The sequence below is a fragment of the Ranitomeya variabilis genome, chromosome 5 (genome assembly GCF_051348905.1).
Source record: "Ranitomeya variabilis isolate aRanVar5 chromosome 5, aRanVar5.hap1, whole genome shotgun sequence".
In the NCBI taxonomy this organism is placed as follows: domain Eukaryota; kingdom Metazoa; phylum Chordata; class Amphibia; order Anura; family Dendrobatidae; genus Ranitomeya; species Ranitomeya variabilis.
This window is the reverse complement of record NC_135236.1, coordinates 548,287,452-548,431,630: the sequence shown is the minus strand read 5'-3', so window position 1 is coordinate 548,431,630 and position 144,179 is coordinate 548,287,452.

Sequence of the window (144,179 nt, the reverse complement as noted above, 5' to 3'; positions counted from 1 at the left end):
GTGGGATTACATTAGACGACACTGCGAGGCGGGATCTCGGCCAGCGCACCCGCACAGGCGCAGCCAGCCTGACACCAAATGAGGTCAGAAGACGGGCAGCGCAACATGTGTGCATGGCCAAGGGCTAACCTAACAGCGCAGGCTCCGGGACAGATTAAAACAACGCTGAGGAGGCGGCGCACGGCGCCAAGGGGGTAAAAATGATGGCTGTGCTGCGTCACACGACAAAGGAAAGTTCCACCTACCGGACGGTTTAACGCTGTGTGGGGACACATTTCATAAGTGTTTGGTTCAGCATGTGCAAGGAGCATCACGAAAAGAGGCACTTTTTCCCTTTGCATCATTACTGCTGCACAAGGTGGCTCCTTCAGTAACAAACGCCTGGGGGGGGGGGGGGGTCAGGTTCCCTTACATTTAACTTGTTGTGCCTGCGTGGCGGTCGCAGTACACGTTGCCGTATACACAGCAGGGGAACAGCTGGCGGTGCTGAACCCCACTAACACATTGGCGAGGTGTTTGGCTCTGTGCGTACAGCACTTCTGGACGGCAACTGGCGGTGTTGGAGCCCAGGGACGGGTGGAGGAGGAGGAGGTTGGAGGAGGTAGGAGGGATTGCCACACACACAGCAGGGGAACAGCTGACGTTACTGAACCCCAATAACAGAGGAGGGACTGTTGACTGTGCGTACAGCACTTCTGGACGGCAACTGGCGGTGTTGGAGCCCAGGGACGGGTGGAGGAGGAGGTTGGAGGAGGTAGGAGGGATTGCCACACACACAGCAGGGGAACAGCTGACGTTACTGAACCCCAATAACAGAGGAGGGACTGTTGACTGTGCGTACAGCACTTCTGGACGGCAACTGGCGGTGTTGGAGCCCAGGGACAGGTGGAGGAGGAGGAGGTTGGAGGAGGTTGGAGGAGGTAGGAGGGATTGCCACACACACAGCAGGGGAACAGCTGACGTTACTGAACCCCAATAACAGAGGAGGGACTGTTGACTGTGCGTACAGCACTTCTGGACGGCAACTGGCGGTGTTGGAGCCCAGGGGCAGGTGGAGGAGGAGGAGGTTGGAGGAGGTAGGAGGAGGTAGGAGGGATTGCCACACACACAGCAGGGGAACAGCTGACGTTACTGAACCCCAATAACAGAGGAGGGACTGTTGACTGTGCGTACAGCACTTCTGGACGGCAACTGGCGGTGTTGGAGCCCAGGGGCAGGTGGAGGAGGAGGAGGTTGGAGGAGGTAGGAGGAGGTAGGAGGGATTGCCACACACACAGCAGGGGAACAGCTGACGTTACTGAACCCCAATAACAGAGGAGGGACTGTTGACTGTGCGTACAGCACTTCTGGACGGCAACTGGCGGTGTTGGAGCCCAGGGGCAGGTGGAGGAGGAGGAGGTTGGAGGAGGTAGGAGGAGGTAGGAGGGATTGCCACACACACAGCAGGGGAACAGCTGACGTTACTGAACCCCAATAACAGAGGAGGGACTGTTGACTGTGCGTACAGCACTTCTGGACGGCAACTGGCGGTGTTGGAGCCCAGGGACGGGTGGAGGAGGAGGAGGTTGGAGGAGGTAGGAGGGATTGCCACACACACAGCAGGGGAACAGCTGACGTTACTGAACCCCAATAACAGAGGAGGGACTGTTGACTGTGCGTACAGCACTTCTGGACGGCAACTGGCGGTGTTGGAGCCCAGGGACGGGTGGAGGAGGAGGAGGTTGGAGGAGGTAGGAGGGATTGCCACACACACAGCAGGGGAACAGCTGACGTTACTGAACCCCAATAACAGAGGAGGGACTGTTGACTGTGCGTACAGCACTTCTGGACGGCAACTGGCGGTGTTGGAGCCCAGGGACGGGTGGAGGAGGAGGAGGTTGGAGGAGGTAGGAGGGATTGCCACACACACAGCAGGGGAACAGCTGACGTTACTGAACCCCAATAACAGAGGAGGGACTGTTGACTGTGCGTACAGCACTTCTGGACGGCAACTGGCGGTGTTGGAGCCCAGGGACAGGTGGAGGAGGAGGAGGTTGGAGGAGGTTGGAGGAGGTAGGAGGGATTGCCACACACACAGCAGGGGAACAGCTGACGTTACTGAACCCCAATAACAGAGGAGGGACTGTTGACTGTGCGTACAGCACTTCTGGACGGCAACTGGCGGTGTTGAAGCCCAGGGACGGGTGGAGGAGGAGGAGGTTGGAGGAGGTAGGAGGGATTGCCACACACACAGCAGGGGAACAGCTGACGTTACTGAACCCCAATAACAGAGGAGGGACTGTTGACTGTGCGTACAGCACTTCTGGACGGCAACTGGCGGTGTTGGAGCCCAGGGACGGTTGGAGGAGGAGGAGGTTGGAGGAGGTAGGAGGGATTGCCACACACACAGCAGGGGAACAGCTGACGTTACTGAACCCCAATAACAGAGGAGGGACTGTTGACTGTGCGTACAGCACTTCTGGACGGCAACTGGCGGTGTTGGAGCCCAGGGACGGGTGGAGGAGGAGGAGGTTGGAGGAGGTAGGAGGGATTGCCACACACACAGCAGGGGAACAGCTGACGTTACTGAACCCCAATAACAGAGGAGGGACTGTTGACTGTGCGTACAGCACTTCTGGACGGCAACTGGCGGTGTTGGAGCCCAGGGACAGGTGGAAAAGCAGAGGAACACAATGTAGGCCGAAGCCTGAGAAAGTCGAAAGGGAACCTTTAACCCCCCCCCAAGGCGTTTGTAGCTGAAAGAGCCAGCTTGTGCAGCACAAAAGATGCAAAAGGAAAAGGTGGCTCTTTTCATCATGCTCCTTGCAAACACAGAACTAAACACTTATAAAATGTGTCCCCTGCAACCGTAAAACCGTCCCGGAGGTGGGACTTTCCTTCGTAATGTGACGCAGCCCAGCCGTCATTCCTACCCCCCCGGCGCCGCGCACCGGCTCCTCAGCGTTGTTTTATTCCGTCAAGGAGCCTGCGCTGTTATGTTATCCCGTGGCCAGGCACACTTAGCGCTGCCCGTCTTCTGGCATCATTTGGTGTCTGGATGGCTGCGCCTGTGCGGCCGCGCTGGCAGAGAGCCCGCCTCGCAGTGTCTTCTGATTTAATCCCACTGGGGGCCTGGGATCCATGGACATGCGCAGTGCATATCTGAACCTCCACCTCTCACTCATCTCCCTATGGCTTCTTCAGACTGTGCGGTGTCACGGCCGTGGCATGCTGTTAGGGACCAGCTGACACCGAACAGTCTGAAGAAGCCATAGGGAAATGAGTGAGAGGTGGAGGTTCAGATATGCACTGCGCATGTCCATGGATCCCAGGCCCCCAGTGGGATTAAATCAGAAGACACTGCGAGGCGGGCTCTCTGCCAGCGCGGCCGCACAGGCGCAGCCATCCAGACACCAAATGATGCCAGAAGACGGGCAGCGCTAAGTGTGCCTGGCCACGGGATAACATAACAGCGCAGGCTCCAGGACGGAATAAAACAACGCTGAGGAGCCGGTGCGCGGCGCCGGGGGGGTAGGAATGACGGCTGGGCTGCGTCACATTACGAAGTAAAGTCCCACCTCCGGGACGGTTTTACGGTATCAGTGGACACATTTTATAAGTGTTAAGTTCTGCGTGTGCAAGGAGCTAAACAAAAATAGCTACCTTTTCCTTGGGCAGCATTACTGCTGCACAAGGTGGCTCTTTCAGTAACAAACGCCTTGGGGGGGGGGGGACAGATTCCCTTACATTTCAGTTGTTGTGTCAGCGTGGCGGTCGCATGACACATTGCCGGCTACACAGCTGGGGATCAGCTGACATTACTGAAACCCAATAACACTGGGTCGTATGTTTTGACTGTGCAGACGGCACGTCTGAGCCTCAACTGGCGGTGTTGGAGCCCAGGAATTTAAGTTCAGGTGGTAGAAAGATGAACACAACAGGAGACCTGGATAACGTATACAGTGACCTAATTATTCAATCAGGAGGAGGAGTGGCAAATTCCGGCGAGATCCAGGCCTTGTTCATTTTCAGGAAAGTAAGCCGGTCAACGTTATCGGAGGATAGTCGCATGCGACGGTCAGTTAGTACACCACCTGCAGCACTAAAGACACGTTCCGATAATACACTGGCCGCAGGGCAAGACAGCACCTCCAATGCATACTGGCTTAGCTCTGGCCATGTATCCAGCTTTGAGACCCAAAACTTGAAAGGGGAAGAGCCGTCTGGGAGTACAGCAAGAGGGCAAGACATGTAGTCTGTCACCATCTGACGGAACCGTTGCCTCCTGCTGACTGGAGCCGTCTGTGATGGTGTAGACTTTTGTGGCGGGCACAGAAAACTGTGCCACAGTTCGGCCATACTGGTCTTGCCTTGGGCAGAGGCACTGCTTCTGCTCCCTCTTTGTGCAGAGCCTCCACCACGGCCTGGACGCACTGAGCTGCTTTGGAATGCACTAGCAGCACTTCTCTCAGTTGGAATGGAGAAGATGATGGAATTGACCAGTGTGTCTTGGTACTCCCGCATTTTTCGCTCCCGGTTCAACGGTGTGATGAGGCTTTCTACGTTGTCCCGGTAGCGAGGATCGAGGAGGGTGAACACCCAATAATCAGACATGTTGAGAATGTGGGCGATGCGGCGGTCGTTTCTCAGGCACTGCAGCATGTAATCCACCATGTGCTGCAGACTGCCAACTGCCCAAGAAACGCTGTCCCCTGCTGGAGGCGTGATCTCTGCCCGCTCGTCATCACCCCACCCTCGCTGTACACACTGAGTACTGGACAATTGTGTAACTCCCTCCTCTGGACGGATGTCTTCCTCCTCCATTGACTCCTCCTCATCCTCCTCACAAACGGTCCCCTGCCTACGCGTTTGTGAGGAACCACGTGGCGCTGACTGTCCAGAAGATGATGGAAATGGTGAATCCTCATCCTCCACCTCTTCCACAACATCATCCCTTAGCGCTTGCAGTGATTTTTCAAGCAGGCAGATAAGGGGGACAGTCATGCTGACTAGTGCATCATCTGCACTCGCCATCCGCGTGGAATAATCAAAGGGACGCAAAACCTGGCAGACGTCATTCATAGTGGCCCACTCTGTGGTTGTGAAGTCTGTACGGCGCTGACTGCGACTTTTTTGCGCCTGAAGCAGCTGGTACTCCATTACAGCTTGCTGCTGCTCACACAACCGCTCCAACATATGTAACGTGGAATTCCACCTGGTAGGTAGGTCACATATGATGCGATGTTCCGGCAGGCGGTGTCGGCGCTGCAGAGCCGCAATGCACGCTTTTGCCGTGCTGGAACGCCGCAAGTGAGCACACTCTAGGCGGACCTTGTGCAGCAGTGCATCAAGATCCGGATAGTCCCTCAAAAAGCTCTGCACGACCAAATTGAGCACATGTGCCAGACATGGGATGTGAGTGAGGTTGCCGAGGCCCAGAGCTGCCACCAGATTTCGGCCATTATCACACACTACCATGCCTGGCTGGAGATTCGCTGGCACAAACCACACATCGCTCTCCTGCTTGATGGCATTCCAGAGCTCCTGCGCTGTGTGGCTACGATTCCCCAAGAAAATTAATTTCAAGACGGCCTGTTGACGTTTGGCCACGGCTGTGCTCATGTCGGTCGTAACAGGTACACGTTCATCACGGGTCCATGTGGAGGTGGACTGTGACGGCTCCTGCAGCGATGATTCTGAGGAACTGGTGTAAGAGGAGGAGTCAATGCGTACAGAATGGATTCCTGCAATCCTTGGAGTGGGCAGGACACGTCCTGCGCCACTCGCACGGTCTGTACCCGGCTCAACGACATTAACCCAATGGGCAGTGAGGGAAAGGTATCGCCCCTGTCCATGTTGACTGGTCCACGCATCGGTGGTGAGGTGGACCTTGCTACTGACGGCGTTCAGTAGCGCGTGTTTTATGTGTCCCTCCACATGCTTCTGCAGGGCAGGGACGGCTTGCCTGCTGAAGTAAAAGCGGCTGGGCACTTTGTACTGTGGGACTGCCAATGACATGAAGTCACGGAAGCTGTCAGTCTCCACCAGCCTGAATGACAGCATTTCCAGTGACAGAAGTTTGGCAATGCCTGCAGTCAGAGCCTGTGCTCGTGGGTGGTTTGACGAGAAAGGCCGCCTTTTCTCCCATGCCTGTACTACCGATGGCTGTAGACTGGGCTGGGAGTGTGTGGATGACTGGGAAAGTGGCGCTGCGGGTGGAATTACAGCGGGTCTCTGGACAACAGGGGCAGAGGTTCTTCCACGGCGATCCTGGGAGGACGCCGAACCAGCTGCGTGTGAGGTAGAGGAAGAGGCAACACGAGCTGAAGAGGTGGTAGCTGCCGCTGTTGGTTGGCCTACCTCTTCAGTGTGTTTTTCTAACTCCGCCGGGTGCCTGTTGCGCACATGTTTCCACATGTTGGAGGTATTGAGGTTGCTGACATTTCGACCTCTTTTGACTTTTTGATGACACACGTTGCATCTGACATAGCAAATGTCATCTGCAACTGTGTCAAAAAAGGACCAGGCACTGCAAGTCTTGGGAGCGCCCTTTTTGGCTTTTGGAAGAGACATGCTCCTAACGGGTGCCAAAGCGGAGGCTGCAGGATCCGCAGTCTTCCCCCTCCCTCTCCCTCTTTGGGCCGTACGGGGAATCTCTTCCTCAGAGCTGCTCCCACCACCTTCCTGTCCCTCACGCCAAGATGGGTCGAGGACCTCATCATCTACACTACCCTCTGCCCCCAACTGCTCCTCCTGGGTAGTCTCAGCAGCAGAGCACGCACCAGTAAGTGGCACCTGAGTGTCATCATCAGCTGATGCGGCCTGCGATGTGGTGACCGGAGCCACTGGCCCACCCGCCTCTTCAGAGGAAGACAGAAAAAGCTGTTGGGCATCACTGCACCCTGCCTCTTCTTCCATTTCTCCAATGCTGCTTGGCTGGCCCCCTGTTTCCAAGCCAAGAGATTCAGAGAACAGAAGTAGAGACGGCTCCTGTCCTGGGCTCTCTGTCTGCCTGGGCAATTTGGCAGGTGGTGAAGAGACAGATGGCTGCTCTCCAGTGCTCTGTGTCTGAGAGGATGTGGCACTAATGGAAGTTGATGCATTAGCTGCCATCCATCCGACAACAGCTTCAATTTGTTCTTCACGCAGCAGCGGTGTACGGCGCTCGGACACAAAGCTTCGCATGAACGACTGTTGCCTGGTGAAAGTGGGTGCTGATGAGTCACCGGTGCCCGCAGCAGGCACAGAATCCCCACGTCCCCTCCCTGCTCCGCGACGGCTCCCACGCCCCCGTGCCTTACTCACTGCCTTCTTCATCTTGGTTGACTGATAAAGATAAGCAGAAAAGTACTAACGGATTTGTGTGCTTATTCCTGAGCAACTCCTCCTAACAGGTATAAGAAGCACTAATTATCTAAAGTGTGGACTAGACACAAATATGAGCTAATGTGGCCTACAGAAATGTAAAGTGGTGTAACTGGTGTGTTTGGTGAACTTTATTATTTATTTATTTTTTGGGGGCTGAACTGACAACAGATAGAGCTGCAGTCACACGGAGACCGTGCAGACAGACGTAAACGGCGCTACAAGGCCCAAAAACCCTCCTCTACTTTATCCTATGTAGTGTTTTTCCACAAATTAGCTGGAGACGGGTGGAAAGACACTAATAGGATTTTTTTGAATAAATTAGCAGCAGACTACACTATTTTGAAAAAAAAGAAAATTGATTTGGCGGTATGACGCAGTGAAAAACCCTGAGCTGGAGACAACCAGGCTATAGCTGCTCACAGATTACAGGGCGAGCTGCAGTCACACGGAGACCGTGCAGACAGCCGTAAACGGCGCTGCAAGGCCCAAAAACCCTCCTCTACTTTATCCTATGTAGTGTTTTTCCACAAATTAGCTGGAGACGGGTGGAAAGACACTAATAGGATTTTTTTAAATTAATTAGCAGCAGACTACACTACTTTGAAAAAAAAGAAAATTGATTTGGCGGTATGACGCAGTGAAAAACCCTGAGCTGGAGACAACCAGGCTATAGCTGCTCACAGATTACAGGGCGAGCTGCAGTCACACGGAGACCGTGCAGACAGCCGTAAACGGCGCTGCAAGGCCCAAAAACCCTCCTCTACTTTATCCTATGTAGTGTTTTTCCACAAATTAGCTGGAGACGGGTGGAAAGACACTAATAGGATTTTTTTAAATTAATTAGCAGCAGACTACACTACTTTGAAAAAAAAGAAAATTGATTTGGCGGTATGACGCAGTGAAAAACCCTGAGCTGGAGACAACCAGGCTACAGCTGCTCACAGATTACAGGGCGAGCTGCAGTCACACGGAGACCGTGCAGACAGCCGTAAACGGCGCTGCAAGGCCCAAAAACCCTCCTCTACTTTATCCTATGTAGTGTTTTTCCACAAATTAGCTGGAGACGGGTGGAAAGACACTAATAGGATTTTTTAAAATTAATTAGCAGCAGACTACACTACTTTGAAAAAAAAGAAAATTGATTTGGCGGTATGACGCAGTGAAAAACCCTGAGCTGGAGACAACCAGGCTACAGCTGCTCACAGATTACAGGGCGAGCTGCAGTCACACGGAGACCGTGCAGACAGCCGTAAACGGCGCTGCAAGGCCCAAAAACCCTCCTCTACTTTATCCTATGTAGTGTTTTTCCACAAATTAGCTGGAGACGGGTGGAAAGACACTAATAGGATTTTTTTGAATAAATTAGCAGCAGACTACACTACTTGGGAAAAAAAAAAAAAAAAGGAACAGTATGAGGCAATGAACCACCCTCCCTGAACTGAATACAACCAACTATGGATGGCCTATGTGGCTGCACTCAGACTGGAGACTGGGCTGCACTCACACACACACACACACAGACCCTGCAGATCGCTGTGAAAACAGCGCTACAAGGCAAAAGCAAGGTGAATAGTAGGTGAACACAGCGGTTGCTAAATTAGCCTTTGGAAAGCACAAAGAAGCAAATCGCTATCTCTAAACTGTCCCTCAGTCAGCAAACAGCGTCCTGTCACTAACTGAATTCACAGCAGAGTGATCGCAAAATGGCGCCAGCGACTTTTAAACTGCATCATGACATCATTACACCAGCCAATCACAGCCTTGCCAGTAGTTTCATGCCCTCCATGCTAAACAGGATGTGCCCACACTTGGAATCAATCTCATTGGCTGAATTTCTGCTTTTTGAATCTTAGAACTTCCGATTCCGGTATCCGATACGCGGCAAGTATCGGAATCCCGGTATCGGAATTCCGATACCGCAAGTATCGGCCGATACCCGATACTTGCGGTATCGGAATGCTCAACACTAGTTGTGCAGCATTCGCCAAGGCAGTTCAAGAACCTCAGGACACGGTAGACCCTATAGCACATAACAGTCAATACATTATGAGTATATGACCCCTACCTGTAGATGTATCCTTCGACGACTTGAGTGAAATGCCCCTGGTTCAAAGGTGTGGAGTCTGTGGCGAATATGGATGTGTGTCTGGACAGTATGTGGTTTGTCACCCTGGACCTGAATGAACCTAGCGTCGATCAAATTAAACACCTCCCCACTGTCAACATAGACTGAAATATCCACATTATTTTTGCCCAGATGAATCTCAGTTGGTAGAAAAAATTGTGACAGAGGAGATAAGTACACCTGGGTTGTTAACCTCCCCACAACTCAGGCTCCTTAATTTTCTGCTGGTTATTTTTAAATGTGGAAGAGAAGGAAAAGCACCCACAAAATGACCCTTTCCACTACAGTAAAAACGCATTCACTCTTTGTGTCAAACTATATTTGAAACTATAGAATAAGATGCCCTACACAAATGCATAGGTTCCTCAGTTTATTCAGACCAAGGTTTCCTTAACCCCACCCCCCCTGCAAATTGAGATGTCTTTTTATGTCCCAGATGAAAACAATGATCCAACCAGATAACCAGAGACATAGCTGCCTTCAGGGAATCTGAAGTCTCACACAAAGCAAAGGCATCCATTACCTTTACAAATAGACCTTAAAAGAACACACTATGGAGCGTGGGGTCATTCCACTTAGTGTTTGTAGGTCACTTTCGAAACTTGGAGCAATATTTCTCTGCTGGCCAATCTCCCTGCTGGATCTGAAGTCGCATGGATTAAGACAGGCAGATGCAGCCTGGGTCATCATATATACTGTATGACTTAGCACCTTGAAAAAGTAATCAACCGTTCGGAGCAACAGAGTGTTGACCAGAAGAGAATATGCCCCGGTTTGGGGGTCACCCTGAAGGAGGAAAATTATGATAACCACTCATTGCTCCTCAGTTCTTGAGAATATAGGATGTAACTTAAAGTAAAGCTATCAGGCTCCCTAAAAACAACAAACTTGTCCCACCCCCCCAGAGAACCTGCCAGGTAAAGTGATTTTGGGTTCCACTAGGGGTTGAAGTCATGGTCCCCAAATGGGTTAGGATGCTGCAAAGCTACTGTACATAGGTCTGCCACCTCCAGGCTAAGTTGCTTCAGTTGCCCTGCCAAAGCAGTCACTGGATCCATAGTGGATCAAAAAAATCGGATATGGCGACAGTTCGTGCCACAACTCTGTTGTCAGGTATCCTAGGGTCAGGGGCCCCTACAGAGTCCCTAGGTGTCCCTGTTCCCCTAATTACTTAATTACTTCTGATGGTGATGACACCAGGGCCACATACCTTGCTGAGCTGAGAACACACAGGGAATTGTGGAGTAGTAGTGTATGGAAATACATCAACCAGACTCTTCAGTAGGACTATCAGCTGTGTATCCACCAGACTTCTGCACAACACAACTGATGGTCCCAACCCCATTTATAAGGCAAGAAATCCCACTTATTAAACCTGACAGGGCACACCTGTGAATTGAAAACCATTCCCAGTGACTACCTCTTGAAGCTCATCAAGAGAATGCCAAGAGTGTGCAAAGCAGTCATCAAAGCAAAAGGTGGCTACTTTGAAGAACCTAGAATATAAGACATAATTTCAGTTGTTTCACACTTTTTTGTTAAGTATATAATTCAACATGTGTTAATTCATAGTTTTGATGCCTTCAGTGTGAATGTACAATTTTCATAATCATGAAAATACAGTAAAATCTTTAAATGCGAAGGTGTGTCCAAACTTTTGGTCTGTACTGTACATCGCAGGAGCTGGCTGATGATTACTCCCATCCGCTGCTCCTGCTCTCACTGTTATTAGTGGCAGCAGGCGTCAGCTGATGGGAGCAGTAGTCCCATCAGCTGACACCAGTGACCAGAGGTAAACTTTACACCTCCGATCACAGCTGCGCACTCATTTCTGATTCTTAAAAATATATATATTTACAACTTTTTTGTTAACTTTTTACTTAGAACCACTATGCGACTTTCACTTTCAGCACTCTGATTGCAGTTATAAAGCATTGCAATGTTCTGCACTGACACAAGTTGCACTGCGCATGATATAACTAACTTGCTGGAGCCTGTTGACCCAAACGTCATGGGGCTCCGATCGGAGGACAGAAGGGCCTCCCTCCCTCTCCCTGCCTTCTAAGTGCTGCAATCTAAATCAATAACAGCATTTAGGAGGTTAATATGCCCTGGTGGTGAGTACCGTGTGTCAGCTGTCATATCAGCTGAGCACCACGGGGCAATTGCGTTGGCATAGCTGCTGAGTGCACAAAATCGCATGGACGTACTCAGTACTTTCAAGATCGGCAAGTACTTCCCAGCAATGATCTACTGGGTACATCCAAGGTCAGTGTCATTATCCTGTCCAGGTTTTAGTCCTGTCTGCCCTTTTCACCGGCTGATCATTTCAAGGGTTAACTTTGCTTTGCCTCATTCTGGGTTTGTTGTGAATTCTGCTCTTGGGCTCCCTCCGGTGGTTGTTGGTGGTAGTGCAGTTGTCTTAGGGTTGTAATCCAGGGCAGGTGTTTCTGCTGATTGCAGCTCTATTAGGTATTTAGGTGTGCAGGCTCCATGAGTCCTTGCCAGTTGTCCATTGTTCTTGGAGGGATTGCATCTCTCTCTGGTTCCTCATGCCCTGCTGCCAATTCAGCTAAGTGTCTGTTTTTTTGTCTCTGTGCACACATGCAGTGTGCTTTTCAATTTAGTGCAATTCATTGTGTTTTTGTCCAGCTTAGACTTTGTTTGGATTTTTCAGTCATGCTGGATTCTCAGGTGATGCAGATATACTTTCTATGTCTTTAGTTAGATGTAGAATATTTGTATTATCTGCTGTGGATATTTTTAGGATTTTAATACTGACCGCTTAGAATTCTGTCCTATCCTTTTCTATTTAGCTAGAAGTGCCTCTTTTGCTAAATCCTGTTTTTCTGCCTGCGTGTGTCTTTCCTCTTATACTCACAGTCTATATTTGTGGGGGGCTGCCTATCCTTTGGGGTTCTGCTCTGAGGCAAGATAGAATTCCCATTTCCATCTATAGGGGTATTTAGTCCTCAGGCTGTGTCGAGGTGTCTAGGACGTGTTAGGTACATCCCACGGCTACTTCTAGTTGCGGTGTTAGTTTAGGGTTTGCGGTCAGTACAGGTATCACCTACTCCTGAGAAAGTCTCTCATGCGGCTCCAAGGTCACCGGATCATAACAGGGTTCAGGTTTGCTATTTAGCTCCGTTGCATCCTGATGGCGGTGTCAGTTATAGCTTCTGCCTACGGTGTGAGTAGCTGACTTTGGTTATATCCTGATTTGTCCTGCTGCGAAAGCTGACTGTTCCCGTGTCTGTTTATTCCCTTTCCCCAGTTCCAACTTAGTGTTTTCCCTTTGTGTTTGGACTCTCTGGTACTTAACTTTTTTGTCTCAGACGTGTCTCTTTCTTTTGCTCCTGGTATTTCTGCTTTCGTCTGGAAATGACCCTCTGGTGCGTCTCTGACTCTGTTGATTTTCCCCTTTGTTCTACATTACTCTCCTGGTTTTGACGCAAATTGTTTGACTTCCCTGTTGCCACCTAGTGGTGGCCTCGCTGCAGCACTGCAGATCTGCCCTGGCAAGTGTTGCAGTCTTCCCTCCACTCTACTGCCATCTAGTGGAGAGTATATCTTCCTGCATAGCTCCTGCGTGACATTATGACTGACCGCTGACAGTTTTTTTTTCTTTGCTCTGCTCCTTATGGATCCACTGCACACTCTTGGGGTCAGATGTCAAATCTGACCCAAATGATGCAGGATTTGTCAGTGGAACAAAAGGCTCTTGCTTCCTCTCACAACCAACTCCAGCGGGAGCTTAGTGAAACTGTAAAATCTTGTCAGGGTTCCATGACAAAATCAGCTGTTAAGCAATCTAACCCCATTGATATTTCCTTACACTCTCCTGAACCTATGTTCAGGCTCCCTGGAGAAGGAGAGGTTTCATGCATTCAGAGATGGTTGCAAGCTATGTTTTTCCTTTAGACCCAGATCCTCAGAAGATGAGAGTCAATGGGTGGGGGATAATTATTTTGCTGCTCTGGGAGGGTTCTCTATCCTGGGCTTTTTCTTTACCTGCCACTGCCACTGAACGATCATCTGTATATAAGTTCTTTGAGGCATTAGGACTGATTTATGATTAATTAGACCAGGCCAGGGTGGCAAAGGACATGATCAAGGGTCTCTCCCAAAGTAAACCTACTGCTGAACGGTATTGTTCTGAGTTTAGACAGTGGTCCTCTGAGGTGTCTTGGGATGACTCTGCTTTGAGATGCCAGTTCAGGAGAGGACTTTTGGATCATCTCAAGGATGCTCTGGCCCTCCATCTGCCACCCTGTTCCCTGGAGGAGGCCATGACCCAGGCCATTCGTAAGGACCAGAGATTACAGGAAAGAGGAAGTACCCAGTGAAAGATTCCTGTATTGCCTGCTAAGTCTGAGGTGATGTCATTTACGGAGACCATGAAGGTTGATGCCACCAACTTCAAGGAGAAGGAGAGGAAGCGATGACGTGATGGGAAATTATGTTTTTATTGTGGAGATCCGGGACATTGGAAGAAGGACTGCCTCTCTTGTTCATTGATTAACAAGCTTCTGAGTCTGGTTGATTGTTGAGGAGGTCACCCAGACTCTCAGGTACCATTTTCATCATTTCAAAAAGTTTTGCTAGAGGTAGAACTGTGTTATGGAGGTAGTTATGCACCTACTTCAGCTTTTGTGGACTGCGGATCTTCCATGAACTTCATTGACTCTAGTCTGGTGTCCAAGGTAAAGTTAGCGACAGTTAGTCTAGAGACTCAAATCCATATCATTGCCATTGATAAGACACCATTGGCTCAAAATGTTATTAAGTTTGTCTCTGAGGAGTTCCTCTTTAAGGTGGGCTCCTTGCACCAGGAACAAATTTCATGTTATGTTATGAATAATCTTCCTGCGAGACTGGTGCTGGGGTTCCCCTGGTTACAGAGACATAATCCTGTTATAGACTGGGAATCTCATGATATTGTTAAATGGGGTCCTAATTGTTCCAATGGTTGTTTTTCTGCTGTTTTTGTGTTCTCCGAAAAAGAGGCTGAGGTCTTGCCACCACATTGTCCTTATGATTGTACTATTAATCATATTCCTGGTTCTAAATTGCCCAAGGCCCATTTGTACAATCTTTCTGGCCCTGAACGTACCACTATGAAAAACTACACTGCTCAAAAAAATAAAGGAAACACTAAAATACCACATCCTAGATATCACTGAATGAAATATTTCAATTGCAAATCTTTATTCACTACATAGTGGAATGTGTTGAGAACAATAAAACATAAAAATGATCAATGTAAATCAAAATGAATATCCCATGGAGGTCTGGATTTGGAATGATACTCAAAATCAAAGTATAAAATCAAATTACAAGCTGAATAAACTTCAGTGGAAATGCCTCAAGACATGGAAATGATGTTCAGTTGTGTGTGTGTTGCCTCCATGTGCCTGTATAACCTCCCTACCATGCCTGGTCATGTTCCTGATGAGGCAGCAGCTGGTATCCTGAGGGATCTCCTCCCAGAACTCGACTAAAGTACCCACCAACTCCTGAACAGTTTGTAGTGCAATGTGACATTGGTGGATGGTGCGAGACATGATATCCCAGATATGTTCAATCGGATTCAGGAATGGGGAACGGTCCATAGCTGCAATGTCTTCTTCTTGCAGGAACTGCTGACACACTCCAGCCACATGAGGTTTGGCATTGTCCTGCATTAGGAGGAACCCAGGGCGAATTGCACCAGCATATGGTCTCACAAGGGGTATGAGGATCTCATCTTGGTACCTAATGGCAGTCAGGCTACCTCTAGAGAGCACATGGAGGGCTGTGCGGCCCTCCAAAGAAATGCCACCTGTTATGGACCTGGTGGTTAGGAGCACCCGGAATGACCTGATGAGTAAACTCAAAATCGGGACTAGCTCTGGGGAAGTGGGAACTCTGCTGACCGCAAACCCTACTCCTATCACACACACTAGAAATAGCCGTGGAGCGTACCTAACTCTCCCTAGATGCCTCTTCACAGCCTAAGAGCTAACTACCCCTAAAGATAGAAATAGAAGCCTTACCTTGCCTCAGAGAAATTCCCCAAAGGTAAAGGCAGCCCCCCACATATATTGACTGTGAGTTAAGAGGAAAGTCACAAACACAGGAATGAAACAGGTTTTAGCAAAGGAGGCCAGACTTCACTAAATAGTCAGAGGAAAGAAAAGGGAACTATGCGGTCAGCACAAAAAACTACAAAAAAAACCACGCAGAGTAAGCAAAACGACTCCCCACACCGACTCACGGTGTGGAGGTGCCACTCTGCACCCCCAGAGCTTCCAGCTAGCAAGGGAATATCATGATAGCAAGCTGGACTAGAATTAGCAGTACTAAGAAATATATTCAGGAAGCAGTAACAACAAATGAACTAGCAAAGACTTAGCTTCTGCTGGAGTAGACAGGTCCTCAGAGAAGTCAAAGAGAGATCTGAACCAATACTGAGACATTGACAGCTGGCATGAAGTAACGATCTGAGTGGAGTTAAATAGGGAAGCCAGCATAGCAATAAACGAGGGCAGCTGATAAAGCCAACCTCAGTGACCAGCAGTTCCGCTCGAAGCCACCAGAGGGAGTCCAAGAGCAGAACTAACCAAAGTACCATTCATGACCACAGGAGGGAGTCCGAGAACGGAATTCACAACAGTACCCCCCTTGAGGAGGGGTCACCGAACCCTCACCAGGGCCCCCAGGCCGATCAGGACGAGCCAAATGAAAGGCATAAACTAAATCGGCAGTATGGACATCGGAGGCAACAATCCAGGAATTATCCTCCTGACCATAGCCCTTCCACTTAACCAGGTACTGAGGCTTCCATCTCGAAATACAAGAATCCAAAATTTTTTCCACCACATACTCCAACTCCCCCTCGACCAACACCGGAGCAGGAGGGAACCATAGGCACCACGTACCTCCGCAACAACGACCTATGGAACACATTATGGATGGCAAAAGAAGCTGGAAGGACCAAACGAAATGACACAGGGTTGAGAATTTCAGAAATCTTATAAGGACCAATGAAACGAGGCTTAAACTTAGGAGAAGAAACCTTCATAGGAACATAACGAGAAGACAACCAAACCAAATCCCCAACACGAAGTCGGGGACCAACACAACGACGACGGTTAGCAAAACGTTGAGCCTTCTCCTGGGACAACGTCAGATTGTCCACTACGTGAGCCCAAATTTGCTGCAACCTGTCCACCACAGAATCCACACCAGGACAGTCAGAAGGCTCAACCTGCCCCGAAGAAAAACGAGGATGAAAACGAGAATTGCAAAAAAAAGGCGAAACCAAAGTAGCCAAACTAGCCCGATTATTAAGGGCGAACTCAGCCAATGGCAAGAAGGTCACCCAATCATCCTGATCAGCAGAAACAAAGCATCTCAGATAGGTTTCCAAAGTCTGGTTGGTTCGTTCGGTTTGGCCATTTGTTTGAGGATGGAAAGCCGAAGAAAAAGACAAATCAATGCCCATCTTAGCACAAAAGGACCGCCAAAACCTAGAGACAAACTGGGAACCTCTGTCCGACACAATGTTCTCCGGAATGCCATGCAAACGAACCACATGTTGAAAAAATAATGGCACCAAATCAGAGGAGGATGGTAATTTAGGCAAGGGTACCAAATGGACCATCTTAGAAAAGCGATCACAAACCACCCAGATGACAGACATCCTTTGAGAGACAGGAAGATCTGAAATAAAATCCATGGAAACATGCGTCCAAGGCCTTTTCGGGACTGGCAAGGGCAAAAGCAACCCACTGGCACGAGAACAGCAGGGCTTAGCCCGAGCACAAGTCCCACAGTACTGCACAAAAGAACGCACATCCCGTGACAAGGAAGGCCACCAAAAGGAACTAGCCACCAAATCTCTGGTACCAAAACTCCCAGGATGACCGGCCAACACCGAGCAATGAACCTCAGAAATAACTGCTAGTCCATCTATCAGGGACAAACAGTTTCTCCGCTGGACAACGGTCAGGTCTATCAGCCTGAAACTCCTGCAGCACCCGCCGCAAATCAGGGGAGATGGCAGACAGAATTACCCCCTCTTTGAGAATACCAGCCGGCTCAGGGACTCCCGGAGAATCAGGCACAAAACTCCTAGAAAGGGCATCCGCCTTCACATTCTTAGAACCTGGAAGGTATGAGACCACAAAATCGAAACGGGAGAAAAACAGCGACCATCGAGCCTGTCTAGAATTCAACCGCTTGGCAGACTCGAGATAAGTCAGATTTTTGTGATCCGTCAAGACCACCACGCGGTGCTTGGCTCCCTCAAGCCAATGTCGCCACTCCTCGAATGCCCACTTCATAGCTAGCAGCTCACGATTGCCAACATCATAATTACGCTCAGCAGGCGAAAACTTTCTAGAAAAGAAGGCACATGGCTTCATCACAGAGCCATCAGAACTTCTTTGAGACAAAACAGCCCCTGCTCCAATCTCAGAAGCATCAACCTTGACCTGAAAAGGGAGCAAAACATCTGGCTGACGCAACACAGGGGCCGAAGAAAAACTACGTTTCAGCTCCTGAAAAGCCTCAACGGCCGCAGAGGACCAATTCACCACATCAGCACCTTTCTTTGTCAAATCAGTCAAAGGTTTAACCACACTAGAAAAATTAGCGATGAAGCGACGGTAAAAATTAGCCAAGCCCAGGAATTTCTGGAGGCTCTTCACAGATGTAGGTTGAGTCCAATCATAAATGGCCTGAACTTTAACAGGATCCATCTCGATGGTAGAAGGGGAAAAATGAAGCCCAAAAAGGAAACCTTCTGAACTCCGAAGAGACATTTAGACCCCTTCACAAACAAGGAATTAGCACGAAGGACCTGGAATACCAATCTGACCTGTTTCACATGAGACTCCCAATCATCCGAAAAGACCAAAATATCATCCAAATATACAATCATGAATAGTGTTGAGCATTCCGATACCGCAAGTATCGGGTATCGGCCGATATTTGCTGTATCGGAATTCCGATACCGAGATCCGATACTTTTGTGGTATCGGGTATCGGTATCGAAACAACATTAATGTAAAAATGTGTAAAAGAGAGAATTAAAATAAAAAATATTGCTATACTCACCTCTCCGACGCAGCCTGCACCTTACCGAGGGAAGCGGCAGCGTTCTTTGTTTAAAATTTGCGCTTTTCTTTCCTTACGTGAAGTCCCGGCTTTGTGATTGGTTGCGTCGCAGTCACATGGGCGACGCAACCAATCACAGCAAGCCGTGACGTAATTTCAGGTCCTTAAGGATTTTAAAATTACGTCCCGGCTTTGTGATTGGTTGCGTCGCAGTCACATGGGCGACGCAACCAATCACAAGCCGTGACGTCACGGGAGGCTGGACACGCGCGCATTTTAAAATGCGCGCTTGTCCAGCCTCCCGTGATGTCCCGGCTTGTGATTGGTTGCGTCGCGATCAACCAATCACAAGCCGGGAGGCTGGACACGCGCGCATTTTAAAATGCGCGTGTGTCCAGCCTCCCGGCTTGTGATTGGTTGACCGCGAAGCAACCAATCACAAGCCGGGACGTCACGGGAGGTTGGACAAGCGCGCATTTTAAAATGCGCGCGTGTCCAGCCTCCCGGCTTGTGATTGGTTGACCGCGAAGCAACCAATCACAAGCCGGGACGTCACGGGAGGTTGGACAAGCGCGCATTTTAAAATGCGCGCGTGTCCAGCCTCCCGGCTTGTGATTGGTTGATCGCGACGCAACCAATCACAAGCCGGGACGTCACGGGAGGCTGGACAAGCGCGCATTTTAAAATGCGCGCGTGCCCAGCCTCCCGTGACGTCACGGCTTGTGATTGGTTGCGTCGCCCATGTGACTGCGACGCAACCAATCACAAAGCCGGGACGTAATTTTAAAATCCTTAAGGACCTGAAATTACGTCACGGCTTGCTGTGATTGGTTGCGTCGCCCATGTGACTGCGACGCAACCAATCACAAAGCCGGGACTTCACGTAAGGAAAGAAAAGCGTGAATTTTAAACAAAGAACGCTGCCGCTTCCCTCGGTAAGGTGCAGGCTGCGTCGGAGAGGTAAGTATAGCAATATTTTTTATTTTAGTTCTCTCTTTTACACATTAATATGGATCCCAGGGCCTGAAGGAGAGTTTCCTCTCCTTCAGACCCTGAGAACCATCAGGAATACAGTCCGATACTTGAGTCCCATTGACTTGTATTGGTATCGGGTATCGGTATCGGATTGGATCCGATACTTTGCCGGTATCGGCCGATACTTTCCGATACCGATACTTTCAAGTATCGGACGGTATCGCTCAACACTAATCATGAATCTATCCAGATACCTTCGGAAGATGTCATGCATAAAGGACTGAAACACAGATGGAGCATTTGAAAGCCCGAATGGCATTACCAGGTACTCAAAATGGCCCTCGGGTGTATTAAATGCTGTTTTCCATTCATCGCCCTGTTTAATACGCACAAGGTTATATGCCCCTCGAAGATCTATCTTGGTGAACCAACTAGCCCCCTTAATCCGAGCAAACAAATCAGACAGCAGAGGCAAAGGGTACTGAAATTTGACCGTGATTTTATTGAGAAGGCGGTAATCTATACAGGGTCTCAGAGAACCATCCTTCTTGGCCACAAAAAAGAACCCTGCTCCCAACGGTGATGAAGACGGGCGAATATGCCCTTTCTCCAAGGACTCCTTTATATAACTCCGCATAGCGGCGTGCTCTGGCACAGATAAATTGAAAAGTCGGCCCTTAGGAAACTTACTACCAGGAATCAAATTTATTGCACAATCACAATTCCTATGAGGGGGTAGGACACTGGATTTGGGCTCATCAAATACATCCTGGTAATCCGACAGAAACTCAGGGACTTCAGAAGGAGTGGAAGAAGAAATTGACACCAACGGAACATCGCCATGTACCCCTTGACAACCCCAACTAGACACAGACATTGATTTCCAATCCAATACTGGATTATGAACCTGTAGCCATGGCAAACCCAACACGACCACATCATGCAAATCATGCAAATTATGCAACACCAAAAAGCAAATATCTTCCTGATGTGCAGGAACCATGCACATGGTCAACTGAGTCCAGTACTGAGGTTTATTCTTGGCCAACGGCGTGGCATCAATTCCCCTTAAAGGAATAGGATACTGCAAAGGCTCCAAGAAAAAACCACAGCGCCTGGCAAACTCCAAGTCCATCAAATTCAGGGCAGCGCCTGAATCCACAAATGCCATAACCGAGTAGGATGAGAAAGAGCAAATCAGAGTAACAGACAAAAGAAATTTAGGCTGTACAGTACCAATGGTGACAGACCTAGCGAACCGCTTAGTGCGCTTAGGACAATCAGAGATAGCGTGAGTGGAGTCACCACAGTAAAAACACAGCCCATTCTGATGTCTGTGTTCTTGCCGTTCAGTTCTGGTCAAAGTTCTATCACATTGCATAAGCTCAGGCCTCTGCTCAGAGGAAACCGCCAAATGGTGTACAACCTTGCGCTCGCGCAAACGCCGATCAATTTGAATGGCCAAGGACATTGATTCATTCAGACCAGCAGGCGTGGGGAACCCCACCATAACATCCTTAAGGGCTTCAGAAAGACCCTTTCTAAAAATTGCAGCCAGGGCACACTCATTCCATTGAGTAAGCACAGACCATTTTCTAAACTTCTGACAATATACCTCCACTTCATCCTGACCCTGACACAAAGCTAGCAAGATTTTCTCTGCCTGATCCACTGAATTCGGTTCGTTATAAAGCAATCCAAGCAGCAGAAAAAACGCATCTACATTAAGCAATGCAGGATCTCCTGGCGCAAGGGAGAATGCCCAGTCTTGAGGGTCGCCACGCAACAAAGAAATAATAATTTTTACTTGCTGAATGGGGTCACCAGAGGAGCGGGGTTTCAAAGCAAGAAACAGTTTACAATTATTTTTGAAATTCAGAAACTTAGATCTATCCCCAGAAAACAAATCAGGAATTGGAATTCTAGGCTCTAACATCGGATTCTGAACTACATAATCTTGAATGCTTTGTACCCTTGCAGTTAGTTGATCCATACAAGAGGACAGACCTTGAATATCCATATCTACACCTGAGTCCTGAACCACCCAGAGGTTAAGGGGAAAAGAGAGACAAAACACACTGCAAAGAAAAAAAATGGGTCCAGAACTTCTCTTATCCCTCTTTTGAGATGCATTAACACTTTGTGGGCCAGCTGTACTGTTATGGACCTGGTGGTTAGGAGCACCCGGAATGACCTGATGAGTAAACTCAAAATCGGGACTAGCTCTGGGGAAGTGGGAACTCTGCTGACCGCAAACCCTACTCCTATCACACACACTAGAAATAGCCGTGGAGCGTACCTAACTCTCCCTAGATGCCTCTTCACAGCCTAAGAGCTAACTACCCCTAAAGATAGAAATAGAAGCCTTACCTTGCCTCAGAGAAATTCCCCAAAGGTAAAGGCAGCCCCCCACATATATTGACTGTGAGTTAAGAGGAAAGTCACAAACACAGGAATGAAACAGGTTTTAGCAAAGGAGGCCAGACTTCACTAAATAGTCAGAGGAAAGAAAAGGGAACTATGCGGTCAGCACAAAAAACTACAAAAAAAACCACGCAGAGTAAGCAAAACGACTCCCCACACCGACTCACGGTGTGGAGGTGCCACTCTGCACCCCCAGAGCTTCCAGCTAGCAAGGGAATATCATGATAGCAAGCTGGACTAGAATTAGCAGTACTAAGAAATATATTCAGGAAGCAGTAACAACAAATGAACTAGCAAAGACTTAGCTTCTGCTGGAGTAGACAGGTCCTCAGAGAAGTCAAAGAGAGATCTGAACCAATACTGAGACATTGACAGCTGGCATGAAGTAACGATCTGAGTGGAGTTAAATAGGGAAGCCAGCATAGCAATAAACGAGGGCAGCTGATAAAGCCAACCTCAGTGACCAGCAGTTCCGCTCGAAGCCACCAGAGGGAGTCCAAGAGCAGAACTAACCAAAGTACCATTCATGACCACAGGAGGGAGTCCGAGAACGGAATTCACAACAGTACCCCCCTTGAGGAGGGGTCACCGAACCCTCACCAGGGCCCCCAGGCCGATCAGGACGAGCCAAATGAAAGGCACAAACTAAATCGGCAGTATGGACATCGGAGGCAACAATCCAGGAATTATCCTCCTGACCATAGCCCTTCCACTTAACCAGGTACTGAGGCTTCCATCTCGAAATACAAGAATCCAAAATTTTTTCCACCACATACTCCAACTCCCCCTCGACCAACACCGGAGCAGGAGGGAACCATAGGCACCACGTACCTCCGCAACAACGACCTATGGAACACATTATGGATGGCAAAAGAAGCTGGAAGGACCAAACGAAATGACACAGGGTTGAGAATTTCAGAAATCTTATAAGGACCAATGAAACGAGGCTTAAACTTAGGAGAAGAAACCTTCATAGGAACATAACGAGAAGACAACCAAACCAAATCCCCAACACGAAGTCGGGGACCAACACAACGACGACGGTTAGCAAAACGTTGAGCCTTCTCCTGGGACAACGTCAGATTGTCCACTACGTGAGCCCAAATTTGCTGCAACCTGTCCACCACAGAATCCACACCAGGACAGTCAGAAGGCTCAACCTGCCCCGAAGAAAAACGAGGATGAAAACGAGAATTGCAAAAAAAAGGCGAAACCAAAGTAGCCAAACTAGCCCGATTATTAAGGGCGAACTCAGCCAATGGCAAGAAGGTCACCCAATCATCCTGATCAGCAGAAACAAAGCATCTCAGATAGGTTTCCAAAGTCTGGTTGGTTCGTTCGGTTTGGCCATTTGTTTGAGGATGGAAAGCCGAAGAAAAAGACAAATCAATGCCCATCTTAGCACAAAAGGACCGCCAAAACCTAGAGACAAACTGGGAACCTCTGTCCGACACAATGTTCTCCGGAATGCCATGCAAACGAACCACATGTTGAAAAAATAATGGCACCAAATCAGAGGAGGATGGTAATTTAGGCAAGGGTACCAAATGGACCATCTTAGAAAAGCGATCACAAACCACCCAGATGACAGACATCCTTTGAGAGACAGGAAGATCTGAAATAAAATCCATGGAAACATGCGTCCAAGGCCTTTTCGGGACTGGCAAGGGCAAAAGCAACCCACTGGCACGAGAACAGCAGGGCTTAGCCCGAGCACAAGTCCCACAGTACTGCACAAAAGAACGCACATCCCGTGACAAGGAAGGCCACCAAAAGGAACTAGCCACCAAATCTCTGGTACCAAAACTCCCAGGATGACCGGCCAACACCGAGCAATGAACCTCAGAAATAACTGCTAGTCCATCTATCAGGGACAAACAGTTTCTCCGCTGGACAACGGTCAGGTCTATCAGCCTGAAACTCCTGCAGCACCCGCCGCAAATCAGGGGAGATGGCAGACAGAATTACCCCCTCTTTGAGAATACCAGCCGGCTCAGGGACTCCCGGAGAATCAGGCACAAAACTCCTAGAAAGGGCATCCGCCTTCACATTCTTAGAACCTGGAAGGTATGAGACCACAAAATCGAAACGGGAGAAAAACAGCGACCATCGAGCCTGTCTAGAATTCAACCGCTTGGCAGACTCGAGATAAGTCAGATTTTTGTGATCCGTCAAGACCACCACGCGGTGCTTGGCTCCCTCAAGCCAATGTCGCCACTCCTCGAATGCCCACTTCATAGCTAGCAGCTCACGATTGCCAACATCATAATTACGCTCAGCAGGCGAAAACTTTCTAGAAAAGAAGGCACATGGCTTCATCACAGAGCCATCAGAACTTCTTTGAGACAAAACAGCCCCTGCTCCAATCTCAGAAGCATCAACCTTGACCTGAAAAGGGAGCAAAACATCTGGCTGACGCAACACAGGGGCCGAAGAAAAACTACGTTTCAGCTCCTGAAAAGCCTCAACGGCCGCAGAGGACCAATTCACCACATCAGCACCTTTCTTTGTCAAATCAGTCAAAGGTTTAACCACACTAGAAAAATTAGCGATGAAGCGACGGTAAAAATTAGCCAAGCCCAGGAATTTCTGGAGGCTCTTCACAGATGTAGGTTGAGTCCAATCATAAATGGCCTGAACTTTAACAGGATCCATCTCGATGGTAGAAGGGGAAAAATGAAGCCCAAAAAGGAAACCTTCTGAACTCCGAAGAGACATTTAGACCCCTTCACAAACAAGGAATTAGCACGAAGGACCTGGAATACCAATCTGACCTGTTTCACATGAGACTCCCAATCATCCGAAAAGACCAAAATATCATCCAAATATACAATCATGAATAGTGTTGAGCATTCCGATACCGCAAGTATCGGGTATCGGCCGATATTTGCTGTATCGGAATTCCGATACCGAGATCCGATACTTTTGTGGTATCGGGTATCGGTATCGAAACAACATTAATGTAAAAATGTGTAAAAGAGAGAATTAAAATAAAAAATATTGCTATACTCACCTCTCCGACGCAGCCTGCACCTTACCGAGGGAAGCGGCAGCGTTCTTTGTTTAAAATTTGCGCTTTTCTTTCCTTACGTGAAGTCCCGGCTTTGTGATTGGTTGCGTCGCAGTCACATGGGCGACGCAACCAATCACAGCAAGCCGTGACGTAATTTCAGGTCCTTAAGGATTTTAAAATTACGTCCCGGCTTTGTGATTGGTTGCGTCGCAGTCACATGGGCGACGCAACCAATCACAAGCCGTGACGTCACGGGAGGCTGGACACGCGCGCATTTTAAAATGCGCGCTTGTCCAGCCTCCCGTGATGTCCCGGCTTGTGATTGGTTGCGTCGCGATCAACCAATCACAAGCCGGGAGGCTGGACACGCGCGCATTTTAAAATGCGCGCTTGTCCAACCTCCCGTGACGTCCCGGCTTGTGATTGGTTGCTTCGCGATCAACCAATCACAAGCCGGGAGGCTGGACACGCGCGCATTTTAAAATGCGCGCTTGTCCAACCTCCCGTGACGTCCCGGCTTGTGATTGGTTGCTTCGCGATCAACCAATCACAAGCCGGGAGGCTGGACACGCGCGCATTTTAAAATGCGCGTGTGTCCAGCCTCCCGGCTTGTGATTGGTTGACCGCGAAGCAACCAATCACAAGCCGGGACGTCACGGGAGGTTGGACAAGCGCGCATTTTAAAATGCGCGCGTGTCCAGCCTCCCGGCTTGTGATTGGTTGACCGCGAAGCAACCAATCACAAGCCGGGACGTCACGGGAGGTTGGACAAGCGCGCATTTTAAAATGCGCGCGTGTCCAGCCTCCCGGCTTGTGATTGGTTGACCGCGAAGCAACCAATCACAAGCCGGGACGTCACGGGAGGTTGGACAAGCGCGCATTTTAAAATGCGCGCGTGTCCAGCCTCCCGGCTTGTGATTGGTTGATCGCGACGCAACCAATCACAAGCCGGGACGTCACGGGAGGCTGGACAAGCGCGCATTTTAAAATGCGCGCGTGCCCAGCCTCCCGTGACGTCACGGCTTGTGATTGGTTGCGTCGCCCATGTGACTGCGACGCAACCAATCACAAAGCCGGGACGTAATTTTAAAATCCTTAAGGACCTGAAATTACGTCACGGCTTGCTGTGATTGGTTGCGTCGCCCATGTGACTGCGACGCAACCAATCACAAAGCCGGGACTTCACGTAAGGAAAGAAAAGCGTGAATTTTAAACAAAGAACGCTGCCGCTTCCCTCGGTAAGGTGCAGGCTGTGTCGGAGAGGTAAGTATAGCAATATTTTTTATTTTAATTCTCTCTTTTACACATTAATATGGATCCCAGGGCCTGAAGGAGAGTTTCCTCTCCTTCAGACCCTGAGAACCATCAGGAATACAGTCCGATACTTGAGTCCCATTGACTTGTATTGGTATCGGGTATCGGTATCGGATTGGATCCGATACTTTGCCGGTATCGGCCGATACTTTCCGATACCGATACTTTCAAGTATCGGACGGTATCGCTCAACACTAATCATGAATCTATCCAGATACCTTCGGAAGATGTCATGCATAAAGGACTGAAACACAGATGGAGCATTTGAAAGCCCGAATGGCATTACCAGGTACTCAAAATGGCCCTCGGGTGTATTAAATGCTGTTTTCCATTCATCGCCCTGTTTAATACGCACAAGGTTATATGCCCCTCGAAGATCTATCTTGGTGAACCAACTAGCCCCCTTAATCCGAGCAAACAAATCAGACAGCAGAGGCAAAGGGTACTGAAATTTGACCGTGATTTTATTGAGAAGGCGGTAATCTATACAGGGTCTCAGAGAACCATCCTTCTTGGCCACAAAAAAGAACCCTGCTCCCAACGGTGATGAAGACGGGTGAATATGCCCTTTCTCCAAGGACTCCTTTATATAACTCCGCATAGCGGCGTGCTCTGGCACAGATAAATTGAAAAGTCGGCCCTTAGGAAACTTACTACCAGGAATCAAATTTATTGCACAATCACAATTCCTATGAGGGGGTAGGACACTGGATTTGGGCTCATCAAATACATCCTGGTAATCCGACAGAAACTCAGGGACTTCAGAAGGAGTGGAAGAAGAAATTGACACCAACGGAACATCGCCATGTACCCCTTGACAACCCCAACTAGACACAGACATTGATTTCCAATCCAATACTGGATTATGAACCTGTAGCCATGGCAAACCCAACACGACCACATCATGCAAATCATGCAAATTATGCAACACCAAAAAGCAAATATCTTCCTGATGTGCAGGAACCATGCACATGGTCAACTGAGTCCAGTACTGAGGTTTATTCTTGGCCAACGGCGTGGCATCAATTCCCCTTAAAGGAATAGGATACTGCAAAGGCTCCAAGAAAAAACCACAGCGCCTGGCAAACTCCAAGTCCATCAAATTCAGGGCAGCGCCTGAATCCACAAATGCCATAACCGAGTAGGATGAGAAAGAGCAAATCAGAGTAACAGACAAAAGAAATTTAGGCTGTACAGTACCAATGGTGACAGACCTAGCGAACCGCTTAGTGCGCTTAGGACAATCAGAGATAGCATGAGTGGAGTCACCACAGTAAAAACACAGCCCATTCTGATGTCTGTGTTCTTGCCGTTCAGTTCTGGTCAAAGTTCTATCACATTGCATAAGCTCAGGCCTCTGCTCAGAGGAAACCGCCAAATGGTGTACAACCTTGCGCTCGCGCAAACGCCGATCAATTTGAATGGCCAAGGACATTGATTCATTCAGACCAGCAGGCGTGGGGAACCCCACCATAACATCCTTAAGGGCTTCAGAAAGACCCTTTCTAAAAATTGCAGCCAGGGCACACTCATTCCATTGAGTAAGCACAGACCATTTTCTAAACTTCTGACAATATACCTCCACTTCATCCTGACCCTGACACAAAGCTAGCAAGATTTTCTCTGCCTGATCCACTGAATTCGGTTCGTTATAAAGCAATCCAAGCAGCAGAAAAAACGCATCTACATTAAGCAATGCAGGATCTCCTGGCGCAAGGGAGAATGCCCAGTCTTGAGGGTCGCCACGCAACAAAGAAATAATAATTTTTACTTGCTGAATGGGGTCACCAGAGGAGCGGGGTTTCAAAGCAAGAAACAGTTTACAATTATTTTTGAAATTCAGAAACTTAGATCTATCCCCAGAAAACAAATCAGGAATTGGAATTCTAGGCTCTAACATCGGATTCTGAACTACATAATCTTGAATGCTTTGTACCCTTGCAGTTAGTTGATCCATACAAGAGGACAGACCTTGAATATCCATATCTACACCTGAGTCCTGAACCACCCAGAGGTTAAGGGGAAAAGAGAGACAAAACACACTGCAAAGAAAAAAAATGGGTCCAGAACTTCTCTTATCCCTCTTTTGAGATGCATTAACACTTTGTGGGCCAGCTGTACTGTTATGGACCTGGTGGTTAGGAGCACCCGGAATGACCTGATGAGTAAACTCAAAATCAGGACTAGCTCTGGGGAAGTGGGAACTCTGCTGACCGCAAACCCTACTCCTATCACACACACTAGAAATAGCCGTGGAGCGTACCTAACTCTCCCTAGATGCCTCTTCACAGCCTAAGAGCTAGCTACCCCTAAAGATAGAAATAGAAGCCTTACCTTGCCTCAGAGAAATTCCCCAAAGGTAAAGGCAGCCCCCCACATATATTGACTGTGAGTTAAGAGGAAAGTCACAAACACAGGAATGAAACAGGTTTTAGCAAAGGAGGCCAGACTTCACTAAATAGTCAGAGGAAAAAAAAGGGAACTATGCGGTCAGCACAAAAAACTACAAAAAAACCACGCAGAGTAAGCAAAACGACTCCCCACACCGACTCACGGTGTGGAGGTGCCACTCTGCACCCCCAGAGCTTCCAGCTAGCAAGGGAATATCATGATAGCAAGCTGGACTATAATTAGCAGTACTAAGAAATATATTCAGGAAGCAGTAACAACAAATGAACTAGCAAAGACTTAGCTTCTGCTGGAGTAGACAGGTCCTCAGAGAAGTCCAAGAGAGATCTGAACCAATACTGAGACATTGACAGCTGGCATTAAGTAACAATCTGAGTGGAGTTAAATAGGGAAGCCAGCATAGCAATAAATGAGGGCAGCTGATAAAGCCAACCTCAGTGACCAGCAGTTCCGCTCGAAGCCACCAGAGGGAGTCCAAGAGCAGAACTAACCAAAGTGCCATTCATGACCACAGGAGGGAGTCCGAGAACGGAATTCACAACAGCCACCCCACACCATTACTGACCCACTGCCAAACCGGTCATGCTGAAAGATGTTGCAGGCAGCAGATCGCTCTTCACGGCGTCTCCAGACTCGGTCATGTCTGTCACATGTGTTCAGTGTGAACCTGCTTTCATCTGTGAAGAGCACAGGGCGCCAGTGGCAACTTTGCCAATCCTGGTGTTCTGTGGCAAATTCCAAGCATCCTGCATGGTCTTGGGCTGTGAGCACAACCCCCATCTCTGGATGTCGGGCACTCAGACCATCCTCATGGAGTCGGTTTATAACCATCTGTGCAGACACATGTACATTTGTGGCCTGCTGGAGGTCATTTTGCAGGGCTCTGGCAGTGCTCTTCCTGTTCCTCCTTGCACAAAGGCTGAGGTAGCGGTCATGCTACTGGGTTGTTCCCCTCCTACGGCCCCTTCCATGTGTCCTGGTGTACTGGCCTGTCTATTGATAGTGCCTACAGCCTATGGACACTACGCTGACAGACACAGCAAACCTTCTTGCCACAGCTGACATTGATGTGTCATCTTGGATGAGCTGCACTACCTGAGCCACTTCTGTCGGTTGTAGAGTCCATCTCATGCTACCACGAGTGTGAAAGCACAACCAACATTCAAAAGTGACCAAAACTTCAGCCAGATAGCATGTGGTCAGTGGTCCCCACCTGCAGAACCACACCTTTATTGAGTGTGTCTTGATAATTGCCAATAATTTCCATCTGTTGTCTATTCCATTTGCACAACGGCATGTTCATTCTGTTTCAAGGAGTTTTCTTTTCTGTGGTTCATCCTTTCTGCTAATGGGTTTTGAATGAATCCCAGAAAGGTACAGGCCATTGTAGATTGGGTGCAACCCCTCAATGGTCTGCAGCATTTTCTGGATTTTGCCAATTATTACTGAAAATTCATCAAGGGGTTTTCTCAGGTGGTCAAGCCACTCATTAATCTCACTCGCAATGGGGCTGATCTCAAGGTCTGTCACCCCTGGCAGTTGAAGCATTTACTACATTAAAGAAGTGTTTTATGTCTGATCCTGTATTGGTTCAGCACGATCCGTCAGAACCATTCTTTGTAGAGGTGGATGCATCGGAGGTGGGAGTGGGGCAGTGTTGTCTCAGGGACTCGCTAACTTTGACCAATTTAAAACCATGTACTTTTTTCTCTAGGAAGTTTTCTTCTGTGTAGAGGAATTCTGATGTTGGTAACCAGGAATTATTGGCCATAAAAATGGCTTTTGAAGAATGGAGGCAATTTTTGCAGGGGGTGGGTCATAAGATCACAGTGGTTAAGGACCACAAGAACCTGTCCTTCATTGAGTCTGCCAAGCGGTTAACTCCTAGACGGGGGGTGGTCATTTTTTTCTTGTTTTCTTTTTTCTATCACCTTTCAGCCTGTTCCAAGAATGTCAAGGTGGATGCCTTATCTCACAATTTTGATCCGATATCACCCCCCGAACCTCCTTCCTCCATTCTTCAGCATGGGTTGGTTGATGCTAGGATATCCTCTGAATTGTAGCATGAAATTCTAGAGGCTCAGTCTCTTGCTCCTCCATCTTTACTTAACAATAAGCTCTTTGTCCTGATTCAGTACCGGTTGAGGGTTCTCCGGGAGTTCCATGATTCTGCTCTCAGTGGACATCCGGGGATCTCAGCCATTGCTAAGCTGTTTTGGTGGTCCTCCATGATCTCTGATGTCACTGTGCTTGTGTCTGCTGGTGATACCTGTTCCCGTGCCAAGAGCTCCCATAACCGGCCGGCCGGGGGAATTGGTGCCATTGCCAATTCCAGATAGACCTTGGATACATTTGTCTATGGTTTTTATCACTGATCTACCTCCTTCCAATGGAAAAACTGTGATCTGGGCAGTGGTTGACAGATTCAGTATACAGGCACATTTTGTACCTTTAGCAGGACTGCCTAATGCAGAAACACTATCTAAGTTGTTTTTTGAGCACGTTGTGTGGTTTCATGGCATGCCTTTGAGTGTGGTTTCTAATAGAGGGGTAAAAATTATGTCCAAATTTTGGAGGGTATTTTGTAAAGGATTCGGTATTTGCTTGACCTTTTCCTCAGCCTACCATCCCAAGACCAATGGTCAGACAGAGAGGACCAATCAGTCACTTGAACAGATTTTGCGGTGTCTTGCTACATTTCAACAGGATGATTGGTGTTCTTCGTTACCCGTAGCTGAGTTTGCTTTTAATAATCAGATTAATCTGTCCACTGGAACCTCTCCATTCTTCTGTAACTACGGTTTTCATCCCTATTTTAGTGAATTTTCCATTTTTTTTTATTTGGGATGTCCAGGGGCTGATTCGGCAGTTCAATGGCTGGAGGAGGTGTGGACAGAGGTTCAGAAGAACATTGGGGTGGCGCAGGTCAAGCAAAAACATTTTTTCTGATAAACAACGATCTGTGGGACCTAATTTGCTGGTGGGAGACAAGGTGACGTTGTCTACCAAGAACATACTGCTGAAAGTTCCCTCTATGAAGCTGGGTCCCAAGTTTATTGGTCCTTGCGAGGTCATTGAAGTTGTCAACTGAGTTGCCTTCCATTTACACTTACCTTGGTCTCTTTGGATCCCCAATGTATTCCATAAGTCCCTTCTTAAGCCATTTGTACCTTCCTCTGCTGGGTCACCATCCCCTCCGCCCCCTGTCTCGGTGGATGGTCAGACTGAGTATGAAGTTGAATGGATTGTCGATTCTCTGAGGGTTCGCAATTTGCTTCAGTACTTGGTCCATTGGAGGGGTTACGGTCCTGAGGAGCGATCTTGGATTTTGGCGCTTTCTATTCATGCTGATTGTCTAGTTCGGGCATTTCATGCATGTTATCTTGGTAAACCTGGGGGTCCGGTGGCCCCTCTTTGAGAGGAGGTTACTGTCATGATCCGGTCCGGGTTTTAGTCCTGTCTGCTCTTTTCTCGGGCTGATCATGTCAAGGCTTAACTTTGCTCTTCCTCATTCTGGGTTCAGGTTTGCTATTTAGCTCAGTTGCATCCTGCAGGCGGTGTCAATTATAGCTTCTGCCTACGACGTTAGTAGCTGACTCTGGTTATATCCTGATTTGTCCTGCTGTGATCCTTGACTCTTCCCTTTGTGTTTGAACTCACTGGTACTTGACTTGGATTTTTCTCAGACATGTCTCTGTCTTTTGCTCCTGGTACTTCTGCTTCCATCTGGTATTGACCCTCTGGCGCGTCTCTGACTCTGAATTGATTTTCCCCTTTGTACTACGTTACTCTCCTGGTTTTTGATGCGGATTGTTTGACTTCCCTGATGCCACCTAGTGGTGGCCTCGTTGCAGTGCTGCAGGTCTGCTCTGGCACATTTTTCAGTCTTCCCTCCACTCTACTGCCATCTAGTGGAGCGTGCTTATACCTGCATAGCTGCAGCATGTCTTTTTTTCTTTTTATTTTGTTAAATCAATAACACACATGAAAATAAGAAACTTTTTAATATTGTATCAAAAAATCTGCTTCTTTCTTCCTCTGGACTGATTTTTGATTCTCAATATTCTCAATCCACAGGCAAAATCGTTGTTCAGTAAATACAGAGTTTCTTATTATCAAGATAGGAGATTGCAGTTGTTGCCCATGAAGCTCTAAGGAGAGGAAAGAGAGAAAAGTGGTCGGATGATCTCGAGGTAGACACAGATATTCTGTTGCAAATTCTCCTGAAATGGCAATTACACTTTAAGACTTACAGTAACTGGGGACCTCCGGGGACACTCACAGATCCCAAAAAACTGGGCGTCATTCATTCTCACCAGTCATAGATGAATAACCTATATTGTGGATGGGTGCAGATATTCAATGAGGCCAATAAATAATCCTTTAATGAAAAGGTTTAATTAAAAAAATATTCTTTTTATATTTATAACTTTTTTTTAATTTGGACACACTATTGTGTATGATGAAAATTTTATAAACAGGTAACATGTCTAGGCATGCTTCATTTTTCATTAACACTTGATGGGGCCATTTCCCACACAGTCACAAACCATTATAAATAAGGATTAGGTTGGGGATTACATTGTAAATGCATGAGCATTAAAATGCTTTATTTCCTACTTGTTAATTCTTTCTCTTGTTCTCTTGTTCAGTAACTTTTCCTAGGTTGTTATCTTCAGGTGTACCTGCTCTTATCTAATCTGAAGCTTGTTTTTACTGGATGCTATAATGCTTTCACAAGGCTACTTTTGAACTGAAATAATAAACTATTTGTGTTAGGGTACTGTCACACAGTGCCATTTTGATCGCTACGACGGTACGATTCGTGACGTTCTAGCGATATCCATACGATATCGCAGTGTCTGACACGCAGCAGCGATCAGGGACCCTGCTGAGAATCGTACGTCGTAGCAGATCGTATGGAACTTTCTTTCGTCGCTTGATCACCCGCTGACATCACTGGATCGTTGTGTGTGACAGCGATCCAGCGATGTGTTCGCTTGTAACCAGGGTAAACATCGGGTAACTAAGCACAGGGCCGCGCTTAGTAACCCGATGTTTACCGTGGATAGCAGCGTAAATGTAAAAAAAACAAACAGTACATACTCACATTCCGGTGTCTGTCCTCCGGCGTCTCAGCTTCTCTGCACTGTGAGCGCCTGCCGGCCGGAAAGCGAGCACAGCGGTGACACGGTGACGTCACAGCTCTGCTTTCCGGCCGCTGTGCTTACACAGTGGAGAGAAGCTGAGACGCCGGAGGACAGACACCGGAATGTAAGTATGTACTGTTTGTTTTTTTTTACGTTTACGCTGGTAACCAGGGTAAACATCTGGTTACTAAGCGTGGCCCTGCGCTTAGTAACCCGATGTTTACCCTGGTTACCCGGGGACTTCGGCATCGCTCCAGCGCCGTGATTGCAACGTGTGACCGCAGTCTACGACGCTGGAGCGATAATCATACGATGCTACGACGTCACGAATCGTGCCGTCGTAGCGATGTAAATGGTACTGTGTGACGGTACCCTTAGAGGTCACTGATTATGAAACCTATTTTGTAAAGTGACTTTCATCAGAGCTGGGTGAACTGTACCTCGCGGGATACATCTTGTCAGTGATCCAGAACAGCCTAAGACAATCAAATGTAATGTATTTTCTGTAAAATTGCATTACACTCAAGAGACAATGCGCTGAAAACTGAAGTCAAAAAGACGAAGATCAGAGAGAGAGAGAGAGATAAAAAGATGGTAACATAGAGAGAGACAATGGGACATGAGAGGATCACAGTCCATCAAGGTACATCTATGTTTATTAGATGTCAATAGGTTGTACAAGGTTCGCATTGGCCATGTGCCCAACTGGGTGGGCTGCAGCACTGAACTACAAAATGAACCACCAGCCCCTTTTTTCGCCCTTTAAATTTTTGGCATACAGACACACTGTATGCATGCATGAAACTCACAATACCAATCCGGCACATAAACCCACATTTTTTGAGGGAAATGGAATTGGATGTTCTGTGTGCCTACTGCTAGACACACTGCAGCCTTTCATCTTCCTCCATCTCTACCATCTGGATAGGTCCAGAGATGGCACCTTTTATGTACAGCTCTGGCAAAAATTAAGAGACCACCACATCAAAACCCTGTCATGGGCAGCCCAATCTCCAGACCTGAACCCCATTGAAAACCTCTGGAATGTAATCAAGAGGATGATGGATTACCACAAGAAGAACTGCTCAATTTTTAGCGCCAGAAGCAGTGTGAAAGACTGATGGAAAGCATGTCAAGACGCATGAAAGCTGTGATTAAAAATCATGGTTATTCCAAAAAATTTTGATTTCTGAACTCTTCCTGAGCTGAAACATTAGTATTGTTGTTTCTAAATGATTATCAACTTGCTTTCTTTGCATTATTTGAGGACTGAAAGCACTTTTTTAAATTTTGGCCATTTCTCCTTTTCAGAAAAAAAAATACAAAATTTATTGCTTGGAAATTGAATTTTAACTCAAAAATATACATGTAAAGAGAAAAATCAGAGAAACTGAAATTTTTGCAGTGGTCTCTTAATTTTTGCCAGAGCTGTATGTAGCAGCTGCAGTCTCCTACAGTATATCTAATATATAAAGCTGAATGTGTGTATGTGTGTATGTATGTATGTGTGTATGTATGTATGTGTGTATGTCCGGGATTGGCATCTGAACCGTCGCAGCTACAGCCACAAAATTTTGCACAGTCACACGTCTGGACCCCGAGAGTGTCATAGGCTATGTTGTGAGGTGAAATTTTAACCCCGCGCTTTCCAATTCACCAAACAATTTTGCCCCTATCTACATAATGGGGAAAAAGTGAAAGGAAAAGTGTTGGAGGCAAATTAACAGCTGCCAGATGTGAACAAGGGGGACTTAAAGAATGAGAGCGATGGCGCCAAAGAGTATATACTGTACAGTTGCTAAGGTGGGGCCCCGACATGGGATAATCACCACACCACCACGGGGATATGAACACACACACAAAATGCGCCACACACTACCACGTGCTCAAACACATATACCACCCTCAGCGCACATTTCACCACACATACACCAACCTCGCCACATAAAAGTTGAAACACAAAAGTCGCCTCTCAAAACTCGCCACACGCAAAACTCTCCACATGCAAAACTCGCCACACGTGCAAAACTCACCTCATGGAAAACTCGCCACACGCAAAACTTGCACACGCGGAAAAATTGCCACATGCACAAAAGTTGCAACACATGCAAAAGTTGCCTCGCACAAAACTTGCACATACTCAAAAGGCACCACACATAAAACTCGCCACGTGCAAAACTCGCCATGTGCAAAACTTGCTGCACACAACTTGCTACACTAACCTGTCACATGCAACTCGACACACAAAAAGTTGCTACACGCATGTCGCCACACAAAACTCATCTCACAAAATTCGCTACATGCATGTCGCCACACGCAACTCAACACACACAACTTGACACACAAAACTCGCCCTAAAACACACACAAGTCTGGTATTATCCTTCAAAAATAAAAATCTGATTAATAAGCTGACAAACTACAAGAGCAACAAATGTACGATATAGGAATCCAGCAGCTGTCAGTCACATGACCAGTCTATTATGTGTATGTGTGAGCTAATATATACTGCCAGGGGGTGGGCTTACTGTTGGCTGGGGATTCATCAGGCTGCCAATTTAGCTTACAAATACTGAGGTAAAAATACTGACCAAATAACATGTGAACGAGGTCTAATACAGGAGGAGATGACATACAGATATATACTATATACAGGAGGAGATGACACACAGGTATATACTATTTACAGGGGAGATGACACACAGGTATATACTATTTTCAGGGGAGATGACACAGGTATATACTATATACAGGAGGAGATGACACACAGATATATACTATATACAGGAGAGATGACACAGGTATATACTATATAGAGGAGGAGATGACATACAGGTACATACTACATACAGGAGGAGATGACATACAGGTATATACTATATACAGGAGGAGATGACACACAGGTATATACTATATACAGGAGCAGATTACCTACAGGTATATAGTATATACAGGAGGAGATGACATACAGGTATATGCTATGTATAGGAGGAGATGACATACAGGTATATACTATATACAGGAGGAGATGACACACAGATATATACTATATATAGGTGAGATGACACACAGGTATATACTATATACAGGAGGAGATTACATACAGGTATATACTATATATAGGAGGAGATGACATACAGGTATATACTATATACAGGGGAGATGACACACAGCAGGTATATACTATATACAGGGGAGATGACATACAGGTATATACTATATACAGGAGATGACATACAGGTGTATAATATATATAAGGGAGATGACAAACATGTATATACTGAGGTGAAAATGAGAGGTGTGAGGTGAAAATGAAAAGGTGTGAGTGCAAAATGAGAGGAGTGAGGGAAAATAGTGGAGTGATCGGAAAATGACAGATGTGAGGTCGAAATGACAAGTGTTAGGGGGGAATGAGAGGAGTGAGGGGGAAAATAAGAGGAGTGAGGGGGAAAATGAGAGGTGTGAGGGAGAAAATGAGAGATGTGAGGGCGAAAATGAAGGATGTGATGGGGAAAATGAGAGGCGTGATGGGAAAATAAGAGAAGTGAGGTGCTATAACTAACCACAGATATTTACTATGCCCAGGCAACGCCGGGCTCTTCAGCTAGCTTAGATTTACAATCTCCATGCTTTTCTCATGGTCAACTTTATGTGGCCTGTTCAAGAGTTGGAACAGCCAAAAATCTGTTTGTCTTTGCACCTGAAGGAAAAACTAAGAATGTCGTTTATCAAAAGGCTCTCGAATAAGTAGTAGAAGATTACTTCACATTACTTGGCCAATTTAGTTAAATCTGTGTGGAATATCTCTGGTGTTGAAATATATGTTGTATAATGCTTCTATTAGCTTAGTTTTTGCCTTTTAATAATTACATTTCTATCTATTTGTTTTGTGTTTTTTTTGTGCAGAATAAATTTTTGTTAACACATTCTATTTTGCTAACAGCAGTTATTACCCCGGGCGAAGCCGGGTAGTACAGCTAGTAATGTATATACAACAGTTGCAGTTTCCTATGTATTGCATATACAGCATTCACAGTCTCCTATATATTGTGACAGGATCACAGGCACTGTATGTGGGAGGAGATATGTATCACGGAGATTGCTTTCTTCTGTGATCTAGGAACCCATAAGTTTCTCTCCAGCATGCTATGTGCTAAAGAAGTTAATTAACCATGATAAGGGACGGGTTTGTTGACTAGGTTAGAGATGGGTGGGACACCTACTCACCATATCTCCACCTCAAGGGTGTGGCTGGGATGTTAAATGTACAGCCACTTTTTTTTTCTCTGTGTTGTGGATTGGAGAGGAGAGTCTCCAGATGGTGGCTCCAGGGGGAGCTGAAGACACATGGTGGTCTTGCAAACCCCTCAAAGATAAGGACTTTGTTATAGTTTATCTTTTGTTTTGCCTTTATGCCAGCAGGTGACTTACATGAGTAGTGTTTCTGTGTTTACCTTTGTGGGCAGCTATATACATATATATGTATGTATGTGTGTATATATATATATATATATATATATATATATATATATATATATATATATACACTCACTGGCCACTTTATTAGGTACACCTGTCCAACTTCTTGTTAACACTTAATTTCTAATCAGCCAATCACATGGCGGCAACTCAGTGCATTTAGGCATGTAGACATGGTCAAGACAATCTCCTGCAGTTCAAACCGAGCATCAGTATGGGGAAGAAAGGTGATTTGAGTGCCTTTGAACGTGACATGGTTGTTGGTGCCAGAAGGGCTGGTCTGAGTATTTCAGAAACTGCTGATCTACTGGGATTTTCACGCACAACCATCTCTAGGGTTTACAGAGAATGGTCCGAAAAAGAAAAAAAATCCAGTGAGCGGCAGTTCTGTGGGCGGAAATGCCTTGTTGATGCCAGAGGTCAGAGGAGAATGGGCAGACTGGTTCGAGCTGATAGAAAGGCAACAGTGACTCAAATCGCCACCCGTTACAACCAAGGTAGGCCTAAGAGCATCTCTGAACGCACAGTGCATCGAACTTTGAGGCAGATGGGCTACAGCAGCAGAAGACCACACCGGGTACCACTCCTTTCAGCTAAGAACAGGAAACTGAGGCTACAATTTGTACAAGCTCATCGAAATTGGACAGTAGAAGATTGGAAAAACGTTGCTTGGTCTAATGAGTCTCGATTTCTGCTGCGACATTCAGATGGTAGGGTCAGAATTTGGCGTAAACAACATGAAAGCATGGATCCATCCTGCCTTGTATGGAGCATCTTTGGGATGTGCAGCCGACAAATCTGCAGCAACTGTGTGATGCCATCATGTCAATATGGACCAAAATCTCTGAGGAATGCTTCCAGCACCTTGTTGAATCTATGCCATGAAGAATTGAGGCAGTTCTGAAGGCAAAAGGGGGTCCAACCCGTTACTAGCATGGTGTACCTAATAAAGTGGCCGGTGAGTGTATATATATATATATATATATATATATATATATATATATATATATATCAAAAGTTTACATACCCCAGCAGAATTTTTGCTTTATTGGCCTGCATTTTTAGAGAATGTGAGTGAATGATAACACCAGAACTTTTTCTCCACTCATGGTTAGTGGTTGGGTGAAGCCATTTATTGTCATGATAACACCAGAACTTTTTCTCCACTCATGGTTAGTGGTTGGGTGAAGCCATTTATTGTCAAACTATTGTGTTTTCTCTTTTTAAATCATAATGACAACCCAAAACATCCAAATGACCATGATCTAAAGTTCACATACCACATTTCTTAATACCTTGTATTGCCCCTTTTAACATCAATGACAGCTTGAACAATTTTCCTGGCAGTTGTGGACAACATTTTTGTTGGTCTACCTGACCATAGTTTTCTTTTTACAGATCTCCTGATTTTCCATTTGTTAATCACAGTTTGAACTCTGCTGACTGGCATTATCAATTCCTTGGATATCTTTTTGTAATCCCTTTCCTGTTTTATACAGTTCAACTACCTTTTCCCATAGATCCGTTGACAATTCTTTTGCTTTCCCCATGACTTACAATCCAGAAATGTCAGTGGCTGTATGAAAGATGCAAGAGTCTGTTTGGATCCCAGAAACTCACTTAGCTTTTATGCACACACTGATTACAAACAAACAGGTCACAGGTGAGGATGTTACTTTTAGTATCCATTCAAACCCATTTGTGTCAGCTTCTGTGCATGTTATCAGGCTAAAATCACAAAGGTATTTGAACTTTTGATAAGTTTCATTTGTATGTTTTGGGTTGTCATTATGATTTAAAAAGATAAAGTACGGTAGTTTGATAATAAATGACTTCACCCAACCACTAACCATGACCATGAGCGGAGAAAAAGTTTTGGTGTTATCATTCCTATTCTCTGAATTCTGCAGGGGTATGTAAACTTTAGCGCACAACAGTCGTAGTCTCTTATGTAATTTACAGCTGGTCAAATAAGCATTGATCATGTCACCATCACTAATTTTCAAAGTAAATATACTTCTAATAATTATATTGACAAGAAACTCTCACCAGATGAGAGTGAAAACCAATGAAATCCACACAGGCAAAGAAATCAAACCATAGAAGTAAGTAAATTTCCTTGTGTAATAATGAGAAAAGACACAGAAAAAAAAGTATTGAACACATAATGAAAGAGAAGGGCAAAAAGCCATGGAAAGTCATGACACGAGCTGAAATATGTCAGTAATTATAAAGCAATCCTGCCACTTAGTGAAAAAACATATCAGCTAGTTCAACTGACGGCTTATAAAAAGGTGTCTCATCCCCAAGGTGCCACACAAGAAACATCTCATGATGGGTGAAACCAGTGAACTGCCTCAAGACCTTCACAACTTTATTGTTGCAAAACATACTGATGGCATTGGTTACAGAAGAATTTCTAAACTACTGAAGGTTCCAGTGAGCAATGTTGTGGACATAATCCAGAAGTGGAAAGAACATAATTTCACCACAAACTGGTACCAAGCAGGTGGTCCCCACAAGATTTCAGTCAGAGGAGTGAAAATAATTATCAGAAGAGTTGTCCAACAGCCAAGGACCACCTGTGGAGAGTAATGCACTGAACCTTCATGGTCTGTATGCACACTGAGCACTAAGGGTACCGTCACACAGTACCATTTACATCGCTACGACGGCACGATTCGTGACGTCGTAGCATCGTATGATTATCGCTCCAGCGTCGTAGACTGCAGTCACACATTGCAATCACGGCGCTGGAGCAATGCCGAAGTCCCCGGGTAACCAGGGTAAACATCGGGTTACTAAGCGCAGGGCCGCGCCTAGTAACCCAATGTTTACCCTGGTTACCAGCGTAAACGTAAAAAAACCCAAACAGTACATACTTACATTCCGGTGTCTGTCCCCCGGCGTTCTGCTTCTCTCCACTGTGTAAGCGCCATAGCCGGAAAGCACAGCGGTGACGTCACCGCGTCACCGCTGTGCTCGCTTTCCGGCTTGCCAGCGCTCACAGTGCAGAGAAGCTGAGACGCCGGAGGACAGACACCGGAATGTGAGTATCTACTGTTTGGTTTTTTTACGTTTACGCTGGTAACCAGGGTAAACATCGGGTTACTAAGCGCGGCCCTGCGCTTAGTTACCCAATGTTTACCCTGGTTACAAGCGAACACATCGCTGGATCGCTGTCACACACAACGATCCAGCGATGTCAGCGGGTGATCAAGCGACGAAAGAAAGTTCCATACGATCTGCTACGACGTACGATTCTCAGCAGGGTCCCTGATCGCTGCTGCGTGTCAGACACTGCGATATCGTATGGATATCGCTAGAACATCACGAATCGTACCGTCGTAGCGATCAAAATGGCACTGTGTGACGGTACCCTAAGACTCTGTTGCTGAACAAAAAGCATGTTCAAGTGCGTTTATAGTTTGCTCAACAACATATAGACGAGCCTTTACACTAGCAAACTTCATATATTCAAAGGAAGGATGAATTGGCAAATGTATCTAGACATTCCTGATAAAAATCTGCTGCCATCTAGCAGGATGGTGAAGATGAAATGAGATATATAAATATAGCTGCTAAAATGGCTCAGCCGATTACTTGACCTGAATCCAATAGAACATTTATGGAAGTAACTAAAGTTCAGAGTTAATAGAAGATACCCATGGGACCTTCAGGCTTTGGAGTATTTGTATGTGTATGTGTAACACCTGGATACATTTATTTGTGAACCATTCCATTGTAGATTTTGCTTTATGTTTGGGATCATTGTCTTGTTGGAAGACAAATCCCTGTCCCAGTCTCAGGTCTTTTGCAGACTCCAACAGGTTTTCTTCAAGAATGGTCCTGTATTTGGCTCCATCCATCTTCTTATCAATTTTAACCATCTTCCCTGTCCCTGCTGAAGAAAAGCAGGTCTAAATCATGATACTGCCACCACCATGTTTGACAGTGGGGATGGTGTGTTCAGGGTGATGAGCTGTGTTGCCTTTACGCCAAACATATCATTTGGCATTGTTGCCAAAAAGTTTGATTTTGGTTTCAGCTGACCAGAGTACCTTCTTCCACATGTTTGGTGTGTCTCCCAGGTGGCTTGTTGCAAACTTTAAACAACACTTTTTATGGATATCTTTGAGAAATGGCTTTCTTGTTGCCACTCTTCCATAAAGGACAGATGTGTGCAGTGTATGACTGATTGTTGTCCTATGGACAGACTGTCCCACCTCAGCTGTAAATCTATGCAGTTCATCCAGAGTGATCATATGCCTCTTGGCTGCATCTCTGAACAGTCTTCTCCTTGTTTGAGATTAAAGTTTAGAGGGACTGCCGGGTTTTGGTAGATTTGCATTGCTCATCAAAAACTATATATTCAGGAGAAAAAAGTCAAAAATGCGCACATATAATCCCTTAAAACTTTACTTTTATTAATATCAGATATAAAACCAGACCCAATGTAAAGGAAAAAATGAGTCACAAAAATACAACAAAACCTATTAAGGTCCTAAATACAACTGCTGCTTACACCTGCCTGACTGTGGAGGTTGGCACCCTAAGAATCGATTTTTTGGCACCCCCACTCACCGTAGACTGCCCCTCTCTCCCCTGCAATATCCCTCTCAATGCAGGTGGGAAAACAATATAGGGAAAGAGCAGTGGTGAAAAAAAACAAGCCATAATAGGGGCCTAAATAGGTACCTCCATAAAATAAATGAAGTTATTAGCACAACGCAAAACAATTGTTTTAAAACCCCCTTAGAAGGTATTGTCTTCCAGTGGTGACTATTATGGTACTCTGACAACACATGATATTCCAAGTCAAATAAATAATCTGACAGTGGGAAGGCTCCACTTAATAAATAGTCATTGACTTAACATGTGCCAATATCTCCCCCATATGGTACATATCCAATCATATGGTACCCTTGTCAAATAAAGCATACTAGAGCAACCACTAGAAAAACATTACTAGATAGGCAATAAGGGTAAACTTAGCGTCTGCCGGTCTCTCCTCAACGCGTTTTCCCGCTCTCACGGTTCATCAGGAGGAAGCGATATTCATGATGCCGGATGCTGCATGGATGTAAGGCAGATTTGCAGTGGTATGATTCTCCTTCCATTTCAATATGATTGTTTGCACAGTGCTCCTTGGGATGTTTAAAGTTTTGGAAATCATTTTGTATCCAAATCCGGCTTTAAACTTCTCCACAACAGTATCACGGACCTGCCTGTTGTGTTCCTTGATCTTCATGATGCTCTCTTTGCTTCAAACAGAACCCTGAGACTATCACAGAGCAGGTGCATTTATACAGAGGTTTGATTAAACACAGGTGGATTATATTTATCATCATTAGGCATTTAGGACAATATTGGATCATTCAGAGATCCACAATGATCTTCTGGAGTGAGTTTGCTGCACTGAAAGTAAAGGGGACGGATAATATTGCATGCCCCACTTTTCAGTTTTTGAATTTCCACAAAAATTTAAAATAAGCAATAAATTTTGTTCAAGTTCACAATTGTGTTCCACTTGTTGTTGATTCTTCACCAAAAATTTACATTTCGTATCTTTATGTTTGAAGCATGATATGTGGGAAACAGGTGAATAGTTCCAGGGGGCTGAATACTTTTGCAAGGCACTGTAGCTAGTGAAAAAATAAGATTTAGAACGGTCTACTCATCCATGGAGCACAATAGAAGCAGTGCACTACACACTTGTATGACATGTGCCATGTAAATGAGTCGCCCGTCGGGGCCATGGGGTACTCGGTACCGGGTCCGGTATTTAAATAGACGTGTCACGGCAGCTGAAACCTGGTCCGTGACCCTGGGCGCTTATGTAAAAGGGATGGTCTTTAAAGGGATTTGTAGAAATAAGGAAAGTTCGTGACACCACCTGTGGTATTCGGTTAGGGGTGACCGACGCTGCTTAAAGGTGTCCTCTGGGGTGATGTTATGGCAGCCAGATGGTATAACTTCCCACAGGTGAAGTAGGTCCCCTAGGCTCCCGTGTGTAGATGGAGATAGTGTAATAAGAAACAGAGGACACAAGGTTGCAGTGTCTTTACCTCTTTACTGAAGCAATTCAGGCAGCCACAGTCCAGGGTACTGGATCACAGGTGCTGGTGGTGGTCCGGCTGGCTTGGAAGCAAGTTGGGATTTCCCCTTACCAGGTGGGGTTAGAAGCCTTCCCTTTAGCGCTGTGGTGTAGTTCCTTGCTGCCTATTGTTAGGGGTCGAGTTCCCGCATCTGCACAGGGGGAATCTTGAAACAGCTCCGCTGCGGTATCCCATTCTTCTCCAGCCAGAGTGGAGCCTGCTCAGCAGAGACGTCGGTCCCAGTGTCTGGCTCAGACTGATACTGTGTGGATGGTTACTGCTGCCTTTCCAGGCTCAGCCATTGTAGCCAGTACTGGTCAGTGGCGAGCAGACGTCTCTGGGACTAAGTCCTGCTTTTCCCCTTCTGAGCATGCCTGGGGTAAGACCTCTCATTGGAGGTCGGGAGTCACATGCTCAGGTACTGTGGCAGCTCCCATTGGTCCTCTACGAAGGTCCTGAAGTTGCTCAGGTACTGTAGCAGCTCCCATTGGTCCTCTATGAGGGTCCTGAAGTTGCTGCAGCTATTAAAGGTTTGCATGGCCGCACGACCATGCGCTAGTATCAGCTTATGTTATCAGCTTTAGTTACTCAGTGGTCTTGTCTGCTTGTGGTCAGGGTCCGGCTGAAATAAGTCACTAGAAAACCAACACCTCCGGTGAAGAGTTTGTATGGTGAATTCAGGGCTGGCGTAAAGCCATTAGAATTCCGGCTCCACCGGAGAGGAGGTGTTTGTGTGCTTGCTACTCCCTGACTACTGATTGCTTTTGCTCTGTTAGACAGCTGTGTTCCCCTGTGACGCTAACAGGGCACAGCGTTTTCCCTTCTGTTCGACTCTGTGAAGTAACAGAGTTCACTTCTACTGCCATATTTTGCCATCATTTGCTAGCAGCAGGTTGGTTTTCTGCATGGTGGACCCCGGGCTGCGAACGCACCAATAATAATATCCAAATATACTTGGTGCGTTCCGCCAGCTCTAACACCTACAGCTGTCCAACAAGGTCCTCAAGACTTTTCTGTCCTTTTGTGTAAGTGGGACTCTAACCTGTATGATAGGTGGCTCGAGCCTTTTCACAGGGTCTCTATCACGACCCGAGCTCTATATGCCACTGTGTCTTCAGGTTTTCCTGCCGGTTTCTGCTGTGAGTCTTTGAGCCCCTCTTAACCTCGGTTTCCCAGCCACCAATATCTGTGCTCTGTCAAGAGGTAGCTAAATTGCAGCTACTCTCCTCTGGTCTTAACTTTGCCTTTTCCTCTTTTGCCTTTCAGTCTCTTTATCAGTTGCTCTGCTCTGTCTTTCCTTCCCAGGAGCTGCAGAATCACACATCTGCCTGGCTCCAGCTTTCCTTCCTCATAAGTCGCTCTCCTCTCACCAACTAACTAACTCTTCCTAGCTGCCTAGCAATGGCCTAGCAAGTGACTCCTCCTCCTGACCAGAGTGAGCAGCTCCCCCGAAGTCGGGTATAGAGCTTCCCCTTCTGGCCTGAAGTCACAATGGTGTTGTATGTGCTGATTACCTGATAAATGGATCCTTCCAAAAGTTTCCGAAACTTTAAACATCCCAAGGAGCACTGTGCAAGTGATCATATTGAAATGGAAGGAATATCATACCACTGCAAATCTACCAAGACCCAGCAGTCCCTCTAAATTTTCATCTCAAACAAGGAGAAGACTGACCAGAGATGCAGCCAAGAGGCCCATGATCACTCTGGATGAACTGCAGAGATCTACAGCTGGGGTGGGACAGTCTGTGCATAGGACAGCAATCAGTAGTACACTGAACAAATCTGGCCTTTATGGAAGAGTGTCAAGAAGAAAGCCATTTCTCAAAGATATCCATGAAAAGTGTTGTTTAAAGTTTGCAACAAGCCACCTGGGAGACTGTTGTGAATTAGACTTTTTGGCTCCCTCTTGTGGTTACTAGTGATATGACTCTGGGATTGTCTTTCCTCAGTTTGGCACCCACCTGGGTCGTTAGTCCAGGGGTGTCGCTATATAAACTTCCTGGATCCTTAGTCCAGTGCCTGGCATCGTTGTAATCAGATCCTTTCTGTTTGCTCCTGTCTGCTAGTCCGGTTCGTGCAAAATTAAGCTAAGTCCTGCTTCTTTGTTTTTTGGTTATTTGCTTTGCTCTTTTTTTGTCCAGCTTGTACTAAATGTGATTCCTGACTTTGCTGGAAGCTCTAGGGGGCTGGTGTTTCAGGTTTTGCATGAGAATGCTTTGTTTGTTAAGGGCTCAAAGTGTCTCTTTGGAGTACAGAAGGTTCCCTTTTTGGGGTTTATTTTTTCCCCTTCTGCTGTGGAGATGGACCCAGTCAAGGTTCGAGCTATTCATGATTGGACTCAACCCACGTCAGTTAAGAGTCTTCAGAAGTTCTTGGGTTTTGCTAACTTCTACCGTCGTTTTATCGCTAATTTTTCTAGCGTTGTTAAACCTTTGACGGATATGACCAAGAAAGGTTCTGATGTTGCTAACTGGGCTCCTGCAGCCGTGGAGGCGTTCCAAGAGTTGAAGCGCCGGTTTACTTCGGCGCCTGTTTTGTGCCAGCCTGATGTCTCACTTCCCTTTCAGGTCGAAGTGGATGATTCTGAGATTGGGGCAGGGGCCATTTTGTCGCAGAGAGGCCCTGGTTGCTCGGTAATGAGACCATGTGCTTTCTTCTCTAGGAAGTTTTCACCTGCTGAGCGGAATTATGATGTTGGCAATCGGGAATTTTTGGCACCAGAGATCTGGTGGCTAGGTCCTTTTGGTGGCCTTCCTTGTCACGGGATGTGCGGTCATTTGTGCAGTCCTGTGGGACTTGTGCTCGAGCTAAGCCTTGCTGTTCTCGTGCCAGCGGGTTGCTCTTGCCCATGCCTGTCCCGAAGAGGCCTTGGACACACATTTCCATGGATTTCATTTCAGATCTCCCGGTGTCTCAGGGCATGTCTGTCATCTGGGTGGTATGTGATCGCTTTTCTAAAATGGTCCATTTGGTGCCTTTGCCTAAGCTGCCTTCCTCTTCCGATCTGGTTCCTGTGTTCTTTCAGAATGTGGTTCGTTTACACGGCATTCCTGAGAATATTGTGTCTGACAGAGGATCCCAGTTTGTTTCCAGGTTCTTGCGATCCTTTTGTGCTAGGATGGGCATTGATTTGTCGTTTTCGTCTGCCTTTCATCCTCAGACTAATGGACAAACAGAGCGAACTAATCAGACTCTGGAGGCTTATTTGAGGTGTTTTGTTTCGGCAGATCAGGATGATTGGGTGACCTTCTTGCCGTTGGCTGAGTTTGCCCTTAATAATCAGGCTAGTTCCGCTACTTTGGTTACGCCATTTTTTTGCAACTCTGGTTTCCATCCTCGTTTTTCCTCGGGACATGTGGAGCCTTCTGACTGTCCTGGGGTAGATTCTGTGGTGGATAGGTTGCAGCAGATCTGGAATCATGTGGTGGACAACTTAAAGTTGTCACAGGAGAAGGCTCAGCGTTTTGCCAACCGCCGCCGCGGTGTGGGTCCCCGACTTCGTGTTGGGGATTTGGTATGGCTGTCTTCTCGATTTGTTCCTATGAAGGTCTCCTCTCCTAAGTTTAAGTCTCGCTTCATCGGTCCTTACAAGATATTGGAAATCCTTAATCCTGTGTCCTTTCGCTTGGATCTTCCGGTGTCGTTTGCCATTCACAACGTGTTCCATAGGTCTTTGTTGCGGCGGTACGTTGTACCTGTGGTTCCTTCTGTTGAGCCTCCTGCTCCGGTGTTGGTTGAGGGCGAGTTGGAGTACGTGGTGGAGAAGATCTTGGATTCTCGTCTCTCCAGATGGAGGCTTCAGTATCTGGTCAAGTGGAAGGGCTATGGTCAGGAGGATAATTCCTGGGTGGTTGCTTCTGATGTGCATGCGGCCGATTTAGTTCGTGCCTTTCACGCTGCTCATCCTGATCGCCCTGGTGGTCTTGGTGAGGGTTCGGTGACCCCTCCTTAAAGGGGGGTACTGTTGTGAATTAGACTTTTTGGCTCCCTCTTGTGGTTACTAATGATATGACTCTGGGATTGTCTTTCCTCAGTTTGGCACCCACCTGTGTCGTTAGTCCAGGGGTGTCGCTATATAAACTTCCTGGATCCTTAGTCCAGTGCCTGGCATCATTGTAATCAGATCCTTTCTGTTTGCTCCTGTCTGCAGGTCCGGTTTGTGCAAAATTAAGCTAAGTCCTGCTTCTTTGTTTTTTGGTTATTTGCTTTGCTCTTTTTTTGTCCAGCTTGTACTAAATGTGATTCCTGACTTTGCTGGAAGCTCTAGGGGGCTGGTGTTCTCCCCCCGGGCCGTTAGACGGTTCGGGGGTTCTTGAATATCCAGCGTGGATATTTTGATAGGGTTTTTGCTGACCATATAAGTCATCTTACTATATTCTGCTATTAGCTAGTGGGCCTCTCTTTGCTAAATACCTAGCTCATTCTTACGTTTGTCTTTTCCTCTTACCTCACCGTTATTATTTGTTGGGGGCTTGTATCCAACTTTCGGGGGTCTTTTCTCTGGAGGCAAGAAAGGTCTTTCTTTTCCCTTTTAGGGTTAGTTAGTTCTCCGGCTGGCGCGAGACGTCTAGAACCAACGTAGGCACGTTCCCCGGCTGCTGCTATTTGTGGTGCTAGGATTAGATATATGGTCAGCTCAGTTACCACTGCCCTATGAGCTGGTTTTTTGTGTTTGCAGACTTAGAAATTATTTCTGAGACCCTCTGCCATTGGGGTCATAACAGGAGACACACCAAACATGTGGAAGAAGGTGCTCTGGTCAGATGAAACCAAAATCGAACTTTTTGGCAACAATGCCAAATGATATGTTTGGCGTAAAGGCAACATGGCTCATCACCCTGAACACACCATCCCCACTGTCAAACATGGTGGTGGCAGCATCATGGTTTGGGCCTCCTTTTCTTCAGCAGGGACAGGGAAGATGGATAAAATTGATGGGAAGATGGATGGAGCCAAATACAGGACCATTCTTGAAGAAAACCTGTTGGAGTCTTCAAAAGACCTGAGACTGAGACGGACATTTGTCCAACAAGATAATGATTCCAAACATAAAGCAAAATCTACAATGGAATGGTTCACAAATAAACATATCCAGGTTTTAGAATGGCCAAGTCAAAGTCCAGACCTCAATCCAAATATGAATCTGTGGAAAGAGCTGAAAACTGCTGTTCACAAACGATCTCCATCAAAGCTCACTGAGCTCGAGCTGTTTGCCAAGGAAGAATGGGCAAGAATTTCAGTCTCTCGATGTAAAAAACTGATAGAGACATACCCCAAGCGAATTGCAGCTGTAATCGCAGCAAAAGGTGGCACAACAAAGTATTAAGTTAAAGGGACCAAATAATATTGCACGCACCACTTTTCAGTTTTTGAATTTCCACAAAAATTTGAAATAACCAATATACTTTGTTCAACTTCACAACTGTGTTCCACTTGTTGATATTTGGGAAAAGGTTCAAAAGATCCAGGGGGCTGGATACTTTCGAAAGGCACTGTAAATGTGAAACAGCATGCCATATTCCACTTTGTCATTTAGTGTGTGCATTGTTCTGTGATTTGTTCTGTCCCCCCCAATATTTATGGAGGAAAGCTGCTAGCGTGATTCACCATGCCATATCTCACCTTTTTAAGTAGCGGTGGTAAAATTCTACAGTGTGCATAGCTCATGCACATTAATAAAAAAAAAATGTATGTTGCTAAATATGATACAGCCTGCTGTATCCCATATAATCATTTTGTGGTGGTGATATGAAGCTGTCTGCAGATCTCACGCACATTAAAAAAACAAAATTATAATTTTATGTTGCAAAACGTGATACAGCCCACCGTATCTCATGTTATCATTTTGTGGCAGTGATATGAAACTGTCTGCAGACCTCAAGCATATTAAAATATATTTTTTGCTGTTGCTAAACGTGATACAGCCTGCTTTATTCAACCTTGTCATTTAGTGGCGTGGCAATTGTTCTGTGTGCAGAGCTGTTGCACATTAATTTTTTTATACAACAGCCAAGATCTGAGTTAAAATTTGTTTTGAGCCTATCTTCTAGAATATGTGTATTTTTGGCAACCAATTTCTCATTTTTTATTCCTAGCATGAGATGTGCATCTGTTACAATTATCTTCTGATGACTAGTGTTGAGCATTCCGATACTGCAAGTATCGGGTATCGGCCGATACTTGCTGTATCGGAATTCCGATACCGAGATCCGATATTTTTGTGATATCGGGTATCGGTATCGAAACAACATTAATGTAAAAATGTGTAAAAGAGAGAATTAAAATAAAAAATATTGCTATACTCACCTCTCCGACGCAGCCTGCACCTTACCGAGGGAAGCGGCAGCGTTCTTTGTTTAAAATTTGCGCTTTTCTTTCCTTTACGTGAGTCCCGGCTTGTGATTGGTTGCGTGCCGCCCATGTGACCGGGACGCAACCAATCACAGCAAGCCGTGACGTAATTTCAGGTCCTTCAGGATTTTAAAATTACGTTCCGGCGTTGTGATTGGTTGCGTAGCAGTCACATGGGCGACGCAACCAATCACAGCAAGCCGTGACGTAATTTCAGGTCCTTAAGGATTTTAAAATTACGTCCCGGCTTTGTGATTGGTTGCGTCGCAGTCACATGGGAGACGCAACCAATCACAAGCCGTGATGTCACGGGAGGCTGGACACGCGCGCATTTTAAAATGGGCGCGTGTCCAGCCTCCCGTGACGTCCCGGCTTGTGATTGGTTGCGCCGCGATCAACCAATCACAAGCCGGGAGGCTGGACACGCGCGCATTTTAAAATTTTAAAATGCGCACGTGTCCAGCCTCCCGGCTTGTGATTGGTTGACCGCGGCGCAACCAATCACAAGCCGGGACGTCACGGGAGGCTGGACACGCGCCCATTTTAAAATTTTAAAATGCGCGCGTGTCCAGCCTCCCGGCTTGTGATTGGTTGACCGCGGCGCACAAAATGAGTGAGGATGAACTAAACCAAACAAGGGGAAACTGCCAATGTTGTCAAAACATCAATTATTGCATAATAAGTTTGGTCGAATTTGCAGGATGTGTCTCACATTCCCATGTATCACCTCTCAGCTGATGTATTATACAAGCCTCCCGGCTTGTGATTGGTTGACCGCGGCGCAACCAATCACAAGCCGGGACGTCACGGGAGGCTGGACACGCGCCCATTTTAAAAAGCGCGCGTGTCCAGCCTCCCGTGACGTCACGGCTTGTGATTGGTTAATGGCGGCCATGTTGCCGGGACGCGGACCAATCACAGCAAGCCGTGACGTAATTTCGTCACGGCTTGCTGTGATTGGTCCGTGTCCCGGCAACATGGCGCCGTGACCAATCATAAGCCGGGACGTCACTGGAGGCTGGACACGCGCGCTTTTTAAAAAGCGCGCGTGTCCAGCCTCCCGTGACGTCACGGCTTGTGATTGGTTAATGGCGGCCATGTTGCCGGGACGCGGACCAATCACAGCAAGCCGTGACGTAATTTCGTCACGGCTTGCTGTGATTGGTCCGCGTCCCGGCAACATGGCCGCCCTGACCAATCACAAGCCGGGACTTCACGTAACCAAGTAAAAGCGCAAATTTTAAACAAACAACGCTGCCGGTTCCCTCGCTGAGGTCCAGGCTGCGTCGGACAGGTGAGTATAGCGATATTTTTTATTTTAATTCTTTCTTTTACACATTTATATGGATCCCAGGGCCTGAAGGAGAGTTTCCTCTCCTTCAGACCCTGGGAACCATCAGGAATACCTTCCGATACTTGAGTCCCATTGACTTGTATTGGTATTGGGTATCGGTATCGGATTGGATCCGATACTTTGCCGGTATCGGCCGATACTTTCCGATACCGATACTTTCAAGTATCGGACGGTATCGCTCAACACTACTGATGACGCATCAAACGCTCTCTGGTAATTGGTGTTGGATGAATGAGTGATCATTGTAGACTGGATCCTGGATCTCATACTTCCCATAGCTGCCCTGTTATTGATTCTGTTGTACGTTCCCATTCCAGCTACTGTCATTCCTTTTTCCTAATCAGTTCATCTAATGACATATCAGTAGTGTTGAGCGATACCGTCCGATACTTGAAAGTATCGGTATCGGAAAGTATCGGCCGATACCGGCAAAGTATCGGATCTAATCCGATACCGATACCCGATACCAATACAAGTCAATGGGACTCATGTATCGGACGGTATTCCTGATGGTTCCCAGGGTCTGAAGGAGAGGAAACTCTCCTTCAGGCCCTGGGAACCATATTAATGTGTAAAATAAAGAATTAAAATAAAAAATATTGCTATACTCACCTCTCCGACGCAGCCTGCACCTTACCGAGGGAACCGGCAGCGTTGTTTGCTTAAAATTCGCGCTTTAACTTCCTTACATGAAGTCCTGGCTTGTGATTGGTCGCGCGCCGCCCATGTGGCCGCGACGCGACCAATCACAGCAAGCCGTGACGTAATTTTAGGTCCTTCAGTATTTTAAAATTACGTTCCGGTGTTGTGATTGGTCGCGTCGCGGTCACATGGGCGACGCGACCAATCACAAGCCGTGACGTCACGGGAGGCAGGAGACGCGCGCATTTTAAAATGCGTGCGTGTCCAGCCTCCCATGACGTCACGGCTTGTGATTGGTCGCGTCGCCCATGTGGCCGCGACGCAACCAATCACAGCAAGCCGTGACGTAATTTCAGGTCCTTCAGGATTTTAAAATTACGTTCCGGCGTTGTGATTGGTCGCGTCGCGGTCACATGGGCGACGCGACCAATCACAAGCCGTGACATCACGGGAGGCTGGACACGCGCGCATTTTAAGCAAAGAACGCTGCCGGTTCCCTCGGTAAGGTGCAGGCTGCGTCGGAGAGGTGAGTATAGCAATATTTTTTATTTTAATTCTTTCTTTTACACATTAATGTTGTTTCGATACCGATACCCGATACCACAAAAGTATCGGATCTCGGTATCGGAATTCCGATACCCGCAAGTATCGGCCGATACCCGATACTTGCGGTATCGGAATGCTCAACACTACATATCAGCCATATTTCTCCAGCAAACCTGCACCTTACCAGCAAGAACTGTAGGAACCAGGGCATTCCAATGTCACGGACATTCTTCTAGATGATACAGGGCTCATCCACAGTAAAAATATATATTTTTTATGTTAGTAATGTGATACAGATGGGGAGATCTCAGTTTGAAATTGTTTTGAGCATCTAATCAATTTTATACAGGCCTCATCCACAGGCCCTCAAAAATGTTGTTGGTTACTAACATCATACAGTATGGGGCATCTAATTAAAAACTTGTTTGAAGCATATCTTCTTTGTCATCCAGCCCTCATCCACACTTAAACAATTCTTCATTCTGTTACTAATGTAATACAGTAGGGGACATCTCACTTAGAAATTATTTGTAGCATCTAGTCAATGTTATACAGGCCTCATCCACAGGACTAAACAAAATTTCTTGTTGCTAACGTCATACAGTAGGGGACATCTTACTTTGAAATTGTTTGGAGAATGTAGTCAATGTTATACAGGTCCTTCTCAAAAAATTAGCATATAGTGTTAAATTTCATTATTTACCATAATGTAATGATTACAATTAAACTTTCATATATTATAGATTCATTATCCACCAACTGAAATTTGTCAGGTCTTTTATTGTTTTAATACTGATGATTTTGGCATACAACTCCTGATAACCCAAAAAACCTGTCTCAATAAATTAGCATATTTCACCCGTCCAATCAAATAAAAGTGTTTTTTAATAACAAACAAAAAAACCATCAAATAATAATGTTCAGTTATGCACTCAATACTTGGTCGGGAATCCTTTGGCAGAAATGACTGCTTCAATGCGGCGTGGCATGGAGGCAATCAGCCTGTGACACTGCTGAGATGTTATGGAGGCCCAGGATGCTTCAATAGCGGCCTTAAGCTCATCCAGAGTGTTGGGTCTTGCGTCTCTCAACTTTCTCTTCACAATATCCCACAGATTCTCTATGGGGTTCAGGTCAGGAGAGTTGGCAGGCCAATTGAGCACAGTAATACTATGGTCAGTAAACCATTTACCAGTGGTTTTGGCACTGTGAGCAGGTGCCAGGTCGTGCTGAAAAATGAAATCTTCATCTCCATAAAGCATTTCAGCTGATGGAAGCATGAAGTGCTCCAAAATCTCCTGATAGCTAGCTGCATTGACCCTGCCCTTGATGAAACACAGTGGACCAACACCAGCAGCTGACATGGCACCCCACACCATCACTGACTGTGGGTACTTGACACTGGACTTCAGGCATTTTGGCATTTCCTTCTCCCCAGTCTTCCTCCAGACTCTGGCACCTTGATTTCCGAATGACATGCAAAATTTGCTTTCATCAGAAAAAAGTACTTGGGACCACTTAGCAACAGTCCAGTGCTGCTTCTCTGTAGCCCAGGTCAGGCGCTTCTGCCGCTGTTTATGGTTCAAAAGTGGCTTTACCTGGGGAATGCGGCACCTGTAGCCCATTTCCTGCACACGCCTGTGCACGGTGGCTCTGGATGTTTCCACACCAGACTCAGTCCACTGCTTCCTCAGGTTCCCCAAGGTCTGGAATCGGTCCTTCTCCACAATCTTCCTCAGGGTCCGGTCACCTCTTCTCGTTGTACAGCGTTTTCTGCCACATTGTTTCCTTCCAACAGACTTACCATTGAGGTGCCTTGATACAGCACTCTGGGAACAGCCTATTTGTTGAGAAATTTCTTTCTGGGTCTTACCCTCTTGCTTGAGGGTGTCAATGATGGCTTTCTTGACATCTGTCAGGTCGCTAGTCTTACCCATGATGGGGGTTTTGAGTAATGAACCAGGCAGGGAGTTTTTAAAAGCCTCAGGTATCTTTTGCATGTGTTTAGAGTTAATTAGTTGATTCAGAAGATTAGGGTAATAGGTCATTTATAGAACCTTTTCTTGATATGCTAATTTATTGAGACAGGTTTTTTGGGTTATCAGGAGTTGTATGCCAAAATCATCAGTATTAAAACAATAAAAGACCTGACAAATTTCAGTTGGTGGATAATGAATCTATAATATATGAAAGTTTAATTGTAATCATTACATTATGGTAAATAATGAAATTTAACACTATATGCTAATTTTTTGAGAAGGACCTGTACAGGTGTCATTGACAGGCCCCCCTCCAAATTGTTCTGTTACTAACGGAATACAGTAGGGGACATCTCAGTTAGAAATTGTTTGAAGCATATCTTCTTTCTTTGTCTTACAGGCTTCATCCACACTTAAACAATTCTTTCTTCTGTGAGCAACGAGATTCATCATACCATAATTCACCTTCTCATTTTGTGCCACTGAAATACAACTGTGTGCAGAGATTGTGCAGAGTAAAAAATCTATTTTTAGTAGCAAATATTGTGCTCCTAGCACATTATTTGAGCAACGTGACTGGGAAAGAGTGAGGTCGTGGTGGAAGAGGGATTAGGCTTGGTGTTCGAGGTGCTTGTGGGGTAGGTATTAATGTTTCTGAAAGAACTAGTAAGCAAACAATGTGACATCCTATCCAAAGACAACTTCTGTTAATGGATGTTGTAGTTTTTAGTGTGCTGCATTGTTCTCACGTAATTGCAGTCTCTAATATCTTTAGTGCGGCTTCTGTGCTTGCTGTTGCTGCTGCTGGAGATGTTAACTAATTTGTGGAAATGTGAACAGCCACTTTGTTGGTGTCTGCCCTAATTTTTGTAAATGTGAACACTCCAGGGTGGGTGTCCATCTGCTGGGCTGGGTGTAGTGGAAGACCTGTCGGTCACTATTACACTATTTCTACTGTAGTGAAATTGATGTCACTTCGTTGGTGTCTGCCAATAAATTTTTATAGACTCCTGGTTGGGTGTCCTTTATGTCTGCTGCCTGTAGCAGTAGGCCTCTGACACCGGCAGTCCTCCACTCTCTTTGATTCAGCTGCCAGTGTTATTACATTTTTCTGATGATAGTAATCTACAAAACTGATTTGTGTGCCACCTGAGTGTCGCTGATCATCAATTTAAATTTTTTTTGTTTTATCACTTATATTGCGCCAATAATTCAACAGCTTTACAGACATTTACATACTGTGGTGCTGTGGGACCGAGACGGCCATCCGCTTTTTGATACTGTCTATGTCCACAAGGTGGAAAGGTTGAATTTCCGTGGCCCACAGATTGGAATGGCCATGCAATAATCACAGAAATCAAAGGTCGTGTGTCATGCAGAGAAAAGAGCTGTGATCTTTTGCAGCGAATAGCTCTCAGATGGCCCCTATCATCCAAACAATCATACGATTGGGCGACAATCATCTGAGGAGGCTGTAGGCTGTTTCCAATAAGTAGTACTCTGAAAAGTAATAGTGAGCGTACAGCTTATCCACCTCCAGATTAGAACACATTCAATATGTGTATATCCCGCCATACGACCACTGCTAACTCCACTATAGCCCTAAACTCCTCGCTGCCAACAGCAATCCTGTTTTTAACCAAATAACTAAATACAGACTGATTGGACGCAATTCTTCTTTAGAGGTTCACACCATCAGGGTGTTCCATCCCCTTTCCCTCAGAGTAGCAATCATATACTGTCACACTTCATGTTCTCAGAATTTGCAACAGATATCCTGGGAGACTTGAACATACCCACCTCCCCGACTGCATCCCAGCTTCTATCTCTTGTAGTACAACGGTATCCACACTGTACAGTGATGAGGCAGTGACCCAGTAAATTTCAAAACAAAACATGTTTTAATGTCCATCTCAAAGAAATACACGGCACATGATATCCTCTGGATCGCAGGTGGAAAACATGCCAGTCCACCTCCAAGACCGGTTGCCATGGGCGACTGCACCGCCGTGTACTCTGTGAAGGCCAGGCCATTCAGCTCCGCCTATATATAAACCTATAAAGAACCTGCTGGGTTGCAAAATAAAAAACCAGATGTAAATGAAAATTCACAACCAAACAGAAGAGGTAACAAAGAACAAGTAGTTTTTATTAAGATAACAAATACATAATAATGCAATACTTAAATATGGACAAAAATGGTGAAAGGGAAGGCGTGCCAATAGTACCACCAGCAAAAGCAGATGTTAATAAATTGCTGGAGACGGACACAGCACATTCAGGCAGCCTGACTCCACAACCACGCTGGGAAATGCCCAAGAATGAGACCAATGGCAAACAGTGATGTAACTAGGTAACTGGGACCTCCAAATGGATAAAATACAAGTTAAAATAACCCATATATCCATGGAGTGGACCCATTAAGAATGGCATAAGACCACATGTGTAGTATCAGATAACAATGTCACTGCGCCAGATCAAAGACAGGGCATAGAGATGTACCTAGCGCCGGTACCTCCAAGTCTAAGGAAAGATGTATGCATGCTGAAGATGATAAGAAACATTACCTTGAGACATGGTAGCGACCGGGCGCCAGCGTGGTGTGGGCAGGAAGGAACCTCAGCTCCGCCTGCCTGTGTTGCCTCACACAGGTGGAGCTCTGCAGAGCCTTCTGCTCTGCACCCTTGCAAAACCAAACTGACCTCCAACCCTCTGCTTCAGGGGTTTTTACACGTAACATGGAAAACCAAGCTGAGAAGGAAACTGAATGACCCACTACCATCCTGTAGTCCATTTCAAAAATTAAAGCCCAGAGCAGGTTTTCCTAAATCTGCTTTGGACAAATAGCTGCGCCTGTGACTGCAATGCACTCCCACGGCCACAATATGCCTCCGTGTGCATCCTGAAGGGACACATAGTGACCCTCGCATGTGACAACGGTCACTACCTCACACTCTAGAAACTTCTCCTGACCTCTCACAACTTTCAACCTCTGAGACACACAAAGACAGTAACACCCCTGATCAAATCTTTGATCTGATCAGTTCAATCTCCTACTTAGATAACCCACCTCTTACCCTTTGTCCCCCATAAAACTAGGAGTATAACCACAATGTAGACATTTTTGGGTGCTCCCTAAAAACACATCTGTTTAGGGCAGTCTATCATGTTCCCTAATCAAAGTCTTTTCTGTAATTTCTGTCACCCCACACCTATTTGCAGATTTTAAGCTCCGAAGAGCAGGGTCATCATTATTTTTGCTTTGTTTCATTATCTTTTGGTAACTTTTGACTGTTTTATATGAACTTCTGACTTGTAAAGCTATGTGGAATATGTTTGCAATATACAGCTCTGGCAAAAATTAAGAGACCACCACATCAAAACCCTGTCATGGGCAGTCCAATCTCCAGACCTGAACCCCATTGAAAACCTCTGGAATGTAATCAAGAGGATGATTAATAGTCACAAGCCATCATACAAAGAAGAACTGCTTAATTTTTTTGAGCCAGAAGCAGTGTGAAAGACTAGTGGAAAGCATGTCAAGACGCATGAAAGCTGAGATTAAAAATCATGGTTATTCCACAAAATATTAATTTCTGAACTCTTCATATAGTTACATAGTTACATAGTTATTAAGGTTGAAGGAAGACTGTAAGTCCATCTAGTTCAACCCATAGCCTAACCTAACATGCCCTAACATGTTGATCCAGAGGAAGGCAAAAAAAAACCATGTGGCAAAGAGTAACTCCACCATGGGGAAAAAAATTCCTTCCCGACTCCACATACGGCAATCAGACTAGTTCCCTGGATCAACGCCTTATCAAGGAATCTAGTGTATATAGTGTATATACCCTGTAACATTATACTTTTCCAGAAAGGTATCCAGTCCCCTCTTAAATTTAATTAATGAATCACTCATTACAACATCATACGGCAGAGAGTTCCATAGTCTCACTGCTCTTACAGTAAAGAATCCGCGTCTGTTATTATGCTTAAACCTTCTTTCCTCCAGACGTAGAGGATGCCCCCTTGTCCCTGTCTCAGGTCTATGATTAAAAAGATCATCAGAAAGGTCTTTGTACTGTCCCCTCATATATTTATACATTAAAATAAGATCACCCCTTAGTCTTCGTTTTTCAAAACTAAATAGCCCCAAGTGTAATAACCTATCTTGGTAATCTTGGTATTGCAGACCCCCCAGTCCTCTAATAACCTTGGTCGCTCTTCTCTGCACCCGCTCCAGTTCAGCTATGTCTTTCTTATACACCGGAGACCAGAACTGTGCACAGTATTCTAAGTGTGGTCGAACTAGTGACTTGTATAGAGGTAAAATTATGTTCTCCTCATGAGCATCTATGCCTCTTTTAATACATCCCATTATTTTATTTGCCTTTGTAGCAGCTGCCTGACACTGGCCACTGAATATGAGTTTGTCATCCACCCATATACCCAGGTCTTTTTCATTGACGGTTTTGCCCAGAGTTTTAGAATTAAGCACATAGTTATACATCTTATTACTTCTACCCAAGTGCACGACCTTACATTTATCCCCATTAAAGCTCATTTGCCATTTATCAGCCCAAGCTTCTAGTTTACATAAATCATCCTGTAATATAAAATTGTCCTCCCCTGTATTGATTACCCTGCAGAGTTTAGTGTCATCTGCAAATATTGAAATTCTACTCTGAATGCCCCCTACAAGGTCATTAATAAATATGTTAAAAAGAAGAGGGCCCAATACTGACCCCTGTGGTACCCCACTGCTAACCACAACCCAGTCCGAGTGTGCTCCATTAATAACCACCCTTTGTTTCCTATCCCTGAGCCAGCTCTCAACCCACTTACACATATTTTCCCCTATCCCCATTACTCTCATTTTATGTAACAACCTTTTGTGTGGCACCGTATCAAAAGCTTTGGAAAAGTCCATATACACTACGTCCACTGGGTTCCCTTGGTCCAGTCCTGAACTTACCTCTTCATAGAAGCTGATCAAATTAGTCTGACATGAACGGTCCCTAGTAAACCCGTGCTGATACTGGGTCATGAGGTTATTCCTCTTCAGATACTCCAGCATAGCATCCCTTAGAATGCCCTCCAGGATTTTACCCACAGTAGAGGTTAAGCTTACTGGCCTATAATTACCGAGTTCAGTTTTTGCCCCTTTTTTGAATATTGGCACCACATTTGCTATACGCCAGTCCTGTGGTACAGACCCTGTTATTATGGAGTCTTTAAAGATTAAAAATAATGGTCTATCAATGACTGTACTTAGTTCCTGCAGTACTCTGGGGTGTATCCCATCCGGGCCCGGAGATTTGTCAATTTTACTTATTTTTAGACGCCGCTGTACTTCCTGCTGGGTTAAGCAGGTGACATTTAATGGGGAATTTTTATCACTAGTCATTTTGTCTGCCATGGGATTTTCTTTTGTAAATACTGATGAAAAAAAGTCATTTAGCATATTGGCTTTTTCCTCATCCTCATCCACCATTTCCCCCAGACTATTTTTAAGGGGGCCAACACTGTCATTTTTTAGTTTCTTACTATTTATATAGTTAAAGAATATTTTGGGATAATTTTTACTCTCTCTGGCAATGAGTCTCTCTGTCTCAATCTTTGCTGCCTTGATTTACTTTTTACAGAATTTATTTAATTTTCTGTATTTATTTAATGCCTCCTCACTACCTACTTCCTTTAATTCTCTAAATGCTTTCTTTTTGTCCCTTATTGCGCCCCTTACAGCTCTATTTAGCCATATTGGTTTCCTCCTATTTCTAGGATGTTTATTCCCATACGGTATATACTGTGCACAGGTCCTATCCAAGATGCTAATAAGCGTCTCCCATTTTCTTTGTGTATTTTTGTGTCTCAGGATATCGTCCCAGTTAATTGCACCAAGATCCTCTCTCATCCGTTGGAAATTTGCCCTCCTGAAGTTTAGTGTCCTTGTCACCCCCCTACTACCCATCTTATTAAAGGTTACATGAAAACTTATTATTTTGTGATCACTATTCCCCAAGTGACCCCCAACCCTTATATTTGATATGCGGTCTGGCCTGTTGGTTAATATTAGGTCTAGCAGTGCCCCCCTCCTTGTTGGGTCCTGAACCAGTTGTGAAAGGTAATTGTCTCTCATAGTTGTCAAAAACCGATTACCTTTACTGGAACTGCAGGTTTCTGTTCCCCAATCTATTTCAGGGTAGTTGAAGTCACCTTACCATTAGTCCATACCCGAAAACAGGTGCACTGGACACATAGGAGCCACCTCCCGATGGAGGGGCTCTTTTTCTAAAGAATTGCATATCCCACAATTTATATCCATATATTCCCCTGATGAATCTCCCCTATGGGAGAGGAAACGCGTAGGGATATTCACCTATTTCAGAGTGGGGACAATTATTTAGCCTGACTTGGGGACTGCCCTTGTCAGGGCAGGAGCAATACAGGGGCACGACCGGGGTAGTACAGTAACTAAATCCCCCCCTTTTATGTAATAGAGCTCCTTGAAAGAGAGAAAAAAACTACTGATTTGGTGAGATAAAACCATTTTTTTATTGAGCACTGGTAATTGGAGCACTGCTTGCACTTTATGTCGTCTATTATCCATAAAACTATTTTATATTAATATTAGTAAAAGTTATGTTTTAAATTGTATGTATGATATTCTCTTGGCTATTTTTGATAGTTGAAGTCCCCCATAAACTCTTCCTGAGTTAAAACATTAGTATTGTTGTTTCTAAATAATTATGAACTTGAACTTGTTTTCTTTGCATTTTTTGGGGTCTGAAAGCACTGGGTTTTTTTTAAATTTTGCCCATTTTTCCTTTTCAGAAAAAAAAATACAAAATTAATTGCTTAGAAATTTGGAGACATGTTGTCAGATGTTTATAGACTAAAAGAACAATTTACATTTTACTAAAAAATATACCTGTAAAGAGAAAAATCAGAGAAACTGAAATTTTTGCAGTGGTCTCTTAATTTTTGCCAGAGCTGTATAAATAGAGGTTATTATTAGTAGATTGAAGATGGGGAAGTTCAAGCTCTTAAGGTACCTTCACACGAAACGACTTTGTAACGATATCGCTAGCGATCCGTGACGTTGCAGCGTCCTCGCTAGCGATATCGTTTAGTTTGACACGCAGCAGCGATCATGATCCTGCTGTGATGTCGCTGGTCGCTGAATAAAGTCCAGAACTTTATTTGGTCGTCCGATGGCCGTGTATCGTTGTGTTTGAAAGCAAAAGCAACGATACCAGCGATGTTTTACACTGGTAACCAGGGTAAATATCGGGTTACCAAGCGCAGGGCCGCGCTTAGTAACCCGATGTTTACCCTGGTTACCAGCGTAAAAGTAAAAAAAACAAACAGTACATACTCACCTGCGCGTCCCCCAGCGTCTGCTTCCTGACACTTACTGAGCGCCGGCCCTAAAGTAAAAGTGAAAGCACAGCGGTGACGTCACCGCTGTGCTGTTAGGGCCGGAGCTCAGTCAGTGTCAGGAAGCAGACGCTGGGGGACGCGCAGGTGAGTATGTACTGTTTGTTTTTTTTACTTTTACGCTGGTAACCAGGGTAAACATCGGGTTACTAAGCATGGCCCTGCGCTTAGCAACCCGATGTTTACCCTGGTTACCCGGGGACCTCGGCATCGTTGGTCGCTGGAGAGCGGTCTGTGTGACAGCTCCCCAGCGATCAATCAGTGACGCTGCAGTGATCGGCATCGTTGTCGCTATCGCTGCAGCGTCGCTTCGTGTGAAGGTACCTTTAGGTTTGCAGTGTGTAGGATGAAAGAATCTTTTAATTGAGCACAACTGCACAAACGAGGGCTAGCTGCTGCACTGACACAGGTTGGAGTAGGTTGGAGTAGGGTGGAGTAGGGTGAACACGACAAGCTGCTGGACTGTGAGAGAGGTGCAGATGGAGATGTTAGTGGATTGAGAACACCAACTGTAGGGGGTAAACAAGTGGAGGTTCTGAGGCCGGAGACCTGTTTGACAACACTTGCCATAGTAAGGGAGGAGGAAGAATCAGAAGATGCGGTTGATGGGGTGAACAGTGGTTGGCAAGGCCCACTAGTATGCATTTTAGCACAGTTATATTCCCAGATTAATACATGTTGATCGTGTATGTGACAGTTCATGCATGTAGTACTCAAATTATTTCAATTCTTTTAAACTGTACTGTCATTTTAAAAAAGTTGACAGATAACGTGATATTTTAGATTTTTGCCTGTCTGAAAAACAGATCCAAGCTTGGCAACTGCAGCTGCGAATATTGCTGTACACTGCCAGAGTTGGGACCCAGGATGCATTGGTTGTTGTGGTTGCATAACTCTGTGGCTACGTAACTTCCTCATCTTCCTCCTCCTCCTCTGCTGAGCTACACAGCTACATGCTTCTGGGTTTACACCAAGTGCAATCTTCTACCTCATCTCTAGCCTCTCTTTTCTCCCACTCCTCGCCATGGGAGTCACCCTCTTCCAGCCCTGACAGCACAGTACCTTCCATGGGTGCCTCAAGTATCTAAGACTCATCCCGCATCATACCTGTCTCACAACCCTAAACAGTTATTGAGTACTTTCAATTCTCTCCTGCGTCCACCAGCTCCCCCTCTTCTCTCATCTCAGCTGAGGACTTTGCCTCACCACCCATGAGCTTCACACAATAATGTCCCACCTCATTCCAAACCTTACCACAGTCTTCATCCCAAGCATAACCCACATCTTTAAACTGTCACTAACAACTGGTGCCTTCCCTCCTGATTGAAACATACTTTGATCCCACTCATCCTCAAAAATCCTACCCTTGACCAATCCTCTGTGTCTAGCTATCGCCCCATATCATTTCTCCCCTATGCCTCCAACTACTGGAACAACATGTCCATTTTGAACTGTCCTCCCACCTCTCCTCTTGCTCCCTCTTTGACCACTTACAATCTGGCTTCAGAGCGCACCATTCTACTGAAACTGCCCCAACTAAAGTCACCAGCAACCTACTACTAATAATAATAATTTCATTTATATAGCACCAACATATTCTACAGCGCTTTACAAATTATAATTATAATTACTCATCTGCCTTTGACACAGTGGACCATTCCCTCTTGCTCCAGACTTTATGATCTGTTGACATTACAGACTTGGCCCTTTGTTTGATCTCCTTATACTTAGCAGACAGGACATTCAGTGTCTCCCACTCACACACCACCTCCTCATCTCGCCCCCTATGTGTCGGTGTCCCCTAAGGTTCAGTTGTAGAATGGGAACTATGCTTTGGGCACGCGCATGCTTGCTCCCTTTTAAAGGGACCACCATCATCAACCTATGGTATTCATAGCTTATAACTGGGCGACACCTTCAATTTAAAACTTCTCCTCCAATATGGAGGTGCCTGTTCTGCGTTGTTAGTTTGCCTTGCAAGATTGCTAGTTGTTAGGTTTCCTGGGTCCACCCATCTTCTTGTCTACCCTATACTCGTCTGCTCATACCTGCCTGTGTCCATCTGCTCGTACCTGTTTGTGCTCTTCTGTCCATCAGCCAGTCCAGATTGCACCTTCCAGGGCCCATCTTTCTAACACCTGGTCCAGCCAGCACCTGCTAGCTTTTTTCTGTCCCTCTGCTGGTCCCATCTGCACCTGTGGTTCCATTGTCCCTACAGTGCCTGCATTCTTCATCCCTCCTTCGGGCCATAGCAGCCTAACCTTGTCCCTCCTTGGGTCACAGTTTTCGCCTGCTGCCATTTATCCAAGTTGGGATTTGGTAGGCCACCTAATTTTGCCCCTCCAGGATTTCAGGGGAAATGGCAAAGAGTTTCCAACACATTGTCTATTACAGTCTACATCTGCTGGGATGTATGTTTTATCAAGGCTCTCAGCACAGCAGGCCCACACCGATCCCTCACCCACCTCATCTTACTTTGACGTTCAATTGAAAGCTGTAAATGCTGGCACAAACCATGATATCTCATGCATAGCTGAGTGCCATGCTACAATTTGTACTGTGGGTCAATTGAGGCTACATTCCTGGTCTCTGTCCCTCAATTGAGGTGTTTTGGCATTTTTGGGGCCATTAGAAGGTGTTGTGCATGCGTTTGTTTTTGCTCCCATTGACTTTAATGGTGCTCGGCCATGTTTGGCGTATATTCGACGAATAAATTGGTGAATATTGCAAATATGGTGATTGTATTCTGAACTGAACTTTGAAATCTTCAATCAACAGTTGTGGACAGCTATCTATGCTGAGTTTGAGCTGTCTCCACTCAATCTGGAGCCAGGGAAGGCCTTTTGTGATAACGGTGCAAACCTGGTGGTGTCCCTCTTTCGGCCTACTGGTTAACCGATTGATATGCAATGTGATAACATCTTGGAATTCAACTCTGCACTTGTTGCAGTGACTTTGGCAGCAGCGCTGAGACCTGGTGCAGTATGACATTTTGCATTGCCTGGACAGTACGAATGTGGCGCAATTCACACTTGCAGAGTGGGCACAGATGAAAGACCTCTGCACTCTTCTGTACATTTTCAAAATGGCTACTAAGATAATTATCGCTGACAATGCCGTTAATAGCATTACTATTACTGTCGTGTACATTCTGGAGCACACTTTGAATAGTCTGCAGTAAGAGGTGGTGGTGTCCCGAGGGAAGAGGAGGAATCAGAGGAGGCTGCAGGAGTGCTAACAATATATCTCTAAGTTCAGGTTTGTCGTTTCACAGGCAGTTCCCATGGGAGGAACAAATGGAGAAGGACGAAGAGAAGGGCGAGAAGGAGGAGGTGTTGGACGCACAACAGTTAGGATATGAAGAGGATAACGATACCCTCTCTTTTGTACGTGGTTGCTAGGAGGGGATGGAGGAAGCAATCTTGAGTGTTATCCTGCCAACCACACACTACGGAATTGTACCTCATGAAAGAGACAGACCCATAAGTGCCTTCTTGCAGCACTATCTTCAACATGATTGTTGCCCATATTGTAAGTATTCAAAATAGTGATAACTACTGGGTTGCCAGTGTGTTCAATCCACAATAGAAATGTAATTATTGCCAGTTGCTTCCCCCCTGCAAAGGCAAGCGCCCATGCTGCAGTATCAAAACTTGCTTGAAGACAATTTTGACAGTGATTTTCCCCAAGATAGCAGCAAGGCACACAGTGTGCATCACAGTGCTAGGCTTCGAACCCAGGGAACGTTGAGTCGTAAATGCAAAAACACTAGCAACCTTGCAGCGCTGGAATACTGCGTAACAACCTCACCAAGGACAGCATTTGCAAAGAGTTTGTATGTTGAATTTCTCCTCCAATAAATGACAAAGTGAGATATGGCATGGTGAATCACGGTAGTAATCGTCCAAAAACATTTTTTTTTCCTAGCTAACAGCTAAAATCACATAGCAATGTCACCAGCACTAAGGGACATGGTGACATTTGCCATGCTGTATTACATTTTGCAACTGAAAAAATAAGATTTAGAAAGGTCTTCCCGTGCATGGTGTTAGAAGCAGTGCACAACACACTTCCATGAAATGTGCCTGCTGTCTTCATCTGTGGACCTCAGTAATAGCACAAAAAATGGTTTAAGGTCGATTTCACAGCCTTACAGTACACTAGCTTCTAAACTATGTGACTTAGAAACAACCGCCTATCTAACTAGCTAAAATCAATCAGCAACCAGTCCCAATATCAGGAGCAGCCTCTCTATGCTGTTACATTGTCAAAATGGAGCTAAAACAAGATGTCCGTTCTTTATGGAGAGGGACATGTGATTTCAGCAGCCAATGACATAAGCCATTGTGTCTAGACTTTGTGGATATTTCCTGCACCCTGATTGGCTAGCCGCAATGTGCACACCTAAAGTTAGAAAAAAAAAGTTTACAAGCAAGCTGCTCCTCTGAGCTCTGCCAACCCCATACCCTCATCAAACAAGAGCCCCACGCTCATCATACACCACTATTTTCAAAGCTAATGTGCTGAAAATACTTTAATGGCAATGCAAATATTTTCCTGAACTTCTGAATGTTACCAATTTGTTTCCAATTTTATAAAATTTTGCTTGTGTTTCTGATAAAGAATCCAATTGTGCCATGTCCGTGGCAATTTTATGTTTGACTACTGTTTTTCGAACAAATTCGCTCATCTCTAGTCAAGAGTCTGAAGTGTTGACTCTTCTTAAAGGTTAAATTGATATTTGTAAATTGAGGAATGGTTGATATTTACCTCTTGTATCAGCTTGTACAATTTATTGTACTGTTGTTATTGCGAAACAGGGAAGCGATGTCATTGAACAATGATGTTTTCTGATATGTTGATTGCACATTATGACAGGCCATGAAGTTTCTTGACTTGCAAAACAAAGGAGGAAAATATATGCAAATAGATTAAATGATCAAACAATGTGAGTTAATCTCATCCTCCTTCCCCTTTACCTGTAAATAATGGCTTGAAGAACAGTTGTGAACTTTAAAAAGGGATATATGCCTCTGTAACATGATATCCGAGGCATCCAAGATGTCCAAATATCCAGAGAATCAAAGACTTTTTACAAAATCACAGCCAGGAACACTCTACAGGACAGTAGCCAAGACATGGCTCCATCACGAGGGACACAGATTTGTCATTCTACAGGATGTCAGCTTAGGGGACCACAGCCCTGGCTGAAAGAATATAGATCTGCTCCATTGACCATCACTAAACCCATGGATACATTTGGGGTAGTCAGGATTTGGAATCACTGGTCACCTGAGTCCATGGAAATGTTTATAAAAGCCAGATATGGGACCCAATTGTCATGGAGATGTTCAGAGAAGCCAGGTTGTGACCCCTGGCCACCTGGCCTTGTGCCTCAGTGGACTATCAACTTCCTAAGCTTGTCTTTACCTCCTCTCTGTGTGAGGGACAGGTGGTAGTAGTTGGCCCTGGAATCTCTGAAGTCACAGCTGCTCTTATACCAGCGAGTCAACAAGAAGGTTGAGACTGTAATTTGACCATCTTGCATATTTTGCTGGGACTGTTCCATGTGTTATTCACCTGTTTTGTGGCTCAATATAGTATTGCCACACTGTTTTACCCTCACCCTGTGTTGTCTCAGTAGTAGTGTTGAGCGATACCGTCCGATACTTGAAAGTATCGGTATCGGAAAGTATCGGCCGATACCGGCAAAGTATCGGATCCAATCCGATACCGATACCTGATACCAATACAAGTCAATGGGACTCAAGTATCGGATGGTATTCCTGATGGTTCCCAGGGTCTGAAGGAGAGGAAACTCTCCTTCAGGCCCTGGGATCCATATAAATGTGTAAAATAAAGAATTAAAATAAAAAATATTGCTATACTCACCTCTCCGACGCAGCCTGGACCTCAGCGAGGGAACCGGCAGCATTGTTTGTTTAAAATTTGCGCGTTTACTTGGTTACGTGAAGTCCCGGCTTGTGATTGGTCACAAGCCGTGACGTCATGGGAGGCTGGACACGCGCGCATTTTAAAATGCGCGCTTTTCCTTCCTCCCGGCTTGTGATTGGTTGCGCCGCGGTCAACCAATCACAAGCCGTGATGTCACGGGAGGCTGGACACGCGCACATTTTAAAATGCGCGCGTGTCCAGCCTCCAGTGACGTCCCGGCTTGTGATTGGTCACGGCGGCCATGTTGCCGGGACGCGGACCAATCACACCAAGCCGTGACGTAATTTCGTCACGGCTTGCTGTGATTGGTCCGCATCCCGGCAACATGGCCGCCGTGACCAATCACAAGCCGGGACTTCACGTAACCAAGTAAACGCGCGAATTTTAAACAAACAACGCTGCCGGTTCCCTCGCTGAGGTCCAGGCTGCGTCGGACAGGTGAGTATAGCAATATTTTTTATTTTAATTCTCTCTTTTACACATTATTACATTAATGTTGTTGCGATACCCGATACCCGATACCACAAAAGTATCGGATCTCGGTATCGGAATTCCGATACAGCAAATATCGGCCGATACCCGATACTTGCAGTATCGGAATGCTCAACACTACTCAGTAGTATTATGCCCACTGTAAACCAACCCCAGCAGCTCTGCCTTGGGAAGAGGACAAGACTGCATGTATATTTTCAACAAGAAACAGCAACTACAGGAGCTGTAGCTGTGGAATATGCTCTTAGGAAGATGTATGATACAAAGTTTTGTTCTAAGGAAGGTGAGATGTCTTACATTTGTGTCTGTGCTTAAAGACATGCTGATGGACTGTCCATGATAAGTGGAGAAGGATGCTCGGGTTCACTCATCTCTACTCTCCATATAAAAAATTGCTTGTATTATACTCTGGCATCCCCTCTCTCCTGTACAGGTGCACAGTGCGACTGCGCAGGAGCTTGATGACGAAGACACTGTATTGATGCCATAGGACTCATCATCCACATGAAGGATGAAGAGAAGAGGCACTGCATTAAGATAAAGGATGCCTATTGGAGCAAACCACTCCATAGGAGAGTACAATAAAAGCTATATTTTGTTTTGTGGAGAGCGCATTGGGGACTTATGTAAAGCATTCTAGAATGCTGTCACTTAGGGCTTACAAGTGCTGGCCCTACTTTATATGGGAAAAACCTGGTGACAGGTTCTTTTAAATGTTTTCAACTTTGCTGATCATAATTTCCTATCCAACTATCCTTAAAATGTGCAAAACGTTATAATAAAAAAAATCACAGATTTAACTAATGTAATGACAGCTTAAACACTTGCCTTTGGCTTTGTTGACATTTCATATTAATTTAAGATAGCAGTGGGAGAGAAATGTTTTACTTACAGCAGCTAATCTTTCACACAATAAATGTTCACTCAAGTGTTGCTTAGGTAAAGGGGGCAGAGTATCCTACTTTTCCTGCTGTGTGTTCAGTAAATGTTTCTAAGAACAAATACTTGGACTTTTTCGTGTTTTATTCATTATGGTTAGAGATGAGCGGTGTTCGAGTCGAACTGTTCGCCAATTTCAAATTCAAGCTGTTTTGGGCGTCGTTCGAGTCGTTCGACGAACCCGAACAATTTGCTTAAAATTCGTCTGTTCGAGTTTCTGTTTGATAACTGTTCGTTCACCAAAAGCCTAGCTTGATTTGCACATTAAAGCTATTTATCATTGTTAATGGACTGTTTCAGTGTATATTGGGGGGGGGGGTTGATAGATCTGTGCTGAAATGACGCCGTTCTCCATTTTTTTTTTTTCCGCATTTACAGAGGGGCGGTGCAGTCTATCAGCCTATCAGTAGTGCACACACACACAGCAATGTGCATGTGATGCACACAAGCAAGGGCATGTGTCATTGGCTGTGTATGTTACATGTCCTTGCCCTATAAGAACCAGCCATTTTCCCCGTCACCACCATTTCCTCACTGCTGCAGCTTAGTGTTAGACGGCACCGCTGCTGCTGTGGGCGCTATGAGTGTTTTTTGGAGCGAATTGTCAGAGAGATAGGTTTAGGGAGTCGGGAGGAGTCGGGACTAGTTGTAATTAGGGTTGAGCGAAACGGGTCGATCATTTTCAAAAGTCGCCGACTTTTGGCTAAGTCGGCGTCTCATGAAACCCGATCCGACCCCTGTGCTTGTCGGCCATGCGGTACGCGACTTTCGCGCCAAAGTCGCGTTTCAATGACGCGAAAAGCGCCATTTCTCAGCCAATGAAGGTGAACGCAGAGTGTGGGCAGCGTGATGACATAGATCCTGGTCCCCACCATCTTAGAGAAGGGCATTGCAGTGATTGGCTTGCTGTCTGCGGCGTCACAGGGGCTATAAAGGGGCGTTCCCGCCGACCGCCATCTTACTGCTGCTGATCTGAGCTTAGGGACAGGTTGCTGCCGCTTCATCAGAAGCAGGGAGAGCGTTAGGCAGGGTCCACTAACCACCAAACCGCTTGTGCTGCAGCGATTTCCACTGTCCAACACCACCTTCGGTGTGCAGGGACTGTGGAAGCTATTTTTTTTTTTTTTTCCCCTCAGCGCTGTAGCTCATTGGGCTGCCCTAGAAGGCTCCGTGATAGCTGTATTGCTGTGTGTACGCCACTGTGGAAACCAACTGCTTTTTTCAAAGCACATATCCTCTTGTTCCTTCCTTTCTGCACAGCTATCTTTTCTGTTTTTCCACACTTTTTATTTAATTTGTGCATCAGTCCACTCCTATTGCTGCCTGCCATACCTGGCTTACATTACTGCAGGGAGATAGTAATTGTAGGACAGTTTTTTTTTTGTTTTTGTTTTTTTTTTTTGTGGGAGATTAAGATTGGCATTTCTGCTACAGTGCCATCCCTGTGTGTGCCATCTCTCACTGAGTGGGCCATAGAAAGCCTATTTATTTTTTCCGTGATTTGTGTTCTAAAATCTACCTCAACACAAAAACAGTACATCAATCAGTGGGAGAAAAATATTGGCCTCAGTCAGGGCTTGTGTGCCACTGCTGTGTGTGCTATCTCTCATTCAGTGGGCTATAGCAAGCCTATTTTTTTTTTTTTTTTTTAATATTATTTGGTTTCTAATTCTCCCTGAAAAAAAAAAAAAAAACCTAAAAAAACAGTGGGAGAATAATATTGCCCTTTCAGCTTGTGTGCCAGTCTTGACTCCTGGGTGTGCCACCTCTCTCCCTCTCATTCAGTGGGCCATAGAAAGCCTATTTATTTTTTTTTTTAAATATTATTGGGTTTCTAAAGTCTCCCTGAAAAAACAAAAAATACATAAAAAAACAGTGGGAGAGTAATATTGCCCTTTCAGCTTGTGTGCCAGTCTTGACTCCTGGGTGTGCCACCTCTCTCCCTTTCATTCAGTGGGCCATAGAAAGCCTATTTATTTTTTCCGTGATTTGTGTTCTAAAATCTACCTCAACACAAAAACACTACATCAATCAGTGGGAGAAAAATATTGGCCTCAGTCAGGGCTTGTGTGCCACTGCTGTGTGTGCTATCTCTCATTCAGTGGGCTATAGCAAGCCTATTTTTTTTTTTTTTTTTTTAATATTATTTGGTTTCTAAAGTCTCCCTGAAAAAAAAAAAAAAACATAAAAAAACAGTGGGAGAGTAATATTGCCCTTTCAGCTTGTGTGCCAGTCTTGACTCCTGGGTGTGCCACCTCTCTCCCTTTCATTCAGTGGGCCATAGAAAGCCTATTTATTTTTTGGTTTTTTTAATATTATTTGGTTTCTAAAGTCTCCCTGAAAATAAAAAAAAAAAATACATAAAAAAACAGTGGGAGAGTAATATTGCCATTTCAGCTTGTGTGCCAGTCTTGACTCCTGGGTGTGCCACCTCTCTCCCTCTCATTCAGTGGGCCATAGAAAGCCTTGTTTTTTTGTTTTTTTTTTAATATTATTTGGTTTCTAAAGTCTCCCTGAAAATAAAAAAAAAAAACATAAAAAAACAGTGGGAGAGTAATATTGCCATTTCAGCTTGTGTGCCAGTCTTGACTCCTGGGTGTGCCACCTCTCTCTCTAATTGTGGGCCATAGAAAGCCTATTTATTTTTTGGTTTTTTTAATATTATTTGGTTTCTAAAGTCTCCCTGAAAATAAAAAAAAAAAATACATAAAAAAACAGTGGGAGAGTAATATTGCCATTTCAGCTTGTGTGCCAGTCTTGACTCCTGGGTGTGCCACCTCTCTCCCTCTCATTCAGTGGGCCATAGAAAGCCTTGTTTTTTTGTTTTTTTTTTAATATTATTTGGTTTCTAAAGTCTCCCTGAAAATAAAAAAAAAAAACATAAAAAAACAGTGGGAGAGTAATATTGCCATTTCAGCTTGTGTGCCAGTCTTGACTCCTGGGTGTGCCACCTCTCTCTCTAATTGTGGGCCATAGAAAGCCTATTTATTTTTTGGTTTTTTTAATATTATTTGGTTTCTAAAGTCTCCCTGAAAATAAAAAAAAAAAATACATAAAAAAACAGTGGGAGAGTAATATTGCCCTTTCAGCTTGTGTGCCAGTCTTGACTCCTGGGTGTGCCACCTCTCTCCCTTTCATTCAGTGGGCCATAGAAAGCCTATTTATTTTTTGGTTTTTTTAATATTATTTGGTTTCTAAAGTCTCCCTGAAAATAAAAAAAAAAAATACATAAAAAAACAGTGGGAGAGTAATATTGCCATTTCAGCTTGTGTGCCAGTCTTGACTCCTGGGTGTGCCACCTCTCTCCCTCTCATTCAGTGGGCCATAGAAAGCCTTGTTTTTTTGTTTTTTTTTTAATATTATTTGGTTTCTAAAGTCTCCCTGAAAATAAAAAAAAAAAACATAAAAAAACAGTGGGAGAGTAATATTGCCATTTCAGCTTGTGTGCCAGTCTTGACTCCTGGGTGTGCCACCTCTCTCTCTAATTGTGGGCCATAGAAAGCCTATTTATTTTTTGGTTTTTTTAATATTATTTGGTTTCTAAAGTCTCCCTGAAAATAAAAAAAAAAAATACATAAAAAAACAGTGGGAGAGTAATATTGCCCTTTCAGCTTGTGTGCCAGTCTTGACTCCTGGGTGTGCCACCTCTCTCCCTTTCATTCAGTGGGCCATAGAAAGCCTATTTATTTTTTGGTTTTTTTAATATTATTTGGTTTCTAAAGTCTCCCTGAAAATAAAAAAAAAATACATAAAAAAACAGTGGGAGAGTAATATTGCCATTTCAGCTTGTGTGCCAGTCTTGACTCCTGGGTGTGCCACCTCTCTCTCTAATTGTGGGCCATAGAAAGCCTTTTTATTTTTTTCCTTCATTTGTGTTTTAAAATCAACCTCAACACAAAAACACTACATCAATCAGTGGGAGAAAAATATTGGCCTCAGTCAGGGCTTGTGTGCCACTCCTGTGCGTGCCATCTCTCATTCAGTGGGCCATAGAAAGCCTTGTTTTTTTGTTTTTTTTTTAAATATTATTTGGTTTCTAAAGTCTCACAGAGAAAAAAAAAAAAATAAATTAGGTGGGAGATTAATATTGACATTAGTGCTTGAGTGACAGTCCTGCGTGTGTGTCATCTCTGTGATTTGGTGTCACAGAAAACAGAGTGTGTAACATTGTGCCTGATTTTCCTTGTGGTCTCACCAACCTGTTAAGGGATATTGAAATCATACTGAAGTTATAGCTCACCGTGTAAGTTGTTTGACAGCAACAAATAAAGTTAGTTTGGTTACGATTTTTAAACAATGAGGAAGTCTGGTGCAAGAGGTCGTCGTGGGCGTTCATTGTCAGCTGGTAATGATGGTAGTGGTAGTGGAGCATCAGGTGGTCGTGGGGATAAAAATATTCCACCTAAGTCTGGAGCTGTGGAGCCAGTTTCGTCGTCAGGCTACACAAGGCCTCGAACACTCTCTTTTCTGGGAGTAGGAAAACCGCTTTTAAAGGCTGAGCAGCAACAGCAAGTTTTGGCTTACATTGCAGACTCAGCCTCTAGCTCTTTTGCCTCCTCTTCCGAAACTGGTAAATGTAAAAGCAGCGCGTCGCTTGTGGATGTTCACGGTCAGGGACAAGTCGCTTCCTTGTCCTCCTCAGCAAAAACTACAACAAGAGAGAAGGATGCAGCAGGCGACACAACGGGTCACTCCATGGAGCTCTTTACACATACCGTCCCTGGCTTAGAAAGTGAAACATTTAACAGGCCATGCCCATTACAAGTAGATTCTGACATGGAGTGCACTGATGCACAGCCACAGCCAGAGTACTATGCTGCTCCTTTGACTCAGACCACCACATTGCCCTCTCAGGGTACAGATCCACAATCAGACCCTGATGAGACTATGTTGCCCCGCCACGAACGCTATACCACCGACCGACACAGTGACACAGACGAAGTTGCACACGAGCTCGAAGAGGAGGTAATAGATGACCCAGTTATTGACCCCGATTGGCAGCCATTGGGGGAACAGGGTGCAGGCGGCAGTAGTTCAGAAGCGGAGGTGGAGGAGGGGCCGCAGCAGGCATCAACATCGCAACAGGTTCCATCTGCCGGGCCCGTATCTGGCCCAAAACGCGTGTCAAAGCCAAAACCTGTTGGAGGACAGCGTGGCCATCCGGTTAAAGCTCAGTCTGCAATCCCTGAAAAGGGATCCGAGTCTAGGAAGAGTGCAGTCTGGCATTTTTTTAAACAACATCCAACTGATCAGCGCAAAGTCATCTGTCAAAAATGTTCAACTAGCTTAAGCAGAGGTCAGAATCTGAAAAGTCTAAATACTAGTTGCATGCATAGACACTTAACCACCATGCATTTTCAAGCCTGGACTAACTACCAAACGTCCCTTAAGGTTGTAGCACCCTCGGCCAATGAAGCTAGTCAGCAACGCAACATCCCTTCCGTCACTGTAAGGCCACCATTTTCCGCACCACCGGCAGTATCTGTGCAGGTTTCTTTGCCAGCCAAAAGCAGTCAGGGTCAGGGAATCACCAGTTTAGTAGGAGGAAATATTGCATCTAGGGCACCGGCGGAAACAATACCGTCTCCAACCGTCTCTCAGTCTGCCATGTACACCGGCACACCCGAAAGTTCCACGATCTCCTGCTCTCCAGTCCAGCTCACCCTACATGAGACTCTGGTTAGAAAAAGGAAGTACTTATCCTCGCATCCGCGTACACAGGGTTTTAACGCCCACATAGCTAGACTAATCTCGTTAGAGATGATGCCCTACCGTTTAGTTGAAAGCGAAGCTTTTAAAGCCCTGATGGAGTACGCTGAACCACGATACGAGCTACCTAGTCGACACTTTTTTTCCAGAAAAGCCATCCCAGCCCTGCACCAGCATGTTAAACAGCGCATCGTCCATGCACTTAGGCAATCTGTGAGTACAAAGGTGCACCTGACTACAGATGCATGGACCAGTAGGCATGGCCAGGGACGTTATGTGTCCATCACGGCACACTGGGTGAATGTGGTGGATGCAGGGTCCACAGGCGACATCAATTTAGGGACAGTTGTGCCTAGCCCACGGTCTAGGAAACAGTTGGCTGTAGGCGTTCGCACCCCCTCCTCCTCCTCCTCGTCCTCCTGCAGAAGCTACAGCTCTTCCACAGAACGCAGTCGGCCAACCACTCCATCGGCAGATGACACTGTTGCACACCAGTTGTCCCATTATGGGCCAGCTACTGCCAAGCGTCAGCAGGCTGTATTGGCTATGAAGTGTTTGGGCGACAACAGACACACCGCGGAAGTTCTGTCCGAGTTCTTGCAACAAGAAACGCAGTCGTGGCTGGGCACAGTAGATCTTGAGGCAGGCAAGGTAGTGAGTGATAACGGAAGGAATTTCATGGCTGCCATCTCCCTTTCCCAACTGAAACACATTCCTTGCCTGGCTCACACCTTAAACCTGGTGGTGCAGTGCTTATTGAAAACTTATCCTGGGTTCTCCGACCTGCTCCTCAAAGTGCGTGCACTTTGCTCACATATCCGACGTTCGCCTGTACACGCCAGCCGTATGCAGACCTATCAGCGGTCTTTGAACCTTCCCCAGCATCGCCTAATCATAGACGTTGCAACAAGGTGGAACTCAACACTGCACATGCTTCAGAGACTGTGCGAACAGAGGCGTGCTGTTATTTATTTGTGGGAGGATACACGGGCAGGCAGTAGGATGGCAGACATGGAGTTGTCAGGTGTGCAGTGGTCGAAGATACAAGACATGTGTCAAGTCCTTCAGTGTTTTGAGGAATGCACACGGCTGGTTAGTGCAGACAACGCCGTAATAAGCATGAGCATCCCCCTAATGCGTCTGCTGATGCAAAGTTTGACGCACATAAAGGAGCAGGCGTCTGCACCAGAGGAAGAGGGAAGCCTTGATGACAGTCAGCCATTGTCTGGTCAGGGCAGTGTACAGGACGAGGTAGCGGGCGAAGAGGAGGTGGAGGACGAGGAGGATGATGGGGATGAGTATATTTTTAATGCGGAAACTTTCACGGGGGCACAGGAAATTGGTTGCGTGTCACGGCCGGGTTCTGGTTTTTTGAGGGACACAAGTGACGTAGATTTGCCTGCAACTGCCCCTCAACCAATCACAACCGGAGATTTGACAACTGGAACTTTGGCCCACATGGCGGATTATGCCTTACGTATCCTAAAAAGGGACACACGCATTACGAAAATGATGAACGATGACGATTACTGGTTGGCCTGCCTCCTTGATCCACGCTATAAAGGCAAATTGCAAAATATTATGCCACATGAGAACTTGGAACTAATATTAGCAACCAAACAATCAACTCTTGTTGACCGTTTGCTTCAGGCATTCCCAGCACACAGCGCACGTGATCGTTCTCACACAAGCTCCAGGGGGCAGCAGACTAGGAGTGTTAGGGGTGCACACATCAGAAGTGGCGTTGGACAGAGGGGTTTTCTGACCAGGTTGTGGAGTGATTTTGCTATGACCGCAGACAGGACAGGTACTGCTGCATCAATTGAAAGTGACAGGAGACAACATTTGTCCAGTATGGTTACTAACTATTTTTCATCCCTTATCGATGTTCTCCCTCAACCGTCATTCCCATTTGATTACTGGGCCTCCAAATTAGACACCTGGCCAGAATTGGCAGAATATGCATTGCAGGAGCTTGCTTGCCCGGCAGCAAGTGTCCTATCAGAAAGAGTATTCAGTGCTGCAGGTTCAATATTAACCGAAAAAAGGACTCGTCTGGCTACCCAAAATGTTGACGATCTAACATTCATTAAAATGAACCACAACTGGATTTCGAAATCTTTTGCCCCACCTTGCCCGGCCGACACCTAGCTTTCCTATGAAAAGCTCTTGCCTGTGAATTACTTTTCTAATGTCTAATTTGCTGCAGCTGATTGTACAGCATACGACATGTTTACACCTCCCTAAATGGCAAAACTCCCCACACGGGGCCGTGGTATCGCGACTTGGCGCAAGCACCCGTGAGACTGCTGTTTGTCTGAAGAGGTGGGTGTGCTCGCTTTTGGTTGACGGCATTGCTACTGGGTCCCTCATAGTACAATGTAGTGTCTCTGGCGGTGGTGGTGCGCACCCAACGTCAGACACACCGTTGTAACATGAGGGGCCCTGGGGCGGTCCCGCCGGCCTCAAGAGAGTTCCCCCCTACCCCAGCTCAAAATGTGCTCTACCACGTGCAAAATTATGTCGCACAGCTCCACCAATCTTTAGTCTATTCGCTGACATCATTCAATGTCTGGCACTGACAATACAAATTTGTAGACATCTATGATGCAACTTAAAGTAGTCTGTGTCTGTGTCCTATATTGGCACCATTAAATAGTTACTGCCAAATTACAATGTCAGAAACTCAGTAGATGAGCCCACCCCTGTACCTAAGTATGCCACCTTTTTTTTTTGTTTTGGTTGTTTTGCGAGACATTAACATCTATTTATATTTTGGGAGTACTGGGACAGACACTCCTTGCACTACTCCTCCACTCACCACCAAGCTGCCTGTGTATCCATGTAACCGCTGTAAAACTGCCATGAGCCTATTGTTTGTTATTTTAGGCCTTTGATAGCCTGTCTGCGGTCCCTACTTTAAATACTCCTCCACTGACCACCAAGCTGCCTGCCCGTGTATCCATGTAACCGCTGTGAAACTGCCATGAGCCTATTGTTTGTTATGTTAGGCCTTTGATAGCCTGTCTGCGGTCCCTACTTTAAATACTCCTCCACTGACCAGACCACTGCTGCCCGTGTACCCCTGGAACCAATTATAAAGTGCCTACAGCCAGCCCATTTTCTTATGTTAGGCCTTTGAAGCCTGTCTGCGGTCCCTACTTTAAATACTCCTCCACTCACCACCACCAAGCTGCCTGCCCGTGTATCCATGTAACCGCTGTGAAACTGCCATGAGCCTATTGTTTGTTATTTTAGGCCTTTGATAGCCTGTGTGCGGTCCCTACTTTAAATACTCCTCCACTCACCACCAAGCTGCCTGCCCGTGTATCCATGTAACCGCTGTGAAACTGCCATGAGCCTATTGTTTGTTATTTTAGGCCTTTGATAGCCTGTGTGCGGTCCCTACTTTAAATACTCCTCCACTGACCAGACCACTGCTGCCCGTGTACCCCTGGAACCAATTATAAAGTGCCTACAGCCAGCCCATTTTCTTATGTTAGGCCTTTGAAGCCTGTCTGCGGTCCCTACTTTAAATACTCCTCCACTGACCAGACCACTGCTGCCCGTGTACCCCTGGAACCAATTATAAAGTGCCTACAGCCAGCCCATTTTCTTATGTTAGGCCTTTGAAGCCTGTCTGCGGTCCCTACTTTAAATACTCCTCCACTGACCAGACCACTGCTGCCCGTGTACCCCTGGAACCAATTATAAAGTGCCTACAGCCAGCCCATTTTCTTATGTTAGGCCTTTGAAGCCTGTCTGCGGTCCCTACTTTAAATACTCCTCCACTGACCAGACCACTGCTGCCCGTGTACCCCTGGAACCAATTATAAAGTGCCTACAGCCAGCCCATTTTCTTATGTTAGGCCTTTGAAGCCTGTCTGCGGTCCCTACTTTAAATACTCCTCCACTCACCACCACCAAGCTGCCTGCCCGTCTATCCATGTAACCGCTGTAAAACTGCAATGAGCCTATTGTTTGTTATTTTAGGCCTTTGATAGCCTGTCTGCGGCCCCTACTTGCAATACTCCTCCACTGACCACAATGCTGCCTGGAGTGCCTGCCTGTGTATCCATGTAACCGATGTAAAACTGCCATGACTGCCTACTGTTTGTTATTTTAGGCCTTTGATAGCCTGTCTGCAGCCCCTACTTGCAATACTCCTCCACTGACCACACCAATGCTGCCCGTGTACCCCTGGAACCTATTTAAAAGTTCATAGAGCCTAGTTATATATTTTATTTACTATTAATAAGGCCATGATGGACTACGCTGTACCACGCTACAAGCTAACCAGTCGACACTTCTTTTGCGAGAAAAGCCATCCCAACCCTCCACCAGCATGTAGAAGACCGCATTGTCCATGCACTCTGGCAATCTGTGAGTACAAAGGTGCACCTGACAACAGACGCATGGACCTGTAGGCATGGCCACGGAAGATTACGTGTCCATTACGGCGCAATGGGTTAATGTGGTGGATGCATGGTCCACAGGGGACAGCCTACTAAGTCTGTCTGCAGTCCCTAATTCAAATTGTGCTCCACTGTCTAAATCGGAACTTCCACCTTCTGGCTTTCGGCCTATAGTATCAGAAATTAAACTGCATTTGGCCTTCAACTTTGGTTAGGGCCTACTAACGGCTTCTGCCCCTCCCTGGTGTTGCCCTCAACTAAATAAAGCTGAGCTTCAACCTTCTGCTCCAAATTACCATTTTGAAAAATGCAATAGGCTTTTCAGGCCTACTAAAGGAGTCTGTCTGTGTGCCCCTCCCTGGTGTTGTCCTCAACTAAATAAAGCTGAGCTTCAACCTTCCGGCTCTCATTATGTGGTTTTAAAAAAAAAAAAAGGTGGTTAGGGCCTACTAACGGCTTCTGCCCCTCCCTGGTGTTGTCCTCAACTAAATAAAGCTGAGCTTCAACCTTCCGGCTCTCATTATGTGGTTTTAAAAAAAAAAAAGGTGGTTAGGGCCTACTAACGGCTTCTGCCCCTCCCTGGTGTTGTCCTCAACTAAATAAAGCTGAGCTTCAACCTTCCGGCTCTCATTATGTGGTTTTAAAAAAAAAAAAGGTGGTTAGGGCCTACTAACGGCTTCTGCCCCTCCCTGGTGTTGTCCTCAACTAAATAAAGCTGAGCTTCAACCTTCCGGCTCTCATTATGTGGTTTAAAAAAAAAAAAAGGTGGTTAGGGCCTACTAACGGCTTCTGCCCCTCCCTGGTGTTGTCCTCAACTAAATAAAGCTGAGCTTCAACCTTCCGGCTCTCATTATGTGGTTTTAAAAAAAAAAAAGGTGGTTAGGGCCTACTAACGGCTTCTGCCCCTCCCTGGTGTTGTCCTCAACTAAATAAAGCTGAGCTTCAACCTTCCGGCTCTCATTATGTGGTTTTAAAAAAAAAAAAGGTGGTTAGGGCCTACTAACGGCTTCTGCCCCTCCCTGGTGTTGTCCTCAACTAAATAAAGCTGAGCTTCAACCTTCCGGCTCTCATTATGTGGTTTTAAAAAAAAAAAAGGTGGTTAGGGCCTACTAACGGCTTCTGCCCCTCCCTGGTGTTGTCCTCAACTAAATAAAGCTGAGCTTCAACCTTCCGGCTCTCATTATGTGGTTTTAAAAAAAAAAAAGGTGGTTAGGGCCTACTAACGGCTTCTGCCCCTCCCTGGTGTTGTCCTCAACTAAATAAAGCTGAGCTTCAACCTTCCGGCTCTCATTATGTGGTTTTAAAAAAAAAAAGGTGGTTAGGGCCTACTAACGGCTTCTGCCCCTCCCTGGTGTTGTCCTCAACTAAATAAAGCTGAGCTTCAACCTTCCGGCTCTCATTATGTGGTTTTAAAAAAAAAAATGGTGGTTAGGGCCTACTAACGGCTTCTGCCCCTCCCTGGTGTTGTCCTCAACTAAATAAAGCTGAGCTTCAACCTTCCGGCTCTCATTATGTGGTTTTAAAAAAAAAAATGGTGGTTAGGGCCTACTAACGGCTTCTGCCCCTCCCTGGTGTTGTCCTCAACTAAATAAAGCTGAGCTTCAACCTTCCGGCTCTCATTATGTGGTTTTAAAAAAAAAAAAGGTGGTTAGGGCCTACTAACGGCTTCTGCCCCTCCCTGGTGTTGTCCTCAACTAAATAAAGCTGAGCTTCAACCTTCCGGCTCTCATTATGTGGTTTTAAAAAAAAAAATGGTGGTTAGGGCCTACTAACGGCTTCTGCCCCTCCCTGGTGTTGTCCTCAACTAAATAAAGCTGAGCTTCAACCTTCCGGCTCTCATTATGTGGTTTTAAAAAAAAAAAAGGTGGTTAGGGCCTACTAACGGCTTCTGCCCCTCCCTGGTGTTGTCCTCAACTAAATAAAGCTGAGCTTCAACCTTCCGGCTCTCATTATGTGGTTTTAAAAAAAAAAAGGTGGTTAGGGCCTACTAACGGCTTCTGCCCCTCCCTGGTGTTGTCCTCAACTAAATAAAGCTGAGCTTCAACCTTCCGGCTCTCATTATGTGGTTTTAAAAAAAAAAAATGGTGGTTAGGGCCTACTAACGGCTTCTGCCCCTCCCTGGTGTTGTCCTCAACTAAATAAAGCTGAGCTTCAACCTTCCGGCTCTCATTAAGTGGTTTTAAAAAAAAAATGGTGGTTAGGGCCTACTAACGGCTTCTGCCCCTCCCTGGTGTTGCCCTCAACTAAATAAAGCTGAGCTTCAACCTTCTGCTCCAAATTACCATTTTAAAAAATGCAATAGGCTTTTCCGGCCTACTAAAGGTGTCTGCCCCTCCCTGGTGTTGTCCTCAACTGAACAAAGCTGAGCTTCCACATTCTGGCTTTCGCCCTATACTATCAGATATTAAACTGCATTTGGCCTACTAGTGTGGTTAGGCCCTTGAAACAGTGTCTGCTGCTCTTGGGTTTGCTACTCCACTGAACAAAGCAATGCCGCCTGTTTAGTCCTGTTACCAATTTTGAACTGCATGTAGCCTACTTTATTCTTTGGCCCTATATCTGTTTCCTCCTCATCCTGCCCATTGCCCAGCCACTGCTAAATGAGTCTGCTGGTACATTGACCGAGACCACTACATTCCCCTTGTACTCTACACAGCCAGAATCTGTCCCTGCTGAAAGTAAGGTTCCCCTTCCCGCATGTTATACCACCTTACACAGGGACAAAGAGGAAGGTGCAGATGAAAGTGCAGGTTCCTTCATCAGGTGGGGGGGCATACTCGTTGGCGACGTCACTGGCACAGGGCCCCTCAGAGTACGCAAAAGTGTCGCTGCTGGTGGGAGGCGCCCCCGCCATGCAAACACACCGCCGTACTTTGAGGGGCCCTGTGCCAGTGGCAATGCGAACGAGTGGGCCCCCCCCCTGCTTGCTCAGGATCACAGCACTTGCAACTTTTAAATAATTACCTTTCCCTGCAACACCGCCGTGACGTAGTCCGCATTTCCTGGGCCCACGAAAAACTTGAGCCGGCCCTACTCCCCCCACAACTTTTGCCAAATGACCCCCAATTCCCTATGCCCAACTATTATTATAAAGTTAATTAAGATTGACAAGCTTCAGAAACAAGAATGGATGTTTTTGGCATTAAAATGGGCACTGTAGGTGTTTTCCTGGCCTCCACTCACTGCCGACTATGCTTCCCCATTGACTTGCATTGGGTTTCGTGTTTCGGTCGATCCCCGACTTTTAGCGATAATCGGCCGACTGCACTCGACTCGACTCTGGACAAAATCGGGTTTCCCAAAACCCTACTCGATCTTAAAAAAATGAAAGTCGCTCAACCCTAGTTGTAATATCAGCCCTTTTCAGGGTAGGTTACAGCAGTTCACAGCACTGTTTGCCAGGCAGGTGTGAGCCAGTGCTGTGCAAGTGTTAGTCACAGCATATGGTGTAATCTAGCTCAGCCAATCCTTTTGGGCTAGCAGCATTGTCTGATAGTCATCTGAGAAGCCCGCCTGTGAAGCTAGCTACTCAGACTGTGTATCTCAATTTTTACTGCATCTAACCCAGTAAATCATTTTGGGGTTTTGGGCTTAGTAGCAGTGTCTGCACGTCAGCAGAGTAGCCCGCCTGTGAAGCTAGCTACACCGCCTGTGTATCTCAATTTTTACTGCATCTAACCCAGTAAATCGTTATGGGGTTTTTGGCTTAGTAGCAGTGTCTGCACGTCAGCAGAGTAGCCAGCCTATGAAACAAACTATAACGCCTGTGTATCTCTATTTTCACTGCATCTAATCCAGTTAATAGTTTTGGGCTTAGTAGCAGTGTCTGCACGTCAGCAGAGTAGCCCGCCTGTGAAACTAACTACACCGCCTGTGTATCTCTATTTTTACTGCATCTAATCCAGTTAATTGTTTAGGGCCTAGGAGCAGTGTCTGCACGTCAGCAGAGTAGCCCGCCTGTGAAACTAACTACACCGCCTGTGTATCTCAATTTTTACCAAATCTAATCCAGTTAATAGTTTTGGGCCTATGAGCAGTGTCTGCAAGTCAGCAGAGTAGCCCGTCTGTGAAACTAACTACACCGCCTTTGTATCTCTATTTTCACTGCATCTAATTCAGTTAATAGTTTTGGGCCTAGGAGCAGTGTCTGCACGTCAGCAGAGTAGCCCGCCTGTAAAACTAACTATACAAGCTGTGTATCTCTATTTTTACTGCATCTAATCCAGTTAATAGATTGGGGCCTAGGAGCAGTGTCTGTACGTCAGCAGAGTAGCCCGCCTGTGAAACAAACTATACTGCCTGTGTATCTCTATTTTTACTGCATCTAATCCAGTTAATAGTTTTGGACCTAGGAGCAGTGTCTGCACGTCAGCAGAGTAGCCAGCCTGTGAAACAAACTACACCACCTGTGTATCTCAATTTTTACTAAATCTAATCCAGTTAATAGTTTTGGGCATAGGAGCAGTGTCTGCAAGTCAGCAGAGTAGCCCGCCTGTGAAACTAACTACACCGCCTGTGAATCTCTATTTTTACTGCATCTAATCCAATTAATTGTTTAGGGCCTAGGAGCAGTGTCTGCACGTCAGCAGAGTAGCCAGCCTGTGAAACAAACTACACCACCTGTGTATCTCAGTTTTTACTGCATCTAATCCAGTTAACAGTTTAGGGCCTAGGAGCAGTGTCTGCACGTCAGAAGAGTAGCCCCCCTGTGAAGCTAGCTACACCGCCTGTGTATCTCAATTTTTACTGCATCTAACCCAGTAAATCATTTTGGGGTTTTGGGCTTAGTAGCAGTGTCTGCACTTCAGCAGAGCAGCCTACCTGTGAAACAAACTATACCGCCTGGGTACCTCAATTTTTACTGCATCTAATCCATTAATAGTTTTGGGGCTAGGAGCAGTGTCTGCACGTCAGCAGAGTAGCCCGCCTGTGAAACTAACTACACCGCCTGTGTATCTCTATTTTCACTGCATCTAATCCAGTTAATAGTTTTGGGCCTAGGAGCAGTGTCTGCACGTCAGCAGAGTAGCCCACCTGTGAAACAAACTATACTGCCTGTGTATCTCAATTTTTACTGCATCTAATCCAGTTAATAGTTTTGGGCCTAGGAGCAGTGTCTGCACGTCAGCAGAGTAGCCCGCCTGTGAAATAAACTATACCGCCTGTGTTCCTCTATTTTTACTGCATCTAATCCAGTTAATAGTTTAGGGCCTATGAGCAGTGTCTGCCCGTCAGCAGAGTAGCCTGCCTGTGAAACAAACTATACCGCCTGTGTATCTCAATTTTTACTGCATCTAATCCAGTCAATAGTTTTGGGCCTAGGAGCAGTGTTTGCACGTCAGCAGAGTAGCCCGCCTGTGAAACTAACTACACCTCCTGTGTATCTCTATTTTCACTGCATCTAATCCAGTTAATAGTTTAGGGCCTAGGAGCAGTGTCTGCATGTCAGCAGAGTAGCCGGCCTGTGAAACAAACTATAACGCCTGTGTATCTCAATTTTTACTGCATCTAATCCAGTTAATAGTTTTGGGCCTAGGAGCAGTGTCTGCACATAAGCAGAGTAGCCCGCCTGGGAAACTAACTACACCGCCTGGGTATCTCTATTTTCTCTGCATATAACCAGTTAAAAGTTTTGGGCCTAGGAGCAGTGTATGCACGTCAGCAGAGTAGCCAGCCTGTGAAACAAACTATACCGCCTGTGTATCTCTATTTTTACTGCATCTAATCCAGTTAATAGTTTTGGGCCTAGGAGCAGTGTCTGCACGTCAGCAGAGTAGCCCGCCTGTGAAACGAACTATACCGCATGTGTATCTCAATTTTTACTGCATCTAATCCAGTTAATAGATTTGGGCATAGGAGCAATGTCTGCACGTCAGCAGAGTAGCCAGCCTGTGAAACAAACTACACCACCTGTGTATCTCAATTTTTACTGCATCTAATCCAGTTAATAGTTTTGGGCCTAGGAGCAGTGTCTGCACGTCAGCAGAGTAGCCCGCCTGTGAAATAAACTATACCGCCTGTGCATCTCAATTTTTACTGCATCTAACCCAGTAACTCGTTTATGGGTTTTGGGCTTAGTAGCAGTGTCTGCACGTCAGCAGAGTAGCCCGCCTGTGAAACAAACTACACCGCCTGTGTATCTCTATTTTCACTGCATATAATCCAGTTAAAAGTTTTGGGCCTAGGAGCAGTGTATGCACGTCAGCAGAGTAGCCAGCCTGTGAAACAAACTATAACGCCTGTGTATCTCAATTTTTACTGCATCTAATCCAGTTAATAGTTTTGGGCCTAGGAGCAGTGTCTACACGTCAGCAGAGTAGCCCGCCTGTGAAATAAACTATACCGCCTGTGCATCTCAATTTTTACTGCATGTAACCCAGTAAATCATTTTGGGGTTTTGGGCTTAGTAGCAGTGTCTGCACGTCAGCAGAGTAGCCCGCCTGTGAAGCTAGATACACTGCCTGTGTATCTCTATTTTCACTGCATCTAATCCAGTTAATAGTTTAGGGCCTAGGAGCAGTGTCTGCATGTCAGCAGAGTAGCCCGCCTGTGAAACTCACTATACTGCCTGTGTATCTCTATTTTTACTGCATGTAATTCAGTTAATAGTTTAGGGCCTAGGAGCAGTTTCTGTACTTCAGCAGAGTAGCTCACCTGTGAAACTAACTACACCGCCTGTGTATCTCTATTTTTACTGCATCTAATCTAGTTAATAGTTTTGGGCCTTGGAGCAGTGTCTGCACGTCAGCAGAGTAGCCCGCCTGTGAAACTAACTATACAGCCAGTTTTTCTCTATTTTTACTGCATCTAATCCAGTTAATAGTTTTTGGCCTAGGAGCTGTGTCTGCACGTCATCAGAGTAGCCCGCCGGTGAAACTAACTACACCACCTGTGTATCTCTATTTTCACTGCATCTAATCCAGTTAATAGTTTTGGGCCTAGGAGCAGTATCTGCACATCAGCAGAGTAGCCAGCCTGTGAAACAAACTATACCATCTGTGTATCTCAATTTTTACTGCATCTAATCCAGTTAATAGTTTTGGGCCTAGGACCTGTGTCTGCACGTCAGCAGAGTAGCCCGCCTGTGAAACTACACCGCCTGTGTATCTCAATTTTTACTGCATCTAATCCAGTTAATAGTTTTGGGCCTAGGAGCAGTGTCTGCACTGTCCGACAAGCCCTGGTGCAATACTTTATGACGTATAGCCTGGGCCAACGAGCTCAAGAGGTGGGGCAAATCACGCTGCAGGAGTGGTCTAAGATCAGGGACCTATGCACCTTTCTACACAGTTTTGAAATAGCAACTAAGATGTTTAGTGCTCATGATGCCATTATCAGCATGACCATTCTGGTGATTTACATGCTGGAGCACAACTTACACAGTGTTCGGAGTCAGGTGGTGGAACAAGAGAAGGGGGAGGAACAGGAGGAGTCATATGCGGAAGGGATCATATCTCCAAGGTCAAGAAGGTTGGCAGCAAAAAGGTGGCTGGCGTTGGAGGCTGGGGGAGAGGGATTACCGAGGGCGCATGGTAGCAGCCAAACTGTTGAGGAAGGTGCAGGAGGCGAGGAAGAAGTGGAGGATGAACTGGCACTGGGCATGGAAGACACAGGAGACAAGAAATCTGATGCACAGCCAACGCCTTGAGAGGATGGTGCAAGAGTATCTCCAAGTTAACATCATGTAATAATTATAGGGGATAACTCAGGAGACTCTTTGCATGGAACAAGACAACTACAGGACACAGTTTTATAAGTGGTAAAGTCTATATTATCACACGGTGATTCAAACAGGTGCAGAGAGAAACTCAAGTCCACAACACTTGGAGTAAATATTAAATGCAGCTTAGCAGTCTATACGAAACTTCAGAGGAAAATGCAATCAAGCAGAAAGTCTATGAAGCACAGTTATTCTTGAGGATACTTGGCACGAATAAATCCTTCTCTTAGTCCAAACACAGATAGATAAGCTTATAAGGCAGTTTAAATCATATCTTAGCTCAACCAGGGAGGCCTAGTTAATAGTCTCAGGTTTTTGCAGAGCAGAAACAGCTTACATGTCCAGCAAATGAGATGGAAGTAAACACGAGCAGCAGATGAAGGAGGATTACTGGAAACTGGTGTTGCAGGAACTCAGAGCAGAGAAGCAGGATCACCACACAGGTTCACAGGAGCAGGTATACACCCAGGGAGTAATCAGAGGTCAGGAGCTGGATGCACATGAGACCAAAGATGCCATCTTGGAAAAGGGCAGTAATGCACAAAAGGTAAAAAATGTCCTGACATTACTCCCTCCTTAGAAGCGGCCTCAGGACGATCCTGGACCTGGTTTCTCAGGGAATCTCTGATGAAAATGAGAAATCTTCTGTTGGGCATTGATGTTTTCCACAGGTTCCCAAGAGTCTTCCTCAGGGGGATATCCCTGCCATCTTATCAGATATTGGAGCCGATTCCTGCGAATCCTGGAATCAATTTCCTCCACCACAAATTGTTCTTGCCCATCAATCACCACAGGCTGCTGAGGTGGCACAACACGTCCCTGGAAGGTATTAGGAGATACAGGCTTTAGTAAAGATACATGAAAAACTGGGTGTACCTTCATAGTCCTAGGCAGCTTCAGCCGGCAGGCCACAGAGCTCACAATACCGTTGATCTTGAAAGGGCCAATGAATTTCTGTCCAAGTTTTTGTGAAGGAACGTTTAACTTCAGATTCTTAGTTGCTAACCACACGGAATCTCCTACCTTGAACATGCGTGCAGGTTTACAGAATCTATCAGCTGATCTCTTATAACGTTGTTGAGTAGGGTTGAGCGAAACGGGTTGGCCATTTTCAGAAGTCGCCGACTTTTGGCAAAGTCGGGTTTCATGAAACCCGACCCGACCCCTGTGTGGGGTCGGCCATGAGGTCGGCGATCTTCTGAATCTGGTATCGGAATTCCGATACCAAGTTCCGATATGTTTGCGATATCGGGAATCGATATCGGAATCCATAGTTAAGTGTTAAATAAAGAATCAAAATAAAAAATATTGATATACTCACCCTCGAACGCGCCCTGGTACTAACCGGCAGGCTTCCTTCCTAAGAATGAGCGTGTGAATGACCTGCGGTGACTTCGCGGCTTGTGATTGGTCGCAATCGGTCACATGGACAAGCCGCGACGTCATCTAAGGTCCTTCACGCGCTCATTCTTAGGAAGGAAGGCTGCCGGAAAGAAGCAGGGCGCGTCCGAGGGTGAGTATATACCTTTAGCTGAGGGGAAGCCGGTGCATGGAACAAAATGAGCAGCTTTAGTCAGGCGATCAACTACCACCATGATTGTATTCATGCCCCCGATGTAGGCAGCTCCACAATAAAGTCCATTGATATAGACCCCCAAGGGCGGGACGGAACAGGAAATGGTTGTAGAAGACCCGTAGTTGCCACATGAGGAGTTTTGTAATGGGCACATACCTCGCAAGAGCGAACATAGTCCTCGGTATCCTTCAGGCAAGTTGGCCACCAGAAGAATCGGCTCAGGAACTCTTGTGTCTTCTGTACCCCCCTGTGACCAGCCAACTTGGAGTCATGTACCAACTTGAGGATCTGCAGACGGAAGACCCCAGGGACATAGATACATCGATCTCTGGACCACATGCCACCCTTAAAGACAAGATTAATATCCACAGGTGGGTTGGCCAGAAATACATCACCGTCATAGGCCTCCCTGCACTCCTTCCACAAGTCTTGATCGTGGATAACTCCGAAGAAATTGGCATCAGATAGAATGGTCTTGGACGGGGCTCCAGGTACGGAATCCGCAGCATGGTTTCGGGATAAAGCATCAGCCTTCCCATTACGAGAACCTGGACGGTACGAGATAACAAAGTTAAATTGATTTAAAAATAAGTTTCAACGAGCCTGACAAGGAGAAAGACATCTAGCGTATCTAAGGAACTCTAATTTGCGATGGTCAGTTAGCACTATGATCTGTTGTGCAGCTCCTTGCAGATGATGCCTCCATTCTTTGAAAGCCGCAATAATAGCCAGCAATTCCTTGTCTCCCACGTCATAATTCTTCTCTGCTGAGGTTAGTCTATGGGAAAAGAAAGCACAAGGATGTAGCAGACCCTTCTCTCCAGTTCTTTTGGAGAGAATAGCCCCCAAAGCATTATCAGAAGCATCCACCTCCACAATGAATGAAAGTGTTGGATCTGGGTGTATCAACAGCGGTGCTGATGTAAAATAGATCTTAAGCCGATCAAAAGCTTCTTGAGCCTGTGATGACCACTTAACGGGCTTTTCCTTCTTTGTCAAGGAAGTAATGGGACGGACAATATCAGAAAAATTTCGAATGAAGCGTCTGTAGAAATTTGCAAAACCAATAAAACGTTGGACCTCCTTAACGTTCTTGGGTACCGGCCAGTCAAGGATAGCCTGAATCTTACCAGATTCCATGTTCAGCCCCTGGGGAGAGATGATATAACCTAAGAACTGTATTTCAGAACGATGGAACTCACATTTCTCCGGCTTGATATACAGATGATTCTCTTTCAGACGTCTTAAAACAGCTTTGACATGTTCTTCATGTTCCTGTAGAGAGTTAGAAAAGATTAGAATGTCATCCAAATAGATCACCACAAACTGGTCTAACAAATCTCTGAAAATGTCATTAGCAAGGTGTTGAAACGTTGCAGGGGCATTACAAAGCCCCAAGGGCTTCACAAGATATTCAAAGTGTCCATACCGGCATCGGAATGCTGTCTTCCACTCATCCCCTGGACGAATACGCACCAAATTATAAGCCCCATGAAGATCCAGTTTAGAGAACACCTTAGCATGGCGGACTCTTTCCAGTAATTCAGGAATCAGAGGCAAAGGGTAACGGTTTCGTACGGTTACCTTATTGAGTTCCTGATAGTCAACACAGGGTCTCAGGGTCCCATCCTCCTTTTTTACAAAAAATATAGGTGCCCCTGCTGGTGAGGAAGAAGGATGTATGAAGCCTTTGGCCAGAATTTCATCAATATACTCCTTTAAGCTCAGGTGCCCACAAAGGGTATACGTTACCAAAAGGAATAGCTGCCCCAGGAAGCAGCTCAATGGGACAGTCATAATGCCTGTGTGGAGGAAGCTGATCTGCATTCTTCGTGTCACAGATGTCAGAGAACTCTTTATATGCTGGAGGTAAAGAAAATACCTGTACATGTGGTTCCGTAGCCGTGGACTCAGTGACAGCTTCTGTTAACGCTGAATTGCTCCTTGTTGGAAAGGTAATCTCCTTGGTCTCCCAGTTGATAATTGGGTTCTGAGAATGCAATCAAGGAATGCCTAAAATCACAGGAAAATGAGGAGAAGAAATTAGCAAGAAAGAAAGTTGCTCCTGATGATTAGGCTCCAACAAAATTTCAAGGGATGTCAGATTCATCATCACAGTTGTCATACTCCCCTACTGCTGCTAGCACCTTGTTAGGCCGTCTAGGTCACTTAGGACAATTGATCAAGAAGTGGTCAGACTGGCCGCAGTAGAAACATAGACTTTCACAAAGGCAATGCTCCCGGCGCTCATTGATCTCATGCCTCTGAACGGAATCAATTTGCATGGGCACCTCCTCTACCTCCCGAGAGGTTTTACCTGCAGGCTCTTTGGAAGGAAGGGAAAAGTTAGAAATACGGTTATATGCAGTAAATTTCTCCTGCCTACGCTCAGTAAGGTGAATGTCTATGCGCACACAATGCTGTATAAATGTCTCTAGCTCTTGTGGTGACTCTGAGCAAGCTAGTTCATCTTTTATAATACTAGACAGACCCCTTTTAAAAATAGGCAATTGTGCATAACTGTCTCAATTGGTATCTACCGCTAATCTCCTGAATTCAGTGGCATACTCAATAACAGAAAGTTTTGCCTGGCGTAAAGACAACAATGCAGATTCAGCGGTTGAACGGCGATTAGGGTCATCAAACATTAATGCCATAGCGGCCAAGAAATCATCCAAGTTATTTAACCATGGGTCACGAGACTCAATCATCGGATTCGCCCAGGCAAGCGCTCGTGAGGTCAGTAGCATTATTACACACAATACTTTGGATCTATCAGTAGGAAAATGGTCAGCATGCACATCAAAATATAGCATATATTGATTCACAAAGCCACGAAATTTGTCGCGATCACCATTAAATCTGAATGGGGGCAACTTAGGTGGGCTAGCTGGTGGCGGTTGCCCAGAGGGTAAAGTCACTTGTGCATCTATTTGCGTGCTTATGTCCTGAAAAGTCCGTCCATACTGGGACTCTATGCCAGCAATTTTGTTTTCCTGGGCTGCCATGTGGTTTCTTAAGTCCTGCAAAGTTTGTCCAAACACTTGTTGATTGTGTTCAAAGCTTCCAAACTTCTTTTGCAGACCTTCCACATCTTTCTGCAGTGATCTAATTATGGAAAACACCTGCTCTAATCTGCTCTCTGCCATCATTGTTCCAGCAGTCTCCTTTTATTTATGGCTAGAGTATCCTGTAATAATTATAGGGGATAACTCAGGAGACTCTTTGCATGGAACAAGACAACTACAGGACACAGTTTTATAAGTGGTAAAGTCTATATTATCACACGGTGATTCAAACAGGTGCAGAGAGAAACTCAAGTCCACAACACTTGGTGCAAATATTAAACGCAGCTTAGCAGTCTATAGGAAACTTCAGAGGAAAATGCAATCAAGCAGAAAGTCTATGAAGCACACTTATTCTTGAGGATACTTGACACGAATAAATCCTTGTCTTAGTCCAAACACAGATAGATAAGCTTATAAGGCAGTTCAAATCATATCTTAGCTCAACCAGGGAGGCCTGGTTAATAGTCTCAGGTTTTTGCAGAGCAGAAACAGCTTACATGTCCAGCAAATGAGATGGAAGTAAACACGAGCAGCAGATGAAGGAGGATTACTGGAAAATGGTGTATGCAGCAGGAACTCAGAGCAGAGTAGCACGATCACCACACAGGTTCACAGGAGCAGGTATATAGCCAGGGAGTAATCACAGGTCAGGAGCTGGATGCAAGGCATAATACTCTAGCACAGACTGAAGGCTGGGGTGTAGTTTTATAGCAGGAAGACACAGTGCACCTGAGACCAAAAACGCCATCTTGGAAAAGGGCAGTAATGCACAAAAGGTAAAAAATGTTCAGAGTCCTGACACATCGATGCCATGACTGTGGAACTGGACCCTTGCTCATTTTGGGCTTCCAATCTTGAAAAATGGCCTGAGCTCGCCACTCACGCCTTGGAGATCTTGTCGTGCCCCACAGCCAGTGTTCTCTCTGAACGTGTGCTCAGCGCTGCTGGTGGTGTGCTGACAGATAAGCGCACGCAGCTGTCCAGTGACAATGTAGACAGACTAACGTTCATCAAGATGAACAAATCCTGGATCCGCAAGGACTTTTCTATCCCTGTGTCATCTTGGGGAGACTAACAGCTTGATGATTTTTGAAAATCACCTCACCAACCGTTTTAAAAAACTCTGGTGAAATTGATGCCACTTAAGTGGTGCCTGTGGCCGAATTTTTTGAAAAAATGGAGACTCTTTTATTTAGTCCGCTTGCTGAGTTTTACATGATGTTGCCATCATTAATTCCAGGTGGGTGGGGTCGTCTGCAGAGTTGTTTACTCATACTATGGCCTGGGATACAGAGGTCTGCTCCAAAGCTTCAGTGCCTGCTAGTCAGCAGAGTAACCCAGCCACCCACTGCCTGTTTACCTAAGTACTATGTTTAACGGCATCTGGCCCAGGAAATCCTTTTGGGCCTAGTAGAATTTGGTGCTACTCAGCAGCGTACCCCATCAATGAAGCAAGCTACACCACCTGTTTACCTAAGTACAATTTTTTAACGGCATCTAGCCCAGGAAATCCTTTTGGGCCTAGTAGAATTTAGTGCTACTCAGCAGCGTATCCCACCCATGAAGCAAGCTACATCTCTTGTTGATCTAATTACTAATTTTTAACTGCATCTAGCCCAGGAAATCATTTTGTACCTAATAGCATTTTGTGCTACTTAGCACAGCACCCCACCCATGAAGCAAGGTACACCACCTGTTTACCTAAGTACTATTTTTAACGGCATCTGGCCCAGGAAATCCTTTTGGGCCTAGTAGAATTTAGTGCTTCTCAGCAGCGGACCCCACCCATGAAGCAAGGTACACCACCTGTTGATCTAATTACTAATTTTTAACTGCATCTAGCCCAGGAAATCATTTTGTACCTAATAGCATTTTGTGCTACTCAGCACAGTACCCCACCCATGAAGCAAGCTACACTGCCTGTTTACCTAAGTACTTTTTTTAACGGCATATGGCCCAGGAAATCCTTTTGGGCCTAGTAGAATTTGGTGCTAGTCAGCAGTGTACTTCACCCATGAAGCAAGCTACACTGCCTGTTTACCTAACTACTATTTTGTAGCGGCATCTAGCCCAGGAAATCCTTTTGGGCCTAGTAGAATTTAGTGCTACTCAGCAGCGGACCCCACCCATGAAGCAAGCTACACCGCCTGTTTACCTAACTACTATTTTGTAATGGCATCTAGCCCGGGAAGTCCTTTTGGGCCTAGTAGAATTTAGTGCTACTCAGCAGCGGACCCCACTCATGAAGCAAGCTACACCGCCTGTTTACCTAATTACTAATTTTTAACTGCATCTAGCCCAGGAAATCCTTTTGGGCCTAGTAGCAATTTCTGCTACTCAGCAGAGTACCCCACACATGAAGCAAGCTACACCACCTTCTTTCTTTCTCAATCTAACCCCTCAGCTGTGGGGTGTCCACTCTCCCTCCAGCTCTCTCCTTCTCACAGGTGGACTACCGCGTGTTTTCACACTGTGGCGAATCTTTTGGGCCCAGGCATAAGAAGTCGTCAAGGTAATGGATAATATGTGCTGCCTTACAAACGTCCATGACGACACATTCGAGGAAGCAACTAAATGCCTCAAATAGTGAGCAGGATATGGAGCACCCCTTGGGCAAACAGCGATCTATGTAGTATGCTCCTTCACAGAAGCAGCCCAATGGGAGGACACTATTCGGAGGCACAGGTAGTAACCGGAACGCCCCCTCAATGTCTGTTTTGGCCATTAAGGTGCCCCTTACCAACTTCATGACCTGCCTGATTGCCTCTTCAAAGGAGGTACAGTACATAGTACTGTATTTGGTTCAGCATCGATGTTGTCGTTTACTGACCTGCCCCTTGGATATGACAAATGGTGGATTAGTCTGAATGTATTGGGTTCATTTTTTGGCACAACTCCCAACGGGGGTACCACTACGTCTTCTAAGGAAAGTGTTCTGAATGGACCCGCCGCCATTCTACCTAAAGATATTTCCTTTTTTATTTTTTTTGTCAAGACATCTGGGTGTTGGTAGAGTGAGTTTAGATTTTTACTCCAGCCTTTCTTGATTTTAGAAGGGCATGACATGCCTATATCTGTGATTCCTCCTCCTTTTTCTCCTCCACCTCTTTTCTTTTCGCATGACTATATGTAGTTGTGACTTTTCCATGTGTTTGTTGTGTCTTCTGAGCAGTTTGTCAGCTTTTGGACACCTTTTAAGGGATGTAAAGTAAGAGATCATAATCAGAGATGAGCCACCTCCCTAGTGTTCAGGTTCGGTTCGGTTCGTCGAACAGGGACGTGTTCGATGAACTGTTCGTCGAACGTTCAACGAACACCGTGGAACCTCATTGAAACCAATGGCAGGCAAACACAAACACATACAAACACATGGAAAACACATAGAAAACACCTTAATATATGTCTTAGATGTACATTAAAATATTAAGCTGATTTAAAGGGAACCTGTCACCCCCAAAATCGAAGATGAGCTAAGGCCACCGACATCTGGGGCTTATCTACAGTATTCTGTAATGCTATAGATAAGCCCCCGATGTTACCTGAAAGATGAGAAAAAGAGGTTAGATTATACTCACCCAGGGGCGGTCCCGCTGTGGCCTGGTCCGATGGGTGTCTTGGTCAGGTCCAGGGCCTCCCATCTTCTTACTATGACGTCCTCTTCTTGTATTCATGCTGTGGCTCCGGCGCAGGCGTACTTTGTCTGCACTGTTGAAGGCAGAGCAAAGTACTGCAGTGCGCAGGTGCCGGGAAAGGTCAGAGAGGCCTGCCACCAGAGCTATCACAGCTGATCATTGGGGTTGCAGGTTTTCAGGCCTTAACTGATATAACTTTTTATTAAAATTGTTGTTTAAACAAAAAAAAAGGGTGGCGCTCAAAAACGTTCATGCTGTGTTTTACTAGTTTTGTTCTTTTGTGGCCATATTCTAAGAGTCATAGCTATTTTTATTTTTACTTCAAATGGGTTTTTTTTTGCCATGTGTTGGCAACTTTGTAACATTTTTTAATACAAAGGTATTTTTGTTCACTTTTGATTTAGAAGGTGGGATGAACATAAAAAGACAATTTTAATATTATTTATGCTCAGATCATTACAAGACAATTTGACATTTTTTTTTTCTTAGGCCGGGGTCACACTTGTGAGTGCAATGCGAGAAATTCAGGAAAATCTCTCACCTCAATACCCGACACTGCCGCCGGCACTCAGGACTGGAGCATGTGGCTGCATGTATTTCTATGCAGCTGAACGCTCCGGTCCGAGTATTGGTGGGAGAGTCTCGCGCAAGTTTCTGGCATTGCACTCGCAAGTGTGACCCCGGCTTAAAAGTGAATGATGAGTTCAGGAGGCAGGAGTAGAGGAAGAAGTGACTCATTCAGCTGTTCCCTAATCAACAGGAGGCAAATGTGCAAAACCCAGCTGCGTACACTATATTGATCACAGACCTGTGCAGTGCAGCTCTGCAAATGAGCACTAACCCTAACCCTAGCCCTAACCCTAGCCCTAACCCTAACCCTAACCCTAATGTGAAAATGGAAATGAATACATTTTTTTAATTTTTCGTTAACTAAGGGGGTGATGAAGGGGGGTTTGATTTACTTTTATAGCGGGTTTTTTAGCAGATTTTTATGATTGGCAGCCGTCACACACTGAAAGACGCTTTTTATTGCAAAAAATATTTTTTGCGTTACCACATTTCGAGAGCTATAATTTTTCCAGATTTTGGTCCACAGAGTCATGTGAGGTTTTGTTTTTTGCGGGACAAGTTGACGTTTTTATTGATAACATTATCGGGCATGTGACATTTTTTGATCGCTTTTTATTGCGATTTTTGTGCGGCAGAATGACCAAAAACCAGCTATTCATGAATTTCTTTTGGGGGAGGCGTTTATACCGTTCCGCGTTTGGTCAAATGGATAAAGCAGTTTTATTTTTTGGGTCAGTACGATTACAGCGATACCTTATTTATATTTTTTTATGTTTTGGCGCTTTTATACAATAAAAACTATTTTATAGAAAAAATAATTATTTTGGCATCGCTTTATTCTGAGGACTATAACTTTTTTATTTTTTCTTTGATGACGCTGTATGGCAGCTCATTTTTTGCGGGACAAGATGACGTTTTCAGCGGTACCATGATTATTTATATCCGTCTTTTTGATCGCGTGTTATTATACTTTTTGTTTGGCGGTATGATAATAAAGCATTGTTTTTTGCCTCTTTTTTTTTTTTACGGTGTTCACTGAAGGGGTTAACTAGTGGGACAGTTTTATAGGTCGGGTCATTACGGACGCGGCGATTAGTGTTGAGCGATACCTTCCGATATGCAAAGGTATCGGTATCGGATTGGACCAGCCGTATCCAAAAAGTATCGGATATCGCCAATACCAATACCCGATACCAATGCATATCAATGGGACACAAAATATCGGAATGGTTCCCAGGGTCTGAAGGAGAGAAAAACTCTCCTTCAGGCCCTGGGATCCATATTCATGTATAAAATAAAGAATAAAAATAAAAAATATTGATATACTCACCCCTCCGGCGGCCCCTGCTCTTAGCGGTGCCTCCGTTCCTAAGAATGCCGAATTAAGGACCTTCGATGACGTCGCGGCTTGTGATTGGTCGCGTGACCACTCATGTGACCGCTCACGTGACCAATCACAAGCCGCGACATCATCGCAGATCCTTCACTCGCTCATTCTTAGGAACGGAGGCTGCCGGTTGCAGCGGTTACAACCAGGGCGCGTCAGAGGGTGAGTATATCCCTATTTTTTATTTTTATTCTTTATTTTACACATGAATATGGATCCCAGGGCCTGAAGGAGAGTTTCCTCTCTTCCAGACCCTCGGAACCATACACTGGGAACTTCCGATTCTGATTTCCGATATCACAAAAATATCGGAACTCGGTATCGGAATTTCGATACCGCAAATATCGGCCGATACCCGATACTTGCGGTATCGGAATGCTCAGCACTAGCGGCGATACTAAATATGTGTACTTTTATTGTTTTTTTTATTATTTAGATAAAGATATTTATATATAGGAGCAATATATATATATATATATATATTTTTTTTTTTTTTTTCTTTACACTTGTGAATATTTTTTTTTACACCACAACATTGGCCCGGGGGGGGGGGGGGGGCATCATGTTATAGTGTAAGATCGCTGATCTGACACTTTGCTGTGCACTGTGTCAGATCGGCGATCTGACGTGCACAGCTCCAAGCTTCCCGGCGCCTGTCTGAGCAGGCGCTGTGAAGCCACCTCCCTGCGGGACCCAGATGCACAGCCATTTTGGATCCGGGCCTGCTGCAGGGAGGAGGAGGTAAGAGACCCTTGGAGCAACGCGATCACATCGCGTTGCTCCGGGGGTCTCAGGGAAGCACGCAGGGAGCCCCCTCCCTGCGCGATGCTTCCCTATACCGCCGGAACACTGCAATCATGTTTTATCGCAGTGTGCCGGGGATTAATGTGCCGGGGGCGGTCCATGACCGCTCCTGGCACATAGTGCCAGATGTCAGCTGCGATAGTCAGCTGACACCTGGCCACGATCGTCCGCGCTCCCCCCGTGAGCGCGTCCAATCGCATATGACGTACTATCCCGTCGGTGGTCATACGGGCCCACCCCACCTCGACGGGATAGTATGTCTAATGTCAGAATGGGGTTAACTTCCCTATAACAACCCTACTGGAAAAATAACAAATTACATGGTGTCTATTAAAGGATTTCTTCTGCTCTACTTAATTCCACATTAGATTATGAGCAGGGCAGTTAGCAGCACTGCAGAAATGCTTCTATTCTCTTGTATAGGACATTTGAGCCATTCTTTTGCATGTAAGTGGTTCTGCAGTACCTGTCAACAGCTGCTACATACTGAATGGAGCTGTGCATTGCAGTCCCATGCAATGTATTTATATCCGGCTGCCACCAAAGCTATCACAGCTGATCAGTGGGGTTGCAGGTTTTCAGGCCTTAACTGATATAACTTTTTATTAAAATTGTTGTTTAAACAAAAAAAAGGGTAAGTTTTATAAATATCTTCTGACGCTCAAAAACGTTCATGCTGTGTTTTACTAGTTTTGTTCTTATGTGGCCATATTCTAAGAGTCATAGCTATTTTTATTTTTACTTCAAATGGGGTTTTTTTGCCATGTGTTGGCAACTTTGTAACATTTTTTAATACAAAGGTATTTTTGTTCACTTTTGATTTAGAAGGTGGGATGAACATAAAAAGACAATTTTAATATTTTTTATGCTCAGATCATTACAAGACAATTTGACATTTTTTAATTCTTAGGCCGGGGTCACACTTGTGAGTGCAATGTGAGAAATTCGGGCAAATCCCTCACCTCAATACCCGACACTGCCGCCGGCACTCAGGACTGGAGCATGTCGCTGCATGTATTTCTATGCAGCTGAACGCTCCGGTCCGAGTATTGGTGGGAGAGTCTCGCGCAAGTTTCTGGCATTGCACTCGCAAGTGTGACCCCGGCCTAAAAGTGAATGATGAGTTCAGGAGGCAGGAGTAGAGGAAGAAGTGACTCATTCAGCTGTTCCCTAATCAACAGGAGGCAAATGTGCAAATCCCAGCTGCGTACACTATATTGTTCACAGACCTGTGCAGTGCAGCTCTGCAAATGAGCACTTATGGTCGTCAATGGCACCGAATGAATAGCTGATTGACAGGGGTGCTAGGTGTTGCAGTCCCACCTATTACTTAAGGATGACTTATCATAAGGATTGGCCATCAATATAAAAGCAGTTAGTAATGCTTGTCACATCTGTTATACACATCATGACCCTGGAATGTTAAAAGGTTAAATGATTCAATGAGTTACCTTTTATTTAGTGTGAATAGACAGTGTAGGAATATTTTGAATCCATAGTAGACATTTTAGTAAATAGAGCTTTGATTTAACTGATGAATATGATAATATTTTGATCCCATGCTGCCTCTTTCAGGATTAAATCCATAAACAGCAGCTGCTTCTGGAAATTGAAAACATATTTTATACATTTGCAATTTTTATAATCAATGTTTCCTAGGTAACATTACTGTGTCCTACCGTTACTTTTGCATTAACTTTTATATCAAAAGATGTTTCAATTCGGTGGCAAGCGAAGACTAATGCACATAAGTCAAGGTTGGCAGCTAGCATTTATTGAAGAACACAGCTTCCAAACTAAGCGCTGGTAGAACTAAAACAAACAAACAAAAAATCAGCATCTAATTGTCACATCTGATGTGATCACTGGCAATGGAATTCTTCTACAGATCCCACAGAAAACATGGAGTCACTGGTTTAGGCCAAGTAAATAGTGATGAGCTCAGTAATCAATCGAGTATTCTAGGTGCTCAGACGCAATGCTCGAGTTCCTGCCCCACATTTTTTGCACTTGTTAAACAGCCAATGGACCTGCGGGTACTGCCCGTCATGCACGGTAATGCCGTAGCCATGTTTGCTACTGGTATTACTGAGATTGGCCAGCCACATCATGTCATGAGGTCTTTTATAAGACCCGGCGACACAATGTTAGGCACAGTGTGTTCAGGGGATAGCTGTAATAGGAGGGAGAGCATAGTTTAGATCAGCGATATAGTCAAGGTGTAATAATATAGCTATAGGTGTATTTGTATACTGCTGCTGCAGCATTAAAACACCAGTCCTTATCAAGGCTAAATATTCCTCTTTCTGTCATAAAACTGCTGTCACTTACATTCAGTGGAGGGAAAGTTTAGGATTAGAGGCATCTAGGCAGGGTTTAATGTTACTAGTGCAGTACTAGTACACACGTGGTCAAAATTGTTGGAACCCCTCGGTTAATGACAGAAAACCTCACAATGGTCGCAGAAATAACTTGAATCTGACAAAAGTCATAATAAATAAAAGATCTATGAAATTGAACAAATGAAAGTCAGACATTGCTTTTCAACCATGCTTCCACAGAATTAAAAAAAAAATAAAACTCATAAAATAGGACAGAAATGATGGTACCCTTAACTTAATATTTTGTTGCACAACCTTTTGAGGCAATCACTGCAATCCAACTATTCCTGTTACTGTCAATGAGACATCTGCACCTCTTGACAGGTATTTTGGCCCACTCCTCAAGAGCAAACTGCTCCGGTTGTCTCATGTTTGAAGGTTGCCTTTTCCAGATGGAAACCAAGACCAAGCTTTCTGACACTGAGCAGAACATTTCTCTCTAGAATCCCTTGATAGTCTTGAGAATTCATTATACCCTGCACAGATTCTAGACACCCTGTGACAGATGCAGCAAAGCAGCCCCAGAACATAACAGAGCCTCTTCCATGTTACACAGTAGGGATAGTGTTCTTTTCTTTATATGCTTCATGTTTCCGTCTGTGAACTTGGAGCTGATGTGCCTTGCCAAAAAGTTCAATTTTTGTCTCATCTGTCCATAGGACATTCTCCGAGAAGGTTTGTGGCTTGTCAACATGTAGTTTGGCAAATTCCAGTCTAGCTTTTTTATTTATTTTATTAACAATTGTGTCCTCCTTGTTCATCTCCCATGAAGTCTACTTTGGCTTATACAAAGACAGATGGTGCAATCTGACACTGATATTCCTTGAGCTTGAAGTTCACCTTTAATCTGGGGAACAAAAAAAAATTTCTGTTGAGTTAGGTTTTTGAGCTGATTTATACTAAAATTGGCATGCTGATTCCAAAAATGTAGTCAGTTTTTTTCTAGCACATCAAGTTTTTCCTCCACAACTTACCTGCCAGAGAAGCACAATTACATTGATATCTGTAATAAGACTTGTTATCTGATTACAATTCGACAATTCAATATTATATATCCTTTGTAAAAAACATGATAGTGTTAAAAAACATATTTGTCATGCCTATTTCTTATATATTTCATTTTTTGTTCATATTTGTACTATTTAAAAAAACAACAACACTTTTTAGGTACAGTAGTTTACATATTTTTGAGAAGACAAAAATCCTATAGTTAAAAAACTTGACGTGATAGAGAAAAACTGAGATCATTTCGGGATTCAGCATCCAAAAATTAATTAAGAACAGTTGTCTGACCTAACTCTTAAAAAATTGTGTTCCCCAGTGTTATCTGTCTCTTTGATTTGTCAGCAATTTTCCTCCTGCGGCCACGTCCAGGGAGGTTGGCTACAGTCCCCTGGATCTTACATTTCTGAATAATATGTGCAACTTTAGTCACAGGAACATCAAGCTGCTTGGAGACGGTCTTTTACCTTTAACATGTTTGTCTATAATTTTCTTTCTAATTTCCTGAGACAACTCTTTCCTTCACTTCCTCTGGTCCATGTTGAGTGTGATACACACCATGTCACCAAACAGCACAGTGGGTATCCGTAACTCTTTATACAGGCCACTCACTGATTCCAAGATTGTAGACTCCTGTGATGCTAGTTAGTGGACACACCTTGATTTAACATGTCCCTTTTGTCACATTATTTTCAGGGGTACTATCATTTCTGTCCAGGCCTATTTCATGAGTTTTATTTTTTTTTTAAATTCTGTGGAAGCATGGTTGAAAAGCAATGTCTGACTTTCATTTGTTCATTTTCATAGATGTTTTATTTATTATTACTTTTGCAAGATTCAAGATATTTCTGTGACCATTGTGTATTTTTCTGTCATTAAGCGAGGGGTACCAACAATTTTAACCATGTGTGTATAACACCGCTATGGCTTAATTGTTAAAACAACAGTCCTTATCAGGGCTAAATATTTTCCTTTCTGTTTTAAAAATGTTCTTACCTGCATTCAGTGGAGAAAAAGTTAGGGTATGTGCACACGCTGCGGATTCTGCTGCGGATTTTTCCGCAGCGGATTTGGAAAATCCGCAGTGCAAAACCACTGCAGATTTCACTGCGGATTTTCTAGCGGTTTCTTCTGCGGATTCCTCTGCGGGTTTTAAACTGCACTTTCCTATTGGTGCTGGTTGAAAACCGCTGCGGAATCCGCACAAAGAATTGACATGCTGCGGAAAATAATCTGCTGCGTTTCCGCGCTGATTTTTCCGCAGCATGTGCACAGCGGGTTTTTTTCCCCATAGGTTTACATGGTACTGTAAACTTTGGGAAAACTGCTGTGGATCCGCAGCGTCAAATCCGCTGCGGATCCGCAGCAAAATCCGCAGCGTGTGCACATACCCTTAAGGATTTGAGGCATCTAGGCAGGGTTTAATATTACTATTGCAGTAATTCTGTGCCGCTGCGGTTGCACCGTTAAAATAACAGTCCTTGTCAGGGCAAGAAAACATGTTTTTCCGTATTAATGCTAAAAGTTTGCAGGCATACAGTGGGGAAAATAAGTGTTTGATACAATGTCGATTTTGCATTTTTTCCCATCTACAAAGAATGGAGAGGTATGTGATTTTTATCGTAGATACACATTAACTTTGAGAGACAGAATCTTAAAAAAAAATTCCAGAAAATCACTTTGTATGATTATTACATAATTAATTAGCATTTTATTGCATGAAATAAGTATTTGATACAATAGAAAACCAGAACTTAATAGTTGGTATGAAACCCTTTGTTTGCAATTACAGAGACCAGAAGTTTCCTGTAGTTCTTGACCAAGTTTGCACACACTGCACCAGGGATTTTGTCCCACTCCTCCATACAGATCTTCTTCAGATCTTTCAACATTGAGTTTCAGTTCCTTCCAAAAATATTCTATTGGGTCCAGGCCTGGCAAAGTCACTCCAGGACCTTGAAATGCTTCTTAGGCCGGAGTCACACTAGCATATAAAACGGACGAGTGCTAGGTGAGAAAACATTGCATAGCACTCGGACCAATGTTAATCTATAGGGAAGCTCACATAACCATTTTTTTTCCTCGGGCGTATTCTACGTTCGAGTGAAATCGCAGCATGCTGCGATTTTACGTGTATATGGGCCGAGTCTCGCCAGTGAAAGTCTATAGGTGTGAGAAAAAAACGCACAGCACTCGCAGCATGCGAGTGCTGTCTGTTTTTTTACGCACCGATGTCCTTTGAAAAGCTGGTAATTCATGTGTGGTGTACAGTAAAATCACACTAACAGGTTAAAATAGAATAGATAATGTAAGGCTGCAGTAGCATTGTATGCAGTGAAGAGGCAGTGACCCACAAAGTTCCAGCACATAGGTCTCTTTAATGTGTTTCGTCACAACATAAAGGTCCAATTCACACAAATGCATATAACTTCAGTGTATATTATCAGTGTTCAATTAACACCAGTTCATAGCAATACACATCATATGGCTTTAGAGTTGCAGTCCCTATACAGGCCAGACTTCCCTTGTCCAGTTTCCCTGGGCGACCGCACACCATATTACAGTTTCATACACACAGCCTCATATGTTGCAGACACTACACATGCCAGCCTTCCTCTGACTAGTTCTTGTGGGTGTCCTGCATCGCTGTATCACAGTCTCTTTACTCACACAGCCCAGGATATCCTCTGGATAACAGCCGGTCACCATATTAACCTGTTTGCAATCGTTACACATGTTAGTCCTCTTTCGGGCACAGGACATCCACCTCTGGGCACAGGACTGTCCACATCTGACTCCTTCGGGAACAGGACATCCACCTCCGGGCACAGGACTGTCCACATCTGAGACCAGTACCATGGACGACTTGCATCGCTGTACATGCTCCAGGTGCCATGCTATTCAGCTGCCCTGGGTGCTGGCTCCACTGACCTCGGCCATGCACTCAGCCAGCACACTACAGGTTTCTGCTCTGCACACCAGCACACACCAGACTGACACTGATGTGCACCTCACACACCTGACACACCCATACCCTTTACTGCTGGGCTTTTAACTCACAAACCTGTGGCCTTCAGCCACTTGGAAAACCCAGACCGGAAATATGTGACTCCTATGCACACCTATGGACTTCATCCATCTGCATGCACAACCTGGGGAGAACACACAGCGACTCCTACCTGTGACACGAGTCACTACCTCACATTGCAATCACAGCTACACCTGCGACTGTCATGCACACCTATGGCCTTCATAAGCCTCTGTGCACATTCTAGGGAGCACAAACAGTGCCTCCTAGCTGTAACAGGGGTCACTGCCTCACAACAGAATCTAAATATACACATAGAATATATATATAATTAATCTGCTGGCTTCTGTAAAATCACTGCAGGAGCCGACAGGATAGAAGAGATGGATTACATACAGTAAATACATATATAATAGGTAGATATATAGATATCAGTGATAAATACAATTAGTACAGTGTGTGTGCAAATTACTGGACATGTATTTAATTAATAAAAGATTATTTTACAGAAAAAAAGGGTGTGGGCTCCTGCACAATTTTTGCAACCTGCAGAGGGAAAGCCAGTGACTGGAGGCAGATGTTTATAGCCTGGGAAGGGGGTAATAGCCATGGGGCTTCCCATGCTATTAATATCAGCTTACAGTTGTATACTTAGCCTTTACTGGCTATTAAAATGGGGGAAACAAAAAAATGATGTGGGGTTTCCCCATATTTAATAACCAGCAAAGGCTATGCAAACACCTGTGGGCTGATATTAATAACCTAGGAAGGGGCCATGGATATTGGCCCACTCCTGGCTAAAAACATCAGCACTCAGCCTCTCCAGAAAAGGTGCATCTGTAAGATGTGCCAATTCTGGTACTTAGCCTCGCTCTTCCCACTTGCCCTGTAGCAGTGGCAAGTGGGGTAATAGTTGTGGGGGTTGATGTCACCTTTGTGATATCAAGCCCCGAGAATAGTAATAGAGAGGCTTCAATAAGACACCCCCATTACTAACCCCATAGTCAAATTGTTAAGAAAACAAAGACACCCAGTAAAAAATCCTCTATTTGAAATAAAGACACAGACTCCTTTAATGTTCTAAATTAAACCATACTTACTGCCACACCTAATTCCCCTATGCCTTCAATCTCCTGTAATGAAAGTAAAATAATACACCAACAATATACCCATACCTGTCCCTCATTGTGTCCCACACAGTAATATCTTGGGGATATACAGTTTTCAACCAGAATGGTGCCAAGATGCGACCATCCTGGCTGATAACCACTGGTGAATGAGCTGCTGAGTGCATAGCTTCAGTGACTAGCGGTGATGTCACTGAAGCTGAACTCCCTCACAGCCTGAACTTCTCTGAACTCTGGAGCATTGGAAAATGAACTGCCATTTTCCTACACTCCATAGTTCAGTACAGGTCAGGCTGTGATGTAGCGCAGCTTCAGTGATGTCACTGCTAGTCACTGAAGCTTGCTCCCACTATCTCCTCATTCACCAGTAGTTTTCAGCCGGAGCAGTCACGTCTTGGCTCCATCCTGGCTGAAAAACGTATATTACCCAGATATGCATTACTGCGTATGACAAAACGATGGATATATGTGGTATATTGTTGGTTTATTATTTTACTTTTATTACAGGAAATGGAGGGCGTCGCATGTATGAGGAGTAATATTAAAATGGAAAAACTGTGTTTTGTTTTATTTAATTTATTCTGGCTGTGTCTTTATTTACCAGGTACCAACTATAGGATTAGTAATGGTAATTGACATCTCTCCATTGCTAAGCTGTGGGCTTGATGTCACCTTACAATACAAAGGTGACATCAACCCCACAACTACTACCCCACTTACCACCGCTACAGGGCAAGTGTGATGAGCAAGGCTAAGTGACAGAATTGGTGCATCTTAGAGATGCGCCTTTTCTGGGGTGGCTGGGAGCTGATGTTTTTAACCAAGCATGGGCAATAATCATGATCCCTTCCTAGGCTATTAATATCAGCCCTCAGGTGCTGGTTTTCCCCTCTGATGGTTCTGAAAATTGCACAGGAACGCACGCCATTTTTTTCACCAAAAAGAATCTTTTATTAATTACATACATGTCCCATAATTTGCACACAGACACTAGTAATTGTATTTGTCACTGACATCTATATATCTACCTATTCTGCATCTATTTACTGTATGTAAACCATGTCTTCTATCTTGTCGGCTCCTGCAGTGATTTTAGAGAAGCCAGCAGATGAATTACCAGCTTTTCTTCTATTTATCTTTCTGTGCAATATAAGAATATATATATATGTATATATATATGTGTGTGTATTCTATGTGTATATTTCTATTCTATCTATTCTATTCTAACCTGTTACTCTGTGATTATACTGTATGCGTTCGATCATTTGCCGGCTTTTAATCTATTTATCTATCTGTTATACATTGCTCAAAACAATAAAGCGAACACTGAAATCCCACATCTTAGATATCACTGAATGAAGTATTCCATTTGTAAATCTTTATTCATTACATAGTGGAATGTGTTGAGAACAATAAAACCTAAAAATTATCAATGTAAATAACAACTAATATCCCACGGAGGTCTGGAGTTGGAATGATGCTCAAAATTAAGTGGAAAATTAAGTTACAGTTAGTGTTGAGCGATACCGTCCGATACTTGAAAGTATCGGTATCGGAAAGTATCGGCCGATACCGGCAAAGTATCGGATCTAATCCGATACCGATACCCGATACCAATACAAGTCAATGGGACACCAAGTATCGGACGTTATCCTGTATGGCTCCCAAGGTCTGAAGGAGAGGAAACTCTCCTTCAGGCCCTGGGATCCATATCAATGTGTAAAAGAAAGAATTAAAATAAAAAATAGGGATATACTCACCCTCCGACGCAGCCTGGACTTTACCGCCGTAACCGGGAGCCGTTGTACCTAAGAATGCGCGCTTGAAGGGCCTTAGATGAGGTCACTGCGCTCTGATTGGTCAGTAGCGGTCGCGTGACCGCTACGTGACCAATCACAAAGCAGTGTCGTCACCTAAGGTCTTTCAAGAGCTTGAAATACCTTAGAAGACGTCCGCAGCTTCTGATTGGTCGCGTAGCGGTCGCGTGACCGCTACGCGACCAATCACAAAGCAGTGACGTCTTCTAAGGTATTTCAAGCGCTTGAAAGACCTTAGGTGACGTCACTGCTTTGTGATTGGTCGCGTAGCGGTCACGCGACCGCTACGGACCAATCAGAGCGCAGTGACCTCATCTAAGGCCCTTCAAGCGCGCATTCTTAGGTACAACGGCTCCCGGTTACGGCGGTAAAGTCCAGGAGCCGCCGGAGAGGTGAGTATATCCCTATTTTTTATTTTAATTCTTTATTTTACACATTGATATTAATCCCGATACCGATTCCCGATACCACAAAAGTATCGGATCTCGGTATCGGAATTCCGATACCCGCAAGTATCGGCCGATACCCGATACTTGCGGTATCGGAATGCTCAACACTAGTTACAGCCTGATCCAACTTCAGTGGAAATGCCTCACGACAAGGAAATTATGCTCAGTAGTGTGTGTGGCCTCCACGTGCCTGTATGACCTCCCTACAATGCCGGGGCATGCTCCTGATGAGGCAGCGGATGGTCTCCTGAGGGAACTCCTCCCAGACCTAGACTAAAGCATCCGCCAACTCCTGGACAGTCTGTGGTGCAACGAGACCTTGGTGGATGGTGCGAGACATGTTGTCCCAGATGAGGAGCTCAATCTGATTCAGGTCTGGGGAGCAGGCAGGCCAGTCCATAGCTTCAATGCCTTCATGCTGCTGGAACTGCTGACACACTCCAGCCACATGAGGTATGGCATTGTCCTGCATTAGGAGGAACCCAGGGCCAAACGCATCAGCATATGGTCTCTCAAGGGGTCTGAGGATCTCATCTTGGTACCTAATGGCAGTCAGGCTACCTCTGGCGAGCACATGGAGGGCTGTGCGGCCCTCCAAAGAAACCCCACACCATTACTGACCCACTCCCAAACTGGTCATGCTGAAGGTTGTTGCAGTCAGCAGATCGCTCTACATGGCATCTCCAGACTCTGTCACATCTGTCACATGTGCTCAGTGTGAATCTGCTTTCATCTGTGAAGAGCACAGGGTGCCAGTGGCAAATTTGCCAATCGTGGTGTTCTGTGGCAAATGCCAAGCATCCTGCACAATGTTGGGCTGTGAGCATAACCCCCATCTGTGGACATCGGGCACTCATACCATCCTAATTGAGTCAGTTTCTAACAGTTTGTGCAGACACATGCACATTTGTGGCCTGCTGGAGGGCATTTTTCAGGGCTCTGGCACTGCTGCTCCTGTTCCTCCTTGCACAAAGACTCAGGCTGCTACTGGGTTGTTGCCCTCCTACGGCCCCCTCCACATCTACTGGTGTACTGGATGGTGTCCTGGTAGTGCCTCCAGCCTCTGGACACTACGCTGACAGACACAGAAAACCTTCTAGCCACAGCTCGCATTGATGTGCCATCCTGGATGAGCTGCACTACCTGAGCCACTTGTGGGGGTTGTAGAGTCTGTCTCATGCTACCACGAGTGTGAAAGCACAGCCAACATTCTTAAGTGACCAAAACATCAGCCAGAAAGCATTGGTGCTGAGATGTGGTCTGTGGTCCCCACCTACAGAACCACTCCTTTATTGAGTGTGTCTTGATAATTCCCAATAATTTCCATCTGTTGTCTATTCCATTTGCACAGCAGCATGTGAAAGTTTGATTTCATAGAAGCTTGATTTACCTGGAGTTATATTCTGTTTAAGCGTTCCCTTTATTTTTTTGAGCAGTGTATATATATATATATATATATATATATATATATATATATATATATATATATATATATATATATATATATATATATATATATATATATATATATGTGTGTGTGTGTTTTGATGAATATTTCAATTTAAAATGATGTGTAAATGACAGAAATGTATGCAAAAGCTCATGTTAAAATCGTATTGCATATGGATTGCATATGCAGTGCCCCAGAGTCCTGGTCGTTGCAGTATTGTCGCTCTTCCACCAGGGGGAGTGATGGTACGTTTGATGGCACTAAAGGAGTTTACCTGACCAGGTATCACAGTCACACACTACACTTCACACTCCAACCACCAGGGGGAGCAAAGGGTTCTATCTATTAGGTCTCCTCACACTCGGGTAAAACTGGGGGTTGGATAGGAAGTTAGTCAGAAAGCTGCCTGGGTGACACCCAGAGAAGACCAGATTCCTACTCCACACTGATGAGGGGCAAACACCCCAAAACAGCTGTCTGTGGATGGATACCATGCTTGGCATAGGTGGTTTTTCTGTATTGGATGTTTTCCTTTATTGGATGCTGCCCTTCCCGTGGTTGTTCCTTCCCGGGGAAAGGCCTGGCAATTCACTGCTTGCGTTGATAAACACGTGATGGTGTCTCCGCAGCTATCCTACATGCATTTGCATATTTCCCATAAGGGATGGGGGCAGTGTTCTGGATCACTGCGTTGAGAAACACGTGATGGTGTCTCCGCAGTGTTGGATGTTTTGGTCTCCCCGAGGCCAATCATCTGTTCCTTTACAGCCTTTTACTAGGCACTGCTCCTAATAGCCAGATTCCTACTCCACACTGATGAGGGGCAAACACCCCGAAACAGCTGTCTGTGGATGGATACCATGCTTGGCATAGGTGGTTTTTCTGTATTGGATGTTTTCCTTTATTGGATGCTGCCCTTCCCGTGGTTGTTCCTTCCCGGGGAAAGGCCTGGCAATTCACTGCTTGCGTTGAGAAACACGTGATGGTGTCTCCGCAGCTATCCTACATGCATTAGCATATTTCCCATAAGGGATGGGGGTAGTGTTCTGGATCACTGCATTGAGAAACACGTGATGGTGTCTCCGCGGTGTTGGATGTTTTGGTCTCCCCGAGGCCAATCATCTGTTCCTTTACAGCCTTTTACTAGGCACTGCTCCTAATAGCCAGATTCCTACTCCACACTGATGAGGGGCAAACACCCCGAAACAGCTGTCTGTGGATGGATACCATGCTTGGCATAGGTGGTTTTTCTGTATTGGATGTTTTCCTTTATTGGATGCTGCCCTTCCCGTGGTTGTTCCTTCCCGGGGAAAGGCCTGGCAATTCACTGCTTGCGTTGAGAAACACGTGATGGTGTCTCCGCAGCTATCCTACATGCATTTGCATATTTCCCATAAGGGATGGGGGCAGTGTTCTGGATCACTGCGTTGAGAAACACGTGATGGTGTCTCCGCGGTGTTGGATGTTTTGGTCTCCCCGAGGCCAATCATCTGTTCCTTTACAGCCTTTTACTAGACACTGCTCCTAAAAGCCAGATTCCTACTCCACACTGATGAGGGGCAAACACCCCGAAACAGCTGTCTGTGGATGGATACCATGCTTGGCATAGGTGGTTTTTCTGTATTGGATGTTTTCCTTTATTGGATGCTGCCCTTCCTGTGGTTGTTCCTTCCCGGGGAAAGGCCTGGCAATTCACTGCTTGCATTGAGAAACATGTGATGGTGTCTCCGCAGCTATCCTACATGCATTTGCATATTTCCCATAAGGGATGGGGGCAGTGTTCTGGATCACTGCGTTGAGAAACACGTGATGGTGTCTCCACGGTGTTGGATGTTTTGGTCTCCCCGAGGCCAATCATCTGTTCCTTTACACCCAGAGAAGACCTGTCAGGCAGACAGGGAGAGAAGGAGGAACATCTGAGCTGCAGACAGAGGTCCCTGTCAGGGGTGGGATCCTAACAGAGACTTAGAGATAGAACGTTACGGAGCTGCGCCTGCACCTCATTGCGGCGGCATCCTAAGCAAGGACAAGAAGCGAAGTATATTGTGGAGAAGTGAGAAACAAGATCACAGCACAAGGAGATAATACCAGGAAGAGTCCTGCCTTAAGATCGGCAACATCCTTCTGAGGCGCGTAGCTGGTGGCCGGAACACCAAGGGAGTAATTGGCTCTACGCATTACTTCAAACAATGGCAGGACAGTTAATTCCAAGTTGGCTGCCCAACCTTTAACCTAATGAAGACAACGGAGGCAAATTGTGGGAGAGGGGCGTCTCTAGGGTCCCTATAAAATAGCTCCAGGCCTACCCCGTCATGCGGGTCGTCCTATCCATACCAACTGGGGGATGGAGAGAGAATATCAGAAACATACACAACAGTTGTGAGGACTATCCCGTGGTGCTCAGCAGGGAAGTACTACAACACACAGGCGCTAGTAGGAAGGCTACTGATTTCCACCTGCAAAGGGAACTCTGGAGGTGCCTACTGACTGGCCGGATTCAGCCAGCCAGCAGTGCTCTGGATGGTGGACGCTGAAGTCTACAGTAAAAGGTAAAGAGACTGCAACCCTGTATCCTAGTTATTTACTGCAACCTACACCATCATCATCTACCTTACTGGGAAGCCCTGGGGACATACTTCAGCTGTGGGAAGGTACACCATCTAGATGCCATTTCATCACCCCAGGGGACCCCTAGCAGCATTGGTCACCATGACCAAATACCACAGGTGGCGTCACGAACACTTGAAAAACTACTCCTTTAATTGGGCGCCCTTTAGCAGGGCCACAGACCGGGTCGGGCCACCGTGACATCCCTACAACCGAGACAAAGGGACCCGGTACCGAGTACCCCACTGCCCTGCGCCTGGGGGCGATCCACATACGGATGTCATATGGATACATAGATGTGAGGAAATAGCATCATCGCATTGCAAACGAATTACATACACATGGACGAACATGCTGAGAACACGATTATGACTCTCGGCCAAGAGAATCCAACTGATTTTTAATACATTAAATGTGACTCCGGCCTTACTGAGCCACTCATCAGTTGCCCTGCCTGTGAGTTTTGGGTCATTGTCATGCTGGAAGGCCCAGACATGACACATCTTCATAGCGCTTTCTGAGGGAAGGAGGTTGTTGGCCACAATTTCGCAACACATGACCCCATCCATCCTACCTCCAATCCTGTGCCCTTTGCAGAAAAGTACCCACAAAGTTGGGGTTGTACTCTTCTTCTTCCTCCAAACACGCCAAGTGGAGTTAATGCCAACAGGGTTAACCCATGAAGCACTAGACAAGACCTTCCATACAGACCATGACAGTACCCCCCTCTCAATGGTGGGGCCACTGGAGACCCAGGCTTCTCAGGATGCCTGGCATGAAATGCCCGAGCCAGACGATCAGCATGTACCGACTAGGCCGGGACCCAAGGTCGATCCTCTGGACCATGGACCATACCCCTTCCAGTGTACCAGATACTGCAAGGTACAGCGTACAAGATGAGAATCTACAATGTGTCCAATCTCATATTCCATGTTTTACCTATCACCACATAGTCCTAGATTTGCCACAACATAATAATGTTGCTTAGTGCATCCCGGGCTATATAGATTGAAGAGGAGACCAAATAATAGTCTGTACATATATAACGAAATATTGCAAATTTTATTATATATTTCAAAATAATACGTAAAATCACATGAACAAGTCAAATACTGTGAGCAAGTACAAAGAAGGCAATCCAAGACAAAACAACAACATCCACCATAGTGGGACTAGCCGGGGGTGCCAATAAGCCAAAGGTACTAGAGATGGAACACATGAAAAACCTCAATGAGAGGAAACATAAATATACCTATGGTGAAGAATATAGATAGCTGAGACCAGGGATATCAAATTATATCTACACAAGTGGAGAAACTATACCAACATATCATCATTAATATAGCATAAGTCCCTAACACAATACACAAATAGTTTAACTTGTATAAGCCTATACCTAAGTATAGTCACCAACTTGTGAAAGAGTCACAACTGGTCATAGCATGAACAAATATTCATGTAGTACCTGTGGCCATAGCTAAAGCTGGTGTATCTCCCCTGCTGTCATGCTGGTGGGCACATCAACGCGCATTTCGCCACTAAGGCTTCATCAGGAGGCGTGGCTAACATGAGGGAAGTGAGTTCCCTATATAGTGCCATCTATTAGAGTGTATATGGAAATGGTGTGTAATTAGGGCATTAGTATGGCTATTGGCCATAGGGTCAGCATATTCAAAGCCATACATTTCCTTAGGATTTACTGGTTACAAGGACCTTTTAGGTCTCAACCAATAGGAGATCTCAAAAGATCACATGATCAGGTCACATGTACAGGATAATGGTAGGTGAGTGCATGAAGGACCTTTGAAGGCTGAACCAATGGCCGTTCTGGATATGATCACATGTTGGCTATTTACAAAAAAAAATTAGAAAAATAAATTGTAGTATAGTAATGCACCAATCGGCGCGCCTCCTCGTGATACCCCGCTCTCAAAACGGCCGACCCCGATAACCAGCACCCCGCAGGATTGGAGAGAGGAAAAATATCATCTCCCCAATCCCCAGGGCAGCCAATCACCGGGCCGGATGCCAGACTGGGGAAGCGCACGCACACGGCACGTCTGGGAGCAATAAAGTAATTAAAACAGCCCTAACAATGCAAAGAACAACATTAGATAGACCAATAACATCATAATAATGATTTACTGGTTGCAAGGACCTTTTGAGGTCTCCACCAATAGGAGATTTCAAAAAGATCACATGATCAGGTCACATGTACCAGATAATAGTAGGTGAGTGCATGAAGGACCTTTGAAGGTTGAACCAATAGCCGTTCTGGATATGATCACATGTTGGCTATTTACAAAAAAATAAAAAATAATAATAATAAAATATAAATTGTAGTATTGTAATGCACCGATCGGCGCCCCTCCTCGTGATACCTCGCTCTCAAAACGGCCGACCCCAATTGCCAGCACCCCGCAGGACTGGAGAGAGGAAAAATAACATCTCCCCAATCCCCAGGGCAGCCGACAACCGGGCCGGATGCCGGACCGGGGCAGCGCACGGCGCGTCTGGGCACAGTAAAGTAATTAAAACAGCCCTAACAATGCAAAGAACGACATTAGATAGACCAATAACATCATAATAATGATTAGCAAATCTGAGGGAATAGTAATGCTCAATACTGAACTATACATAGTTAAAAGAGATGTAAATGTAACACTATGTATAACGAATAGGGTAATGGTCCTTCTTTCTTTTCTTTTTCTTTCTTCGTAATCCTTGTCCATATCCCTCTCGTTGGATTATTCATAGTATATCGCCAAACAGTACACTGAAAGAATCCACACCACAGAACTCCAAAATAGACACCACACAGGTAAGGAAATTATTGAAGGTGATAACTAGAAAACTAAATAAACAATACAACAATTAGATATGGATAATAAAAACAAACATACAAGGGAACACATTTAAAATAGCGCAGTTAGATGTTTATAAGAAAGACTTGAAGCTAACGTATTCATTAAGACCAGAGGGGGTTACTGTGTTAAGAATCACTGTCCATTTTGCTTCCAATTGCAGAAGATTACATTTAACATCTCCGCCCCTGCTACCCATATAGGCTCGATCAATTCCACAGACTCGTATACCCTTAGGATTGCTTTCATGAAATTCATGAAAGTGTCTCGGGATGCTCTTTAAAATTGTGAAGTCTATATTCGCCTTTTTGGCATTTAAGATGTCTCATGTGTTCTTGTATGCAAACCTTTAAGGTCCTGGTGGTCATCCCTATATAAATAAGGCCTCAGGGGCAGGTGAGATGGTAAATAACAGATTCTGTGAGACATGAGATATGATGCACGATCCTAAAGGATTTGTCACCTTTAGTGTTTGTGAAGTGAGTGGTCTTCTTAGGTAGATATTTGCATATCGAACACTTCCCACAAGAATATGAACCCCATGGTGGGCCCCTGCTACGAAAGAGGAATTGATTATTTTTTGGCGGGACATAATGACTTTTGGTTAGAATATCACCTAAGTTGCGGGATCTCCTCCACGTAACCGAAGGTGTATGAGTCAGATGATACATGAGATCCTTATCTGTTAGATGGATCGGACAATTTTTAGTCAGTATATCTTTCATCTGTTTCCAGTTGGCATTGAAGGTAGAGATGAAATGAGGTTTCATTTCATTCCTTTCATCTTTTTGATTTTTTGGTTTGTACGTCAGGAGGGATTGTCTGTTTGTATTAATGGCTCTAGAGTAGCCCTTTCTTATATCCCTTATTTTATAACCCTGTTCTACAAATCTGTTGGTGAGATTTTTTGCTTGTTGATGGAACATAAGGTTATCTGAACATATCCGTCGGATCCTCAGAAACTGGCCAACTGGTATAGATTTTTTTAGGTTTGGCAGGTGGGATGAATCAGCATGCAATAAAGCATGTACTTTTGCGGTGGACATCTGTGGCCACCATTCCGTCAATCTTTTTTATTATCAGAATGTCCAAAAACTAAATCCTTGTCCTACTGTATTTCCATGTTAATTTGATGTTTAAATCGTTAATCGTAATTTAATAGTTGCAAGAAACTTTCCAACTGCTATGTGGAGCCCTGCCAGATGAAAAATATATCATCTATAAAGCGTGACCACAAGATGAGGTGATTGTGACCTGGTTTGTCAAGGACCGCTTCTCTCTCCCACAGCCCCAGGAACAGATTTGCATATGAGGGCGCACAAGTGGCCCCCATTGCAGTGCCCTGGAGCTGTAGGAAGGGGCGGTCCTTGAACACAAAAAATTATGTGTCAAAACAAATTGTAACAGAGTTAAAATAAATTCTACAAAATCAGAGTCTAGATTGGTCATAGTCAGAAAAAACTCCGTTGCCCTCATCCCGTGGTCATGCCCTATTGAGGTATACAGGGACTCCACATTGCAGGTAACCAATAACAAGTCCTCCTCCAGATGTACCCCCTCCAGTTTCCTCAGAATGTCGGTTGTGTCCTTTGTATAGGAAGGTAGAGTTTCCACACATCCTTGTAAGTAGAAGTCAATATATTTACAGAGGGGTTCACAAAGACCCCCAATCCCTGAGACTATAGGTCTCCCAGGTGGGTTTTGGGGGTCTTTGTGAATTTTTGGGAGGAGGTAGAATGTTGGTGTAACTGGACAATCTTGTGTTAGAGAATCTTTTAATTTATTAGTAATTATACCTCTTCTCACACCATTTTCCAAAATATCAGCCAGTTCATTTTTGAATTGGAGTACAGGATTCTGATCAAGGCGCCTATAGCAAGCCAGAGAATTCAGCTGTTTAAATGCCTCTTTTTCATAAGCAGTTGTCGGCCACAAAACTGTATTTCCACCCTTATCTGCCCTTTTGATCATTATGTCTGTACGAGAGGAAAGTTCTTTAATGGCTTTTCTTTGAACATTTGTGAGGTTGTCTTTTTTAATTGTATTGTCAATACGTTCAAATTCCTTTTTCACAATCTTGACAAAAATTTCAACCTGTGGACAGGCAGATAGTGGGGGAAAGGTACAAGAAGTGCGGAATAAATGCGACGGTATTGGAAATTTATCTAAATTTTCTTCCTCGACATGTTCTCTAGCTAGAGACTCTAAATCATATAGTGCCTGCACTTCTGTATCCGTAGTCATAGCAGATGTATCTAAACTAAAATGTTTTTTAAAAATTAGTTTCCGTGCAAAAAGCTCTAAATCTTTGACCGCCGTAAAATAATCAAATTTATTTACGGGGGCAAAGGAAAGACCCTTTGATAGAACATCGTATTATGTCTTGGTCAGAACATGATTGGAAAGATTAATTACCTTTAGTGTTTCTTTCTCTGTGGTTGTTTCTTGCCCCGGACATTGTAGGGGCGGTTGGATCTTTTGACCATTGGGGTTAGTGAATGTAGGCCTGGAGTAGAGTCTTCTTGAAGATCCTCCTCTCCTGGTCTCGAGCGTTTGCCTAAAAAACGCTCTCCACATTCTCCTTCTGAGATAGTCGAAACGCTTGATATTGACACTGAGCAATTTCTTTGTTTGGGTGTTCTAGATTTCCAACAATAGACTTTATTAGCCTGGTAGTCTCCAAGATCTCTTTGGAATTTTTTTATTTTATTTTGTTGGATTTCTATTTCCCACTTATCAAGATCTTGCTCTAATGTCGAATCAAAGGTTTTTAAATCCCCTGTACTTAATTTATTCTGTAGTTTCTCCCGTATTGATTCAATCTCTTTTTCAAGATTATCTATAGTTTTTTGTCAAAACCTTTTAGGAGTTGTAATAAAGTGCGAGAGCACTTAGAAAGAGTCTCTTCCCATTTAGAGGTGAAAGAATGATCCTCTACGTTGAGAGTTGGGAACAACTGAATTCTAAGACCTCTAGGTATGATGTCTTTTTGCAGATAATTCTCAAGTGCAGCCTTATTCCACCACACCTTAGCCCTCTTTTTCAGAGTGTCCTTAATTTTTAGCTTCAAGTCTTTAATATCTATAGTCTCAGTGTCCACAATGGACCTCTCACCAAATACCATCCTGAGCTGTGATACCCAGGCCTTATCACGTTCCATGTTACCTTCCACCAACACCAGGGGAACAGCTGACACAGAACCCTCCTCAACAGACCCCAAGGGTTTAAAAAGGGATTTGTGGAACACATTGGAAATCTTGAATGAAGCTGGGAAGCATAACCTATAGGCTACAGGATTGACTATTTCTACAATACTATATGGACCAATAAACTTTGGACCCAACTTGGCTGACAGAACCTTGAGTTTGATATTCCAAATGGAAAGCCAAACCTTCTCTCCAACCTGAAATTTATGACCCAAGACTCTCCTCTTGTCTGTGAAGAACTTGTACCTTCACTGAGCCTTGGAGATATTACGACGGACCTCAGGCCAGAGATTTTTTAAATGCTCTACAGACCCCTCAAACCCAGGACAACCAGAATCCAAACGGGAGAATTCCCCAAAGTGTGGACTGAACCCAAATTAACCAGGAATGGGGACATACCGGTGGACTGACTCACACAGCTGTTGAAGGCGAACTCAGCCAAAGACAATGCATCACACCAATCATTCTGCCTAACAGAGGAGGCCAAACATCTAATAATTTGTTCACGGGACTGATTGGTGCATTCAGTCTTACCATTACTCTCAGAGTGTAATGCAGAAGAAAAAGATAATGTAATACCCAATTTCTTACAGAATGACCTCCAGAACCTAGTCACAAATTGCACACCTCTGTCAGACACCACATTCATAGGTACCCCATGCAGATGGACCACTTGTTGTACAAACAGCTTGGACAAGGGTATAAAATGGGCCTGTAAAGAAAACCTGTCCACCATCACCAACACAATGATAGTTACCCCTGGAAGAAGGGAGATTGGCGATGAAGTCCATGGACAGGTGAATCCATGGTCTCTCAGGAATTGGCAAAGGCACCAATTCCACGGCCGGCTATAAGAGCTCTTAGAATGGGCACAAACCCCACATGCAGATACAAATTTTTTTAGCTCCGTACCCAACGAAGGCCACAAAAAATCCTTGCCACAGCCTCTTGTGTGACCGAAATTCCAGGATGAGCACTCAACCTAGACTCATGAAACTCTTGAAGGAGTCTATACCTTAATTTTTCCGGGACAAACAATTTAACCCCTGGCATAGAGGCAGGAGCAAAAGACTGAGCTTCAACAATCTCCCACTCCAGCTCCGACGAGACCGGAGCCACCACCACCCCAGGACGAAGAATGGAGGACGGCAGTTCAGGGAGAGACACAGAATCAAAACTTCGAGATAAAGCATCAGCCTTGACAGACATTTTTGGACCTAGGATGAATAGACATGTAAAACTGAAATTGAGAAATGGAACATTTTCCATAATGTTTCCATTTTTCGGGATCAGGGGCTGTGTGATTTTATTTTTTTGCCCCGAGCTGAATTCTTATTGATACCATTATAGGTTTCATATGATGCTTTGATCGCCTCTTCTTGCACTTTATTTTAATGCGGCAGCTGCCAAAAAATATAATTCTGGTGCTCTGATTTCTTTCATTGTTACACTATTTATTAATTGGATTACTATATTTTATATTTTGATAGATCAGATATTTCTGAACGCAGCAACACCAAATGTTTATTTTTTATTATTTTTAATGAGGATAAGAGGGTTGATTTGAACTTTTTTTTCCATATTTTTTAAAACTTTTTTTTTCATTTTACTTTATTTGAAGCACCACCCCAGTGTTTTTTTTAATCTATAAGTCCCCTGCATTCGATCGTACACTCACCTTCTGGCATCTTCACCTTTTACCAACACCACTATGGTACCACAGCGCCATTTTGTGATAGTAGCTTCTGACTGGCTGGAAGTCAGATGCTACACCACAAGTTTTCAATGCATATCTATGAGAGTCAGAACTCACCAGTCAGCACTGCTATGTATAGCAGAAATCACGGTGTCCTGTGAATGCTGACTTGTGGAGTGGAGCATCATGATAACAGGCACAGTAGTCTTCTGCAGACCTCTGGCTGTCACGACAACCCATCAGCACCCTGTGATCACTTGACATGAGTGCCTATGGCCAGGATTTGTGATGTGCTTCTGGCTGGCAAGTGTAAATTCCGCTGTGTAGTGCAGCGCTTACTGAATGTGTTGGGGAACACTCGCTTGGCAATGAGATTAAGGCACAGAGGAATGTTTTTTCCACTCAATCAGTCCATGCGGTTTATTATACACTCATAAACCACAGTAGGCAATGTTATATATCACAGACCTAACATAAAGTCCATAGCGCTTCATAGTACATGGCTTTTATATTGCAGTCACTAAACACGCCGGACTTCTCTTTGTCCAGTTACAGTGGGTGACCCATGTCATGCCAATGTCTCTTTCACAGTTTTACTCCATGACACCAACATTAGATTGCAGTCTCTAAACATGCTGGTCCTCACTTTGTCCAGTTACCGTGGGTGACTGCACAGTTCATGAACTGACCCTCGTCAGTGCACACAGTCCCCCCATACTCTGGGTTGCCTGCCAGGAGCTCCGTTCCACATGCTGACTTCTTGTCAGTCCTAGGTTCCCAGGGAAGCTTCCTAACTGGGATCACTGTGCCAAACCTGACAGTTCCAGACCCTCAGAAGGTCAGTAGCTTTCCCAATGCAGTTAGCCATCACAGACTCTGCAGGTACATGGTCTCACCCTGTGCTCTTCAGGAATCCGGTCCACTCGTAGGCCCTTCCAACACCGAGACCATCCAGGTACATGGCCTCACCATGTGCTCTTCAGGAATAAGGTCCACTTGCAAGACCTTCCAACACTCAGAGACCTGTTCTCTTTTAGGACCTAACAACACAGATCATGTGACCAAACCATAGTCACATTATGTAGATGAAACCACCCCCATAGGTGGGAGGTATGTGTGGTTAGCCAGTACCGCCCAGCTCTCCGGCTAACCCTGTAAGCCCCCCTTTATAAACAAAAACTAGGATTGTGGAACTACAGGTCCCAGAACAACATTTCAGGCTTACAGTGCAGAAGACCAAATCCTCTGCAACACATACCGACCATGTACAACAATGCCAGTCACTGTCTCACAGCTATCAGAGATTGACAGCAGGATTTAACTGGTTAAGAGCCACGGGTTGAGTGCAATCCACCCACGGCTGTTAAAGGCACATGATAGCTGAGCTAATTAAATTATCTGTCATGTGAGGGGAAAGATGCGGGCTCAGTGTGTGAGCATGCATCAAAATCAGGGAGACAACAAATAACATAAATATACGCTGCTGTAACGTACGAATAAAGAAATGCAGCTGTACTTTGAGTGTGCTAATGTGTATCTGAACATTGAAAACACAAACTTTGAACTGTACTACTGCTACATAGACTAAGCATATACTGTAACATTGATATACTAAGCACAGTTTGACCAAATTGTGTTTGTACATCTACCAATGACATTGCAATCCCTGAAGATTGAAGCTATGCTATCAGACTTATCGTATCTTTTGCACAGTTTCATACTGCCATTTTAGAAGTGTATCCAAACACACTTGTGTGAAATGAAAAAAATGTAGCAAAAGCAATTTTAGTTGAAGTTTTGGATATAAAGATAGAGCACTTCATTAGTGTTTCAAGTGGAATGAGGCATTAAACATGTTAGAGTATTATAGAGTGTCTGAGAAAATGTGCTGATCCACTAAGTAGCTATTAGGTGTAAACACCAGCAAGATCAAGTAAATACACAATATAATGTTTTCAAGAAACTCAATATTCTAATCTCAGACAATTCTATTTATATGCAAATGAAGTCCACTCAAGTACATGTGTACATATATTGCAAAAGGCCAATTTACAGATTATATATTTGAAGCCGGGAAGCTTTTCATTCAGTTGCTTGTCATTTAGGGCACTAAAAGAAAATAAAACAATCTGCTTTTGTGAGCTATGCATAAATATATAGTTTGCAGAATTCACCTTTAGACTAATGTGTTTATGTCTATTAGAAATTTGTAAATCCCAGCAAGCTTAGACTTTAAAGTGGCCAAATCAACAATTTAGTGTTCTTAAAAGAATGGAAGGGCACAGATAACAACCAAAGTGCCTTAATAAAGAAAATCCCTTAACAAATTCTAGTTACCGTAAGTCAAGAACACTCTAAAGATGGCTGTGTATAATTGGAAAAACTCACAGTTAAGAGACATCTTCATGAATGTACATCGTGAGGAATTATCATGAAAACCACAGTTGACACTCAAAAACAGAAAGAACAGATTAGACTTTGCTAGAAAACCCTTGGAAAAATGGTCTTTGGATGAATGAAATCAAAATGATAGGGATACAATAGTATGGAGAAGAAAAGCAAGTACTCAGGATTTAAAAGCAAGCACTTGTCTTCTGAAGGATTTCATATAAACTGGTAATCTTGGTGTAGGCAATATAATGATACTGGCATAGGGCAGGCCCGGATTTAGGGGAGCCCAAGGGGCCCGGGCCCTGGGCCACCCACGAAGCGGGGGCCTCCCACCAATATAGGGATACATATCTCAAAACATGTAAAATACACGTCTCTTTGCTGTGAACCATTTTTTAATGATAAGGAATATTTAACAAAAGAGAAACTTTTGAAAGTGTAGGGACCTGGCTACAGTCCTACATCTCAGTGGCTGGCGCAGAGTGGCAGAGTCAAGGTAATTTGCCAATTTATTCACAGACGAGGAGCCAAAAGATATCAGCACTGAACTTTTCATGTACAAGCTTATCATGGAAAAGGATGTGCAGGACACTTTCCCAAATATTGAGATAGCTCTAAGGATATGTCTAATTTTGATAGTAACAAACTGCAGTGGTGAGTGTTCCTTCTCAAAACTCAAATTAGTTGAAAACCGATTAAGGACATCCATGAAGCAGGAACGACTTGTAAATTTGGCTATCATGAGCATCAAGTCAGATATACTGCGTGAATTGGACTTTAGTGACATCATTAGTGAATTTGCAGCACGAAAATCAAGTAAAGTGCCTGGATTGTAAAAAATGAATGATGTTACCTAAATTACTCTGCATAAATGATTTTTGTAAAGAATCTTGCATTTGTTTCATTTTGTGTTTTTGCATTACATATTGCAACACCTTGAAAAATGGGCCTCCCTCCAAAATGGGCCCCGGGTCACCCACCTCTTAAATCCGGCCCTGGCATAGGGTCACATTCACAGTGCTGTCCCTGTGCAGAACCTTTGTCACAGTTCCCATTCCCTCTCCTCCCTTCCCTGGTCATGGTTCACCTGGGTAAATAAAAATACATTTAATTGCATATTCACTAGAGAAGATCGGATCAAACAAAATTTGTGCATTTGTGTATATATATATATATATATATATATATATATATATATATACAGTGGGGCAAAAAAGTATTTAGTCATTCAGCAATAGTGCAAGTTCCACCACTTAAAAAGATGAGAGGCGTCTGTAATTTACATCATAGGTAGACCTCAACTATGGGAGACAAACTGAGAAAAAAAAATCCAGAAAATCACATTGTCTGTTTTTTTTATCATTTTATTTGCATATTACGGTGGAAAATAAGTATTTGGTCAGAAACAAAATTTCATCTCAATACTTTGTAATATATCCTTTTTTGGCAATGACAGAGGTCAAACGTTTTCTGTAAGTCTTCACAAGGTTGCCACACACTGTTGTTGGTATGTTGGCCCATTCCTCCATGCAGATCTCCTCTAGAGCAGTGATGTTTTTGGCTTTTCGCTTGGCAACACGAACTTTCAACTCCCTCCAAAGGTTTTCTATAGGGTTGAGATCTGGAGACTGGCTAGGCCACTCCAGGACCTTGAAATGCTTCTTACGAAGCCACTCCTTCGTTGCCCTGGCGGTGTGCTTTGGATCATTGTCATGTTGAAAGACCCAGCCATGTTTCATCTTCAATGCCCTTGCTGATGGAAGGAGGTTTGCACTCAAAATCTCACGATACATGGCCCCATTCATTCTTTCATGTACCCGGATCAGTCGTCCTGGCCCCTTTGCAGAGAAACAGCCCCAAAGCATGATGTTTCCACCACCATGCTTTACAGTAGGTATGGTGTTTGATGGATGCAACTCAGTATTCTTTTTCCTCCAAACACGACAAGTTGTGTTTCTACCAAACAGTTCCAGTTTGGTTTCATCAGACCATAGGACATTCTCCCAAAACTCCTCAGGATCATCCAAATGCTCTCTAGCAAACTTCAGACGGGCCCGGACATGTACTGGCTTAAGCAGTGGGACACGTCTGGCACTGCAGGATCTGAGTCCATGGTGGCGTAGTGTGTTACTTATGGTAGGCCTTGTTACATTGGTCCCAGCTCTCTGCAGTTCATTCACTAGGTCCCCCCGCGTGGTTCTGGGATTTTTGCTCACCGTTCTTGTGATCATTCTGACCCCATGGGGTGGGATTTTGCGTGGAGCCCCAGATCGAGGGAGATTATCAGTGGTCTTGTATGTCTTCCATTTTCTAATTATTGCTCCCACTGTTGATTTCTTCACTCCAAGCTGGTTGGCTATTGCAGATTCAGTCTTCCCAGCCTGGTGCAGGGCTACAATTTTGTTTCTGGTGTCCTTTGACAGCTCTTTGGTCTTCACCATAGTGGAGTTTGGAGTCAGACTGTTTGAGGGTGTGCACAGGTGTCTTTTTATACAGATAACAAGTTTAAACAGGTGCCATTACTACAGGTAATGAGTGGAGGAAAGAGGAGACTCTTAAAGAAGAAGTTACAGGTCTGTGAGAGCCAGAAATCTTGATTGTTTGTTTCTGACCAAATACTTATTTTCCACCATAATATGCAAATAAAATGATAAAAAAACAGACAATGTGATTTTCTGGATTTTTTTTTCTCAGTTTGTCTCCCATAATTGAGGTCTACCTATGATGTAAATTACAGACGCATCTCATCTTTTTAAGTGGTGGAACTTGCACTATTGCTGACTGACTAAATACTTTTTTGCCCCACTGTATATATGTATATATATATGTGTAGATCCTATCAGGCTAATTAATCTGGGCCCAGAAAATAGAACCAAGTCTTGGTAGATACAAACAATTCAAGACAAGACTGCTGTTAGCATAATATAACACATATAAATGCAGATAGCCCTTATCTAAATATATACAGCTTTGGCAAAAATTGAGAGACCACCACATCAAAACCTTGTCATGGGCAGCCCAAATTCCAGACCTGACCCCCATTGAAAACCTCTGGAATGTAATCAAGAGGATGACGTCACAAGCCATCAAACAAAGAAGAACTGCTTACATTTTTGCGCCAGAAGCAGTGTGAAAGACTGGTGGAAAGCATGCCAAGACACATGAAAGCTGTGATTAAAAATCATGGTTATTCCACAAAATATTGATTTCTGGAATCTTCCTGAGTTAAAACATAAGTGTTGTTGTTTCCATATGATTATGAACTTGTTTTCTTTGCATTATTTGAGGTCTGAAAGCACTGGAGTTTTTTTTTAAATTATTGCTTGGAAATGCGGAGACATGTTGTCAGAAGTTTATAGAATAATTGAACAATTTACATTTTACTCAAAAATATACCTATAAAAAGAAAAATCAGACAAACTGAACATTTTGCAGTGGTCTCTTATTTTTTTCCAGAGCTGTATATATATATATATATGTATTGATATATATATATATATATATATATATATATATATATATATATATATATATATATATATATATATATATATATATATATACACACTGCTCAGAAAAATAAAGGGAACACTTAAACAACAGCATATATCTCCGAGTAAATCAAACTTCTGTGGAATCAAGCTGTCCACTTGGGAAGCAACACTGATTGGCAATCAAAATAACATGCTGTTGTGCAAATGGAATAGACAACAGATGTAAATTATTGGCAATTATCAAGACACCCTCAATAATGGAGTGTTTCTGCAGGTGAGGACCAAAGACTATATATCAGTACCAATGCTTTCTGGCTGATGTTTTCGTCACTTTTTAATGTTGGTTGCGCTTTCACACTCGTGGTAGCATGAGACGGACTCTGCAACCCACACAAGTAGCTCAGGTAGTGCAGCTCATCCAGGATGGCACATCAATGTGAGCTGTAGCAAGAAGGTTTGCTGTGTCTGTCAGCGTAGTGTCCAGAGGCTGGAGGTGCTATCATTAGTCAGACCAGTACACCAGAAGACATGAAGGGGGCCATAGGAGGGTAACAACCCAGCAGCAGGATGGCTACCTTTGCCTTTGTGCAAGGAGGAACAGGAGGAGCACTGTCAGAGCCCTGCAAAATGCCCTCCAGCAGGCCACAAATGTGATGTGTCTGCACAAACGGTTAGAAACTGACTCAATGAGGATGGTCTGAGTGCCCGAAGTCCACAGATGGTGGTTGTGCTCACAGCCCAACACCATGCAGGATGCTTGGCATTTCCCACAGAACACCAGGATTGGCAAATTTGCCACTGGCACCCTGTGCTCTTCACAGATGAAAGCAGGTTCACACTAAGCATATGTGACAGAAGTGACTGAGTCTGGAGATGCCATGGAGAGCAATCTGCTTCCTACAACATCCTTCAGCATGACCGATTTGGCAGTGGGTCAGTAATGGTGTGGGGTGGCATTTCTTTGGAGGGCCACACAGCCCTCCATGTGCTCACCAGAGGTAGCCTGACTGCCATTAGGTACAGAGATGAGATCCTCAGACCCCTTGTGAGACCATATGCTGGTGCGGTTGGCCCTGGGTTCCTCCTAATGCAGGACAATGCCTCTATTTTTTGATATCAAGTGAATAAAGTACCAAGACTTTGCTTTTTCACCACCTCGTTGAGCTGGATTTTTTTCTATTTCCAGGACAATGCCATACCTCATGTGTCTGGAGTGTGTCAGCAGTTCCTGCAAGATGAAGTCATCGAAGCTATGGACAGGCCCACCTGTTCCCCAGACCTGAATCCGATTGAGCACATCTGGGACATCATGTCTCACTCCATCCTCCAATGTCATATTGCACCACAGACTGTCCAAGAGTTGGCGGATGCCTTAGTCCAGGTCTGGGAGGAGGTCCCTCAGGAGACCATCCACTTGTTGGGAATTCATACAGTCAAGTGGAGGCCACACGCAATGTTGAGCATCTTTTCTTTGTCATGAGGAATTTCCACTGAAGTTGGATCAGCCTGTAATTTGATTTTCCACTTTGATCTTGAGTATCATTCCAAATCCAGACCTCCATGGGATATTCATTTTGATTTACATTGGTAATTGTTATGTTTTATTGTCCTGAACACATTCCTCTATGCAATGAATAAAAGTTTGCAACTGCAATATTTCATTCAGAGATATCTAGACTGTTGTATTTTAGTGTTCCCTTTATTTTTTTGAGCAGTATATATATATATATATATATATATATATATATATATATATATGTATATATTTATATACAGTGGGGCAAAAAGGTATTTAGTCATTCAGCAATAGTGCAAGTTCCACCACTTAAAAAGATGAGAGGCGTCTGTAATTTACATCATAGGTAGACCTCAACTATGGGAGACAAACTGAGAAAAAAAAATCCAGAAAATCACATTGTCTGTTTTTTTTATCATTTTATTTGCATATTACGGTGGAAAATAAGTATTTGGTCAGAAACAAAATTTCATCTCAATACTTTGTAATATATCCTTTTTTGGCAATGACAGAGGTCAAACGTTTTCTGTAAGTCTTCACAAGGTTGCCACACACTGTTGTTGGTATGTTGGCCCATTCCTCCATGCAGATCTCCTCTAGAGCAGTGATGTTTTTGGCTTTTCGCTTGGCAACACGAACTTTCAACTCCCTCCAAAGGTTTTCTATAGGGTTGAGATCTGGAGACTGGCTAGGCCACTCCAGGACCTTGAAATGCTTCTTACGAAGCCCCTCCTTCGTTGCCCTGGCGGTGTGCTTTAGATCATTGTCATGTTGAAAGACCCAGCCATGTTTCATCTTCAATGCCCTTGCTGATGGAAGGAAGTTTGCACTCAAAATCTCACGATACATGGCCCCATTCATTCTTTCATGTACCCGGATCAGTCGTCCTGGCCCCTTTGCAGAGAAACAGCCCCAAAGCATGATGTTTCCACCACCATGCTTTACAGTAGGTATGGTGTTTGATGGATGCAACTCAGTATTCTTTTTCCTCCAAACACGACAAGTTGTGTTTCTACCAAACAGTTCCAGTTTGGTTTCATCAGACCATAGGACATTCTCCCAAAACTCCTCTGGATCATCCAAATGCTCTCTAGCAAACTTCAGACGGGCCCAGACATGTACTGGCTTAAGCAGTGGGACACGTCTAGCACTGCAGGATCTGAGTCCATGGTGGCGTAGTGTGTTACTTATGGTAGGCCTTGTTACATTGGTCCCAGCTCTCTGCAGTTCATTCACTAGGTCCCCCCGCGTGGTTCTGGGATTTTTGCTCACCGTTCTTGTGATCATTCTGACCCCAGGGGGTGGGATTTTGCGTGGAGCCCCAGATCGAGGGAGATTATCAGTGGTCTTGTATGTCTTCCATTTTCTAATTATTGCTCCCACTGTTGATTTCTTCACTCCAAGCTGGTTGGCTATTGCAGATTCAGTCTTCCCAGCCTGGTGCAGGGCTACAATTTTGTTTCTGGTGTCCTTTGACAGCTCTTTGGTCTTCACCATAGTGGAGTTTGGAGTCAGACTGTTTGAGGGTGTGCACAGGTGTCTTTTTATACAGATAACAAGTTTAAACAGGTGCCATTACTACAGGTAATGAGTGGAGGAAAGAGGAGACTCTTAAAGAAGAAGTTACAGGTCTGTGAGAGCCAGAAATCTTGATTGTTTGTTTCTGACCAAATACTTATTTTCCACCATAATATGCAAATAAAATGATAAAAAAACAGACAATGTGATTTTCTGGATTTTTTTTTCTCAGTTTGTCTCCCATAATTGAGGTCTACCTATGATGTAAATTACAGACGCATCTCATCTTTTTAAGTGGTGGAACTTGCACTATTGCTGACTGACTAAATACTTTTTTGCCCCACTGTAAATATTAGTGATGAACGAGCACTTAAATGCTCGGGTGCTCGTTGCTCGGGTCGAGCAATTTGGAATACTCAGGTACTCAACCCACGCAATAAGCCCAATGTAAGTCTATGGGAAACCCAAGTATTTTTACCGCGACCCCCCCAGGGGGTCCTTTTAAGGTCTAAAAACATCTGAAAATTATGGAAACACTGCTCAAATGACATGGAACATCATGGGGATCGCCCCTGGAAGCCTTTCTGACTCCAATGTCACAGCTGTAAGCAATGTTGTCAGAGTTTCATGCCCTTTTTACAGGTGCACCAAAAAACACACAAAAAAGAAACAAAATGGATTTTGCTGAGAAACAAGTTAAGATACATCCTTTCCAGGGTAATGACTTGTATATAAGGCAAAATAATTAACCCCAGACCAAAATGTTCCTCCATCACTTGGGCTATGTTCACACGCAGAGTTTTTGATGCGTTTTTCAACTTTAACATTGCTTTCAAACAATACAAATGCATTCACTGGGAAATGTCATTGTAACATTTAACAACCCTAGCTGGCCATGTGGTGTGTGACACATAAGCAGACCCATCTTGTTTAATTTATGAAAGAGGGACTCTTATATTCTCAAAACCTATTTTTAGAGGGGCATCAGGTGGCATTAATATTCTTAAAGGGCCGTTATTAAACAGTGGGTCTCCAATGCTGTTATTGCTTATGAAGTTGGTTACTGTCCGGATGCAGTGCATGCACAGATGGAATTCTCGGCACCAAAATCTGAGGAGATGAGATCTCAGCGCCGAGATCTCCATCTGCGCATGCACCACCCTCCCGCATGCAGCCATTTTCCCAGAGTCCAGTCCACCGCATAGGAAACCATGTCACTGTGGGGACTCAGGGCTTTCACAAGATGTCGGCAGAGCCCCCGCAGCACTGGACACTCGCAGTGCCGGACACCTGCAGCACCGAACACCCGCAGCACCGAACACCCACAGTGGTGCGCCGCACCGCACATCCGAACGCCCCCTCATCCCAGCCTGTGGCCTGCAGCAACGCTCCACTCTTGCCTCCTCCAGCGGTGACCCTGGGTCCCCGCTACAATGCAGCCACCACGCATGTATAATAAGCCCCACCATTTTATTAAAAAAAGTTTTTTCCTAATTTTTCCTTCAAAATTAGGGGAGTGTCTTATAATCCAGTGCGTCTTATAATCTGCAAAATACGGTACATGTTTTTTAGCCTCCTCAAAAAAACTGCAGATTTTATGTAATACAAACATTTAGCCCCTAGAAAGGCTGTTAGTATGATGTCTCAGGTTCAGTATCAGCATCAACAATACAGGCCTCTGATTTATTGGAGTATGCACACAGGCCTAGTCAAGCATTCTCTCCCTTCAATTTGAAGGGTCACAGAGCTATGCAATGGTGTCAGTGTACTGAGCCAGGTGGCACATGCCCTTTTATAATCTTGCAACAAACCAAGATGGCTAAGGCATTACAGTGACTCACAGGGAATCCCCACATGCTTATCGTCTGCGTAACAGGTGCCAAAGATGCGGGATGGGGATTCAAGTTTTTAATCAAGCAACGCCCATTACTCGCCAAGTAACGAGCACATCCAAGCACCGTGATACTCATCATGGTTGTTCATCCCTATTGAACAGTAACTGATACATTATAACATTGAGCATTGTGCACTGTGCTAACACAAACAGATAATCTAAAGTGTAGGTGTCTTTAATGCTCAAATCCCATAAGTGATAATATTTATATTAATTACATAAAGTGCTATACAAGCAATTCCACTAATTTAACTCCTTAGTGGCCAAACCAATTTTGACCCTAATGACTAAGCCAAATTTTACAAATCTGACCATTGTCAATTTATGTGGTAATAACTCTGGAATGCTTCAACGGATCTCACTGATTCTGAGGTTGTTTTTTCATGACATATTGTAATTCATGATGGTGGTAAAATGAATTCGATATGACTTGCACTTATTTGTAAAAAAAAACTGAAATTTTACAAAAAATTTAAACATTTTGCAATTTTCTCATTTTTATTTTTGTGCCCTTAAATCAGAGAGTCCTTTCACACAAAATAGTTCATATATAACATTTCCTACATGTCTTCTTTACATCAACATAATTTTAGAAAAAAAAAATTATTAGAAGAGTTAAAAGTTGACCAGTGATTTCTAATTTTTCCAACAAAGTTTACAAAACCATTTTTTTAGGGACTACATCACATTTGAAGTGATGTTGAAGGGCCTATAGAGAACATACCAAAAAGTGACAATACCCTAAAATCTGCCCCCTTCAAGGTGTTCAAAATTGCATTCAAGAAGTTTATTTACCCTTCAGTTGCTTTACAAGAACTCAAGCAATGTGGAAGGAAAAAATGAACATCTAACTTTTTTCACAAAAAATTTGATTTAGACCCAAACTTTTATTTTCACAAGGGTAAGAAAAGAAAATGGACCAAAAATTTGATGTGCAATTTTTCCTGAGTACGATGATACTTTATATGTGGGGAAAATCAACTATTTAGGCACATGGCATGGCTTAGAAGGGAAGGAGCACCGTTTGGGTTTTTTTAATGCAAAATTGGCTTGAATCGAAAGCAGATGCCATGTCTTGTTTGGAGAGCCCCTGATGTGCCTTAACAGTTGAAACTCCCCACAAGTGAACCCATTTTGAAAACCACACCCCTCAAGGATTTTATCCAGTGGTACAGTGAGCATGTTGGACCCACAGGTACGACAAAGAATTTGATAACATTAGGTTGTCATATTAAATATGTTGTCATTAGTGTTGAGCACAAGTGTCGCTACTCAAGTTTACATTTGGTGCTTGAGTATGCACCAAATATCACATTGTGGGTGCTTGAGTGACAGGTTTCCTGTCCCGCAAGTTTTGCGCCATTTAGACACCCAAAAAAAGCATGCAGGGATCTGCGATACTCTGTGTATACCCAAGCACCCTATGCAAACTCAAGTAGAGAGCACTTGTGCTCAACACTAGCAGTCATATTGTCATCATTTTTTATTACTTTAAAAAAAAACAACCAAATCTTACTCCAACTTTAACCCCAACCCTAACACAACCCCATCCTTAACTCTAATCTCAACCTTGAATCTAACCCCAACCCTAACTAGAAGCCCAAACCTAACTGCAAATAATGGAAAAAATGAAAATATTTTTATTTTATAATCTTTATTAGTGATGAGCCACTATTTGTTACTCGCATGAATAGTACAATATTCGGGCTATTTGTTACTTGGCAAGTAATTACGTATTCGCCTCGGTATATTTGAGTGACCTTCCCAGCATGTTTGGCGCTTTATTTGCAGCCAATGAAAATGCTGGGCTGGCTTTCCAATCACAGTAATGCTGATGCCATCTTTGGTGTGGCATTACTGTGATTAGCTGGCCTTCCAGCACCTTAGGGAATATTTAAAGGCTGCTGGCACCATACTGCGCAAATTACAGCCGGAAACAGCATAGGGAGATCGTAGTTTGAGCATAGCAAAAATGAAAGTAGTGTAGGGAGAGTAATAGCCGTTTATACTAAGCGTTTATTCATTCCAAAAAGGTCTTTTAAGAGCTGAAGACTGTCAAGATTACTTGTTTTTGTTTTTTAGGTGGGGATTTAGTAGTGAGCGATTTAATAAGAGAGAGGGAGAGAGAGTGGGTGGGTGAAAAGCAGGTACCTGAGTGTTGTGATCATTGCAATTACATTCTGCAGCTCTCTGCTATTTTCTACTTAAAATGCCTAATATTTGTCTATCAGTTGTGCAACTGTCGCAATACGAGTACAGATAATCATACGTGACAATTTAGCAGGGGCAATAATCTTCATTACTCCACATTTGCAGTGTGTCAGCAAGACAATCTCCAAAAAAATAGCCACACATTGGTAGATACAATGAATTTGTACATAAGACCTTTGTAAGGGTACTTGTGAAAAATATTGCCAGCATTCCTTGGTTTCATAATCATAATACACTCAAGATGTGAAAGGGTGATGTTAAGGAACATGGATGTGGTGGTGCCTGCCAAGGCCGTGTAACAGATCCGAAGGTGACTTTATCTCCTTCTAGTTTCCTGTCAAAATTTGGTCCGACACTAATAACAAACCCAACAAGTGCGAATCTTCCACACGGTCCGGTCTCAAAAGACAAGAGACTGGGCCTCTGAATCCTCTACCTAGTCCTTCTTCCTCCCACCATCAAGAGTCCCAGGAGATACATAATCCCAATGCTGGTCACTCTGAGGAACTGTTTATGTTCCCCGGTAATTTGTCATGCCACTCAAAGTGCACCATTAAAGAGGGTCATGAGGAGGTGGAGTGCTTAGTTGCCAAGAGGTCAGCCTCAAATCTCAGTTGAGAAGGAGGATCAGATTGAGGAAGGAAGCCAACGTGGTCGATGATGTGGCCACTGATCCAATCTGACACTGTGGCATGCCTGGCGAGCACAGCAGTGCAGAGAGGGATGGATCTGTAGCAAGAAAACAGGCAAGAAGAGTAGTAGTGGTTTGCCCAGAGGAAGAACTCAGTCAACTGTTCTACAGACCTCCCCACTCGGCCAGGTAACAGGCCAAGGGAGCGATGTTCCCCTGTATCGCAGTTTGTTTCTGAAAGTCCTTCAGATAAAACAACTGTAATGTGAAGCATCTGCCAACCCAAACTATGAAGAGGCGAGAACACTGACAACCTTAGCACCACCAGCATGCAAAAGCACATGGCAGCCAAGCACCCCAATAGGTGGGCGGAGCACCTGGGTATCAAATCTGTGTCTGAGGGTCAAACCACTGCCCCTTCCCCTGTGTTGAGGCCTTCCTAATCTGCTGACCACGAAGCAGGTGCTGATGACTCCTGCCCACAACCAGCGGTTGCACACACACAACAGTCAGCACCCACATCCACTTCATTGTCCCAGCACAGTGTTCAGTTTGTTCCTGCCCCAGATATTTACTAGAAAGCAGAAATATCCAGCCACCCTCCCACAGGCCCAAAATGTTTAACACCCACACTGCTAGATTGCTAGCCCTGGAAACGTTGCCATTTCGACATGTGGGATCTGAGTCTTTCCACAACCTCTTGGAGGTGGCAGCCCCAGGGCACTCGATTCCAAGCTGACACTCTTTTTCCTGGTGTGCCGTCCCTGCGTTACATAAGCACGTGTTACACAATATCAGCCTTGCTCTGGCCAACACAGTCACAGGGAAGGTCCACCTAACCACAGACACGTGGACAAGATCTTGTGGACAGGGATGATACATATCCCTGACTGCACACTGGGTTAACCTGGTGGAGTCTGGGACAGAGTCAGACTCTGGGACATCACACATCTTAGCCACACCAAGAATAGTGGGCTCCACTTCCATCAGGGTTTCAGTCTCCTCATATTACACTTCCTGTCTCTCCGCCTCCTCCTCATTCTCAGCGGAACTAGCCTTTCCATTACTCCTCAGCTTTGGTAAAGCTCATCTGTTTAGGTGATAAAGCTCACAACACAGCCGAGCTGGCTGTTGAAAGGGATAAAATGACAAGCCGATCAGTGGATCTCCCTGCTGAACCTACAACCAAGTATGGCTCTGTGCGATAATGGGCGTAACTTGGTGGTGGCTTTAAAGCTAGGCAAGCTGGTACACATTCTATGCATGGCCCACATGCTAAACTTGTTAGTACAGAGGTTTTTAAAAACATACCCTGACTTGCCTGATTTACTCTTGCCAAGGTACGCTCTGTCAGAGCACATTTCCGAAAGTCATCTCAGGCTTTCCCCAGTATAGCTTTGCTGCATCAGTGCTTTAATTTGCGTCGTCACCAACTTATTTTGACCTGCCCACAAGCTGGAATTCGACCTTCCATATGTTGGCAAGGCTTAGTGAGCAGCAAAGGGCAGTGTCTGAATTCCAGCTCAGCTTCTCAATGCCCATCAAAGTAGCACTCAACCCCAACACATAACAACTGCTGAGTAGATGTGGATCGTTGACTTATGTGAGGTTCTTCAAAACTTTGAGTACTGCACCAAGATGGTGAGCGCTGAAGATGCTATTATGAGTGTAACCATTCCACAGCTCTGTCTACTAAAACATTTATTGCAGAATCTGAAAGAGGAAGCTTTGAATGCCAAGCTGGTGGCTATGGAGAAAGATTATGCAGTGGCTGATACCACACAGCCCAGCCTTATTCGCAGGCCAAATCGGGTGATGACAAGGAACAGAAGGAGGAGGAGGAGGAGAAGGAGGAGGAGGAACAGGATTTTTTGCTCTGCGCTGCAGAGTTGACTCCAAACCCCAGCCTTATGCCTTTCCAGCATGGATGGCCTGAAGAGGAAGAGGTGGAGGAGGAGGCTATGCTTTGTGAGGTGGAGAGGATGTTTAGCGTTATTCCCAGTGAGGACAGGATTTTGGGAAACCTTTGCACATTGTGCAATTGTGAAACTTGTACTCGCTATCTCTACATCTTGTAATAACTGCAAAGTGTATTGTGATGTCCCCATGATGGCCTCTTTCAGTGTGTATGATATAGACCCCTTGGGTAAATTTTGGAAATCTTTACATATTGTACAATGGTGAAATTTGTACTGTATATCTTTACCTCTTGTAATAACTTCAAAGTGTATTGTGATGTCCCCATGACGGCGTCTTTCAGCCTGTACGATACAAACCCCTTAGGGTAATTTTTGGAAACCTTTGTTCATTGTGCAATGGTCAAATTTCTACTCTCATTATCTATTCTATTATTATAATATTTTTCAATGTTTTTCCCTTCACATGGTCTCTTTAAGCATTTATCTGATAGCCTGAGTTGATTTTTGGTTGTACACTTGGACATTTTGGAACATAAATGCATTAATATGCTCCACATAATTCTCATGTTTCAACCTTACACAGAATATTAATATGAGTAATGAAACATGCTCTATATATATATGCTGCTAGTTCGAAAATCTTACCCACACATCCCTTTATAAAGGGAAATTCGACATAATACCTCTGTTAGCATACGTTATATACTGCTTGCCGCACCCCAGTAGGTGGTCGGAACACCTGGGTACAAAATCTGCGTCTGATGGTAAAACTACTGGCCCTTCCCACTTTGCTGTTCAGGAAGGAGGTGATGAAACCTTCAGTCTACAACCTGCAGTAGCACAGAAACAACAGTCAGAAACCACGTAGTTTGTTGTCTTTCAGTTGTCCCTTGTCAAGATATATGCCTGCTCACAAGTTTGATAGGACATACATGTTCCTTAGCAATTAACAATGTCTTGTGCTGGACAAAGACCATTGCTAAGTTTTCCAGGCTCCTAAATGAGGAATTTGTCTCTTTATTAAACTGTCACTTCCCTTACATTTTCTAAATTTGAGTCCTTACAAAAAATGGTGGTGGTTTATTGGCCAGCTTTTGTACATTTTAAGCACATCTAAGAGACTGGGTTAATATGCTCCACAGACCTATTCAGGCCGCAGCCTTCCACATATTGGAACATGGTCATTGTCACGCTAACTCCTTTACCTGAGCTCTGTAGCACTGCCTGTCACCTGAGTAATACACTCCACAGACCTCGTCACTCTCTGTGACATATCCTGTAATCACTCCATTGTTGCTCAAAATCATGCAAAAGATACATTGTGCCTGTTGTATTCCAGATTTAATTCTAATGCTTTTGGTGTCTGGCAGAATCCAATTTACTGATACTGATCATACAGCTCCTCCAACTAGGGTTGAGCGACTTTTACTTTTTTGGGGTCGAGTCGGGTTTTGCAAAACCCGACTATCTCAAAAGTCGAGTCGAGTGCAATCGGCCGATTATCGCGAAAAGTCAGGGATCGACCGAAACACGAAACCCAATGCAAGTCAATGGGGAAGCATAGTCGGCAGTGAGTGGGGGCCAGGAAAACACCTACAGTGCCCATTTTAATGGCAAAAACATCCATTCTTGTTTCTGGAGCTTGTCAATCTTAATTAACTTTATAATAATAGTTGTGCATTGGAAATTGGGGGTCATTTGGCTAAAGTTGTGGGGGGTAGGGCTGGTTCAAGTTTTTAGTGGGCCCAGGAAACGTGGACTACGTCACGGCGGTGGAGCAGTGAGAGGTAAGTATTTCAACTTTGCAAGTGCTGTGATCCAGAGCAAGCAGGGGGGCCCACTCGTTGGCATTGGCACTGGCACAGGGCCCCTCAAAGTACGGCGGTGTATTTGCACGGCGGGGGCGCCTCCCACCGGCAGTGACACTTCTGCGTACTCTGAGGGGCCCTGTGCCTGTGACGTCGCCAACGAGTATGCCCCCCCACCTGATGAAGGAACCTTCCCTTTCATCTGCACCTTCCTCTTTGTCCCTGTGTAAGGTGGTATAGTATGCGGGACGGGGAATCTGACTTTCAGCAGGGTCAGATTGTGGCTGTGTAGCGTGCAAGGGGAATGTAGTGGACTTAGTCAATGTACCACAAGACTCATCTAGCACTGGCTGGGCAATGGGCAGGATGAGGATGAAACACAGATATAGGCCCAAATAATAAAGTGGGCTAAATGCAGTTCAAAATTGGTAAAAGGACTAACCAGGCGGCATTGGTTTGTTCAGTGGAGTAGAAAACCCAGGAGCGGCAGACACCGTTTTAAGGGCCCAACCACAGTAGTATGTCCAATGCAGTTTAATATTACAAATAAAGGCCAAAAGCCTGAAGATGGAAGCTCGGGAAAGTAACACAGGACAACACCAAGGTGCGGCAGACACTGTTACTAGGCCCAACCAAAATAGTAGGCCAACTGCAGTGTTATATAAACAAAAACTTAATGAGAGCCTGAAGATTGAAGCTCAGCTCTGTACAGTGGAGAACCGAAAGCAGCGGCAGATACCGTTAGTAGGCCCCAACCACACTAGTAGGCCAACAGCAGTGTTATATTAACAACAACTACTTAATGAGAGCCTGAAGATTGAAGCTCAGGCAAGTAAACCTGGAGAACACCTTGGAGCGGCAGACACCGTTAGTAGGCCCCAACCACATATATTAACAACAACTACTTAATGAGAGCCTGAAGATTGAAGCTCAGCTTTGCACAGTGGAGGACAACACCAGGGAGCGGCAGACACTGTTAGTAGGCTCCAACCACACATATTAACAACAACTACTTAATGAGAGCCGGAAGATTGAAGCTCAGCTTTGTACAGTGGAGGACAACACCAGGGAGCAGCAGACACCGTTCGTAGGTCCCAACCACACATATTAACAACAACTACTTAATGAGAGCCTGTAGATTGAAGCTCAGCTTTGTGCAGTGGAGGACAACTGTAATGGGAGACAGACATAATAAGTAGGCCTAAATAAGTAATTAAGCAAAATGCTGTTCAAAATTGGTAAGTGGAGTACACTTGCAGCATAGCGTGGTTCAGCGGAGGAGGGCATGTGTAATTAGTGGCTCTGACACACGAAGTAGGCCTAAAATAAAAATGAAGGCTATATTAAGTTCAAAATTGGTAAAAGGAGTACACATGTGGCATAGCTGGGTTCTGTGGTGGAGGACAACTGTTATGACAGGCTTACACAGTTACTAGGCACAAATAAGTAAGTAGGATAAATGCAGTTCACAGTTGGTAACAGGAGTACACAGGCGGCATAGCTTTGTTCAGTGGAGGACAACTGCAAGGAGTGGACTGGCTGAGACAGACACAGGTAGTAGGCCTACAATGGAAAGTAGGCTCTATGCAGTTTAAAGTAGGTTACAGGGGTATGCAGGCAGCATTGGTGTGCTCAGCTGAGGACAATTCGAAGGAGGGACCGCAGACAGACGTAGAAGGCCTAAAATAACAAAATAGGCTCTATGCAGCTTCCATTATGTGGCAGGGGTACACAGGCAGCATGGTGTGCTCAGCAGAGGACAATTCGAAGGAGGGACCGCAGACAGACATAGAAGGCCTAAAATAACAAAATAGTCTCTATGCAGCTTCCATTATGTGGCAGAGGTACACAGGCAGCATTGGTCTGCTCAGGGGAGGACAATTCGAAGGAGGGACCGCAGACAGTAAGTACTCCAAAAAACTAAATAGATGTCAATGTCTCGCACAAAAAAAAAAAAAGGGGGGGCATACTTCGGTACAGGGGTGGGCTCCTATGCTGACTTTCAGACATTGTAATTTAGCGCAAAGTATTTACTGTTGTAAAAGTAGGACAGGGCCCCTGCCTACTTTAAATAGCATCATACATGTCAACAAATTGTTATTGTCAGTGCCAAGCATTAAAGGATTTCAGCGCATAGACTAAACAGTGGTGGAGCAGCGAGAAATAATTTTGCAAGTGGTAGAGCACTGTTTGAGCTGGGTGGGGGGCACTCTCTCGTGGCCGGTGGTACAGGCCCAGGGCCCCTCATTTTACAATGGTGTGTCTGACGTTGGGTGCGTGCCACCACCACCAGAGACACTTCATTGTACTATGAGGGACCCATTGGCAGTGCCGTCGACCAAAAGTGGGCACACCCACCTCTTCAGACAAACGGCACTCTGACGGGTGCTTGCGCCAAGTGGTGAGACCACGGCCCCGTGGGGGGAGTTAGGCCATTTAGGGAGGTGTAAACGTGTGGTATGCTGTACAAACAGCAGCTGCAAATTTAGAGATTGGAACAGTCAGTAACACCAGTCCCAAAGCAAGACCTTTTTTCAGGAAAGCTAGGTGTCAGCCGGGAAAGGTGGAGCAAAATAATTAGAAATCCATGAGTGGTTCATTTTAATGAAGGTTAGATCATCAACATTTTGGGTCGCCAGACGAGTCCTTTTTTCGGTCAGTACTGAACCAGCAGCACTGAATACTCTTTCTGATAGCGCACTAGCTGCTGGGCAAGCAAGCTCCTGCAATGCATATTCGGCCAATTCAGGCCAGGTGTCTATTTTGGATGCCCAGTAATCAAAGGGGAATGACGGTTGAGGGAGAACATCGATAATGGCGGAAAAATAGTTAGTAACCATACTGGACAAATGTTGTCTCCTGTCACTTTGAATTGATGCTGCAGTACCTGTCGTGTCTGCAGTCATTGCGAAATCACTCCACAACCTGGTCAGAAAACCCCTCTGTCCAACGCCACTTCTGATTTGTGAACCTCTAACACCTCTGCCCTGTTGCCCCCTGCAGCTCGTGTGAGAACCATCACCGCGCTGTGTGCTGGGAATGCCTGAATCAAACGGTCTACAAGAGTAGCTTGTTTGGTTGCCAATATTTGTTCGAGGTTCTCATGTGGCATGATATTTTGCAATTTGCCTTTATAGCGAGGATCAAGGAGGAAGGCCAACCAGTAATCGTCATCGGTCATCATTTTTATAATGCGTGGGTCCCTTTTGAGGATACGCAAGGCATAATCTACCATGTGTGCCAATGTTCCAGTTGTCAAATCTGTGCATGTGCTGGGTTGAGGAGCACTTTTGGGCAAATCAACGTCACTTGTCTCCCTCAAAAAAACAGAACCCGGCCTTGCAACGCCAGCAGTTTCCATTTGCCCCCTGAGAAGCTTCCTCATCCAAAAAATACTCATCCCCATCATCCTCCTCATCCTCCTCCTCTTCGCCCGCCACCTCGTCCTGTTGACTTCCCTGAGCAGACAATGGCTGACTGTCATCTAGACTTCCCTCGTCCTCGGCTGCAGACGCCTGCTCTTTTATGCGTGTCAAACTTTGCATCAGCAGACGCATTAGGGGGATGCTCATGCTTATTATGGCGTTGTCTGCACTAACCAGCCGTGTGCATTCCTCAAAACACTGAAGGACTTGACACAGGTCTTGTAGCTTCGACCACTGCACACCTGACAACTCCATGTCTGCCATCCAACTGCCTACCCGTGTATATGTATCCTCCCACAAATACATAACAGCACGCCTCTGTTTGCACAGTCTCTGAAGCATGTGCAGTGTGGAGTTCCACCTTGTTGCAACGTCGATGATTAGGCGATGCTGGGCAAGTTGCAAAGACCGCTGATGGTTCTGCATACGGCTGGAGTGTACGGGCAAACGGCGGATGTGCGAGCAAAGTCTGCGCACTTTCAGGAGCAGTTTGGGTAACCCCGGATAACTTTTCAGAAAGCACTGCACCACCAGGTTTAAGGTGTGAGCCGGGCAAGGAATGTGTTTCAGTTGTGAAATGGCTATGGCAGACATAAAATTCCTTCCGTTATCACTCACTACCTTTCCTGCCTCAAGATGTACAGTGCCCAGCCATGACTGAGTTTCTTGCTGCAAGAACTCGGACAGAACTTCTGCGGTGTGTCTGTTGTCGCCCAAACACTTCATTGCCAATACAGCCTGATGACGCTTGCCACTAGCTGTTCCATAATGGGACACCTTGTGTGCAACAGTGGCAGCTGCGGATGGAGTGGTCGTGCGACTGCGGTCTGAGGACGAGCTCTCGCTTCTGCTGGAGGATGAGGACGAACGCCTACAGCCAACTGTTTCCTAGACCGTGGGCTAGGAAGAACTGTCCCAATATTGCTGTCCCCTGTGGACCCTGCATCCACCACATTAACCAGTGTGCCGTGATGGAGACGTAACGCCCCTGGCCATGCCTACTGGTCCATGCACCTGTTGTCAGGTGTACCTTTCTACTCACAGATTGCCTGAGTGCATGGACAATGCGGTCTTTTACATGCTGGTGGAGGGCTGGGATGGCTTTTCTCGAAAAGAAGTGTCGACTGGGTAGCTCGTAGCGTGGTACAGCGTAGTCCATCAGGGCTTTGAAAGCTTCGGTTTCAACTAAACAGTAGGGCATCATCTCTAACGAGATTAGTCTAGCAATGTGGGCGTTCAAACCCTGTGTACGCGGATGCGAGGATGAGTACTTCCTTTTCCTAACGAGAGTCTCATGTAGTATGAGCTGGACTGGGAGCTGCATAGGGTGGAACTAGCGGGGGTGTCGGTGGACATGGCAGACTGAGAGAGTGTTGGTGATGGTATTCTTGCTGTTGCCCTACATACAGTGTTTCCTACCACGAACCTGGTGATTCCCTGACGGCTTTGGCCTTGCGACGAAACCGCCACATTTACTGCAGGTGGTGTATTAAACGGTGGGCTTACAGTGAGGGAAGGGATGTAGCTGACTAGCTTCATTGTGAGAGGGTGCTACAACGTTAAGGGACGTTTGGTAGTTAGTCCAGGCTTGCAAGTGCATGGTGGTTAAATGTCTACGCATGCAGCTTGTATTTAGATTTTTAACATTCTGACCTCTGCTGAAGGTCCTTGAGCATTTCTTACAGATGACTTTGCACTGATCATTTGGATCTTGGTTAAAAAAATACTAGACTGCACTCTTCCTACTATCGGATAGCTTTTCAGGCATTTCACACTGAGCTACATTAACCGGATGGCCACGCTGTCCTACAACTGGTTTTGGTTTTGCCACACGTTTTTGACCAGATACGGGCCTGCTAGATGGAACCTGTTGCGATGTTGATTCCTGCTGCGTCTCCTCCTCCTCCGCTTCAGAGCTCCTGCCGCCTGCACCCTGTTCCCCCAATGGCTGCTAATTGGGGTCAACAACTGTGTCATCTATGACCTCCTCTCTATGTCCTGGGCACCTTCCTCTGGGTCACCGTATAAGCCGGTGCTATAGCGTTCGTGACGGGGCTTAATAGTGTCATCAGGTTCAGATTCTGGATCAGTACACTGCGAGGGCAATGTTCTGATCTGAGTCAGAGGAACAGCATAATAATCTGGCTGTGGCTGTGCATCTGTGCACTCCATGTCCGATTCATCTTGTAATGGGCATGGCCTGTAAACAATTTCCCTTTCTAACCCAGGAACGGTATGTGTAAATAGCTCCATGGAGTAACCTGTTGTGTCGCCTGACGCATCCTTCTCTGTTGTTCTGGGTGAAGAACGCAAGGAAGCGACTTGTCCCTGACTGGGAACATCCACTGACAACGTACTGCTCTTACATTTGGCACTTTCCGAGGAAGAGGCAAAAGAGCTGTAGGCAGAGTCAGCAATGAAAGCCAAAACTTGTTCCTGCTGCTCCGGCTTTAAAAGTGGTTTTCCTACTCCCAGAAAAGGGAGCCTTCGAGGCCTTGTGTAGCCAGACGATGACGCTGGCTCAACAACTTGAGACTTAGGTGCTATTTTGCTTTTCCCACTACCACCAGATGCTCCACCACCACCACCATCATTACCAGCTGGCAATGACCTCCCACGGCCACAACCTCTTTCACCAGACTTCCTCATTCTTGGAAAAATTAAACCAAACTAACAACTGTTATGTGGTCCTGTACAAGCAGGTAGAAGGTGCACGTAAACTTGTTGTG